Source organism: Mercenaria mercenaria, chromosome 19, assembly GCF_021730395.1.
Source record: "Mercenaria mercenaria strain notata chromosome 19, MADL_Memer_1, whole genome shotgun sequence".
In the NCBI taxonomy this organism is placed as follows: Eukaryota; Metazoa; Mollusca; class Bivalvia; order Venerida; family Veneridae; genus Mercenaria; species Mercenaria mercenaria.
In genome coordinates this window covers 19053766-19197944 of record NC_069379.1, presented here as the reverse complement: position 1 = coordinate 19197944, position 144179 = coordinate 19053766, and the positions used below count along the sequence as shown (strand labels likewise).

Here is a 144179-nt window from a genome sequence, read left to right as displayed (position 1 = left end):
CTAGGTACTACATGAAATTTGAACAAACGTTTGTTCAATCTAAGTACTACAATTTACAGACACAAGAGGTAATTCAGACGATGCAGAAATTCAGTAAAGTCTGACTACTAAAATGTTCAGGAATGTTCGCAGTTTTTCGACATTATCTCCTTACTCCTGCAAACTGGCCATCACAATATTTTTTAGGACGGAGTCACGTCAGATATATTGTTGCATCGATTCCTGCAGCTTTTTGCTCATTTGGACACGAAGTGCTCATTATGAGTTATTGTGATCACGCTATGTCCGTCGTGCGTGCAAGCGTTCGTTCGTCCGTATGTCGCCAACAATTTCTTTAAACAGTATCTTTTAAAAACCACAGATTGGATTTTGATAGAACTTTGCCTGTATTAGCTTTTGGTGGTCCCATACCAAAGTTGTTCAAACAGTTCTGCTTATATGTAAGTTGCGCATAGGGACTGGCTGAGCTAAAAATAGAAAATCTTCAAACGACATTTTCTCCTAAACCGCTGGTCTGATTTTGAAATAATTTCTAATAAATAGTTCTTATGTAACCTTCTGCAAAGTTTGTTCAAATTATTTCGGTTTGTCAAAATCCATAGCCGCCAATGGGCGTGGCCATTTTTCCCTATATGTACATAGTTGAATTTTTGAAACTCTTTTGTGAAACTGGTTCTTGTGTGACTGTCCAACCTGATTTTTCAAAACATTCCGATTCATTCAAAAACTTGGCCGCGAGAAGGAGTTGTCACTTTCCCTATATCTGATAGTGGACGCTTAAACATCTTCCTTGTGTTAAACTGTTGGCCCGACTCTAAAATATGATCTGACACAAATGGTCCTTGCGTGACCTTCTACCAGAATTGTTCGAATTATGTTGATTCATCTCAGAGAGCGCGGTCATCTTTCCAAATATCTATATAGTAGAAATTTTAAAAAAAATCACTTATGAAACTGCTGGCCCGATTTAAAAATAATTTCACACAAATTGACCTTGTTGGACCTTCTACAAAGATTGTTCAAATTATTTGTTGTCTATTTTCCCAATAAGTATATATTGGATACTTTAAAATGTTCTTGTCAGAAACAGCAGACACATTATTAATGCAATTTCAAACAAATTTTCCTTTGATATTTGGCGTTTGATATAAGGGATTTGGCTATCTACCGCTATTGTTCAAGTTATTGCCCATGTGTGTGACATGTATATAATAAAGGCTTATAAAAGAAACTTTGAATATCGTCTCTGAATCAATCATAGCCTTGGTATTTGTATAAACATAATATTGTACTTCATGACGTCATACAAATTCTCGTGAAGCCTTTAACACAGTTGAGTGCTTCAGGGTCAATGACCTTCTTGATTTTTACAATATTTTCTCAGATTCTTATTTTGCATTTTTTGCACCCTTGGTACAATTTTAAACTCTAAAACGTATTTGAACAAAACTGGGCAAAATTGAGAAAATAAACATTAGTAAATTCGATAGAACATGACTGCAGCCACACAACAACCTAGTCAAGTAAGACTGGTTATTTGTTTTGCGTATAGAATTGATAAAACTGAAAAATCATTCCATATGATACATTGTATATAGCAAATTTAAATGGTCACAATTATTTTTGTCAGACAAACTAAAAAAAAATTAAACTTAAAGGTAGAATACGCCACCACCAATTCTTCAAAAGACTTTATTTTTACTGGTGATAGGGGAAGCGCTACGTTGAATGGAGTGAAATCTAAAATGATGACCTCATTCTTTTTTGCAAGGAGTAAATAGTGACTGAAATTTTCACACCACCTTTCGGGAGAAACTGGACGTCAGTTTTATGCAGTTTGCTTTCGTATATCATTTGCCGCCGAAGTGACGTCAAAATAAACTTTAGAATAATATATATGATTTCAAGACAGGTTCGAAAATAAGTTTCCTTTTGTCATGTTTTTACTTCATGTAAAAACCTGCTTAAAACCCTGGTCAAGTACCAATAATCAGGTACCTTTCAGAATATGATTAAATGACAAATAACATTTAGATTATTTACTGCATATACATGTAAATGATTCAGAGTCGCCATTCTTGTACTTTTCTGTAATTTTCATTACTGGGAAGAGCTTAATTTAATGTTGATAGAATTTGTTACCCAATCCATTTGTTTTTGTATTTTTGTAATTTTATGTATCTACTTGCAAGTATAAGTAAGCATTAAAATAGGGTTGAATTAAAATAATTTACCTACATTTACCCAACTATGCAAGAGATAAACCTTATGCCAAAGGAAATATTGAGATGGCCGGTTCTATTTTCCACCACCTTGGACAAGCAAGCGTTGTCTATATATTATGTATGTATAATAAATTTTAACAACATTTTAACACACCTGGAAGAGGATAAAAAGTCACATACGGAAAAATACACTTTGCATAAGATAGGATGTTAACAGAATGAATATAGGAAATAATTAGCATATATATTGTAATGAACGTAGGATATGGACAGAGCATTTCACTAAACCTTGGTCATTCAAAAGCGGATTTATGCAAATAAATGAATCTTTTAAAAAGTACAGTACGTTCTTGTGGTCGAAAAATTAGGTAAAAGATAATTTTGATTCTTTGACTTTCAAAGCACATATCAGCACATTTTCAGATATACATATTGTTTATGACATAGAAATTTCAATAAATAATTTAATCATGATATATTTACAAAATATACATTGCGAACGAAGCATATAACAAACATATAAGTTAATGTTAATACATGACTGTAACTAACAAGAATAATAAAAAAAAATCTGTTTTTCGAGTGCATTTTAGTGTAAAAGATTTCATAAATAACTTCGATTCGATATAAATAAATTTGTCTGAGTGATAAATGTTATTTTATTTTTTTCAAAATAAAGTTTGAAAATGGAATAATAGAACGATGAAATAAAAAACAACATCATCTCTTCATATACAAATGAAAATTCGATGTGTTATTACTGACATGAATCAAAAATAAAAAAAAAATAAAAAATGTCTGCGCCGTCTACCTTTTTTAAGAACTTAATACAAAATGTGTATATGCAAAATAGCAAAATATATTTTTTTCCATAGGAACAACTGTTCAATAGGTATTAATTTCTTACCGGCCTAGTAAAAAGACACTGAAATGTCAGAAAACATGTGTTTGATATGCAGCAACTTAAACATAATAAGATAACAAGAAGACAAATGAAAAAACTGTAATGTACTGATACCATAGTACAAAAAGCTCCGATTTTTTGTCCCCACATTTTGACGTGACTGTGCTATTTTTAGATAGTAGACCTTGTCTGGGACTTCATATATCCTTATATACGAGAGAGTGGTATTGATTAAAATAATAGGCTAGTTTACTTTGTTCTTCAGTATATTATTTATTATTGCAGAGCATGTTCCTTTGTCTGTACTGAAACTGATGAACAATACAAAACAAACGGGCTTTCTAGTTTTCGATATTTTTGGAGTCATAAACCGCTTTTGTTTCCAGTGTGAAATGTCAGAAACACATTGTTTGATATTAAGAAACTTGAACGTTATAAGGAGTAAAATATAAAATTTGTGATTTACTGATACCATAGTACAAGAAAGATCCGATTGTTTGTCCACACATTTTGACGTATTTGTGCTATTTTTAAATTGTAGACGTCGTCGGTGACGTCATGTATCCTTACATACGGGAGAGCGATATTGATAAAAATAATAGGCTAGTTTACTTTGTTCTTCAATCTGTTATTTACTATTGTAGAGCACGTGTCTTTGTCTGTACTGAAACTGGTGAACAATACCAAAGAAAGTCTTCGATATTTTTGGAGTCATAAACCGTTTCTGATTTCAGTGTTTACCAGTTCGGACTGTAGCGAATCTGTTATCGGTGTATAGAGTTCCGCCTTGGATAAGCGTGGTGAATTACAAAGGCTACTAATAGATCTACATTTAATCGAGTTGGATTTTGCGGCGAATCAACACAAAAAAAGACATATATCACTGAAAGTCTGATTTGAAGTATTCTATATTGCTGTTTAGCTTTGTCGTTAAAGAGCAACTGCCTACTAGACAGGTTACGAAAATTCTCAGGTGTCACACTGTTATATTCTTGATATTTTAGGTGAGCAAATTAGTTTAGTATCACAATATACAAAACAATAGAATGATTTTAATTGTTTTAAATATCATTGCATTTGTTACTTGTATGATGGTACTTAGACCCAAACGCGCTTATTTTGAACTTTCATACTATAGTGTGAAACAATCATGACTTTTTGTTTACCATGAGATAAATGTACTAAAGGCGTTTAAATTTGTACCTTGGTGTCTGCATTGTTTCCTAAACAATAATTCTATCAAAACTACATTTTGGTATGTCGGCGTCAAGTTCATATTGTCAGTTGAGCGCTGTTATGTCACCATCATCTTATGTAAAGGCGTAACTTTATATTTTGTAGCCAAAACAGGACTACATTTCGGATATGTTGAGTTCAGATAACACAACTATGGAAAGTACCACTGACGCTGTAAGGCAACCTGGAAACGGATCTTTGGACGGCATCTCATCTATATTCGATTCTACAAACCAAAGTTTACCGCAAAACTACTTTTACTATGACTATGAGGCATTTCATGCACAATTTCGTTTTATGCTTTCATTGTTTCTATGGCAGAAATTAACTGCTTTTTTATCAGTCATATGCATTTTTGGCAATGTAGTCATTTTACTTGTTCTCTCACAGAAAAAATCTAGAAACGTGTCCACGTCAATTTTTATTATGTCTCTCGCTGTATCTGATATGCTTGCCTCATTGTTTCTCTTAGAAGGATTTTTGCTTTCAAACGGGTTCATAGTCGGCACATACAGCTGGATTGACTGTAAATTAAGGTTATTCCTGCCGAGGGTTGGATCATATTCGTCAACCATAATGCTTGCTATTATATCAATCGAACGAGCAGTGAGTGTTAAAATACCACACAAAGTCAAACTTATCTTCACCGTGAAAATCGCGCGTTTTCTCGTAGCAGCAGTCTGGTTAATCAGTTTTGCGAGCGCTTGTCTAGCGTCGTATGTGTACACCTATACAACTGGGGTAGGACGACAAGCCTTATGTTTAATCAAGGCACAGACTCCAGCGTACTGGACGCAATTTGCGGTTAGCCAAACTTTTAGTTTTGTGCCCTGGACCGTTAACGTCTTCTGCATGGTTTTCATAATAAACGCACTAGTGAGAAATGCCGTTGTAAATAATAAATCACATAAAAAGCAAGTTGAATCAGTAACTAAGACTCTTTTAATTGTCAACATCGTTTACTTTCTACTCGTCACCCCTACCGTATGTTTCGACACTTATGCTTTCGTGCTTGTAAATTTTGTAAAGCCCATTTGGAGTTATATGGAATATAGGAATTACTTCAATGTTCACAACATACTGACCATCTTTCTATATACCAATAATGTTTTGAACTTCTTTATTTATTTTTTGATCGGCTCAAGATTTCGAAAAGAAACCGAAAAGTTTTTTCTTTCATTCAAATGTTGCAAAGAATGTTGCAAGCAAACTGAAAATCGAGCCGAAGTGAAAAAGGTGGTGAATGAAGAGGATTCAGCAGGTTATCTATAGAATTATGTGATTTATTGTTAAATTACACGACATTACAAATACCACCAAGCGAAAACTGAAACTATGACAATTGATTTTCTGATTGCGCTATCGCTATCTATAATACCACAGTCACACATACGGCGCAAATAGCTACGTCTAGCTACGGATAGAAACGTAGTTAACCGTATCGATCCGTATCTGAGCCGTACGGATTGGTACGAATTGATACGGATTACTACGTTAAGGTACGTCTCAGGTACGTATCAATACGGATAGATACGAATCACTACGTTTTTATTCGTGGCTTAACGTAGCTTTCCGCGCCGTATGTGTGACTGGGGTATAAGAGTCGATCAGTCAATGCTAGACGATGTAAAAAAGTCCTTGCTTTTCGTTGTAGTTGTTTTTCAACTTTAATTTGTATAAGAATTGACTTCTTTACTGTAAGTTTTTTTACGGAAAGAGCGTATTGATTTTGTTGAAGTTTTTGTAAAGTTAACATAAAAAGAAAGCTTGTTTGATATATTTTGCAAATTAGAACGATACGTTTAAGATGTTATTCTAACGCTTTTCGGCACAATCACAAAAAAAGTGTGCACATATCCTAAAAAAATATATGCCATTTTATGAATGAGTTGGAAATGAAAATTATTTATAATCTTTATACTCTATAATGATTTATGCATCTGGGTACGTAGTTGTAATAGCACTAATCCACATAGTATTGAAATTTTGAAATGTTTTGAAACCTACTACCACAAGGGGCCGTGTCCTATACACGAGTGTCAATAAAAGGCACTGAAGTATTTTATTCGTTTATTTCATAGTAATTCATGGTAAAATTGATAATGAATTTTGTATATGCATAAATGAGATCAAATTAACACACGTATTTAACAAAAGGCGTGTTTAAATAAAAACTGAGCACATGTTATGTACGTGAACTAACGGACCTTACTAAAATAATCTTACAAAAAAGTAAACCGTTAAATATCATGTTCGAATGAAATATATATTAACAATTTGTTCATGTGTCCATTTATAACATGGTGCAAGTCCACGGATGCCTGTTTAAGTAATTTAAATATTTACCAGTTGCCATTCTGACTTCACACGTTGATTCGAACAACATTTCTGGAAGTAACAACCTAGCGATATGGTGTACAACTTATTTATAGCAGCAAATGACCTAACACAGTGAATCTTCCATGTACTAACAATTGTTTTAATGTTAAGATAATTTTTGTCAATGATTTTTTCTGGTCAATGAATATAAACTTTCTGCATGATAAGCTACTTTGTGTGCTTGATGTCTTCTGTGTAAAGTATGGCTGTGACTAAATACAGAGTTGGTGCGCCTGTGATATATTACAGACCCCGGTATATACCGGATAAACCAAATTTGAACAAAAATATCTTAAATGTATATATTTTGTAACCATAGTGACTCTAACCCTAACCTTTAGTCAGTATATTATGCATATTATACACTAAATGCGCGCGGACATGCAAAAAATGAGTATTTTTGCCGTGCGTTCCATTTGATAATAATTCCGCGCTTGCGCAGAACGGCTGCACCAACTCTGCAATGAGAAACATTCGTAAAGTATACACTTAATGTCGTCACAGAATTGTATACGGTCGTCTGCACATGTAATCATTGCCCTGCTACCCATGACAGTTTGGTAACAGGCACATTTCACAGTCGCCAAGTTCGTGACATATAAATTTACCATGGCTTATTTCATAAAAGTTTCTTTTGATTTAAAGAGGCATCATAAAATCTCATTTTTTTCCTTATATTGGCTAGCACAACCATCAGTGAACTCGCGAACATTATCTATGATATCTTTTACATTTTGTAAAATGTAGAAAATAACCTGTTTTTTTTTAATTCTTTTACCGCTGAAACATGTTTTTGGCTGTCATTTATAATTAATTACTGCAATTTATTGTGTATATTTCTTAGTAATATATGTATGATACTTTTGCTTTTATAATTACAGTTCTGTCTACAATATTAAATTTACAGTATTTTTAATAAAACAAATATATTTTTTGTTTTGTAATATTGATTAGGTAACATCCTTTAATGTTTATTTTATGCTACATGTTACCGAAATAAAATTTATGACATGTTAAGATGAAATGGCTATAACATATTGAAAAATCTAATTTTATGGGGCCGTGTCATACACTGGACCGTGTCCTACACATATTACTTTAAACCGCTTCATTGCAGCTATACAGAAACAGAAAGTTAGAAGTTATGTACCCTATACTTGTCATTCAAAGACATGTTTACACCGGTAAAATATAAATACTCAAACTTCACTGGAAGTAAAAAAAAACTTCACGGGGGCCATGTCCTACACCATTTTAGTGGGCAACCCAACTACTGGTTTTAACAGCAAATGCCTTAGTTATATGTGTATATAGACTCGTTAAACCATTTAATTTATTCAAGGTTGGTTTGTGTGCTACATTATCACACACTACAAATTTTCATAAAGATAGCATGTCAACCGATTGATACCACCACGTAAACGTCTTCGTTTAGAAAACGTTTAGTATACGCATCACACAATGTGCCTTAATCGCTGTATTTTTTTTTATTCTGTTACTTCTCCGGTTTTTCCATTTTCTACTATTCCCGTGACAGTAACTCAATATTAATCAAATGCCAAAGGTAGCGTTGCTTTGACCTAGATTTACAGTTTCGACGTCTTTATATATATTTCAAGCCTTTATAAAATGTCCCTGCATAACACAAAATTTTGGCAATGTTTAGAGGTATATGCCTGAATGTTGATCAATTCACTCCCCGTTTGTTGTGTTGGTTAACTGAAGGAATTGCAGAAAGTTGTAATAAATCACCATAAAAAAAACCTTACTTCATACCGTTCATCAGAAATAACATGTTCAGTCACCAATGTACGCTATTTATTGTGATATTGCCGTTTTAAGTTGAAAATAGGGGCACCGACTTGAAACTCATATGACTATAACGTCACAACGACACCTTATTTTTTTTTTTTTTTGTTGTTGTTGTTGTATTACATTTAATATTAAGAGACATCTCAGCACTTAGTAATTCCACGGGACGTGTAACTTTTAACACACACATACAATCGCGGCATCACTTTGACGTACTAGCAAACTTGGCACCAGACATGCGATATGAAATTATAGTGCGTCCGATAAAAATAGTGCGTCTATATTTCATCTGCTTGTTTACATATAAGACACATCAGAATAAAAAAATAATATCGCAAAACCATTCTTATTATATCATGACAATACGTACTACGTTTAGCGCGCAGTGAGTAAAGTTCATTCACGATACGCCCTCGTAAAATTATTCCGCAGGCGTTTCACCTTTTTGTACACTGTTTCCATATACTGAAATATCGTTCTGCTGTTTCTTTTATAATATCGCAATTGATTCATTAATCTGTTGTAATACTGGTGATAAGTTCCTTTAAATTTAGAGGGATTTTTGACAGTAGAGAATTAAAATTTTGAGCGAATTTGAGTATCTTCAAAAAGTTCGAAATTGGAATAAATTTGACAACAGGTAAGTCCTTTTAGAGATTTTAAGACTCTAAAACATTTCTTTACAGAGACCGAACTTGGAATAGACAAGTCCCTTCAGAAAGTTCAGAATTGAACATACTGCTATGATTTAAACAACGTTTGTGTTCCTGATTGCTTTTTTTAATTGATTAACATTTAATTCTATTTGTTATATATGAATTGTTATTTTTTTTGGGGGAGGGGGGGGGGGCGGGGGCGGGGGTGGTTGTTTGAATTGTTTCGTCGTATTTTAATAAAGGAGCGTGTTAAGACATCAAACGTATAAAAGAACATTTGTGATGTAAAATGCGTGGTCATGTGAGCATAACGACAAGGAAGATCACTGCGTAGGTGTCTGGATATAAAACATATTCAGTGTTCAGCTTTTCTGTAGTTGAACGCTACATATTGTCGGCTGACTCCATGATAAGACCTAAAAATATTGTTTATTTCCTGTACCCCGACCTACCCTAACAATTTGCCGCGACGCTAAATGTTTTTATGGCGTTGGAAAAAATCGACATTTTCGCTATAATATTTATTTATACTTTTCAAGGGAAGTTGCTCTTTCTTCATTGTAACAAACAAAAAATATTTCCTACCTACCTATTTCGTTGCTCATGCTATTGGAAACAAAACAATATGTTTAGGCCTAAGCAGTTAAATTTTCTGGCTTACTTTCTTACTTTTTCAGTACTTTTAAGATATCCAATGGCCATATTTCACTAAAATATTGTATCCTTAGATATTTACTTCAAATTTACAAAATCCTCATCAATTGTATTTTACTTCAAATTTACAATACAAAATCCTCATCAATTGTATTTTACTTCAAATTTACAAAATCCTCATCAATTGTATTTTACTTCAAATTTACAATACAAAATCCTCATCAATTGTATTTTACTTCAAATTTACAAAATCCTCATCAATTGTATTTTACTTCAAATTTACAAAATCCTCATCAATTGTATTTTACTTCAAATTTACAAAATCCTCATCAATTGTATTTTACTTCAAATTTACAATACAAAATCCTCATCAATTGTATTTTACTTCAAATTTACAAAATCCTCATCAATTGTATTTACTTCAAATTTACAATACAAAATCCTCATCAATTGTATTTTACTTCAAATTTACAAAATCCTCATCATTGTTTTTACTTCAAATTACAAAATCCTCATCATTTGTATTTTACTTCAAATTTTACAAATCCTCTCAATTGTATTTTTACTTCAAATTACAATACAAAATCCTCATCAAAATTGTATGTTAAGCTTCAATTTACAAAATCCTCATCAATTTCATTTACTTTCAAATTACAATACAAATCCTATCATTAGTATTGTTTATTTTCCAAACTTCTACAATCCTCATCAATTGTATTTTATGCTTCAAATTTCCAATACAAAATCCTTTTCAAGAATTGTTTTACTTCAATTTACAAAATTCCTATCAATTGTATTTTACTTCAAATTAACAAAATTCCTAACATAATTTTGGTATTTTAACTTCAAATTTACCAAAATCCTCACTAATTATTTACCTTAAATTTACAATACAAAATCCTCATCAATTGTATTTTACTTCAAATTTACAAAATCCTCATCAATTGTATTTTACTTCAAATTTACACAAAATCCTCATCAAATGTATTTTACTTCAAATTTACAAAATCCTCATCAATTGTATTTTACTTCAAATTTACAATACAAATCCTCATCAATTGTATTTTACTTCAAATTTACAAAATCCTCATCAATTGTATTTTACTTCAAATTTACAATACAAAATCCTCATCAATTGTATTTTACTTCAAATTTACAAAATCCTCATCAATTGTATTTTACTTCAAATTTACAAAATCCTCATCAATTGTATTTTACTTCAAATTTACAAAATCCTCATCAATTGTATTTTACTTCAAATTTACAATACAAAATCCTCATCAATTGTATTTTACTTCAAATTTACAAAATCCTCATCAATTGTATTTTACTTCAAATTTACAAAATCCTATCAATGTATTTTACTTCAAATTTACAAAATCCTCATCAATTGTATTTTACTTCAAATTTACAATACAAATCCTCTATCAATTGTATTTTACTTCAAATTTACAAAATCCTCATCAATTGTATTTTACTTCAAATTTACAAAATCCTCATCACTTTTACTTCTAATTTACAAAATCCTCATCAATTGTATTTTACTTCAAATTTACAAAATCCTCATCAAATGTATTTTACTTCAAATTTACAAAATCCTCATCAATTGTATTTTACTTCAAATGTACAAAATCCTCATCAATTGTATTTCATTTTACTAAGTATATGAATTTCGCATACAGAGATACATTCATAATTAAATGGTTCTTAAAATAGCAGCCAACTTTTAGTAGTAGTACACCTTTATACTGTGTTACTCTATACATGTATACAATGAACTATTTTGAACCTATTGCATTGGACAGTACTGTTTATTCACATAAACGTGTTAATTTTATGTGTACATAAACAATATGAAGTTATCGTTAAAGTCTTTAAATATGAAGTTTGGCTATAATATAATGTCTTTAATGGTATCTCTCTTCTTGCACTGACATCGGTTAAATGGTGTATTTATTTCTTTATTTATTTATTGCTTTGTTAAATCATGTTATTATAAAAATAAGTACTTGGATATGATATAATGTCTCTAATGGTTTCCCTCTTGTTGCACTGACATCGGGTAAATTATGTATTTCTTTATTTATTCATTATTTTGTTAAATTATTTTATTATAAAGTAAGTAAGTCCTTACAAGGATTGCTTTGGCAAACAAGTCTTGGATTTTTGTAACTTGTACGTGTCAATTAATTGTTTCCCTCAGTTCTATGGAACATGGTGACGAAAAGAAACAAAAAAAAAACCGGTGCGCGCATGCGTTCTTTAGTGTATGTCTGTTTTGTCTTTACATATTTGATATGTTCATAGTCTTAGTTACACTAAAGTAATTGTAGGTACTTTTTTCTTTAATAGAGCACCGCCATTAGAATGTGACTATTCCCAAGATGTTTAGATGTTCTTTTTTTTTATTAGATTGTAAATTTGTCTCTTTTTAAATGATTATAATTTCATATTTATTATATGTGTTGTTTATATATATTTAGGAAGTCAAATTAGTGTTTCTTTTCGATTTGATAATTTTGTCGAATTGTTGTAATTGTTGGTATGCAAACAAAGAAAATGTAATCGAAATCTGACATCATGAAACAACGACAGATGTAGATATTTTTCTGATATATAAATCATTGTCTCGAATAGCAAAAGTGAATATCTAAGACTTGAAATACTGGTCGTTTGAATTACATAGTGATCCATATTCCTTGTTTTACTTTTTGGAAAAAAGGCGTTGATATTTATGACTTTCATTAGCTGATTTTTGTCAATTTTAAGACAAAGAAATATACACAAATGATGTATTATAACATTCGCTCGATGCCATGAATTAAACTATACAAGCTATGTATTTACATCCTTTTCATAAAAAGAACTTATGTTTGGAGATTAAAAGTATCAAATTCAAACAGTATAGTCTATACGGATCATACATGTCTATCTGTAAGACAGGGTCTTCCAAACCCGGGGACATCAATGAATGTAGCTAGGTATTTTATCAACGTTGAGCATATAGTTGGGAAAACACATGTTTTACTCAGACAGTCACGTTAGATAGTTTTTCATGTCTACCAGTTTTTCATGTCTACCATTGATATTATGCCAACATGTTGTAAATAAGATTAGTAGATATTATAATTGCATAATATGACGTCAAATTATGACGTCCGTATGTACACGTGGAGGGAAAAGTTAAGACGATCTCCTACCCGGATAACCTTTTCCTGGCAGGTAAGAAATTGATGTAAAAACGTAAAAGGAAACATACTTATCATATTGTTTACAATAATTGGCATTCAAATTCTTGTTTTCAAGTAAGATAAATCCACACAACAGAACAGTGTAATTAGTCAAAAGGTTATATCAAGTAAAGCGATAGTGCATAGTAATCATATCACATGCCAGAAGATTACCATTATTCCAGGGATCTTCAGAATTTGAATGAAAGACAAATTGTCATTTCTAAGTGTCCCATGGAATAGCCTGTCACCTGGACGAATCAAATGGTATTAAAATATCAGCATGTTAAAATAATGGACAAAGATAAGTGTAAAGTTCATAATGGACAAAGATAACTATAAGTGTAAAGTTCATCTCTTGTATAATATGAGTAAGTCATTTTTTAATTCTAACAAGATAACATAGTGATAGTGTTTGCACCTATAGCAACATTTGTCTAGACTGATATGACAAGATATTTATTATATATTATGCTAGTATAAGTTAATATTTATGCTTTGTATTACATAGTTTTACATTGTCTCTGTAAGTTTTTTTAATTCTAATGTTTATATTTATTTTAGTTTTTTATTATTTTTTATGTTGTTGTCGCTGTATTTTTTCTTTCTTGTAAAATAAAAGCTCAAGTGTTATAATGCTTATTTCTGTTGTTTATCCGTCTTTCTGACTTAGGGATAAAAAATCAGAAAAGGTAAAAACACGCCATGTACCCGGATAATCCTAACTCTGTTCAGTGACCCTAACTCAGTGCCAACATGGCTGACAGAAAGACGATGTATGTGGTTAATTTCCTTGTCTTTTTTCGTGTTTTTATGTGAGTATGCAATGTTAGCGTAAAACTTTTGATAGTCATAATATCCTGTATTGATAACATGTTTTGTGTATTAAATATTTCAATCGAAATGTCACACTATGTGGCTGGAATTCATTAAAATGTACTCAAAAAAGTCTTCAAAATGAACATGTTTTATGTTTCTAACTGTTTTAAAGTACCAGAAATTGCAGTAAGACCTTACTTATTAAATGTATTAGTTCCATAAATATCTCTTTGACAATGTTTAACAGTATCAAAGTTTGAAATCGATTTTTATAGCTTAAAAATTGTATTGATTATGAGGTGGGTTTAAATTTGCGGATAATTCCTAACTGGTATAGGACACAGCGCTGGATAAATACGAACTTAGAATGGATAAACACCTAACCAAACGAAAACTGCTGTTCGTCTGTGCTTTTTTATGGACTGCTGATGCTCGAAGTTCTTTGATCTATCCACCCCTGCAGGGATGTGGGATTCCTATGTCCAACTTATCCGACTCGTGATTTTTTGCCGGCGGACAAGTGCATTTTTCATTCTGTGTGTCCGCGGACAAGCATACGTTTTCAGGTATAAAATGGGAAAACATAAAATATCATTTAGATTGTGTGTTGCTTCAAGTGTATGGAGGTGACAAAGATAATGGGTTTTTGGTTGCGGGTTTATCCCGCAAACAAAATTAAGTGTATTTCTGACAATTATGTAGCATCTTTATTTGATTCCAAATCACAACTAAAGGAATTTGTTCATGTGCTACACAAAGTAGTCCCATTCATGAACAATGCGGATGAATTAACAATGATCAAGCATTTCTTATTCATCCTCTATCCATTCACACTGGCCATTTAGATTATATAAGATTTGTCAATGATTAGGTATTCCAGCCCATGGTTACATCACTGACTTCCAGCTGTTCATGTAAGGTCAGGCAGAGTTTATCTTAGATCAAGGCTTATTAGTATTTGTTTCTTATACATGTATATTTATAGATTGGCATTTAAAATGAAAATAAACCTAGCAAAACCCGCAACCACCAGACATCTCAAGGCTTTGATTTGACTAGGTCTCGTGCACACTGTAACTCGGTGACTATGATAAAATATCAGAGAAGATTTAGATACAAGAACATTTATTTAACGTCGGAAAAGTATAAACATATAACGCTAGCTTAAAGCTATTTTTCGACAAACACATGTAAATAAGCTCAACATAAGTAAAACAGCTGTAAAAAAATGCAAATATGTTAAAGCACATTAAAGCAAATAAAGCATCTGGCTCCAAGTAGATAGAAACAAATCAAAAATTATCACATACATGTTACAGCGCATTAAAACAAAATAGCACATATGTACTAGCAAATAAAACGAAAAAGTAATTTACCACATACAGGTTTAGCATATTTAAAGCAACATAAAAAAATAGCTGACACTACACAAAAATAAGAAGAGTCACAATTTACAACATGCATTAAAAAAAAAACAGCATAAAAGAAGAAACCATATACATGCTAAAGGGAACATAAGAACTACTTAAAGTAGCTGAAGAAAAATATTTGCATCATCAGCATATAGCATTCTGTAACTAAAACTAAAAAAGGAAAACAAGGGTTACACACAGAGAACTAAAAGGACATTTAATGACATCAGAAACGTAAACAACTTAAAAAAAGTATTATGACAAGTTTGTAAGTAGAATTCCAACTGCTGAGACAATAAGTCACTGTCAAAGGAAATATTTGACCTAGTAGTCAGCCAAATTAAAATCAAAAGCACACAGAGATCGCAAGTATGACTAAAACAAGTCGGAACGTTTTAAGAGTCTTTCTCTGAATTCATCTGGCTTTGCACCATTGCGTGGCCAGTGTTTCGGGCATGACCTCAAAAGATCCCGAACACTGCTTACGCGATTTCAGACTTTTATAAACGTTAAAAGGCAAATATTTCAACAACTTATATTTTACCACAGTTACTGTGATATGCTTTTCTTTTCATTGTCCAAAATAAAGAACTCAAACTCCAGTCTATTTGCGCTTTCATGAAGGTTTAATATTACAAATGGGAGCAAGTGAAATTTGACTATGGACAAGTGGATTTTAAGTGTCCGTGGACAAGTGAAAAATGTAAGGATATCCACGACCCTGTCCCGTCAGTCCATGCATCACTCCCCCACTCCACCACACCACACACACTTTTATTCCCTATTTACCGTCTGAAAAATATCATATTTAATAATTAATCATAAATCTAATCCCATTTAAACAATATCAAAAATATTCCATTAGTACCTCTATAAAAATCTCTTACACTATACGATATACAAGATTTGAAACAAACACAATTCTTCTGAAACAGAGAGAGAGAGTGTGTGTGTGTGTATGTGTGTGTTTGTGTGTGTGTGTGTGTGTGTGTGTGTTTGAGAGAGAGAGAGCGGGAGATAGGGTTGGGAACTACAGAACTTCGAACATCGGTGGTATTAAATAATTTCTTATGTAAATATATTAATAATTTTGACTTTCATACTGAGTTACTTTTTAGGGTTTATCCAGGTTTTTCCAAACATTGCTATTTGCATAATATTAATATAATTAATTATATATTAATATAAAATTATGAAAAAATATTTGACTGTAGTGGGCATACATGTAACATCTTAAAATTAATGACAAAGTTTAAGACAATACCGCTTATAAAGTAATGTTTACAATAATCAGACCATATACATGTCAACTCATTCATTTCTATAGAATACTAGTCAGTTAGGTGTTTATCCGTCACACAATTTCGTGTAAGTTAGGTTTTTGTCCATTCTTCATGTAAACTGAGTTCGGTTTTTATCAAATCAAAGTTAGGTTTTTATCCCTTTTCTCGCTGTCAGTACATTTGAACATGTATTGTGTCAACATGTAGTGGGTTAACAACATAGTGTTAAGGGGCCTATAAAGCAGTATATCTTTGGTTTCAAACAACAAAAAAGTCGAGGCATCAAAAGCATAGAAGTATTTTTAAAGATTTTTTGTAAAAGTTTTCATTGAAAAAGTTGCCTTGTTCGTCGTTTTTCCACCTGAATACACAAAGGTTGATATATTTAACATGATACATTTTGAAATAAATATACACTTGATCAATGGAGTTAGATATAACAACAGAAACATTCCTTTATACATCGTAATTACACAGAAAACAAAGTTGTATCGGCTTTACATCCGCCATGTTGGCACTGAGTTAGGGTCGCCGAACAGAGTTAAGATTATCCGGGTACATGGCGTGAAAAATGGAATAAAGTTTCTCCTGTGTGTGCTATTATTGTAAATACACTTTGAACCTGAACAGTCAGTTTCCAACATAAAACATCCGTTATTTCAATGGGCAATATCCATGCGAAAACATATTAATTTATTAGCCTTAAAATTATGGCTTCTGATTCCAATCGAAGTGTTACGCGTCCACTGCTTTTAATGCACATTTTTCGTTGGTATAAAGTCAAGTCCTTTAAAGCCTAAGAGCTAGTGCACTTATTTTAAACGTAAATTCTATTTACCATCGCTTTGAGAAACAGTGAATTCAAGTTGCGAATCTATGTAAACAAATTGAATTATATCTTACTCCGAGCAATTTGCTGGTACCCATTTACACTTGTGTCGGCTGATGATATCGCAAGATCTTACTCCGAGCAATTTGCTGGTACCCATTTACACTTGTGTCGACTGATGATATCGCAAGATCTTACTCCGAGCAATTTGCTGGTACCCATTTACACTTGTGTCGACTGATGATATCGCAAGATCTTACTCCAAGCAATTTGCTGGTACCCATTTACACTTGTGTCGACTGATGATATCGCAAGAAACTGCCTCGCAAAACATGCCTTAGGACACACAGAAATGAGAGAAGCCAGGAATGGAACACGAGGGTGGGGATGGGGGTGTATGGAAGCTTCATCTCCGTAGAAAGCGTCTCTCTACAGCTGCGTTATTTAAATGAAAAGTCGTACGTTTAAATTTAGTAGGAGGCTTGAAATACTGACGGCTTTCGGATTTGACTTTACAACGTCTTCCAATATAATGCGCTTTATACTCCGTACCTCTAACAGAGACAAGAGAAATTCTGGAGTTTGAGCATCTACTGTATCTTGCTGTACCAAACAAACTTTAATTGACAATTATATAAACTTCGGTGGCCCCACTATAATTATTTTTATAACATTGTGATACAACGCATCTAAAGAGCTAGGTGGACGGATAGCTCAGTGGTTTGCACACTGGCCTTCCAATCCTGAGGTCGGGGTTCGATCCCTGGCAGCTACTCGGGAATTTTCAGAAACGCTTTTCAGTGTTTCCCACCCAACCAGAGGTGTACTGGTCGAAACCCAGGCAATCCTTGCGTGTATCAGTGCTATACACTGGGCACGTTAAAGAGCCAGGCTGTCTATTCGAAACGAGCTAGGCTAAGTTAGCCGGATAAGCCTGTATCTGATTTCTGATCTCTCTGTCGTGGGGGCTTTGTCTCACTCTGTCCTTCTGGTCAGATCGCTCTGTGTCTGTACTAGTAGAGGATGAATTATGCGCCCTATGTGGCTGCATTTGAACTAAGTAAAGCGCCTTGGGCGCTATATAAATCTGGTAAAATTTAATGTACAACGCCAGTGAATATACTATGTGTAAAATTAGGCGTTTAATCAAATAAAGCAGTTTCAGTTTCAGCTATCCATTTTCTCTACTGGGGTTTCACCGTAAAATTATTCGCTTTTTCATCAATAAAAGTTTAGGATGTAGGTAATGAACCTGAGAGTTTAAATGTACATTCTTGCATAAAAACATTTCTTTTTTACTGGATCCGCCCATGTACATATATTAACAGGAGAAAAATCATGTGCAAACAGGGCAATTCACGTGCTGTTAATACATTATTTTTCTTTTTGAAATGCTTTGTCAGGGATGTATATATGTATTTCTGCGCAGATAGACATCTGGTATCTGCGTATTGATTCTTCCATAATATTCTCTTCTTGTAGCATAAAAGATGCAATCTAATCCATAGTATGTTTTGCTGTATCAGTTACCAAAACCAAACGCACTACCCCTAAAAATGTACGTACTCGTTCCACCCCTTGTTTACACCCCTTTTAGAAGTCGGAGTCGATTCATTTTTGTTGATAACCGTGAATATATTAGAACTGCGTGTATCTTGCGCAATTATTTGTTTTTAGGAATCATTTTAATGATTTTTGTAAGTATCAGTCGGATTGTTTTTATCTAATTTCGCGAAGAATTCGGATAAAACCTTTGAAAGTTTGTCACTACAGGTCACAATTAGCTAAATACTTTCCCCTATATATTCTATATAAAACTGACCTTTTATAAAGAACTACCAAACATAGCTAGACCCATTTCAGAGATCAAATCCTTACCTCATTTTAAAGAGTTATGATAAAACTGATATAAAATGAAGAGATAAGTAGGGGTCATGTATCTTCTAAGAGAGATTTCTCTGGTCACATTTGCTTACTGTAAACTGACATCAAAATCACACTGCTGTGACCTGGAAGTACTACTCATATTAAAATTGAGCTTTACTTCACCAAATACAACCTGCTCTACCATTTTTCCTACCAAAATGTCAAAAATACATCCACAATGAAATTTAAACAGAAACTAGCTTCAATTTAGACCTCTGTTGCCATCCCAAGTGAAAAATTAGTGTTCAAATACCTGCCAGCCATTACGCGACTAGACCAGATGGCTCCTTACGCTGGTTCCTTTAGTTTAGTTAGGCCTACATGTACGTTCGTACTTATCCGTACTCTAAATGTGTTCGTACTCAAAATAATTCGAATGTAAAGTTATTATTCGTAAAATAATGTTACCGTTAATCAATTTTTTAAGTTATATGCAAAATTACGGGCAATGTAACGTTTGTAATAACTAGAAATAAAAATAAGATACCCCAAAACCTTAAAATCACACTTTTGATAGTGTTGTTGATATGTGTGCCCCGGTTATGGATATTCAAAACATGTTTACCGTTTCCAAGAACAACCGAATGGTAACTAAAAATGTACCGGAATCGTAAAGTCATCACATATGAAAACAATGCAATTAGTCGTTATTTAATGTTTTTATGCAAGAATAGCAACAATACACGTTTGTTTTGTGTATTAACGTCTGCATAAGCCCTTGGAATATGTTTGTGACCGAGACCGAACAATCCCGCGGGCTTCTGCAGATGTTAGTACACAAAAAAAACGTGTACAGTGAAACACCGCTCGCTCGAGCATCGATGACTCGAGCACCCGGGCTCGCTCGAGCAATTCATGTGGTCCCGGCCGTTTTCCTTCTATTTTCTATATGAAATTACTATGGCTGGGTCGGGCACCGATAACTCGATCGCTCGAGCATGACACCTGGTCCCTGTGTATTAATTTACTCTTTGTTGCTTATGGCTAACTCGAGCAGAGGTGTCAAAATTTTTCACACCTTCGGCGGTCAGAATGAATCGGTTAATTTAAAATTTTCTCACATCGTGAGAATTGCATGGTCTATTCCCCGACTACCTTAAATGTTTGTTTGTCGGTATATTTGATCTGATAATGAGATCAATTATTGATGAAAGGTGGAAGAAAAATTTTATTGATCAAAATTGTTATTAATTATCACTTTTTTTCTGCGGGATCGAGAAAATAATTATGAGATCTTAATGTTTTAATCAACAGTTGTTTGCATGCAAATAAAGGAAATAAGATAGCCTTTTCATAAAATTGAGACGATAATTATGAGATCTTAATTTGGGGAAGAAAATTGCGAATTCCATTACAGTATTTCAAATAATAAAAAAAAATGTCTTTTAGCTGTTTCTTCACATGTGCCATTTACGATCTATCATAAATAACGTTTGTAATACGTTTTTTGAAAATTTCACGAGTGTGTTATTATTACGCATCACCGTTTCCTCTGCAATGGTCTCGGTGACAATTGGTAAAACAAAATTCAATTTTCTTCGTACGTTGGTCAATGTTTGGGTCGCTCGAAACCATGGATAACTCGAGCATTTTGCTCATCCCCTTGCGACCTCGAGCGAGCGGTGTTTCACTGTATTATCCTTACATTATACCACTATCTACTTTGTGAAATGAAGATAAAAACATGTGTCTGTTTTGCTTAGACGAACCTCGAGTTGATAGCTCTGACATAGATCATGGAATACACGGACAGACATTATACTGGAAAGAATCTGACTGAAAATAACAGATGAAATTGTAAAAGTACATTAATAAATTGTCCGCATGTATTATCAGAATAATTCTGATACATTCAAATTCCGTACGCATAAAATCCTATCCACAGCTGCAATGAAACAGCTGTCCACATAGATAATAATTATGCATAATTACATACTTAGAGAACCGCTCCTATGCATACTACACCTGACCGTTTGCAGTTGGACGCGTAAAGGGAGCTAATCAAAAACAATTAATTCACTACAACTTTCTAATATGTTCGTCAATATTCAAATCTTGGAAAAATACTAGGGAAAATAATATATGATTCAACAAGAAATAAATTTATCTCATGTTAATAACTGAAATTGTGGCAGCCCCATTTTAAACAACAGCATTATACCTTCATGTAATTGCTTCTTTACACATACGGTACTGGCACTAATAGGAACAAAAACATATATTCGTATACTTTCAGGGGCTGATTAAGAAAAGAAGCTGCTTAATAAAGATGGTCGCAAAGGCTGGATCAAATATGAAATTTATGGTCCAATACTAAGGAAAGTGAACATTTTAATTTCTTTTAAAAAGCACAGAAACTATTTCATTTTATTGGAAAATGAACGTTGGTATGTAGAAATTTGAAATAAATCGCAGTATATGTACAATTATTTTTCTATGAAGTATGAAGAAAGTTAAAAAGACCGGGAGGGTCATTCTGTCGATTCATTGAAATTTCAACATAATACACATACATTTCTCTGAGTTCCAAAGACCTTCTGTAAATTTTGACCTGCTAATCTTCATTACATGTATTTAGTGTCTTGCAGAAGTCTATGCACTGGCTATGAAAAAAATTGCCAACTCACTTTCCCTTAGTAATGGACCTTTAAATTATCATATTTTCAATAAAGAATGACAGATAATATTTCGAAATTTATCACAGCAACCAAAATCAACATACCAGAGTACCCAAACGACAAGAAGGAGGTTGCGTAAGGCAAGTTCACGTCTAGATATTATCAAAATACATGTAGTCTTTCAGCCTACGATCTTTGAAAAACAATGTTCTTGTAAAAACCAGTTTCTTCATAGCAGTATCGAAACAAAAGGGCACACAAGAACGCTCTAATTTAAGTACAGTTTTATTTTGTGTTTTATAATTGTTACTTTTAGGTTTCTTTCATCAAAATGTTTGGGAAAATGAATTCTCTGCGATCGTATTGCGCAGTGGCTATCACTTTGAAATTTGTCTCTGTTTGAACTTGAGGAAATAGCATAAATTATACAATATTAAAAAAAACAAAAACGCTCAAACAACAAAACACACACACACACACACACACAAAAACGACACGAAAAAGTTGTTTAAAAGATGCAACACGTTGCAAAAACAATATTATATGTTAGACTGGGTGCCAGTCTAGTCTAGTCTGACAAAGCAATGCCAAAAAGTACAAGACAACATTCATCTGAAAAGAAAATCAGTAACTATCTTGAACAGATAATAAGAGAAATCGATCAAAATGACACTTTGGAAGCATAAAATGCAACAAGCAAAATAATGGCTGCCTCAGTTTGACTGAGTATGATGAAACGTTCAACACCACTAACGCCCCCTAGCACCGCTTAAGTGGAACTCTACAGTAGTTAAGATTAATTGAACTCCATTATCCCAAAGGTCCAGAAAATATAACAACACTAAATCCAAGTACTGGGGCGCTTTTTACAGCCGCCACACTGCATTTTAAGACTGCTCTTATGATAGTTAAGAAAAGCAATAAAAGATCCTTTGAAAGAAAAGAATGCAACCAAATAAAAAATTAACAGATCGAGTCTGTTCATAAGAGGTAAATCATTCACACCAGCTTAAACCAGCGTCCCTTGATTATACGCTAATGTCACAGCCTATTTAAAGACTCCCTTGTCACGAATACAAAAATCTTACCTTGTATGCTTGATAGTCCTGCTGCACAACGTGCTATCTATCAGTATCTTCCTCTCTTTCAGAATCGTAAGTCTCAACAACAATTAATAACAAATAACTAATAAATGAGCCGCGCCATAGGAAAACCACCATAGTGGGTTTGCGACCAGCATGGATCCATACTAGCCTGAGCATCTGCGCAGTCTGGTCAGGATCTATGCTTTTCGCTTTCAAAGTCTAACACAATTAGAGAAACCGTTAGCGAACAGCACGGATCCAAACCAGACGCGCGGATGCACAGGCTGGTCTGGATCCATGGTGGTTGCAAACCCACTATGTTGGTTTTCTCATGGTGCGACTCAGTTATTAACAAGTAAGTCATAATAAAATAGTAAAGTATTAACTCGAAATGAGACCGTAGGGCCTCCGTAGTCTTCCGGTACATAACTATAATAATGGAAAAACTTGGCACTAAATCCAAAATACTTTAAAAAAAAAAAAAACAACAACAAATAAGTTACAAAAAGGAGCTATATCAGAAGAAAGCTATATAGAGTGTGACAAACCATTCATCTCATCCTGAATTCGAAATACAATTTTCCCTTATTTAAACTAATCAGGTGATTTTAATGACAGAGTGGTTCCAGTACTTATGTTTTGGCATACAGACACTAAATGGGAAAATGGCGCGAAAAAAAATCGCATAATGGCGGATTCAAATAGTCCTGTTATTTTTCTCTGTTGAGCTATTTGCCTTATTTTCTTTGCATTTTTTTTCTGAAGTCACATCTATGCTTGACATCTAGCATTTTTATAATGAAATAATAATATTATGACAGATGTTGTCATGGAAACTTCATACATGTACACCACCATAACAATATGTGGTCTCATTTTTAGCTTTTTTAGTTTTTGCAGTTTGTGTGTTTGATTTCGATTTCTCAGGTTTTTTTACATCAATGATGATCCCCACTTTTTTATTTAGCACTGGCAATATTCGATATTCTTCAAGAAAATATAACTGACAGGCATTCAAAATGGGTCCTAATGTGTGCTGAGGCCATTAGAAATATGTCATTTTTATACTGAATAAGGAAGAACAACTAAATAGTGTGATGTAACCTTTTTCCATATTCCATAGGGAAACTTATTACGATCGACTATTTTAATTGTCATTTAGCAGTATCTATTGAACGAAGGAGCCGGGCTAATTTTTTTTCAGATGTGAGTTTGACACTAGCCTGTTATAAGACTTATGCTCTACAATCAGTCAGTCATGAAACGTGAAGAGTAAATACGGGTACCAGTCTAGTCTAGTCTGACCGTTTTTCAGAACGGAACTTTTTAAAACTGAAAATTCTCAGTCTTCTCTAGTTTGAACCGTTCAAGTTTTGACGACCTAAAAGATTCAAAGAGTGAAAAGTGAATCATTAAATGACCACTTTAATGACTTTATAGGGTAAACATTTACATACGTCTGTAGCATGTGAAAGATATTAATATTTTCCTGGACTACTTGTATAAGTCATATATAATTTATTGAAACTGTTGTTCACTTATTTGATTACGGGGCTAGTTTACATTATCATTGTTTGCGCGGTGTAAACAAATACATTGTAAATGAAATTTGCATTAGGTATATATACTTTAATAGCTGTTGTAATGAATAAGGAAAATTATTTAGCTAATTTTTACAAGTACAATGTATGTGCGTAGCCGACAAAGAGTCTTATATATTATAATTATAATTTGGAGTTCTCTTAAATCATGTGTAAATCTCTCAACATTTTAAAAATCAAAGAATAAATGTATATGTTTTAATCGACCTCAGAATAGGAAAAAAAGTATGGTAACAACTATGTGCAAAAATATAAAAACCTCATTGTAGGTTAATTATACATAAGAAATTGATCAAAAGTTTTTTACATGTATTATGGTATTTTTTTATGAAATCTTGCTGGAATACTTTTTGTTTCAAAGTAATCGTGCAACAATTTTAAGCACACGGCCGTATCTATGTTTGTATTGTCTCAATTAGGTCGTTTAAAAAAAACCTTTCAGCTACGCCAACGTCTGGTATTAACTATTGACACAGTTTCAGTTTTATTATATCGCTGGACCAGCACTAGTAAAATTTACAAGTAGCTAAACAAATGAAAGGTGGCTGACTATTATGTGCATGGATTCCGGAAAGATGCCTCGGAAGGACGGACAGAAAAATGAGACAATGTCAGGTAAGTGTATAACTAGTCGCACCATTATACTGTGTCAAATGAAACAACTAGAAATATTTGAATATGTTTTATCTTGAAGTTGTGTTCTTAAGTTTTAGAAAGTAAAAGGTATGTTGCAAAAATTTATCAGAGGGAAAGAAGAATATCTTGGATTTTCAACAAAAAAAAAAAGTTTAAATTCCGGCGTTATGGAAATGTCGCATTGGCTATTTTATCAGCCTTTGGGTCAGATTTTAATATTTGATTTAATCATGTTTTTTGCTTCTAATTTAGATAAAAATACACAAATCATACAATAAAAAAGACGTGTTTATTTTAACAAATTTATAACAGTATGATTAAAATTCAACTTACTTAAAAGCAAATGGGTTGGTCCACACGTTTTGCCAACATTAGAGCTTGGACCGTTCCATTTGACACATAAAATTTAACAAAATTAGCGTCACTTTCTTTGTATGTCATAGTAATATGAATGATTTAGAGAATTTAGATAAATAAAAAAGGTAAATTTAATACGGCATTTAAGTGTTCTAGTTTTGTAAATTTTATTGAGGTACTATATCAACAATTGCCATCACTCCTCCTTATAGAAAAGCAAACTCCTGCGCAGTGATCTCCCTTGCAGCTACGCTCTCAGCTACGTATCGGCAAGGAAGATCACTGCGTGGAAAGAGTAACGCTTGCTTTAGATAGACGATCATTGTTTATATCAGTTAAATTTTTTAAAAACGAAATTTTAATGAAATCAACGGACACATGTTTCACTCCGTGCATTGAAACTCGTCTCGCGTCACGAAAATGATTGAAAACAGTATACAGATAGTTCAGACAGGTATAAACATAACCCGTGCACAAAACGAACGGTAGTGGATCCGTACAAAGAATCGGCCATTTTCACGAAGAAGGTTATATTGCAGTAATTCGGTCAAAAATGTGCTTCCGTGGTGTAAAGAAGTTCCTAATAAATAGATCCTAATTTTTCCATTTATCGCGCATTTGCGCGTAAATCGGGGGCCAAATGGGCATTATTTCACTCGTGGAATGAATTTTATATTAAATAGGACACTTCATGCTAATATTCGCATGTTGTTTACTTGAAAACGAAAGTAAGGTGTTTATTCTGCGGACCACTTTCCGAAATGCGGCAATATGAGGGTACCTGGCTTCAGCTGACTTGCATTTCACTGCATATTATTCAACACCCCTTTATCTTTTCGTTTTCTTGAAGCAAATGTATGCATATCTTGTGGAAAATAGGTCTTCGACGGAGTGAAAATCTAGAAACTGTAACAAAATTGTTCTGAAGTAGCTGAATTTATATGAAACAAAGAACAATTTCTTTTATTGGTATATAGCCAGAATACAAAGAAAACGTAATCGCACGGAAATTGCCGAGTGTCATTACGGAAATTTCCGTACCCGTCGGAAAATACCGAATTCATGTTCGGGAAAATACGTAATCAATTGTCATTATTGATCCACCACATTAAAGCTGTCTTAAAACCGAATCTGCTACTATTTTGTGATGTTACATTTTTCCTCTTTGTTTTGGTTACATATATATCATTAAACGTTGTTTGAGTAGGGAATATGTCCCATTTATTAAGTTAACATACTTTATTTGCAATTCGTTTCAAAGACTTATCATTATTTCTTAAATAAACAGATAAAGAGCTAATATTTACCTAAATTATATAACTTCAGCATTATGAAGTAATCATAATTATAAGAAATCTAAAACGTTCTAAAAGTGAAGTTTAACTTAATATTCAAGTCGGTACGCACGCACTGAATGTACGTTATTAAACCTATGTTAAACCTAACCCTAACCTTTAGTCATTATAGTGTACACTCAATACGTGCGTACTATTTGGGTCGAAAGTTTCCAGGTACCACAGGTAGTAAAAAAATTATACCTGCAGGTATAAATTTATACCTGCGCGTATAAATTGGAAATGTACCCGCGGGTATAATTTTATACCCTCCGGGTACAATACCGCAGGTATAATTTTTATAACCGCGGGTATAATTTTTATACCTGCGAGTATAATTTTGTACCCACGGGTATAATTTTATACCCGTAGGTATAATTTTTATACCCGCGGGTTCACTTTTATACCCGCGGGTACACTTTTACACTTTTATACCCGAGGGTACACTTTTATACCCGCGGGTATAATTTTATACCTGCGGGTATAAAAGTGTATCCGCGGGTACAAAATTATACCCGCAGGTACAATTTTATACCCGCAGGCATAAAATTGTACCCGCGGGTACAATAATACAATTATAATTTTTATACCTGCGGGTATACTTTTGTACTCGCGGGTATAATTTTATACCCGTAGGTATAATTTTTATACCCGCGAGTACACCTGCGGGTATACTTTTGTACCCGCGGTTACAATTTTATATCTGCGGGTATAAAATTGTACCCGCAGGTATAAAAAGTAAACTCGCAGGTATAAAATTATATCTACGGGTATAAAATTATACCCGCAGGTACAATTTTTATACCCGTATGTATAATTTTAATACCCGCGGGTATAAAAGTATACCCGCGGGTATAAAAATTATACCTACGGGTATAAAAGTATACCCGCAGGTACAATTTTTATACCCGCGGGTATCATTTTGTACCTGCGGGTATAATTTTATACCTGCGGGTGTAAAATTATACCCGCGGATATAAAATTATACCCGTAGGTACAATTTTTATACCTGCGGGTATGAAATTATACCTGCAGGTATAAAATTGTACCCGCGGGTACATTTCCAATTTATACCCGCAGTTATAAATTTATACCTGCAGGTATAATTTTATTACTACCTGTGGTACCTGGAAACTTTCGACCCAAATGGTACGCCATATTATGACATCTTTTAAAAAACAATACAATTATCTCAATTAAATGCAGTGGACCCGTCATGGAAATCGGCAAAATACGAATTCTTCGTATTCTTTCGGCATTCTCCGGGATTTTCACGGAAAGTCATATACGCATTCTGTTTCATTTACGTCCGAAGAATGACAAATTGCATAACGAGCGTACGTTATCATATAGATAATTGCTGAGTGACATTATGTGCTTACAGATTTCAAATGTCTAAATCTACAGACCTTTCACAGTTAGGTCTAAAAATAATGCTTGTTTCCTGGTAACATGTAAAAAATAGGGTAGGTAGGTAGCATTTTTAAAACATCATTTTGTTACAATAAAAAAAGAGCAACTTTCCTTTAAAAGTGTAAAATTATCGAAAAAAAAAAAAAAAATAGTCCAACGCCGGTCGCGACGAATTTTTAGAGTATGTCGGGATACCGGAAACAAATAATTGTTTTTAGGCCTTATAGAAATGTGTCTCGTGTGTCCTTTGTAAACAAGCCGCTTTAAAAATGAATGATTATATGAAGGTACAGGTGTAACTAATGGGTACTGGATATCTTTTATATAACTTTTCTATCAAGTGTTATATTACGCCAAAAATTTAAACTCTGTTGACTCAACTTCTTTTAAAAGCAAGTTTTAAATGAAGTTTGAATAAAATTTCATCCTTTCATGAACTGCTTCGTTCTGATGTGTGATGCATCAGTGTAACAATGTAAAATAATGTAAAACATGTCGACGAAAGTCGGAACAGCATAGCATTCCTGCAGATTAGGTTTTTTTTTTTATTCCTTTTTTTTTTGTTTTTTTGTTGTTGTTTTTTTTTTGGAAGGAAGGGGTGGGGTGATTTCGGAAATCGTTTTATCCCTATGTAAAGCGTGTGTTTTTTTTTTTGTTTTTTTTTTTTTTTTTTTTTGTTTTTTTTTCTTTTTAGATTTTAACAGATCTACTCTTTATAACTTTTTCAAATTGAACCTGAGATAAAACGACGCGGTATTCCTCAAAATAACTTTCACAGCGATATTTTTTATTATTGAAGGACTTTGCTGACTATATAAGGATTTGATCTATTTGAGTACATCGTGAGGCTCCATAAAAACAGCAAAAAAAAAACTTTTATTAACAAAAACACAAACAACTTTTATTAGCAAAATCGGCAATAAAACAGACAGTAAAAATATAAGTAAACATGTTTTCTACAAAAAAAAAATGCATTGCAGTGATTAGGTACACTTGTATTCATGCGCGCCCACTGCAATTTCAGTACTGGATCCGGGATATCAAATTTAACAATGTGCGAATGCGGTTATATAATGTCAAACAAACAAAATGAATAAAAATGTTTTACCCTCTCTTTGATTTGCAACATCCGTGATCGAGTTTTAGAGGGGAAGAATTTCGTCTTTATTTTGCGAAACAAACAATCATAAAGATTAAATGTTTTCGTGGTCTCTACAACTGGCACAAGACCAGAAAGAAAAATCCACTGTAGATGCTATGCAACTATACTATAAGAATCATGGTCTTGATCGGGAAAATATACTCACACATTTCATTAGCGCACGTGCAGTTCGGTAAACGGGCTACTATGCATATTGAAGCCCACCCGCTTAGCTCAGTTAGTAAGAGCGTTGGTCTACGGATCGCGGGGTCGTGAGTTCGATCCTCGGGCGGGGCGTATGTTCTCCGTGACTATTTGATAAACGAACGACATTGTGTCTGAAATCATTAGTCCTCCACCTCTGATTGATATGAGAAAGTTGGCAGTTACTTGCGGAGAACAGGTTTGTACTAGTATAGAATCCAGGAACACTGGTTAGGTTAACTGCCCGCCGTTACATGACTGAAATACTGTTGAAAAATGGCGTTAAACCCAAAACAAACAAACAAAACTATTCATATTGAACAAGTTGTAGTGCACCAGTCACATTTCCTTAATATTTCTTACCACAGAGACACATTAGATATATTAGAATCGAAATTGCAAGTTTAAACATATCTCAATATTACGAATCAGTTATACGCCGCGTGCATAATTCACTCGAGCTACGTCCCCGTGAAACTATTCCGCATGCGAATAACTTTTTATTGTTTCGATATAAAAAAAAAACAACATGGTACTGCTTTATATTATTTCTTAAGTATAATCATCGGGGTTATATCCGGGTTAGTGTATACGTAGATATGTCATTTTATTACGCGCTTAACTTTTCATGATATGAGCTGCGCCATGTGAAAACCAACATAGTGCGTTTGCGACCAGCATGGATCAAGACCAGCCTGCGCATCCGTGCAGTCTGGTCAGGATCCATGTTGTTCGCTTTCAAAGCCTATTGCAATTAGAGAAACTGTTAGTGAACAGCATGGATCGTGATCAGACTGCGCGGATGCGCAGTCTCGTCTGGATGCATGCTTGTCGTAAACGAACTATGTTGGTTTTCTCATGGTGCGGCTCATATTAATATGATATTTCGTTTAACATTGTAGATATCAACGTAAGGTTCCCGGAATAAAACAAAAAACCAGAATGTGACATAAGTCAGATGCGTGTAATTATCTGGGAGGTAATTTTCCCTTATTTTCCTTTTATTGAAAAAAAAGCTAGCGGTCCGCACATAATGTTGCTTTTTAACCTTATTGAGACTCGATGTTTTAAACAGTGTCAGGATTCGAGATACATATTATAGATTATATAAACAAAAGCATAAAACTGCTATCGATTTTTTTTTTTACTTTCGTGTGTTAATAGAGAGATTCTCGAGTGCATGCCTTTTTTAACCACCTTTTTATATATATGCTCGTTTCGTGGCAAAACATTAACGTATTACGGCCCTATTATGGATAATAAAACATAAATGAAGTAAAACAACACTGACATTCCCGATCATTTTCTGAAAATAAAGTAACATTGGTGGATATATAGTACGCCTTATACGCCAGAATAGCGTTAACACATGCTTGTTTCTAGCTATGCAGAGTGATAGCCTGTTATGTTTTAATTCTATATAAACTTAACGGATTAAAATTATTAATACTGTAACAGTCAAACCTGTCTTAAAGACACCTCTGAACAGAGACCACATATTTTGTTTTCCATATTAACATTTACAGTGTATTTTAACCTGTCAATAAAGACTACATTTTGGCTCTCCCAAAGGTGGTCTTTATAGACAGGTTTGACTGTACCAAGTCGCAAAGGGATTGGTAAGGCCTAAAAAAATTATTTGTTTCCGGTATCCCGGCCTAACCTATAAAATTGCCTCGACACTAAAATGTTTTTATGGCGTTGGAAAAAAATTGATATTTTCGCTATTTATATATATATATATATATATATATATATATATATATATATATAATTTTTGCTTTGTGTTGCTCTTTCTTCATTGTAAAAATAATAATAAATCCTACCTACCTACAATCAAACAAGAAAAATGCAAGCTTTCACGTATTAACGATTTATTCATGTAGATACTTCACATTTATCACATACATTGAACCTGTAAAAGTGACCACTTGAATTTTTAAACTTAAGGTTTTTTTTTTACCTAACCAGTTTTCGGCTTCTGTAACAATGTATATACAGTGTTGAAGAAATTTTAACAAAATATTCGAACGTGTCTCTTTAATTGTAATAATTAGAAAAAGAAATTTCAGTCTCGCTACACGTGGTTGGGCTGCACAGTCAAAATAGATACCCGTATAACCGATACGGCACAATATAGTGAAAGATTTAATAGTTTTTATTTCAAAACTGACATTAATGTTTGAAATTTAAAGTTTTATGTAAAACTAGATAACGTCGTTTGTGCACGTATGAAGAAAAGATTTTTGAAAATTGACATAAAGTGTGCTTGTCCAAAAAATATTACCGCAAAATGCATTTAAATACCCTTAAGTGAACTTTAAATGACAACTATTTGGACAACTCGGAACAAACAATTATCACTGGTTTTTACTGGATAATTTACAACAAAATTCTTATTTGAAGGTGAGTCTTTAATTTTTTTAAACTATTTCTTATTTTCTTTCTCCTGTGAAAATGAAGAACAAATCGAAAATATTTGCCTTGTAGAGTTTTCAGGTAATTGCACGTATCTTAAACACCCAGATTATTGCATCGCAGACGCTCTTTAAAAATGTTGAAGCGTTTGTGTATGTTCCCGTCTTATATATATTCTTCGCGGCGGTGCATGCTTCTGTGTTTATGGTGATGTGTGCTTCTGAGAAATCTATCCGAACGTTTTATATTTTGGTATAAAATATGTTTAATATACATGCATTCTGCATATAAATAATTCTTTAACTGGGAGGGAGAAAGCATTGCTATGTTTTGTTCATCTGGTGATTTTAATTTGTGGTCATATCAGATCGGGAGGTTTTAATTACGCTCCTTCTAACTCAATTCACCGATTTATAAAAACAGTTAAAGATGGGAACGATTTTAGGGCCCCTAAAGGGTATGGGAGATAGAGGCAAATCGTATGTAGGCATCTCATTCCCACTCTTTACCCAGAGGAAATGTCAGGGCTATGGCACTTGGCATTTACAATATTGCTAGCAGCAACGTATCACAAACATTATTAGTTGTGTTAAGGTAATGGACCTTTCATGGAAATCGGCAATTTCCGTCCGTTTACGGATTTTCCGTATGACATTTCGGCACTCTACGGTGATTATAGAAAGCAACTATGGTTACAATAGCATAAATAATATTCCCTATATATTCTATATAAAACTGACATTTTTAATCAGCTACCAAACCTAGCTAGCCCCATTTTAGAGAACAAATCCTTACTTCATTTTAAAGAGTTATGATAAAAATGGCATAAAATGAAGAGAAAAGAAGGGGTCATGTTTCTTCTAAGAGAGATTTCTCTTGCCACATTTGATTATTATAAAATCACATCAAAATCACCCTGCTGTGACCTGAAAGTACTATTCATACTAAAATTGAGTTTCAGTTCACAAATGCAACCTCCTCTCCCAATTTTTCTACCAAAATGTCAAAAAATACACCCACAATGAAATTTAAACAGAAACCAGCTTCACTTTAGACTTCTCTGGCCATGCCAAGTGAAAAACAAAAGTTTTCAAATGCCTGGCAGCCATTACGCGACTAGACCAGATGGCTCCCTTGTTAGGCCTTATCTGTTTTTTACCGAAAGATGCCTAAACAGCTTTCGAAGAATACGTAACCAAACGGATATTGCCGAGTGGCATTCCGTCACATTCATGTTACAACCAACCTAGATCTTGATATGTATACATCCAGAGGCAACTAAAGTAAATAACAGAGTTCTGTGCTAAATTCTGTAAGCCGTTTTGATGATGAAATTGAGCAACAAAACTGGCTTGAATCACCTGTTATTACAAACAAGTTATTGTGTAACTTAAAGCTAAGAGAACTTTCTAAAGTAACGGAGACAAGAGCGAAATTTGTCCGTAAGGGACGTTAGCTGAAAAAAAAGTGCATTGTAACGCCGCATAACAGCATCGCCGCATAAACGTGCTTTTTTTTTTTTGTTTTTTTTTTTTTTTTTTTCGTTTATGCGGCGATTTTCAGTCTGAGATTTTTGCTATTTTATGACATTTTCAAGGGCAGATAACTCAAAATCAAGCCTACTGATACTTCATACAATTTCATATTTTTGTTTGTTATCTCAATTTCAGACATTCTGCAAAGTTTAAAATAATTCTTTCAAATAGAATTATTGCTATACTTCAATGAGTAAGCATATTGCTTTTTCCTTGAAAAAAGGGAGATAATTTGAAAAAAAAAATCTATTTGTTCGCGTAAGAGACTATTGAAAGATATCTATGAAAGTTCTGTAAAGTTGGTACAATGACACGGAATAAAGTAAGAACCATTTATTTCAAATGACAATTGGTATGACTAGACGCAAATTTAAGTTATCTGCCCTTGAAAATGACCTAAAATAGTAAAAATCTCTGATTCAAGGGCAGATAACTCAAAAAGTAGGCCGGTGACCCCCGATTTTTTTCATATAAATTTCTTCCTGAGGTAATTTTCTATAATCATGCCAAGTTTAAGAAAATTCTATGGAACAGTTTGTAATTTTCCTTCTTTGTCTATATAAAAAAAAAATGAAACTCCCGAAATCGTCTTTAAAACACATACTAGTACAATAGTGGTTGATAAAGTTTCATCAAGATCGGACTTCAGCTTCATACACCAATGAATAAATGTAAGTGACTCTGGAGACTCCCATGTCACAAGATTTCGGGACGGACGGACGGACGGACATCATCATCATCATCATCATCAACGTCATCACCATCGTTTTTGTTGAAATATTAGAACTGTTTTTTAGCTTTATAATAAATGGTTAAGTTAATCCTCTTTATGTGGCAAAAAGACAGTTGCAATTTCTGCTTTATGCGTTGAGCGTCGCCGCATAAACGTTTATGCGTTGAAAATCACCGCATAAACGAAAAAAAAAACACGTTTATGCGGCGATGCTGCTATGCGGCGTTACAGTGCATTTAGATCACGAAATCTTAATGTAAAATTATAAATTTTGGGAAATTTTTTATCAAGTTAATCAAGAAAACTCAGAGATAAAAGTATAGTTTTTGAAATTTGCTTACCAAACAGAAGGCAGGAATAGAATCTAGGTTAAAATATTTTAGTTCTTTAATATTTCCCTATCAATAAAATATTAAACATCTTTCAACCATGCATATTTTGACGAGCTTCTCCCTATAAAGAAATTAATTGATTCTGTTATTAAAATTATTAAGCGAAACACATTTCATGGCTACAGTTTTCTTTACAATAAATTAAACACACATTAGGATGACTTTTAACTAATCAAGCACTACATGTATTACGCTTTGCAGTATGATTGAGCTGCGCCATGAGAAAACCAACAAAGTGTGTTTGCGACCAGCATGGATTCAGATCAGCCTGCGCATCCGCGCAGTCTGGTCAGGATCCATGCTGTTCGCTAACGGTTTTTCTAATTGCAATAGGTTCTGAAAGCGAACAGCATGGGTTCTGACCAGTCTGCGCGGATCCATTCTGGTCGCAAACGAACTATGTTGGTTTTCTCTGGGCGCGACTCTTATATTAAGTGCATTGTAAGATATTATATTTTATATGATAAAATTTTATCCGGAAACACTTTCATCACACGAGCTATAAATCATTTTCATAGGAGAAATATTCGGCGTTCAGTCGGGACCACTGTGCTATCACTTTGTCAAACGACACTCGCGGTGACAGGACCGTATGATGGTGACAGAAGGATAGTTCGTAGCACGATGGACCTCAGAAAATTTCTTTCGAAACAGTCGATAGAAGTCACTGTTATCTGCAAGGGCACGCGCAATTAAAGTTTATTTGATGTAAATTATTATATTGTAACACATAAAGAGTATTTGGTGTGATGTGTGCGGTCAGATACGGCACAGAAGTTTTAACCGAGCAACTATGTGCTCACAAACGAAATATTGATTTTTCTGATCTTGAACACTGCTACAGAAATATAAAGCTTTTAATAAAATATATCGTTGCTGTTTTACTTAGAGGAAATATACACTTTGTTACTGGCGTCTACCTCATTCGCTCTTGCTTATGTCAAACAGAATTTTTAAAAGTGGCTGTGGCAAGATGGTGTTGGAGAAAACGCTGATTTGGATTGTCGTGTTGTCGTGGTATTGCTCCCAAACTATCGTGCCTTTGTTTGTCTTGTCTTCGCTCCGTTACCGCTGTACCATCGGTCAATCGTATTTTGAAGCCTAATACTATCACACCAGTGAGTACTTTGTGCTGGCAAACAAATGGCACGATGGCTCCAACAGGACATCGTAGTAGTAGTATCCTCAAATATCAACATCGTAACATCTGAATTTGAATAGCTGTAATATTTGTTTTTAGTAACATACACAAAAATTTGATTGTCCTCGTCGAAATATTTCCGTGTTTATGATGTTAGCAGGGAAACTGGCAATCCACATTCAGCTGACATTCGATTAGTTTGAATGTCAGGCGGCAGTAACGAGCCACGTGACTTCTCAACCCGAACTTTTAAGTTTTTTATACCATCTAGCTAACTGTCGACTTCCAACGTCCATTCTTACTTCACAGACTTATTTTTTTGTTGCTTTTTAATTTCCATTAAAGTTGAATTTAGTGATTGTGCCAACCTTTATTAAGAGTTACTTCAGAATAAACATAAATCTAATTTCTTGAAATGACACTAAAATAACAACGCTGCTTAGTGATAACGTTCCTTAGAGTGACGTCACAGTCATTCCGTCTGGTGAACAGAATGGCTGGGAGGCTTAGCTACAAAATGTATGCAATTTAATTATATAACATTGTTTACAAATGGAACGTAAATATTATGTAAATACTTTGGTAAAAGAAATGAATTAATTTTCAAAATGAAAGACAGGAAAGGATCGGCAAATCAATGAATGGGGCTAAATATTTTTTACTGACAGACCTATTTACTAGCATCATAAAATTATAGGTACAATAAAAAAAATCTCTATAAGGATATATTAAAATCTATACAAAATGAGGCTATGTTATTTAACCAGTGTAAACAGACGATCACATGGTGATAATATTATAAAACTGATTTTGGAGAGTGGTTATTTTTTGCATTTCAATGCGCAGTAAAGAAGTGATTTAAAAGTAGATTACAACTAAAAATCTTTAATTAAAATCATTCTGATTCAATTACGTTATAACATATTGATGTCTAAGCTATTTTTTGCGTTAACGATTGATCCTATCTTAAATTAAATTGCAAAGCAGCCTGTTACCATACTTCCTATATTGATTTTTTCAATCAACTCTTAATTCATAGTAATTTCTAATAGCTCTATACTGTGTGTAACACATTACGACTTTCCTCTAATTTTTCAATATGTTTTCGAGTAGCTTTTAACAGAAAGTGAAAAGATAACGAGCAAAGTTCCTCTTTCTAAAAAAAAATCACACAAACGTTTTATGTTAATTTAAATATAGCGTCATATTTTATGCAGCGTTTACCGTTGAATAATTTTTTAAAATTAAATTTATTTATTTATTTGGGTTTTACGGCGCACCAACACAGTATAGGTTATATGGAGCCAAACAGGACTACAAATTTTGGTTTCACATCTCATTTAAGGTTTGCGGTTTGCGGTTCATGTTTCAGTTTAACTGTAACAAACGCCTATGCAATTTGAGTAGAATTTGAGTAAACTTTGACTTGAGTTATATAGTATTGAAAATGTTTGCAGCGTTGATACAGCCTGATAGTATACAAATATGATCTGGACACGTAACTAGCTAAATATGTTAATACTTAAGCCTACAAGTAAAAAATTGCTGCAAGATGCAGCAAATAGATGGTCGCACGGCCCCCCAAAAAAACAAAGGGTTTGTAATAGTCTTCTTATCAGCGAAGGCATATTTCACCAAAGATGATAGTGAAAGTGGAATGATAGAGAATAAAACAGAACAAGCAGAAACTGCAGTTGCTACATCTGTAAATGTGGCACACTGCTACTCATCCCCGATTTAAAAACTTGTCACCTGAGAAAATTAAAAACAAGAGGGCCAAGATGGTCCTAGGTCGCTTACCTGAGAAACACACCATAACAGTGTAAACATGTTTGACCTAGTGATTTCATGGAAACAAATATTCTGGCCAATTTTGATTAATATTGGACCGAAAATGTGGTCTCTTGAGTTTAAACAAGTATTTTCTTAGATATGCGCTAGTGACCTAGTTTTTGTCCCAAGATGACCCATATTCAAACTTGACCTAGATTTTATCAAGGCAATTATTCTGACCAAATTTCATGAAGATCAATTGAAAAATACAGTCTCTATCGCATACACAAGGTTTTTCTTTGATTTGACCTATGACCCACTTTTTGACCCCAGATGACCCATTTTCGAACTTGGCCTAGATTTTATCAAGGTAATCATTCTGACAAAATTTCATGAAGATCAGTTGAAAAATACAGCCTCTATCGCATACACAAGCTAACTATTGACAGACAGACGCCGGACGTCGAGCGATCACAAGAGCTAAAAATCAAAGAGTACAAATATGCCCCCAAGAGTAAACAAAATAGTGTGGAATAAATTTATTTCAAGGTAAATACAGTATTACAGCAATATAAGTAAATAAAATGCATTTTCATATTTTATCTGTAGATCTTCTATAAAAACTTGAAAAAGTTAACTTCACAGCGCGACAGTTTGCACAGCCAGACCAGGATTCGAACCTGGAACCTCCCCAAAACACAAATTACCATAGTTTTTTACGTAATTTCCTCAATTTTGGGTTACTCTGCCAATTGAGCTATCTGGCCAGTGGAACTGCAATATCCTAGCAATATCTCTTAAGATAAATTTTCGATTTCTGGTTTTTAAAGCTGAAAGGGAGCACTAAAATGTGGAAAAAAATGGTATTAAATGGGGATTTTAGTAATCATCCAAGCTTTCTACCAAGTCAACTCTGTATATAAGCTGATTTACTACCTTTTGCTATTGAACCTGCTGAAATTCTCTCCAAAAAAATTAATTAAAATCCTCTTTTAATATTTAAAACAAGCACTGTCACATATAAATACAAATTAGGTTAGAAAAAAGGTTTGTTTCCAGTATCCCAACCTACCTTCTGGCCGGACCCTAATTCTTTTTCATTGCCTTTGGAGAAGGGTTTGTTCAAATGTTTTAACAAAAAGTTGAAAAACTGCACTTTTTATGTTTTAGACATGGTCAGTGATGTTAGAAATCAACTTACTCAGGGATAAATTAGCAGGGGCTAAGGGTGTAACAATATATCGAAATTCATTTTATCATGATACATTAGTTTGGCGATACGCATATCGTATCACAGGCCTGTTTCACAATACGTAAACGATAAGTGAAAACTAGAAATATTGAATGATATCTTTCATACAATCAGTGTTAAAGATAGTAACTAAAGAAACGTATCATTTATTACAGTTTCTTAAACTTTAAAGCAAAATTTCAAGTACTTGCCAAGAGTAGAGACATTGATTATTTTTCATTTTGTCACATGAATGTTTACTTACAGTACTCAATTCGTATCGCGATATGTACCGTATCGTTGCATCTGTATCACGATGCATATTGTATTGTGAGACTAGCGTATCTTTACACCTCTAGCAGGGGCCAAGTAGCCCTTGGTTCCTAGATTTTGGGCTAGGTCCCTAAATTGTTGGAGAACATGCCCTTATACCTAATGTTACAGTTATTTTTGACAGTCTGGGCCCCTAAATCAAAATAGCTAATTTATATCCCTGTTACTGATGCTCTAAAGGAATAACCCCCTTATTCATATTTTTTGTACACAAAAAATAGTTTCCGAAAGGTCCCACTTAATAATAAAATCAAAAAAAATATTACTGACCTACCTACCTATTTTTCTTGAGCATGTTACTGGAAACAAAATTTTTTAGGCCTTACAGTACATGTATACTAGCTAAATTGTAGTCATATAGGGTATCTTAAACAGGAAAGTGTGCAGATTGGAAATCATACACTGTTTTTCAAAGTGAAAGTATCATGTATTTGAATGGGACTAAAATTACATTTTCATTTTTTTATTGAATGGGTGTGTAATCTCTCTATAAATCTATATCTACGGAAATACTCCCAACAATCAATTTCTGATCATAACTGGGAGGTCGGGGCAGTTGTTAAAAACTACAGAAATCTTCAAATAAATAAATGTAGCACAAAATATGCAATTAGATGCGGTCTCTTTAGCAGAAAAACCTGAAAAATGTATTAATGTCATAATCCAGGACATTGACTTTAATACCCTATAAATCTTCATCATTTAAATTCTATGTCAAAAGCACAATTGATTTGTCATTCATACACATACAAGTGTCCAAAACACAATTTTCATCTTGTAATCAAAACTAGCAGAAAAGTAGTGGTTGTTATTTATCATCAGGAAGTATGTACCAGAAGACTGAGAGTCAAAATTTATCACGAGGTCTCAAATCGCCCATTATCTGGACTATCATTGGACTTTATAATAAGATGAAATGCCCCCTTGTGCAGGACATTGGAATATGTTTAAAAATAGCTGGCTTTAATAATAAATTGGAAAAACCTTAAACAGCGCCACCTGCCGAGTGTAACATATGTACATGTGTAGTAAATTCGTGCCATAAGTCACATAGTCTATTGTTTACACTTTTCCGTCTTCAAAAAACTTCAAATTTATACTCATAAAAATTAAAAAACTTACATCAAAATGCTACTCTGACTGCAACTCACCTCTATAAACCTATGCAAAATCCATGTTATTTATTTAATATTAAAGTTTATTTAAACTAGGTCATCACTTTGGGTGACTTGCTAGGACTTTGGTTTATTCTACAATTTAGTTCCACACATGAATATTCAACTGGCACTAAAAATGCACTAAAAACTTAAAACCTGTATGTATTGTCATTGGACTAACCTTAAGTTACTTCTTTGGCTTTATATACCGGAATGACTTGTTTTATGAAATAAAAAATCACAGGTTAAAACGGATATCTTCCAGTTATAACATGCATAGATAAAACAAATAGGAAAATCACTAATTTTTTCATATTTTCCGAAAATTCTGAGTGATCCATATTGGCAGAATGTCTGCGAAACAGGTCTAGGTTTTAAAATATATACAGTACATATATGGACAATCCATGAATTCAAAGATTTTTCAGTCTATAATTTTACAGAACATATGAAATCCTAGACCTGTTAATTTATCTATCTCTTTAGACAAGCTTACTGTCGCTGAGTGGCTGCTTTTTTAATTTCTGATATTTGGCTTTGCAGCCTCAGTTTGACCGTCACAATTATATAAAACAAACTATCGATGTACGTCGGATCAGTTCGACTATCTATCTCTTTAAAGTACTGCCTCGCGCCTCTTATTACTAGGAGTATCACTGTATGTACAAATTCTCTCTGACACAGAGGCGGTCTCAAATTAATAAATTAAAATGCCTAATGTTTCAGTAACTGCAGGACATTCGGATATATTTATAAATAGCTTCGTTTAATAATTGGAAAAACCTTACACAGCGCCACCTGCCAAAAGTAGCATATGTACATGTATGTGTAGTAAATTCGCGCCAAACGTCACGTGGTCTATTGATGTTTACACTATTCCGTCTTCAAAAACTTCACATTTATACGCATTAAAAATGTTACTTTGACTGCAACTCACCTCTATTAACCTATTAAAATGCGTAACTAAGCAAAAGTCTTCTAAAGCATGCTATTCATTTATGTTTCCTATTGATAGTGTAAGTAGGTCATCACTTGGGGTGACTCGCTAGGAGTTTGGTTTATTCTACAATTTAGATCAACGCATGTGAATTGGCACTCAAAATGCAATGTTGCCAAAAACAAAATTGTTGGTAACTTACCTTGTTCTTGACAAAATCCACTTCAAAATATTTTAATAAAAATAGACGTCACACTGACATGTACACAAGAATGACATAGTTTTCACTGCGCATGCGCGAATAGCTGTGTGCGCGTATAACTTGAAAGGCTGAAAATGATCAAATCCGATTCAATATAATGCAAATTCTACAAATATTGCAAAATATTAACCTGAAGGAACAGTATCAAATAATATCAATTCCATTATTGTTGCGATTACACGTTAGAATATTCACTTTCCGAGTGCCAAACGAAATTTTAACAGAAAATATGACTCGAAGGGAAAAAATTGTCAAAACCGAACCCATGGCACATTCTTAAACCACCTCTATATGCCCGGCCCTGATGGGCCGTGCAATGACAAACCTTGAATTTCGTTTCGGTAAGGTTTGTCATATGTGGGAGTTTATTTTACGTGTCTCCATGTTGATGGTCGGTAGTAATTCTTGCTCTTTCATTTCGGTAAGAATTACTCAAGCCTCTCATTACTGAAATTATGATTACAGTTATTATTTAACTGCATTAAGTCATTTATAATTGCATTTCAACTCTGGTAAGGCGAATATGAAAAATGAAATCAGAGCAACCAACATATTGTCCATATATAAAATAAATATGAAATCAAAAAGAGAACAACGCACCATCTTGTCGATTTTTGCGTCCTTTCAGCGCTTAAGTATGCATTTATTGTTTAACCTAGTAATGTATGGGCAGGTTACTTTCAACTTGTGCACTTGACCCCGTTGACCTGTGTTATACGGACCGTCCTATTTTGATAAAAGGGAATTTTTGATATGTTGAACATTTTCAAACTATGATTACAGTTATTTTGAAAAGACGCGTTGATCAAAATTTCTTCATACTTAACGTATTAAAGTATAATTATGCTGAAAATCTCATATTTTATGCTGCTTAATTTCAGGAAAAGCACGTGCATTAAAATTACCGTTAAAAAATTACCTATCGATAGGTCTGAACTAATCAAATGAAAATTCAGGGTCAAGGGGGTGAGCAAGTTGAAAGATATCGACCTATAATAATGTATTATGGAAAATTTCATTGCTGATATGTGTTATGCACCGGTGATTGCTTGACAAAGATAAAATAAAATTGAAGTCACTATGTATGACTAATCTCATCATATAGGATTTAAGAATGATTTTTCACCTCTCATGTTTTTATTAACAGATCCTATTATATGTTGAGTTAAATTATAAGTAATTTTTTAAGAATGAACTGTTACACGAAATTATACAAAAACCATCTTAATTAATAGAATTAATTAACAAAATATCAGTAAATGAATAAATTACATAAAACATATTAGTATTCAGATTTATTGTATGTGTATATTTGTGTTCATATTATTTCCATAAAATATATATTTTAACCTTCCGCTATAATCATGCATGTTTGTAATGTATATATATGACGATGAACGTTTAATGTTCAAGTCTTTCTGTAAATAAACTTCTGTTCTGTTCTGTTCTGTTCTGTTGATATGATGTACTCTCCATTATTGGGGGAATAAAAAATATCTAAAGGAATTACGGGCAGTTTATCCGGGTACAATCTTATTAAATGTACCTTGTTCATTGAGAAAGTAGCATTAACCACTAACTTCTATATCCATTTACCCTAAAAATGTCATCGTTATAGCGGTATTTGTAAACTAGCTCATTCATTATGTAAAATATTTTTTCTAATATTTCATTTCTAGTGAATGGGGCCAATAAAATATTATACCCTGTTTTGAATACAATAGCAATTTTCAAATAGTGTCTTAAAAGCTCTCCAGAACGGCTAACATTTAACTATAATGAAATAATATGAGCCGCGCCATGAGAAAACCAACATAATGGCTTTGTGATCAGCATGGATCCAGACCAGCCTGCGCATCCGCGCAGTCTGGCCAGGATCCATGCTGTTCGCTAACGGTTTCTCTAAATACAATAAGCTTTAAAAGCGAACAGCATGAATCCTGACCAGACTGCGCGGCTGCGCAGGCTGGTCTGGATCCATTCTGGTCGCAAAGCCACTATGTTGGTTTTCTCATGGCGCGGCTCAATTCTTTTTTTCCGGAAGTTTTTTATTATCAGTCTAGTGGCTAGTCTACATTTTATGTTACGTTTGTTTTAGGCTCTTTTATAACATTATGCGTGGGCACCATATTGAAATAAGTGACGCAAAGTGTGGGATTGAATATTAAGTTGCAATTTAGCAAAAAACAAAACAAATAAAAGTAAACAGATAAAAGATAATAACAGATCCGGTTTTAAATTGTGACGGCATTGTGTGCTGTGCAGTTCGCCTTTGTATAAATTGCCAGGGATCATCCGGGATTACTGCAACTTGATATAAAATTACGAAATACTATTAAAGCTATTCATATATATAATAATAATATTTTTTTTTTTTTTTTTTTTTTAGATATCTTGAAATAAATGCTATATTTTTAAGAAGGCTTTAAAACTTAATTACTGACAAACTTTATGTTGCGGAAACACATGAGAATTTTCTGTTTTTACTACATTGTGACGATGAAAATCGATAAAGCGTTCGTCACGCATTTACTCCAGGTAAACTGTCTCGATTATAAATATCTATATTTTAAAGTTTTTATTCACTACTTCAGATATAGCGCTATTGGTTACGACGACGGGAAAATGTCTATTGCCGCGGCGGTCCGGGGTTCGATTCCCGACGCGGTCATCTTTTTTTCTTGATTTGGAATTTTTAAAATAGTTTAGAAACAAAAATTCATATTCTAATGTTCATAATATGACCAAAACTTCAATTTGAAAGAAAGATTATTTTTAGCCAAATCTGGAGGCATGCTGCTTTAAAGCGCTTAATTACATTTAAATCACTAGAAAATATTGAATACAGCTGCATATGGTTACGTGCATCATGGTAATAGCCAAATGCTTTACGTAATACTAAACACTATTTATAAAAAATAATTCTTATTACCAAAATTCATTAGTTAAGAATATATTTTTCTTCAGCTAAATAAAATAACTTTTAATTGTTTGTAACGGAATACATATAATGCTATTTCGAAGCAATAATATGCTCTTGATCGGTCATGCAATCACTGGGCTGAAACTTTAACTCTAAAATGTTAAGGATATTTTTTGGTTGAGAAAGAGATTCTATAAAGGATACATCCATCCATCAATAAAATTATTCATTAGCGCTGTGCTCAAAATTTCCCGATTTGCGATTCGCAATACCATTTGATGATTAAGATTTTTACATCTGGCGATTGGCATGGCGTACCGCCCTTCCGTAGGTATGCTATATTATCCGCAACCTCATCCACTATAGTCTTGCGCGTGAAATAACAAGGTTTTCTTTTTTTAATATATCGTCTGTATCCATTCTGTCCTTTCCATTCGTGAATTTAAATTGAAGTTATTTAAAACTGAATGAAATATGTCGTGTCAAAATGTGTGTCTAGACATTCTTTGGTGAAAATTATGTCAAATGTAGTATATTTTATTTGTGTACAAAGGGTGACACAATTGGAATGTCTGAATGCAATCGGTTGAAGGATCATCACAACTACATTAAACAGGTATCATCTTCTAAAAATCATAAGAAATCAGATACCACCTTTATCAAAGCTGAAAACGTATCATTATGATTAATATGTAAAATACAGCCTTCTATCTTATATACAAGTGGTACCGAGTGAATTACGCAGTACTTAGATTGTATACATACGCATTGCAATGAAAGCTTTTTGAATGAAATTACTTCTTCGGAGATCATAGGTGGGCTGAAGGTCTAGTGGTAACACGCTTGACTGTCAATCCAGAGGTCCGGGGTTCGAATCCCGGTCCAGGCACTGGAAATTTCTGAGATGCTGTCGAGGGTCTCCCACCTCTAACTAAGAGGCCTGTACTGGTTCTTCCCAGGAAAGACGGCTTTGTGTGTACCGGTGCTATACACGGGCACGTTAAAGAACAAGACTGACAATTTGCAAAGAGCTAGGCTAAGTTAGCCGGACAGGTCTGTATCTAAAAAGGATTTCTATCTATCTGTTATGGGGGCTGTCTCACTCTGTGCCTCTGGTCAGATCGTTCTGTGCAGAGGATGAATTTCGCGCCCTGTGTGGCTGCGTTTGCTCTATGTAAAGCGGCTTTGAACGTGCTTGTCATGAAAAGGGCGCTATATATATAAATCTTGTATAATATATTCATGCAAAATGAACGATATGTTATGATTTGGCAAATGAATTGCGTTGCGAGTGTCAGTCCTATTCCGTCGTTCATTGAAAAGAATTATTTCATTCCTTCTTTAATTATATTTCCTTTCCATTTGTTAACAAGGTATTTTTATAAATTGCACATATTTTGTTGTATCTAATATTAGAATCTGCTTTCCGGTCGTTCTGTTGACCAGACAGAAAAACTGTGACGTCATCTAAGGAACGTTCTCCATGACTACACGTGGGTGTCCTCAAAACAGTGGCACATTATCACTAAGCGGCCTTATCCTAAATTTCTTTTGCGGTTCATACAAAATGAACGTCATATTATTCAGTGGAACAAACACAGAGAATGTATTAATAAATATTGCCTATAATGCACTGAGAAATTTCAAATTGGATAACATCACGGACAACTGCAACGCTTTCATTATTATCAGCGCCTATTGACACACGTTGCGTTTATATGAATAGGACAAAACAAAAATGAAATAATATTGTTTTCCGTCGATTAAAATACTCAAACTTATGTGAAATTAAGCGTCTGTAAATTCGTGATATGTAATTATACGGGATATGTATTCGGAAGTTAGTTGTTCCATTTATTATGTAATAAGGATACAACATAGTAAATAGCTGTTCTTCTTTCTTCTATATAAAACTGACATACTCCCAAATGGCCGCAGCACATATCAGGGCCCATTTTAAATGTCTGTAACTTACATTTTCTTGAAGAATATTGTCAGTGCCGAATAAAAATCAAAAGAAAAGTGGGGGTCGTGTTTAATACAAGAAAAATATTTTCAGTCAAACACACGAATTGCAAAATCAGCTAAGAAATGGGACCCCAAATTGTAGTGGTTGTGTATGATCCAAGTTTCCACGCAAAATTCTGTCGTATTATTATTTCATTATGAAACTGCTACCTACATGTCTAGATAGATCTGTCTTGCGATTTCAGCAATAAAATTGCAAAGAAATTAAGGAAAATAGCTCTACAGAGCAAAACAAACAGAGGACTATTTGAATACGCCATTATTTTTGTTTGTGCCCTTTTCCTATATAGTGGACGCAACTTGACCCCGATGGTTGACCTTTGTATTATAATACATAATGAGGCCAAATCTATTATTAAAAAGGAGTGTTGAAAAAACAGGAGCTGCACGAGAAAATGGAAATATCAATTTGTGTAAATATAAATTAGTGTATTGAAAAGTTCTAACTGATCAAATTTAAGTATACATACTTTGACACTGCACTGTATACAAATTAATTCCATATAAATATACACGGCTACCCTAAGCACCCTTTATTTCTACAATGAAATAATCTATATGAATAATCAGCCTAAGGTCAACCACCGGGGTCATGTTGCGTCCACTATATGCCTATAATATAATTAGAAAAAAATACTAAAACTGATTTCAAATAAGCTGAGCACACCAAACCCGTTCAACTGCCAAGGAATATTCATAAATCGAAGTGGATATATGTGCGGACAATAAAACATTTAATACTGATGTTTATGGTTTGAAATCAAAACTTATCTTTTCTGTCCTTTTATCTATTTTACGTGTTTGAAATATGTTTCATTTTATCATAATACTTTTACTTTCTAAACTACAACAAAACTGACGATTTCAAAAACCCGCCTAGTGTATCGAGGCAAGATCGTCGGTTCTGGAGTCCCGACACTCAGTCCATTGTAATCGAGGGGTTTTGCTATGCTGACGACAATGAAATTCTACCCAGTCTTTCTGTGTCTATATTATCGGCTTTTTTGCTTACTGATAGCATTTTATTACATATGAAATAACAAATGTAAACAATGACAAGCAGAAATTTGACTTTATTGCGTGTCTTTTGAACCATAAATCGATACTTTGCTTCATATGTCAATGGGTTGATACAAAATGCAATTTATCAAAACAAAAAAAAAAAAAAAAAAAAAAACGCGTGCATTGAATGGTTGTAATGCAAGCATAGAGAGGTTTGAGTTTCAACCTGTGGAATATAATAGTGCTATATACAAGACGGATACATCTGATCAGTTTCACAATGTTGTTTGATAAACATATAGGCTTAATGTACCTTATTTTACCGTTAACTGAAGTAAAACGTATATTATAACTGAAGTAAAATACGTTTTACTTCCATATTTCGTGCTTGCCTACATCAATTAACTATCTAATTACCTTTTCCCTGTTGAATATTCATCCTTGCTTTTTTCCACTTTCTCCAACATCCCAACACTCTAACCGACCCCTTACCAATTTTGTATTTTGCATAATGAATATGTACGTGTTACTGGATTTTTAAGCTATATTAACCCATTAGAGTTAATCTTTGTTGCGGGCCTACTTTGCGATCCATGACTCTACTGGGGGTGCTCTGTGCTTCCTTGAAATCTGCCCTTGCATTCCATATTCTAAAGAGACAGCAATATTCGAATACAAAGTGCACATACTGGAAAGAGCTTTTAGTACAAACCTGCTGCTTATTCGTCTATCCTGAGACATAAGCCCTTATCATGCTGAACAAGTGCGACCAGAGAAGATCATGATCATCCTGCAAATCCGTGCAGTCAGATCATGATCTGCACTGTTCGCCATTCAGTTAGTACATGTTAGGTACGCACCCCTTTTAACAGTTAATAGTACGGTGGACAAGTTCATTATAGAAATTTAGCAGGATATGGGGTAGTTTATGTCTGTTCATACATGAAAATGTATATTTGAAAATAGATCTATAAACTTTATACCAATATGAATTGTTTTAATAAGAATAAAAATGAACATTGTTGTTTATGCTGAAATAAATTAAATGAGCGTTTATAGTTTATATCTTCTTTGCATGGAATGTCAAGGATGTGGCTATGGCGAAGATTGAATCGTTCATATGCGTATTATTATATCACCCGGGCTGCACCCTCGTGATATAATTACTTTGCATCTGAACTCCAAACAAAGATTTATTCACTAAATGAGATATATTATTTCGATTATAACACGTTACCAAGGACTTTAAAGTACATCCTTGACGACATTTGTTAAATATTCGCCCGTTTTCAATTAGTTTCTTTTCTAGCGCGCCGCTATGCCGTTTGACGCTATGACGTAATAATTTTGACGTCAGAAAGGTGAATTTCACTGTTTTCAGCCTTCTTTGTTTAGGCTGTGACTAAATACAGAGTTGGTGCGCCCGTGATATATTACAGACTCCGGTATATACCGGATTAACTAAATTAGAACAAAAATACCTTAAATGTATATATTTTGTAACCATGGTGATTCTAACCCTAACCTTTAGTCAGTATATTATGCACATTATACACTAAAAGCGTGCGGACATGCAAAAAATGAGTATTTTTGCCGTGCGTTCCATTTGATAATAATTCCGCGCATGCGCAAAACGGCTGCACCAACTCTGCAATGAGAAACATTCCTGTGTTTAATAGGAAAATGAATCGGATCGTGTTAGAATTAATGGTGAAAATTAAAATAGTTATAATAAAATGATGATGATGATGTTGATGATGGTGGTGATGACGACGACGACGAAGACGATGATGATAATGAGTGGGGATAGTATTGACATGATTCTGTTCTTGGAGACGATGCTTTTGTTATTATTTTCACTATTTTCACTATTATTGTTATTATTATCATGAATATCACTACTATCATCATCATTATAATTATTATTGTTATTATTTTTATTATCATCATCATCATCATCATGAAAGTAGATCTAATTTAAGCTGCATGACCCAAAAATATGAATGTATCTATGTAAATTATATAGGCCTATGGGGTTCACAGTTAAATATCTATTACATACTTTATCAAATGAATCCAATCAGTAGTTAATAAATGAAAACTGTTTGATGTTTCGGTATATTGCATTTGCTGTTTTTGTAATCATTAAGCGGGTTTAACGACACTATCAATGGTATGCTGTGGATGACGTACAATCAATTTCAAGGTCAATAATAAATACAATCTTGTTTTAAATCTTTCAAATTTATTTTAGTTTCATTTCATCCTCTGAAAAAAAATCCAGTTTTCAGTATGCTTTTATAAATCTTTTTCTAAATATGAATGTGCCAAAAATGAAGATATTTGTTGTAAAAGAAGCAGTTTCTCCTTTGAGCTTTCTTGTAATTGAGTTGAGAGGGCGAGCGCTCCTGTCTTTTCTTCTGTTCGTTAACTTCAAAATTCCTTATTCCTGACTTTCCAGTTTTATTAATTCTAACTTCTAATTTCCAACTTCATTATAATTACTTCTAATTCCCAGTTTCATTACTTTAACCTTCTAATTTCATTATTTCTAACTTCTAATTTCATTACTTCTAACTTCTTACTGCCAACTTCATTACTTCATAACTTCTTACTTCTAACTGCCAGTTTCATTGACTCTAACTTATAACTTCATTACTTCTAACTGCCATCCAGGGTTTCAATAGTTTCTGCCTCAAACCAATTAATACGTCGTTCAATTTATGCTAAAAATATTAGAATTCATACATGCGCTGATAATAACATATGAAATATATCATCGTCGAAATATTTATCAAATAATTTGTTTTCAAATAAATCATGCACGTCGGTATGTTAGAAGAATGCACACTGTTTTGCATATCATAATATTATTCATTCATGCATCTGTATGCTCTTTAGCAAAGCAAATGTTATCAAACTCGTAAAATACTATAATATAATAAATAAATAAATAAATAAATAATATCTAAAAACGCAGTTATGAATAAATAATTACGCGTGCAAGATGTGTGGTACGGATCATATTTTATTACCAAAGTAGATATTATAAATGCATTTTATCGGAATGCAATTCTAGCTCAGATATCTCCTGCCTTTTCAGATTCCTCTGCTATTAACATATAAAAATATCAATATTGTTCTAAACTGAAAGTAAAAAGAAATCTGTATATGGTGCAAATATTCTTAATCAATTAAATTCGTCAAATTGACTTGTAAATAGCACTAGCAACAACAAAACAACAAATAGCATGGTTCCTAGTTGCTGTTATGATGAGTTCTTAACCGCATTGGTTCCCAGTTCGACATTTTTGAAGGAACTGGGGAACAAGATTTGATCAGGTGTAATAGTTGATGAATAAATTATAATGACTTGATGATACGTTTTAATGTAATTTGGTAGAGTACTCCGAATAGTGGTGCCGGAATTGACATAATTCTTTGTTAAGTTTCGGAGGGTAAAGGTGTAAATTTGAAGATGATCTCAAATTTCTGCCTTGAATGTCTGAACTAACAGTTGTTGTTTTTTTCTCTGAGGTAAATTGGAGCTACGTCATTAAGACTTTTTGTTTTATTAAAACAGCTTGTTGAAAAATAACCTTTTCCCGAAAGGGCATCCAGTTTAATTCATAGAATAATTCAACTGAAGGAGTATCAAATCCTTTATTAAGAATCAACCTTACAGCCCTTGAAATTTTACAATTCTGTCTTCTAATGACCCCATATAGTAAGACAATAGCCAAAGTGTGGTTAAATATAAGAATTGTTAAGCAATTGAAAGAAATAATATAATGTGAGATAAGAGGTCATAAATTGCATTTTTAATACATTATCAACATGTGTGTTCCAGACAAGATATCGCCTATAGTAACTCCAGGCAGTTTTTCCTCTGTGCTACAAGCAAGTGCTTCATTTCTAAATTGAATGACAGGGGGAAGGGTGGGGAGGAAGAATGTCAATCTATATCTGCTCAACTTTGTGTTTTTCATGCTATTCGTGTAAGAAATGTATAAAATGAAAGTCTGGGGAACGTTCCCCGAAGTCTACTTAATGATAAAAGGTTAGAATTTAAGGAATGAGGTGTTTCACAAACATTATTAATTTTTAAGTAGATTCAGATTTACTTTTCGAGTATTCTTTAAATCTCAGTCGAATAAAAATAAGGTAGATCTGTTACAACATTTAATTAATGACAACTTTTTTTTAAAACGATACAAGTTGTTACCTATTAAATATATTTGTTTTAAAATACCATACTTAGAAGAGAACTTAGGATTAACATATGATTCGTTTTGTGAAACAGGCTCCATGTACGTTTTTACTGTGTTTTTTTTTTATTCATACATTTTTTTATATTAAAAAAATTTATAATTGAGCCGCACCATGAGAAAACCAACGTAGTGCATTTGAGACTAGTATGGATCCGCGCAGTCTGGTCAGGATCCATGCTGTTCGCTTTCAAAGTCTATTGCAATTATAGAATCCGTTAGCGAACAGCATGGAGGATCCTGATCAGACTGCGCGTATGCGCAGGCTGGCCTGGATTCATGCAGGGCGCAAGTGCACTACGTTGGTTTTCTCATGGTGCGGCTCATATGGTGTAATGTTTCAAGTATGGTAAATATTAAAAAGAAAATGACAGCTGAGTTGATACGCCTATGTGATGTATATAATGTATAACCATGTGATGTTATCTCATACTCGGCTGATGTGAATAGCATTGGGTTATATGAAACTATGTTTTAATATTTTAAGATTTATTTGATTTTTAGGTATTTTATCTACAAGTTTTCTCTCTTTTTTCATTTCATTTTTTTGGGGGAAATAAAAAATTCATAAAACTTTTGCATTAATTTTAAAGTGGGTTTCTTTGCATATTTAATTAGTTCGTTTGTGAAATTGCGAATTAAAATGTGAATATCTTTACCCGTTATTTTAAAGTTTAATTTTGACGAGAAGTTCACTATTAGGAAAATAATATAATAATGAAATTTTCAAGTTAGGAAAATATCTTTATCATGTAAATTTGAAACAACATAACTTAACAGAAAACATAGATTATGTCTGACTGTAATGACCAGATGTTTTGCGAAAAGTCCAATCTACATTAATGTTTATGATAATGACTCCCATTTAATAATTTCATATCATTTTATATAAATTAATATGGTCCGTCCAGTGGTTTGTCGCCCGGTATATTACGGTTCAGAGTAAGGATGCACAAGAATTGAGTGGATAGATGTCTAAGCATCTCAAGAATGAATCGTTGTAAATTAGACGATAAACCACAAGAAGGTTTTGATTGTTTTCATTCTTATATATGCTCATTGAAATATCTTGATAAAATAATGACGGACTACATATATCAGTGCAGTGATGAACCTGACGTCACGCGTCAATTTGACATCATAATTGACGTCATGATTCTCTTTCACCGGGCCGCGCGTCGACCATTGTTTATCGCAGAATATATAATAGCTTGGTCTTCTTTCTTATTAAACTGGCAAAACAATCTAGTTTTTTAAGAATTTGTAATTTTGTGACTTTTAACAGTAGTTTGAGGATTTTAAATGAATAAAATATTCGACTTTACTGACATTATGTTGTCGCTTATGTTATTAGCTATACACTGTGCTTTAACATGTTTAAGTAGATCTAGGTCTATGCGAAATTTTAAAGCTCATCGTCGTTGATTTTTAAGACTTCGCAAAATAATTTGAAAATTTGTTATGTGTATACTTTTAGGCTATTACCTATTCATAGACGATATTATCATTGAAAAGATGGAACGCTAATGTGTTCCTATAAACAACTTAAATGTTACGCAAATTAAAACAGGGGTTCGTGTAGAGTAGGGTAGCGGATCGAGTTATTAACCGTATGTGCCAAGATGATTTGTTGCGATAAATTATTCACTTTTAATTTTAAAGTTTAATTTATATGAATACAAAACACCGCTTAAAATTAATTGAGGATGTTTTCAAATGCGATAAAGGCGGGCAGGATTATTTTTATATTCAAGCAAATATTGGGTAAACTAAAATTTAAGCAAATGTTTAATATGCATTAAACACACATTCTTTTCTAACATATAAATATTTTGAATAACACAGAACAATATGAAAATACCTTAAATAATTGCAAAAGCAGTTGAATCATCCTGTTCTGCAGATACTAAACAAATATCAAGAAAAAACCAACATAGTGCGTTTGCAAACAGCATCCGCGCAGTCTGGTCAGGATCCATGCTGTTCGCTAATAGTTTCTCTAATTCCAGTAGGCTTTGAAAGCGACCAGCATGGATCCGCGCAGTCTGCTCTGGATCCATGCTGGTCGCAAAGCCACTATTTTGGTTTTCTCATGGCGCGGCTCAAATACATATCTGTATAAATATGGTAACAAAGTTAAATTTTGTGAAATTAAAGTTTAGTTTAAAATCCACTAAATACACATCTGTCTTTTATATAGTTCAAGGGGGGTGGGGGGGGGGGGGGGGTTGAGATCGAAATAAGAGGGGAAAAGGGGAGTATAGTTAGGTGGAATGTGATAAAAAGTTGGTAGTCAGTATCTCAAGTAAAGGGGTCGTACAAATGTATTTCGAATGCAATGTATAACTTGCAGGAGTTGTATTTTTTATGGAAATTATGACTGGGAGTTTTCGGTCGGGCTTGCTATTTTTCGGTGTAGATATCAGGTCCTCAGTAATCATTTGGTACTCCACACGTGTACGAATGAGAAACTTTAAGACAGATTTTAAATCGTTTATCATTGATTTTATGTATTTCTAACACCTCTGAAATTTTTATTTATGACAATTCAATAGAAATGAATCCCGGATGTATCTCGCTCCTTCAGGCTTATCCTTGAATCTTGAATTAATACGTTTTGCATCCGGGTGTGTAGGTAGATAATTTTAATGAAATTTGATACTAACAAGAAACACTATTATATCTAAATATGATATTTATCAAAATATTTTCCTTACAATAGATATAATCAGTTTAAATCTATGATGTAAAGCATGAAATGTGACACTTGAGGTTATGTCTTTGCTTTTTCGGTTTCAAATGCACCTAACTGCTAGATATATCGGCGGTAGCTGAATAAAGATGGATTAAAATGGTTATTTTTTATTTCATCGGAGGTACAATATCAAGATATCACACATGAAGGATAGAGAGTAAATAGTTTTGACTATTGACCGGCACATTATTCAATGCATATTTTGTTATATGACATCACAGTGAATTTTCAAATTTTGTTCTTCTATTCTTGACTTTCCCCCAACAAAATTAAGCGTTGAACTATAGACCGACCAATAGAACAAACTATTACCCGGCGATTTATTTAAGGAGTCGTATAACAGTATATGTTTCAGACATCTAAATATTTTTATTTAATAACTCACTGTCAAAGTGACTGGATCGCAAAACAAATAAACAAATTTTGAAACGTACAAATTACTACCACAGAGCAAAGCATTCTCAGAACCCCGTTCATTGGAATAAATTCAAAACAATCCGTAATGAAATAGTATCACTTATTCGCACTGCTATATAATCAATTATTTTCATCTCTCAAGACGTTGAAGATGCTTTGAAGTCCCTAAATATCAACAAATCTGCCGGACCTGATGAAAAATAAGCAACCGTATATTGCGCGAAACTGCCTCTGTGCTTAAATTTTCTCTTTGATCCCTGTTAAATTGTACTCTACAAGGCAGTAAGGTACTTCAACCTGAAAAGATGCTAACGGTTGTGCTATATTTAAAAAAGGCGACCCATCCTTAACCAACAACTACCGACCGAAATCGTTGCTTTGTTGCATGGAAAATGTTTTTGAACGCATTACATTTATGTATCTTTTCAACTTTCTTCGTGATAATAACTTTTTTTGTCTTTACAGTCTGGGTTCAAACCAGGAGATTCAACAGTAAATCAGCTCACATACCGGTATTTGTACAATACCTTCTGTAAGGCTGCTTGAGACTACTTTCATCTATTGCACCCTAACACTTTACACCTTACTGAATGGAGACCGGAATCTCAGCGATGATATTAACATCCAAATATTCAGTCAAGCAGTTCAAAACATAATCATGGAAAGTAGAAAATAAAATCTGTAAAAAGATCCTTTGGAAGCAAAGAATGCAACCAAGAAGAATAATAGCAGACTCGGTTTGACTGAGTCTCTTCATGAGAGGTAATAAGATGTGCAACACCGCTCACGCCCCCTAGCACCGGCTTAAGCGGAACTCTATTACACGTATGTTGAATGAACTCCATGATCCCAAAGGATCAGAAAATATAACAACACTGAACCCAAGTACGGGAAGACTTTTTACAGCCGCCACACGGCAGTTAAAAATTGCTGTTGTGATAGTTAATACAATCTGTAAAAAGATCCTTTGGAAGCAAAGAATGCATCCAAGAATAATAATAGCTGACTGTTCATGAGAGGTAATGAAATGTGAAGATTTCATGAGCACTTGGTTACATAATATAACATGCTTGCTGCCATCATTTTACAATACGAATGAATCTCAATCCATTCTCTTTCTTTCTCTGCTTATCTGACTTTCAACTTACACACTCATACTCATTAGCTACATGTGTGCTTGTTTAACTTTAGTATCCCTTATTTGACAATGTTCTAATTTATAGTTCTTTGATCAAGCGTTAAATTTGATTATATTTCTCAAAGATAATATTAAAGACCTTACGAGTAAATCCATTCTATCAAAGTGGTCAGGGGTGCGCAAAACCGCTGTTAATCAACATTAATAACTTTTATGTTTTCTATTTTTGAATGAACAAAAAAAAACAGGTGCCGATTTTATCTACTCTCGAGATGCAAACAGACTTTTAGCCGCCCAACGTCTTCGTGGACCTCTTACTTTATTATGTCATTTTTTTCTAAATGTGACACTTTAGGAGCGACGAGATTTATAAGGATTGCCAAACTTACATTCCGCTTATGACGTCTAATGATTTATTGTCTGATAAAATAAGAACTAGAGTGCTAATATTTGAATATTTCACCACTTGTGCTAACAGTTTTATGTTAATTGAAATTTCCTGCGAATCTGAATTTAAAACCGTGGTATATCAGAGATAAACCACATTAAGCCTTAAAGGCTCTGACAATACGCATTATAGTATCATATTATATTATAAAATGATCATAACATTCAAGGACCTGACGTAATGTGACAACATTTGACGTCAAAATGGCCTCCTAACGGACCGCGCATCAAGCCCATTATTACCATGCAGGATACTAGTAAACAACGATTTATTTTCTTTTTTTTCAGTGACAAACGAACCAAGTCGTGTTAAAATGTAAGAAATTAGATTGCTACAACTGTAACCAATCTGATTTTTTTTTTTTTTGCAGGAACCGAATTATCTTCAGAGGTCAGTCGCCGATATACCGGGCCGTTCCTTGTGAACATAAGTATTGATGGCAAAGAACCAATAATTTCAGGATCTGTGAGCAGTTTCTATACTCCTACAACCATCTTTCATGACGTCACACAATTTGGCACAAATAATTGGCTGAACGGTTACGCTGACGGCGCATGCTCCCAACACATTGGAACGCGTAAAAAGAATGGTTTCCATGTGAGAAGATTCTTGCCACGTGCAAGTGAGCCAAATTTAGCGAACGCTTATCATTTAGAGAAACGGCTTTTAAAAGCTTCTTCTTTTGACCAATTTGTTTATGATTTGGAGCTCAAAGAAAGGTATTACATTTTAGCAATAATTTAGTAACAGCATACACAGAAAGCTAAGCCAATTTGCTGGCTCTTTGGCGAAATTTTCTCCCTTTAAAAACAACTTCTCGAGTGCAGTAAGTCGGATTAGCGTGTTTATATTTTCGCGCTAGGACTTAGTTTGACATATCCACGGATCAGCTTAAAAACTTATAACGATTTCTAAAATATAACCACAAGCAGATATCGCTTACATAAACACGTTTGTCGTTTAATTGCCAGTGAAAAGTTTTATCCATTCGTAAGTGAAGTCCAAACAAGGTTACGTTTTTTCTAATAATATCGTATATCAATGTAAAAACTTCGATGTATGTTTTGCGTGAATTCGTATTTCATTTTCGCAATTTCTTTAAAGAAATATTTAAACATATATAAACCTACGTAATCAAATACAGCCACCAAAGAAAAACAAACTTAAGCAAAAGAGGTTAAAAGAGGCACTTCACAACTTGAAATCTAATTGAGTGTTTACAATAAACTTGAGAAGTCATGATCAGATCATTCAGACTACGATATTTTCATGACTTTTTGTTCTGTTCTATGTTGTCTTATTGCTAAATTCCGTTTTCAGATTAATCCCAGTGCACGAGTATCACTAAGATACTTTGAGCCGCGCCATAAGAAAAACAACATAGTGGCTTTGCGACCAGCATAGATCCAGACCAGCCTGCGCATCCGCGTTGTCTGGTCAGGATCCATGCTGTTCGCATACGGTTTCTCTAATTACAATATGCTTTGAAAGCGAAAAGCATGGATCCTGCGCGGATGCGCAGGCTGGTCTGGATCTATGCTGGTCGCAGAGCCATTATGTTGGTTTTCTCATGGTATGGCTCATTTTCTGTTTTTATACCCTGAAATCCCGAAAATAAGCCGGTTTTGAAAATAAGCCGTTCTCGAAAATAAGCCACCATTTCCTAACGGTTTCTTTAATTACAATAGGCTTTGAAAGCGAGCAGCATGGATCCTGAGCAGACTGCGCGGATGCGCAGGCTTGTCTGGATGTATGCTGGTCGCAAAGCCATAATGTTGGTTTTCTCATGGTGTGGCTCATTTTTTGTTTTCATACCCTGAAATCTATGGATCTATGCTGGTCGCAAAGCCATTGTGTTGGTTTTCTTATGGTGTGGCTATATTTCTGTGTTGTTTTTTTTCTGAAATCCCGAAAATAGGCCGGTTTTAAAATAAACCGTTCTCGAAAATAAGCCACCATTTCCTAACGGTTTCTCTAATTACAATAGGCTTTGAAACCGAACAGCATGGATCCTGAGCAAACGGCGCGGAGGTTCTGACGTAATTCGTAGTATTAAATATTTGTATACACGTCATTGGATGTATACGATATATTAAACTTAAAATAATTTCGACACGATAGTTTTAAATTTTGATCAGTAGCTAAATATTTGCACGGGATCATATTACACTTAAAATACAACGCCAAGTGCAACGATCTTTTATGTCATTCCTGACGGTTGTAACAGTCAAAATGCAACACGGAAAAACATATTAGAAACATTTTGTAAAAAACTGAATTTTCAATACGAAAAATTGGAAATTGTATCACTGGAATATTATTATTATACATAAGTATATGTTTAACTTTTTACTGTCGAACATATAATGATTTTGTGCCTGTGAACGTTTACCATTGTGGCGTGGAATATCGATGGCAGTGTATTACGTATATCTCTAAGTTTTATTCACCGATAAATGAATTACAATAATTTTCGGAAATGATTACATAATTTTGCAGTTTTATAGAATTATGTAAATTATATATCATTCTATAAGGTTATAGAGGCGAAGTTTCATTTGGAAGATCGTCTTCGCTAGTTGAGCCGTGCCATGAGAATACCAACATAATGGCTTTGCGACCAGCATGGATCTAGACCAGGCTGCGCATCCGCGCAGTCTGGTTAGAATCCATGCTGTTCGCTTTCAAAGCCTATTGCAGTTAGAGAAACCGTTAGCGAACAGCATGGATCCTGAGCAGACTGCGCGGATGCGCAGGCTGGTCTAGATCCATGCTGGTCGCAAAGCCACTATGTTGGTTTTCTCATGGCGCGGCTCAGTTTAGTTTTACGACCAAAAATGTATATTTGTGGGAACATCTCTGCATTTGTAACGAAAAAAATATTTTGATACAAATGTGCATGTGTAATAAAACATTAAGCTATAAACACTTTGACGAAGAATTCTTACATACGCTAAGATAACCTGGACTTTTTGCTAGGTACTAAATTGTTTGGCAGGACCTCTCGAGTAAATGTTTTTATTGTTTTATCACCAAAACCGGCCGAGATGTAATGGTCGTATCGTCTGTATGATTGTCATTTCCTAAAATAAACGGTTGCCATGTGAAAAGTGATATCATATAAAGTTAAAAAAAAAAACACTTTCTTTGAGAACATTTTTCTTTTCACTACAGAGGTCGTACCAAACCAGTTTGTATCTAAAAAGAATTCTTCTAAGGTTGTGGGGTGCACGGAAGCCGCTTCTGGCACCAGAAGTTTTTTGAAGTTTGTTGGTTCAAATTAAAACTAAAAAGAACACCTCAAAATTGAACAATTGGAATAACAAATAAATACAATCTTTACAATATTATAGCTTTGTTGTTACTGGAAACAAACGATAATTTTAAAAGAACGTTACATCCGCTATCAAGCTTTAATTATGAATTGTCTCGTGCATGAAAATAAAACTCCTCAAAGTTTATATATGGAATATATAAATTTACCTTTAATCAACTAATCCTGCTATAAATGATAAATCGGTACCTTTGTCTTTTGTTTCAGACAAGTACAGCAACAGTCACGTGATGTGAATTACAACCAACTGAAACCGTTCTTACATACCCCAGAATCTCGCGAATCCGCAGCTAAAACTTACTCTTTGTTGTATAAAACAGGAACTGAGAGAATGTCAGAGGGGCAAACGAACCCGGCTTTTAATTTTGATGTTGATGGCATTGAGGATACAAAACAGGATAAAGGAGAACCAGAATTTCAGATCACAAGATTTGGCGGGAGTGTGTCTAACGGAGAAGGCAATTCAGACGATATTCACACGTATACTGTATCAAATGATGATGAAAATGAAGTTGTTCAAGTAACAAGATTTGGCGGGAAAGAGAATGACAGAGAACAGAGTATAAAGAATAGAAATACATATACCGTATCCAACGAAACTGAAGTAAAAGAAACAGTTCTTGACATACTACATAAAAGTCAAAAGAAAGATAAAGTAGACGATAGTCATAATAACAACGAAGTACGAAAAGATGATGTTCGAATAACAATATCTGAACATGACGATTTCAAGGATGAGAAGGTACGTATCATTTCAATTTATTTCTTTTATCAAATTTAAGGTAGTTCTTTTTTTCAACTTTTTTTCCTAAATATCTCAATAAATACAAATAAAAGGTTGCCATTTATTAGTGATGAGAATCGGACAGCTGAAGCAGAATCGATTAATCGGTCCGATTCTGATCTCTCTCCGATTCGATTAATCGAAAGAATCGGAACCGAAAGATCAATACAGACTGTTGTAACGTGGCAATATTGTAGTAACAGCAAACCTTTCTCAAGACTTTCAGATTATTGTATGACTCATTTTATTACTTTTTATGAAGAATTCTATGACACAGCTGCTGTACTGCACAGCCTTTAGCAACTGTTGGGCAGTTATGGCCTAGTTGTTCGAACCTTTATCCGGCTGTTAACCTATCTGCTGGTTAGATCTTGATTCAATATATTTGTCTTGATGGGATTTTTTTATTTCACTATAAAGGCAGTCCTTAACTCAAAGATTTGTTTTTCAAATTCTTCTAAAATGTCGACATATAGCCTTAAAAGTTAACCAACCGATAGCTTAAGTTTGAACAAGTAAGTCCAAACTGCGATCTGGGAGGAACTATTGGACCAAATGCAAAAGTAACTAGTATTCATCTTTTGTCTATGAGTAAAGGACTGGGATTCAAGTCATGCTAGATGCCCTGCCAGATTTGACATGGAATATATGCTGGGGACATTGCTGGCAGGTCTGGAATTAGTTTTTTTTTTTAAAGTAAATGCACTATTTTATATTGAAGGAATAATAAAAGCTTGTCAAATAAAATCTGAAAATTGTTTCCAATTAGAAAAAAAGTGGGTGGGGTACCTTCGTTAATGTACGCTTTAAAGCATATTTTGCAAACAGCTCTAGTAGTATCAAGGTTTTCCTTAAAAGGAGCCAACCCCCGGTATTCAGGCTTCATGCAGAACCCAAAATATTTCAAGGCGTCTGATTTTTTACTGCCAGGGCAACAATTTTTTTATTATTGTTACGATCATGACAGCTGGCCTGACAGCGTTCTCCATTAAAGAGCAGATATTTTGTAATACTAACCCAAAGATTATAAAAGAGCAAAAGTATTTAAGCTAAACAGCGAGAAGTATCTGAAAAAGTCCTGAAAGCGGGATTTTAATTTTTTAACAAAATCAGCGACTAGAATCGATTCTTTTTGGTCAGAATCGATGTCGGCGACTTTGAAACATTGGCGATGATTAATCGAACATCGGCGACAATCGGAACATCACTACCATTTATCCATGGGATAGCTTGCGTTTCTTATGCTTTATTCTTTCTTTAAGGATAACTCGAGTTACGCAAACACGATTGGTTTTCAAACGTGCAGAACAGCTTTAATACTCGTAATTTTAGGGAATGAATTAGAATGGTTGCAATGGTTGTTAGGGGTGATCCCTTGCAACCAACAGTCTTACTGATTTTATATGTATAAACTGTTTGGGGGCACCATGTCACAAAAATTTGATGCGGTCTTCAAACTTTGGATTAATTAAATGCCCTAATCTTATGTGTCTTAATTAATTTTATGCTCTAATTTTATACGTTTTCAAAATGTAAATTAATTTTATGCCCTAATTTCGTATCTCTTCAAAATGTAAATTAAATACGTTTTCAAAATGTAAAAAAGATATGCCCAAATTTCGTATGTCTTCAAATGTTTAGTGAATTTTCTTTCCAAATTTTTGCAGTGACAGGAGGTTAAACGTCCTTAGCGATACAAAAATTTACTTGAAAAGAATCTCCATAAATCTTAAGCAGAGGGTAAACAATTTAACTTAAGGCATTTTCCGAAAGAAAAAAAAAGATTGGTCAGAAGCTACAATTCCCTTAAGTGTTGTTATATTTTATGGTCATTTTTGATAATAAGAAATGAACTTGGGTGGCAAAACTTAAAAGATGAACTGAGACAAGACTAAAATTGTTATCCATTTAGTTGAAGTCCTCCTGCCGTCAAACCTTGAGCGCCCTATGAGACTAACTCGCCATATAGATTTAAGAGAAAAAGGTAATCGAAAATAGATAGATAGATTCTTTATTACCTCCACAGATAGGAGAGCATCTGGTCACAAAGGATAGGATTTAAGGGCATAATAATAGGATTTAAGGGCATAATAATAGGATTTAAGAACATAATAATAGGATTTAAGAACATAATAATAGGATTTAAGAACATGATAATAGGATTTAAGAACATAATAATAGGATTTAAGAACATGATAATAGGATTCAATAACATGATAATAGAACATGATAATAGGATTTAAGAACATAATAATAGGATTTAAGAACATGATAATAAGATTTAAGAACATGATAATAGGATTTAAGAACATAATAATAGGATTTAAGGGCATAATAATAGGATTTAAGAAAATAATAATAGGATTTTTAAGGGCATAATAATAGGATTTAAGGGCACAATAATAGGGTTTAAGAACATGATAATAGGATTTAAGAACATAATAATCGGATTTAAGGGCATAATAATAGGATTTAAGGGCACAATAATATGATTTAAGAAAAAAAATAATAGGATTTAAGAACATAATAATAGGATTTAAGAACATGATAATAGAACATGATAATAGGATTTAAGAACATGATAATAGAACATTATAATAGGATTTAAGAACATAATAATAGGATTTAAGAACATGATAATAGAACATGATAATAGGATTTAAGAACATGATAATAGGATTTAAGAACATAATAATAGGATTTAAGAACACGATAACAACATTTAAGAACATAATAGTAGAACATGATAATAGGATTTAAGAACATAATAATAACATTTAAGAACATGATAATAGGATTTAAGAACATGTTTATAGGATTTAAGAACATAATAATAGAACATGATAATAGGATTTAAGAACATAATAATAGAACATGATAGTAGGATTTAAGAACATAATAATAGGAATTAAGAACATGATAATACGATTTAAGAACATGTTTATAGGATTTAAGGGCATAATAATAGGATTTAAGGGCATAATAATAGGATTTAAGAACATAATAATGTGATTTAAGAACATAATAATAGGATTTAAGAACATGATAATAGGATTTAAGAGCATAATAATAGGATTTAAGAACATAATAATAGGATTTAAGAACATGATAATAGGATTTAAGGGCATAATAATAGGATTTAAGGGCATAATAATAGGATATAGAAAATAATAATAGGATTTAAGAACATAATAATATGATTTAAGGGCATAATAATAGGATATAGAAAATAATAATAGGATTTAAGAACATGATAATATGATTTAAGAACATAATAATAGGATTTAAGGGCATAATAATAGGATTTAAGAACATAATAATAGGATTTAAGGGCATAATAATAGGATATAGAAAATAATAATAAGATTTAAGAACATAATAATATGATTTAAGAACATAATAATAGGATTTAAGGGCATAATAATAGGATTTAAGAACATAATAATAGGATTTAAGAACATGATAATAGGATTTAAGAACATAATAATAGGATTTAAGAGCGTATTAATAGTTTTAGTATTTATGGCGGAAAAAGTGACAGCCGCATTGAAATAAAAAAGTCACTATGAGCTTTTAAATCTGGTCGCTAACTCAAAACTAATTTCACATTTTTATAACAGGGACTGAATGTGACACCAAAACAGACATTTAAGCAGCCAGGCCCTTCGAATGGCTTCCCAACCAAGGATAGCTCACAGACGCACAAAGGCAAAGATGAAAAAGCAGTACGTCAGTCACTCACGGTAGAGACCGCTCCACCCTTGGACGCAAAGTAAGCCCCTCTTTTTCCCTTTACTTATTTCCGTTTTTAATGTTCCCGCATTAATTTGGTGGACATTTAGCGTTACTTATGTCCGTATTTCCGTCAATATGTCTGGCCCGAAATTATCTTTTTCGTTCAACTCCTCCCATACTTTTAACCTGATTTTTTTAAAACTTTCAACGACGAACAAGTTTGATGTGCAGATGTCCATAAAGGAAGGAACTTTTACTTTAGTCCTTTGATAATTTACTATTTGAAAATAGATCAAAATCGCGTGTCTTCAACTCCTCAAGCACTTTTGAAAGGACCTGCCTAAAAGTTTCACAGATGAAGAACCTTGATGTGAATACTGAACTTGTTCTCTGTGGCTATATTTTCTAGAATCATGGCGGTTTCTTAATTCTACAAAAATATGCCATAGTGCAAAAATTTGGTGGGTTCAACTAGTCAGTCATGTACTTTTTGAAGGAATACATTTAAAGTTGCTCAGATGCACAACCTTATCTTTGAAAGACAACTTTGAAGATAGCTTTATCTAGATACGTCGAGCATTATGTTGCCTGACATAGTAGGTATGTTTTATGGACAAAGCTAAAATTATCAACGATTTCCCAAGTTACAAAAGAGGTTGATATCTTCATTTCTACGGGGTAAGAAGTCTGTGTTTAATGCACGTGAATGCCCACGGTTTTATATTTGTACAACGTTTTATATTGTAACATCATTATTTATTTCACAGCTTTCTAAGGGGTTCTTTGAACCAAACAGAGGACGAATGGAGTGGGGAGAAATCTTTTATATAATGAAAATGGGTAACACGATGCAGCTGTCTTTTCGACGCAAATTTCTGACACACAATGAATGCATTCTTTAGTCAATTAAGCTACAATCTCGTTTCCAACCTGACCAAACGTCTGTCATTCACGTTTCATACAGCAACATCAAACTTAATTAGAGCACCTTGAGTCTTTTCAAGTTTGAATATACATGATGTACTTATTTTTACAACAAAAAAGTGTGTCTTCCTATTGTATGCGAATTGATGAAAGAGAGTTATGTAGCATAAATAGATTAGATGATACCACAGAATCGGCTGTATCTCTGCCCATGAGGATATTACATATATATCAATTGTATAGGATGGCAATAGCTTCATTGGTGTAATTATGGTATAGCTGAAGTAATTATAAACGACGTCGTATTTCTGCCAGCAGATACATTTAAGACATAGTGTTAGGAATGCCCTTTGACATGTAACTTGCGAAAACAGTAGAAAGAGTCAGCGGGAATCATTGTCCGAAACGATCCAGGAGCAATGTTGCTATTGGTACACAAACAACTTATCCATAAGCTTGTCATTGTGTTTCCAGTATAATTGAAAATAGACAATTGTCTTGTTTACGTTACTCAACATTTAATGTAATTTTAAAACATGAATTAATTTGTTTATATTGGATTGGACTCCTAACGGCAATCCATAATTTTTTGTGTAATTTCGTATTCTCGTCCATTTTTTCGGTATTTTTCGGCCTTAAATGTTGCTCATACGTGCAATTGTTTCGCCGGAAAATGCCGAAAAGGGACGGAATTTACCGATTCTTACGATAGGTCTATTATCCTCTCTAACATAGGTTGTGTTTTAGCATCTGGATGGGAACTTTGCCACAGCAATTTTGACAAGACCCTTGAACATATGAATGATAAGAAATGACATTTTAGAATATTTATGGATATGTTTTTGTAGTTTGCGTGTAGAAAGACCACAATTTACTCCAAGATCACCAGGTTTTGGGCGTAAATACCGCAACCTGCCAAAATGGACGTAGGTTTTGTCTAAAAACATCTACTTTATTTAAAATCCTTCGCTTTACCGTTTATAGCTGAAATTTATAGCGTTTGATGAATGAATGTATTCTTTATTTCTTTTGCCCGCACAACGCATAGAAACATATTGTTAGATACTGCTTCTTTTTTTTCCCGAGAAAACCATGCATAATCACCACCAAAACACACTTAACATCCTTCTGCACAGGTAAAACACAATCGAATACACAAACACGATTTATTATGATATTTCCTCAATACACATGCCTTGCAACCCTATTTTTGCTTAAGTTTTTAATTATTTTTATGCTAGGTTAGAAATATGTAACTGGAGTAGTTTTAATTACTACATACGCATTTATAGCCTCCGCCAGTTTCAGACGGACGATAAATGTTTATATATGTAGATAATTAGCTCACATGTCACAAAGTGACAGGGTGAGCTTTTGTGATCGCGCAGCGTCCGTCGTCCGTCTTCCGTGCGTGCGTGCGTCCGTGCGTGCGTAAACTTTTGCTTGTGACCACTCTAGAGGTCACATTTTTCATGGGATCTTTATGAAAGTTAGTCAGAATGTTCATCCTGATGATATCTAGGTCAAGTTCGAAACCGGGTCATGTGCCTTCAAAAACTAGGTCAGTAGGTCAAATGATAAAAAAAACCTTGCGGCCTCTCTAGAGGCCATACTTTTGAATGGATCTTCATGAAAATTGGTCAGAATGTTCACCTTGATGATATCAAGGTCAAGTTCGGAACTGGGTCAAATGCCATCAATAACTAGGTTAGTAGGTCAAATAACAGAAAAAACCTTGTGACCTCTCTAGAGGCCAAACTTTTCAATGGATCTTCATAAAAGTAAGTCAGAATATTCAACATTTTTCACGGGATCTGTATGAAAGATGGTCTGAATGTTCACCTTGATGATATCTAGTTCAAGTTCGAAACTGGGTCAACTGCGGTCAAAAACTAGGTCAGTAGGTCTAAAAATAGAAAAACCTTGTGATCTCTCTAGAGGCCAAACTTTTCAATGGATCTTCATAATATCAAATTTAATATTAAGTATTCAATATTAAAGTCAAAATATTCAACTTGATGAAATCTAGGTCAAGTTTGAAACTTGGTCACGTGTTATCAATAACTAGGTCAGTAGGTCAAATAATATAAAAACATTGTGACCTCTCTAGAGGCCATATTTTTCATTGGATCTATATGAAAATTGGTTTGAATGTTTATCTTGATAATATCTAGGTCAAGTCCGAAATTAGGTCAACTGCGGACAAAAACTAGGTCAGTAGGTCTAAAAATAGAAAAACCTTGTGACCTCTCTAAGGGCCATGGATCTTCATGAAAATTGGTCGGAATGTTTAACTTGATGATATCTAGGTCAAGTTCGAAACTGGGTCACATGCCATCAATAACTAGGTCAGTAGGTCCAATAACCGAAAAACATTGTGACCTCTCTAGAGGCCATATTTTAAATGGGATCTGTATGAAAGTTGGTCTGAATGTTTATCTTGATGATATCTAGGTCAAGTTCGAAACTGGGTCAACTGCGGTCAAAAACTAGGTCAGTAGGTCTAAAAATACAAAAACATTGTGACCTCTCTAGAGGCCATACTTATGAAACTGGATTACGTGCCTTCAATAAATAGGTCAGTAGGTCAAATAATATAAAACTTTGTGACCTCTCTAGAGGCCATATTTTTCAATGGATCTTCATGAAAATTGGTTAGAATCTTTATCTTGATGATATCTAGGTCAGGTTCAACACTGGGTCACATGAGCTCAAAAACTAGGTCACAGTGTCAAATAATAGAAAAAACGACGTCATACTCGGTTTAAAACTGGGACATGTGGGGACAGATGAGCGATTCAGGACCATCATGGTCCTCTTGTTAGATTAATACTAAAAGCAGTAAATTAAATGAAAAACTAATAATATACAATAAGTTATACTGATTAAATGACGTCAAGCACATGTAGTGTTGCTGCCTCCATTTATACTGTAATTTAACGGAGAAAGACAATTTGTATGTCTTAGTTTTTCGTATTGATGTGTTCGGTTGAACATGGTTTCAAATAGTAATAATCATCATTCATGATAATTAGTATGTTGTATTAACTTTACCTTACATTCACTTTATAAATACTCTTGAATGCGCATAATGCTACCGCAACAGAAATCGTGCGCATGTCAAAATGCATTATAACACACCTTTGTACACTTTTTAATGGCGGCTTGCCACAAAAGTTAATTAATATATGTTTGATTTCAGATTAAATTCACTTAACGCACATGTAGTAGAATACTCATAGGCAAGTTTGATATACTGTAGAGTTATAGAACTGTATTCCCAATTCTTGAAGTAATGGACCCTAACTAACAGTCGATAATCTCCGTGCGATTATGTATTTTCCGTCATATGCGACTTCGGCATTCTTCGGCTATTAAAGTAATTTTCAGTTATGATCGAAGGATTTCGAAATTGCATACGTGGAATACGTAAAAGCCCGGAAATCGCTGATTGACATTACGGATCTATTAGCTTAAGACCATCATATATTAATCTTTGTTATAGTGTGTTGTGATTTAGAGAAAGTATCATGCATGTTAACAAGTTATTGGTAGTTGTACATATATATGTGATGTACTAGTTAAAGAAGATCAGATTTTTTCAGTAACAGGAATTCAACACCACAGCGTAGGTCGTTTTTCGGTGCATACGGGTGGACGTAGGTTTTTATTTTATATACGTGTGATATTGGTCATATCTTATAATCATATATTTTGGAAAATAGATTTATGTTTTGCGTGATTTGCTGGCAAATGAAGCACGTTTTGAGTTCAGATGGTAGTTCTCTAATAACGAAGGCTTGTTCGCGGATATCACAAGTTTATCAGTTTTATCGATTGCTACTAAATCATGATGTATCTTATATAGCATACACAGACGTGCTTCTCGTCGACGGGTTTCAAGGGATTTCCACTGAAGATGTGTTAACATATCTGTAACACTAGACCTGTTTCCGTGCCGATGTAAAACGTATCTCGCGGCCCGGCGTTGAACCATTTCAAGCCTTTGAATGATTATAATGTTGGTGATATGGGTCCCACACAGAACTGGCGTACTCTACTGTAGGTCGAACTAGTGCCTTGTACGCATTCTCTTTCACTTTGGTTGCACCGATGTTCAAGTTCCTTTTTTAAAAAATCGAGTGTTCCATTTGCTTTATTACAAATTTTACTTATATGTTCATTCCACCGAAGATCTGATGTAATATTACAGCCTAGATATTTAACTGACGATACTGATACCAGAGTATACCCATGCAAAATATACTGATGTTTAATAGGTGAACGTTTGCGAGAAATGGTAATTACATTACACTTTTCCGGGTGGAAAACCATTTTCCATTTTTGTTCCCAAGACGCTAGTTTATCCAAATTAGACTGTAGTGTTTCCGCATCCGACATAGATGTTACTGTCATATATGCAATGGTGTCATCTTCAAAAAGTCTAAGTCCGGATGTTAAGCTTTCGGGCATGTCATTTATATAAAATAGAAATAAACTCGGCCCGAGAACACTTCCTTGAGGCACACCGGATTCGACATTTACTGGTTCAGTGGAGACTCCTTCGACGATAACCGACTGTGACCGATGTTCCTTTTGCCATATATGTTTATTTTACCTCGAATTCCATAATGATAAAGTTTATTTACTAGTAGGGAATGGCTCACTTTATCAAACGCCTTACTGAAATCCATTACTAAAACGTCAGTTTGTTTCCCACTTTCCATGTTTCTAGTAATATCATATACAAATTCCATACTCAATACGGCCTGCGGCGTTCTTGATTATATTACTTAGCATCTGATCTCAAAACCGTGTTTCATTTGCCAGCAAATCACACATAACTGATATCTATTTCCCAGATATAAGATAATATGATACGATATATTAATACGCTAAAATATATAAACGGAATATGTTCGTATTCGAAGAATTGTGCAGCTCTGTTATTTGTACGCTTAAAATTTACGCTTAGCCTTGAACTTTGGAAGCTTGTTTTTTGTTTGTTTGTTTTTTAGTGTCATTATCAGTTTGAAATAAAAATCTACTGGGTAGCAACTTGATAAAGCTTGTTTTGATGTGGTCGACTTAAAAATTGATTAACAAAGCTTTAGTTTTGGGAATCTTTTATACTAGTATTTGTTATCATTTTAGAAGTGTAAGTAGGCGAAAAACTTATTTCGATCCTATTTGTGGGAATAAAAAGTTTTCTTGGCTTAAATATTTTGTGAGGTCCGTAAATTTTGAAAACTATGCTATCAAAATTTTCTACACTTGTTTGTTATCAGTAGAGGAGTGATTAGGAGCAGAAAGACATGTCCGACACTTGTCTGACGAGCGTTGGCACCTGATGTGCTTGACGAATTGTACTGTAATAAGATTTCGCGACATCTTTCATTCCGCTCGCCAAAATCATGCAGTATAAAATCTTCCTATAAGGTAGCTGATTTTCGTCGTTGCTTTCTAATATGTTGGTGCATTTGAAGTGCGCAAATGCGCCAGAATGCCAAATCGACAAATACGGCTTTTGTCGTACTTGGGCGCTACTTTGCCATTTTGGAGTATTTCAAACGCGAGGGCACAAAATGGCAAAACCAACTACCAGACTAAACAGAGTTATGGCAACTTGAATGTAAATGACAATCATAAAATGGAAAAATGGAATCTCCTTAAGGTGCTTTACAAAACAAAATGAAAATGTTACAGGTTTTGTTCAGAATGTTCACAATGTTTTGGAAAAGTTTTAATCAGGCCCTCTGGCTCCACGTTGAGCAGAACTCAACAACTGTATGGTTAACACGGACCCAGGACGGAAGACGACACAGATCATGAAAACAAAACTATAAATAATCTGGAACGAGTCTTTTGGTGCTAAGGGGCGTGAGAAATGTTGCATATTTCATTGCATTTCATAAACAGATTCCGTCAAGTCGAGTCAGCTACTTTGTTGTTTGGTTGCATTCTATGCTTCCAGTGGAACTTCTGATATTGATTAATGCCAATCAGTAATAAGAGCTTCAAAACTTAGTAATAAACCATATGTTAAATATGTGACTTACAAAAAATATACACATATCCATAATATACACAATCGGTGCATTATATATTTTATTTATTGTAAAAACCTCTCGACCTATATTAATTTATAGACTGATGTGCAATCTTGAGCAGATACAAACTTGTAAATAACATCATTTAAATTCCATGCGATATATCGCTGTGAAATCATTAATATTCGTGGGGGACTAGTTTTCGTGGATTTCGTGATTGAGTTAACCAACGAAATTTAATCCCAACGAACAAGTACAATTCCCATTCATTTTATGTTCAAAAGTTGAAATCCACGAATTCATATTCCCACGACATTACCGTTTTGACCAAAACCACGAAAATTCATGCCGCGACATTAAATGATTTTACATTATTGCTACATAACTTTTATACTAAGCGACATATCAGACCTAAATAACTTAAAGAATTAGAAAAATAATACGGCATAAACTATTTCATTATCGTTTCTGTCTTACCAATTTTATAGTAATGCGGATTAGGGGAGATATAAGAGGCTCAGTGTTAATGATAGGAACCCCAATTACGTGGTCGTTGAAAAATAATATATCTTTAATTTTCGTCTATTGACTGCGGATCTAAATGATTTAATCTTCACTAACAATGCCTGTTTTGCAATTTTCAAAAGTGTTTGCATGCTTACAAAATACAGCTTCATCTCGGTAACTTATCACGCCAAGGCGGAACGTCTAAGAACTAAAAGTTTACATCTGCTTACTTGGTTTTTAATAAAGGCTACCTCACCGTTCGAGTTTGATTTAAAGGTACTGTTTGTACGAGTAAATGACTTACAATGATGGGACTGAATTCAGTTTATCAAATATCTTTATGACATTGTGTAACTCTTGTTTTTTGTTATCCTGTTTTCTATTTTGCATTCCATATTTGAACCTGTTTATTGGCCTCTAAATGTTTGTAGCATGGTTCAGCATTGTCTATCTTTGCTTGAACTCTCCTGTTTGATTTTTTTGCACTTGATGTTGTCTATCTTGCTTTTGTTGGGACTTCTTGCTTTTCGTATATTAACCTGTTTTGCCTAACTGTTTTGCATGGTTCAGCATCGTCTATTCTTAAACTACTTTATGACATTGTGTTACTTCTTTTGTTGCCTGCTTTCGTATATTAACCTGTTTTGCCTAACTGTTTTGCATGGTTCAGCATCGTCTATTCTTGAACTATCTTTATGACATTGTGTAACTTGTTTTGTTGCCTGCTTTCGTATATTAACCTGTTTTGCCTAACTGTTTTGCATGGTTCAGCATCGTCTGTTCTTGAACTATCTTTATGACATTGTGTAACTTCTTTTGTTGCCTGCTTTCGTATATTAACCTGTTTTGCCTAACTGTTTTGCATGGTTCAGAATTGTTTTTCTTAAACTATCTTTATGGCATTGTGTAACTCGCTTTGTTGACTGCTTTCGTATATTAACCTGTTTTGCCAACAACTGCTTTGCATGTACGTTCATATTGTTTCCTTATTTTGACAAATTTTATGACATTGCTATAACCATATGGTTTTATATATTAAACCTGTTTATGCTAACTGTTTATGGTTCAGCATTGTCTATTCTTGAACTACCTTTATGACATTGTGTAACTTGCTTTCATATATTAACCTGTTTTGCCTAACTGTTTTGCATGGTTCAGCATCGTCTATTCTTGAACTATCTTTATGACATTGTGTAACTCGCTTGGTTGCCTGCTTTCATATATTAACCTGTTCTGCCTAACTGTTTTGCATGGTTCAGCATTGTCTATTCTTGAACTACCTTTATGACATTGTGTTACTTGCTTTGTTGACTGCTTTCGTATATTAACCTGTTTTGCCTAACTGTTTTGCATGGTTCAGCATCGTCTATTCTTGAACTATCTTTATGACATTGTGTAACTTGTTTTGTTGCCTGCTTTCATATATTAACCTGTTTTGCCTAACTGTTGTGCATGGTTCAGCATTGTCTATTCTTGAACTACCTTTATGACATTGTGTAACTTGTTTTGTTGCCTGCTTTCATATATTAACCTGTTTTGCCTAACTGCTGTGCATGGTTCAGCATTGTCTATTCTTGAACTACCTTTATGACATTGTGTAACTTGCTTTGTTGACTGCTTTCGTATATTAACCTGTTTTGCCTAACTGTTGTGCATGGTTCAGCATCGTCTATTCTTGAACTACCTTTATGACATTGTGTAACTTGCTTTGTTGACTGCTTTCGTATATTAACCTGTTTTGCCTAACTATACTGCATGCTGCCGTATTAACTTTTCTTCAATTGCTTCCCTTAGTTGTTGTTACCGAATGTATTAATATCATTGCAAAAATAACCAAAAACAATGAATTTTATTATTTGAAAACTTTTGTATGTAAGTCCTGCATATGTTATGTATAAAATATTTTTCAAGTAACGAGTAATGATATAAAATTCTATTTGTAGGTCTGATTTCTCTTCAATGTACATTTAATAAAGTTCAAATTAATTCGAACATTTTTTATTTTACACTAATTTTGGTAGAATTTAAACGACTTTTTCGCCACTTAGAATTAAAGCTACATATAAGTTCTCGTACACAATTCTTATATATGTATAATATAATATAAAAAACAAAATTGACTTAACGATAAGGTTATTTGCGATAGCATGCAGCATAGACTGATGTTAGTTGAAATAAACTATGTGCATAATTACACAGTGACGAAGACACAAAATGGCTTTCGTGGATAGAGGTCAAATTTAAGGATATTGCTGGTGCAGATGGCGAAATCGATTTGGAAGAGTTTAAAAAAGCTCTTGGTGTGAAAAAGGTAAGGGCGCTTGCTTCTTAAGAAAACTAGTTATTGATGAAACAAGTAAATTACACGTATGAACAGATATAAAAAAATGAACCACTTAATCATTCCGAGTCTTAAAGAGTATCTGACTATCAAATGATTAGATGTAATCATGATAAATTCTCTTCCCGGAAAACTTTATAGTTATAGTAAATAATATTGTTAGGGCATCCCTGACAGAGTGGCTAAGGTCATTGACTTCGAATCACTTTCCTATCATCGCAATGGGTTCGAAGCCTTTTTTGCGGTGCAGGACGTCCGTGTGAGCTAGGCGTATAAATTTGTAGGCTAGGCGTGTGTTTTACCCGGTAAACGCGTAAAAATACACGGTGAGCGTGTATTTTTATAGATCTACCGTTTGAAAATACTCGGTAACCGTGTAAATTTACACGCTAACCGTGTAAATTTACACGCTGACCGTGTATTATGGTATCGCTCGAGCGATTTCAGACTTTTGACCCAAACGGTACGTCACAGAAACTTTAGCAATGTATGAAACTACTGGCCCGATTTTAAAATAATTTCACACAAATGGTCCTTGTGTGACGCTCTCCCTAGAATGTTCAAAATATTTAGATTCGTCAAAAACATGGCCGCGAGGAGGTGTGATCACATTTCCTTATATGTATAAAGGGTAACTCAGGTCGAAGGTCATTACGGTCGTCTTGTTCTAAAATATAGGATTTATTTATTTATTTATTTATTTATTTATATTTTAACGATTTCTTTTTCATTTCTAGTCATTCTTTGCGGAACGATTTTTCGAGCTGTTTGATCAAGACGGCAGTGGGGCCATCGAACTTGGCGAACTGATGGATGGTTTGCGCATGCTCACTAAAGGAACTCCAGTTCAAAAATTACAATTTCTCTTTGATGTATATGATGCTGATGGTAAAGTACTTTTGATCAGTAACTTTAAAGCAAAATTCTTGAGTCTATAATTCTCTTGGTTTAACAGTGCAAACAATCCAGTAGTACTTAATGTCACATAAGGCTTTCAACTCTTTATGCGTAAACGCATTCAGGAGCTGGTCCAAACTAAGAAAGGCGCTTCTTTCAATATTACACGTAAACCTATCATCACGTGATGACGTAGTAATCCAAACAACGAATTCAACAACACTTCCTACTAACTGAACCAAAATATTCAAACCTTTGACAAATTGATATCTATATGAGAAAATACTTATTGAAGGTACAGTTTAACAAAACAATGATACATTTTATATCTATAAAAAATGTAGCAGCAACATTATAAAGGCGCAATAAGCCTTTGATTACTACTAGGAATAAGGTAAAGGCTACTAGCAGAATTGAAAACATAAAAGAACATTCGAATGACATTATGTAGGAGCACTATAAGACACATGCAAAAACTATTTTTTATTATTACTTTTTTTTTGGATAACTTACACAGACCCATTGATCTTACGTCAGTTGCATAAATTCTGAATAATTTATGCATAATCATGTTAATTAAGAGACCGGTATTTGTATATCTGCATATAAATGCAGCAAGTGGCACCATCGATAGAGACGAGCTTATGGCAGTTCTTAGAGCCTGTATGGAAGAAAGCTCACTGTCGCTGACAGAAGAAAACTTACAGGAGCTTACAGACGTGTTATTCGACGATGCTGATGAGGACGAATCAGGAACGATAACTTTTGAAGAACTGAAGACAGAGTTAGAGAAACATCCGGGTGTAATAGAGAATCTCACTATAAGGTATACAGCAGTTTTGTTTGTTGTTTTATTTGGTTTAGCGCCGCAGCAATAGATTGATTTCTGTAGTTGATACTACCATTACCCTGCTAAATTTTCATAATGAACTTGTTCATCTTTCAATTTGGACTGTATCATTAACTGTTAAATTGGTGCTTACCAAAAAGATACTGACTGAATGACGAACAGTGCAGACTATGATGTGCAGGCTGATCTTGGTCTGCACTGGTCGTATAGGTAGAATCACTTGCCGCCAGCTGGATAAGGATTAATATACCCCAGTAATATGTCGAAATAAATCGCACAACAAGACCTTTTTCTAAGAACGCTAACACCACAACGAGACAAAATAAACGATTTAAACGAACTATATAGGCTGTCTTTTTAACTATTGTATCCCACACATTTAATGTCTGTTTTCTTGAGATGAAAGTATTCATAGAATTTTGTTTCTTTCTTATTCTCCACTCCATCTTAACCTTCAACGAGTAGCATTAAGACACATGGTCAATGGAATATTAACGGAAAAGTATCTGCCAAACCTTCGCTTACAGGGGGCCTTAGGGGTGTTGAAGATTTTATGACCTCTCATGAATAGTCAGTCAAACTGGTTCAGCTCTTTGTTTTGCTTGGTTGCGTTCTTTGCTTCCATATGATTGTTTACAGGTCTTAAGTTTATTAAATAGATTTTATCTATATTGTCGTTTCTTCGACCTTTCCTTATGTTGATTATTATCCTGGCTGTGTATCTATAGCAACCGTAATGTCTCGATAGCCTAGTGGTAGAGCGTCCGCTTCGAGTGCGGGAGGTCGTAGTTTCGATCCCCGGCCGCGTCATACCAAAGACGTGAAAAATGGTACCAGTAGCTCCCTTGCTTGGCGCTCAGCATTAAAAGGGAAACTGGCCTCTTCTCTCATACCCTCGTGGCGATGGATACCATCAGGAATGAGGTGTCGAGAGTGATTAATATAAGTTGTAGAACTACCTTCACAATCGACCTAAAATAAATTATGTATAAACTAACCGTAATGTCGTTTTATGCACAATTGAATGTGCATCTACTTTAATGTCCACTAATCAAACATAAGTGTTATATTCACTAACCTAGTCAATATACATAGTAAGATTCTTAAAGTAAGTGTTAAAACATTTACTTTCATGTGGAAAAATTGTAGTCAGTGGAAACTATACAATTCTTTTTGATAACATAATGACAAAAAAACATAAATGTCTCGTACGATTAAAAATGCATCTCTAATATTCAATATGACTTAATTTAAGGGGAGTGTGGTTTAGTGGTTAAGTTGCCGGTCGTTCAATCCGGTGGCCAAGCTATTGTCACGACCATGCCTTCTAATATGACGTAAGTACTGGACTTTTCCTGGCAAAGGACTGTAGAGTGGTTAAAATAAGCGTCAGTCTTTCATCACAATCGACCTAAGATAAATCATATTGTTAAGACATGAACTGTTTTTCAGTGCCGCTCAGTGGCTTAAAACCCCGGATAGTTCTAAGGGAAAGAAAAGCAGCTTCCGATATTTTACAGCGGACTACTGGAAAAACAATTATCGAAAAATTGGATATTTCCTCATTTACTGGGCTCTAAACATTGTCCTGTACGCAGTGGCAATGTGGCAGTATAGAGACTCAAACACGTGGGTTATGGTAGGTATATCATTACCTAAGGTAGTTGACTCGTACATTTGTAATGATAATCGGCAAATTACGTACACTCCATCGGCGATTTCGACATTTTCCGGGTTTTTCCGGAACAATATCTGCACGCTGAGCAAATTTACGTCCGATGAATACCGAATTGCCAATCGAGAATTACGTAATCACACGGATATTGCCGTGATTCACTTCGATTCCTTTACTTAAAAAAAACTGAGGTCCATATAATGGTTCAATTTCTTTTACCAATTTAACACTTTATAATTATTTTGTACTTGTTGAAAAATGCTTAAACATACGAGAAACGCTGAGTAGATGTACATTTTTATTATTCGACTATTTTCCATTGTATAAGGTTTTCGTAAGGAATTTGATAAAATTAGCACGAAATAAAATTACAGAAGAGCAAAAATACAGGAATATTTTCATATTATGGAAGTTCTAAAAGTAAAATACAGTCAATCCTGTCAAGGGAGCAACACAGTCTGGCTGCTTAATTCGCTTACCCTACTTAATTTCTATAATGAACTTTTCCATCTTTCAATTTAACTGTTAAAAGGGGTGCTTATCAAAAGATACTGACTGAAAGGCGAACAGGACTAATCATGATCTACACTTTTCTGCTTAAGGCAAGTAGCTGCTTAATACAGGTGACCGCTGAAGCCAGATGCAACTGTAATTCTTCCTTCTGATTTATTTCTACTTCTTTACCATGAAGCATTCATCTAAACATCTTATTTAATATTTCATCTAGCTTAGAGCCGATAATAGTGTCCTTTTCAAGGTCTCAGATGATAAAAAATGAGCTTACATATGATTTTCAGTTCGCACGAGGCGGTGGACTATGTTTGAACTTCAACTGTATGTGGGTTCTAGTGCTGATGCTGCGGAAAAGTTTAACGTTCCTCCGAATGACGAAATTGGTTTATATTCTTCCTCTAGATCAGGCCATCCAATTCCATAAGATGACAGCTTGGGCCATTGTAGGATTCGCAATCATTCATACATTGGCACATATCGGGAATGCAGGTACGACTTTCAAAATTATATACAGTGCAACCTCTGTAGAGCAGCATCCTTTGGGAGATACAAATATTGACTGTTATGTAGAGATAGTTGTTCCGGAGAGGTAAATTTGATAGTATATTTCTACTTAGGGAAATTTTGATGATATTGTTATGGAGAGGTGTTTGCTTAAGAGAGGGCCGATCTTGAGAAACTGTACTGTACAGGTGAAACTCGATATATCAAACTCGCCTATCTCAAAATCCCGCCTATCTCGAAGACATTTTCAAGTCCCTTCCCAAAAACAAATTGCCAAAGATTTCATTTTAAGTCGAATTTCGGTTACCTCAAAGTAAAACTCGCTCTCGATCCTTTGCAATTCAAGATTAAAAGATTCAGTTGTATATTAAACGTATTTAAAACGGTTGTGTTAATTACTAACACTGATACCGGTATACTTAAGAAATAATATATCGCAAAAAAAAACAACAACAATTATTTTGTCGTGAAATACAGCAATTGTTCAAAATTCAGACACAAAAGAATCATACCAGGAGTGCACAGCCCGAATGATGTATTGGAGCGACAATGATTTTATTCTAGAAATATTCACTGTTTGAGATATATCATTTCAAATCAAATACGATATCAAAGCTTATCGCATAGTGCGGCAATTTTCCTTTGATCTTTGCAGCATGTTATACATAGTAACACACATTATTACTACAAAACTGTGCTGATATCTAACAAAACTGTTGCGATATATATCAACACGGAAATCTCTATGGAGTCTCATAAGAAAAAAAGTGTTCCGATATATATCAGCACAGTAAAACTGTTCTGATATATATCGGAACACTTTTTCTCTATTGAGGTCCTATCAAGGGAGTATAATTTTTTCCTTTCAAAGAAAAGATGATTTTAGCTCCAATTTACAGTTCACAGAGAAAGAATTGTCACAAACACCTACATTTATAAAGTAAAAGAATAAATAAACTAGAATATTTCAAAAACTTGATAGTTATTGCCAAATTCAGAAATACATGAAATATATGAAATTCTGAGATTTCTCAAATGTTTCTTTTTCTTTGATTTTTTTACAAACAAAACAACAAGTTTTACAATATGTCTGGCCAATGAAATGCAAAGATTTAAAACCAATGCAGAAATTTGTTGGGTACTTTTATCGGGGGAACACATTTTCTAAAACAGAAGTTTTAGTGTTTCAGTCAGCGAGGCGCAGAAAGGGAATCAAAATAGTAAAAATAATAATAAACAAATCTAAATAAAAATAATATATAAATTTTAATGATAAACTATGCGATAAAACAGTTATAATATGTAATGCTCGTGTGTTACCAGGATATATCAGAGCTAGGGGTACATCTCGTTATTTTTCTCTTCACATATCTGTCTCGGCCTACCGGCCTCGACGATATGTGCAGAGAAAAATACCCTCGATGTACCCCTAGCTCTGATATATCCTGGTAACACACTCTCACACATACTATAACTATTACTTATTATGCACACCCTTGACGGCATCCACCAAATATTTGCCTGTTTTGAATGGGTTGACGCTATGACACAATAATCGTTACGTTGTCGCGTAATTTCACACATTTTCAGTCTTCTTTGTTTATTGGGAAAATAAATATGTCAATGCTAGAATGAAAATTAAATTTGTCATGAATAATCTTAGAACAATATAAACACCAAGAAACGTAAGAGTCATGTATCTTCTTTGCGTGACTGTTTTGTCTGAACGTGAACATGATCGTAAAATTGCGTACTTATTGGTATGGTCTTCATTAATTTTTGTATAACCGTCTGTAAGCGGTCCACATTATATCAACAATTGCCACTCAGCCAAAGCCGTTACAGTCTTGACTATAACAGAGATCGTATATAGATAGCTACGTTGTAGTTTTCAGTCAAGGGTCTTATTATACCCCTCCCTAGGAATAAAACATTCTACGAGTTTAGGCGAAAGACTCTAGAGTAAGGTGGTTTTCACGCTAATATAAATAAGCTTTACCTATAAAGTAACCGACCAGTCACAGTCTTAGACCGGGCAATATAGAATAACTGCTTTTTTCCCGCTTATTCTTTTGTCCTCAGCCGGGAACTGGTCAACCCTCCTCAGAGAAGAGTATGTGGAATTCCACTCTTCTATCAGGAAGGTAAGATTAGTAGTAACAAGAGTTCTCTTCATGCTCATTGTTTTGTCACTCTGATAGATGGCGTTGGTTACAAATGAATTAGCACAGACTACGTGATTGATTCATTTCATTTTCAGCACACGCAAATGCTTATGACAAAGGAATGTGGGAAGTCTTCTTTACAGCTAAAGCCGTTCTTGTTTCTGTTTTTGTTTTAGAGGCAAAAGTATTTGAAGCTGATGCTATAGAAGAAAGGCAATCTAACTAATAAAAATAGTTCTTTTCTTCAATCTTCTAAGCATTGATCTCCCTTTCCTATAGGTAGTGATCTCTGAAGTTGAAGGGAAGCAACTCCTGCGCACAATTTGACTTTGAGTCAAAATAAGAGAAGTCATATTAGGAAATTTATAATGTCGTACTAGTAACAGGAGTAGTTTGGTATTTTGGGTTAAAAGCTATATTATAATTACTTCCACCCGTTTTACACACACACATCTTTGTCAACTGGATTTTGACTTGAAAAATGCGCATATTTCCACTTTAACAGTTCTCACGACCCCAAACTAAGTGAGGATATATTCGTATATTTCAGCACACGCAGCAAATGCTAGTGCCCTGGAGATGTGGGAAGTCTTGTTTACAGTGAAAGCCGGTGTTGGATATGTTGGCGGCAGCGCATTTATAACCGGCTGGTTATTAGATATTATTCTTATAGTGATGGTCATCTGTTCAATGCCATTTATCAGGAGGGGTGGCCATTTTCAGGTGATTTTATTTTCAATAACATTTTCCATGCCTGCCCAATCTGACTAAAGTGCTTGATCTTCTAAACGAAGATCTGAGAACGACCCATTCACATTCGTCTTCTGTATATTTTGGATTTCCATTATTGCTATTTTTATGTTACCCAATCAGACGACTTGTTCGATTGTCAAAGAGTAAGAAAAATATGCAGTTATTCCAGGACTCGAACCCGGGACCCCTCACTTACAAAGCAAGTGGCCTACCGACTGAGCTAACCGGCTATTTGATACATTACGACATAAGAATTGTAAATATCAAAAGTCAATGCTACAGGTAGATTTGCAAGATGTTGTAAGCTAGGCTCTGATTGGCTAGTGAAAGGGCCGTCAGAACGAGGCAATGAATAGGTCGTTTTCAGATCCTATGCGTAGCGTAATAGGAGATGTACTTTAGTCAGATTGCATGCCTGCCCTTATTTACATGTCCATCAGATGTCTGTATAAAATATATTAGGTCATGTTCCTTCGACTGTCAGGAGCAGAGTTTCTAAAATTTCTAGAGTAGCCGTCTATAGTTGTCAAAGGAATATAATATTACACTGTACCGCTCTGGTACCCAGCATTATAGAGATTATTCCTAGTATGTACGAACGTAAACCTGCTTTCCATTGTCGTAAATGTTTATCCCGCGACTGTTTTTTTCAGCATCAAATTGTATTTAGGACAGTCCTAACATGTTCCATTCAAAATATTCCAGAACACTTCTCTTTTGTCAATCAAGTGACTTAGCGTGTCTTAGAATATATGCATAATCCTCTATGTAGATAGAGGGATATGGCCTTGGTCTACCGCTTTATACAACGAGTTACCTTTAAAGTATTACTCATTTATCCATGAGAAGTTAATATTCAAGTAGAAAAAAATAACAGTACTGACTGGGAACCAGTAACCGGACAAATTTTCATATTTCGGCTCCATTATTTCCTAAAAGAAAGACATAAATGAAAAACAAAGACATATATCAAACAGGGAATGCCACCTACCAAAAACGTAGCCTCCACAAAAACGAAGCCCACAGCACGCAGACGCGCACATCACTCACAAAAACACACACACACACTCGCACACAAAACAAAACGAACAAACAAAGTAGGGCACCGCCTTGGAACGGTCAGTGGCAAAAACACCACTGGGGAGCTTAGACCGGTTTATGGTGCCCACCCAACCTCACTCTTACCCCCCCCCCCCCACCCCCACCATGTTCCAAAGATACGGGACAGTGTAAATAAAAAGCCAACAATTGACTAACTTCAGCCCCATCTCTATCTGATATTGTCATCACATATTGATACGAAATATTGGTGCAATGGGACCTCAAATGGGGTCACAAAACGAAGTTGTTTTGTAAACACAGGTGGGGTATTATCATAAAACCTAACATACAGCCTTGTGAAATAGTGGAATTTTTGACATGAAGAACAAACATCCAAATAAAACGACAGCGCGAATAACGCCAAAATAAAGCGGTAATTAAATGTGTCTGGAAACTGTTCGTGCCCGGATATAGGTTACCAACCAGTATTGTTTTTAACTAAATTCTGCCATAAGTGAGTTTTGTATCTGTTTGGAGATGAACAGTGACAAATATTATAATTTATGTAGTTTTTACTTAAGACTTTATTTCATATTTAGTTATTCAGGTATAATATACATATTTTTTCCGTTTAAGGTGTTTTACTGGACTCACATACTCTATGTACCATTCTGGATCTTGGTCATTCTTCACGGACCACACTTTTGGAAGTGGTTCATAGTTCCAGGAGTAATCTTCATTCTGGAGAAGATATGTAGGTCAAAGTTCATTAAGATGGCTAGATTTGGGGACACTTATATTGAGGAGGTCAATCTTCTTCCTTCGGGTGTAAGTTTTTCCTATTTGAACAATTGACCTTTCCTGGTATGACTTATTATAGTGTACGTTTTAGCTCACCTGTCACACAGTGACAAGGTGAGCTTTTGTGCTTGTCCGTCGTCTATCGTCAGTCTGAGCCCAAATTTGCATACTGCATACTTCCGTACGTGCGTCCGTGCGTCAACAATTTCTTGTCTGCACGATAGTGGTTTCATTTATGATTTTATTTTAACCAAACTTGCACACAACTTGTATCACCATAAGATCTTGGTTCCTTTCTTGAAATGGCCAGATCCCATTATGGGTTCCAGAGTCACGGCCCCTGAAAGGACCAAAATTAGCTATTTTGACCTTGTCTGCACAATAGCAGCTTTTCTTATGATTTGAGTTTTACCAAACTTGCACACAACTTGTATCACCAGAAGATCTTGGTTCCTTTCTTGATCTGGCCAGATAACATTATGGGTTCCAGAGTTATGGCCCATGAAAGGGCCAGAATTAGCTATTTTGACTTGTCTGCACAATAGCAGCTTCATTTATGATTTGATTTTAACTAAACTTGCACACAACTTGTATCACAACAAGATCTTGGTTCATTTCTTGAACCGGCCAGATCCCATAATGGGTTCCAGAGTTATGGCTCCTGAAAGACCAAAATCAGCTGTTTTGACCTTAAGCACAAAAACAGCTTCATTTATGATTTGATTTTAACCAAATTTGGACACAACTTGTGTCACCATAAGGTCTCGATTCCTTTTTATACGCCCGAAGGGACGTATCATATTATCGCCTCGGTGTCCGTCTGTCTTTCTGTTGGTTAGCAATTTCCCTTCCGCTCTGTGACTCTTGAACCTCTTGAAGGATTTCAAAGAAACCTGACACAAATGTTCACCGCATTGAAACGACGTGCAGAGCCTACGGCTGAGTCGGATGGCTCACTTCATGGTGAACACTTATGGGTCAAAGGTCATATGACTTTTGTTTTATGTGTATATTGCTCTGCATTTGCTTTTCATTGCAGTCTTGTTTTTATTTAGCAGATCCTTCTTTTGTTCACTTACAATTTTTTTTTAATTACTTCCCTTTTATGTTACTGTAAATAGCTTATTTAGTAACTTTTTTATTTTTGGCCGTAGGGAAAAACCGAGAACACTTTTCTGTGGTACAACATGGATGGTACCTCCGATTTTTAGGTGTATTTTGACATATCTGTACCGTGTAAGAATTTTTTTTCATTTTGGTTAAATTTCTTCTCTTTGTTGTTCCTGTCCTTTGGACTTAGATATTTTTTCTGAGGACTTAGATTTATTTTTCATTTCTCTTGATTGATCTTGATTATGATTTTTTGACCATCTTGTCTTTAAGTGCAACGATAATAGGTGAGCGATATAGGGCCATTATGGCCATCTTGTATTCTTTACAATAGCCTTTATGTCAGTTTTCTTATACTGGCTTTTTGTCAGTTTCTTTACAACGGCTTTTTGTCAGTTGTTCAATATTAGCCATGAATTTGAATCATATCATTTCATTTAAACACATGCTTTACTGAAAAATGACTGATCTAAAATAAAGGATTTTTAAAATACTCTACTTTTATTTCTTATGTTTAAGTCAGTCAGTTAGTTATTTATATCACCAGTCTCTATTGCAGGTTACCCATTTGGTTATCACTCGTCCATCGAACTTCCGGTACAAGCCTGGTGATTATATTTTCATTCAAATACCGGAAATAGCAACACACGAATGGCATCCATTTACAATCAGCTCGGCACCGGAAATGGAAGGTCCAGTATAATTTAACTTCCGGTAGAGCTTTTCATTTAAACTTGATTAAAACGATTTTAGACGTCAATTATACCGCAGTCTTCGTCAAAAGAATGCATCATATAAAATATAATAACAGGAATTTACATTTGTGTACATGAATGACAAGGCTATGACTAAAAACAGACCTGGTGCGCCTGTGATACATACTCCGGAATGCCGATCGGCATACGGAGAATGCCGATATTGCATACGGAGGATACGTAATCAAACGGAAACAAACGATTGACCTCACGGGTCCTCTATTTATAATTGCAGGTTACATCTGGTTACATGTTCGGTCTGCCGGTCACTGGACAAATAAACTCTATGAACACTTTGACAACTTGGAGGCACCGGAAAATATTGAAGAGGCTGAAGACCTGGAGGCAAGTTATAGTAAGTGGAAATTGCTCACTTTTGTTTTGCTTTCAAATCTCTGTTTGTTTTAGAACTCAGTTTTTAAAACTTGAACAGTTTGTTTTGAATTAAAATTGCAAAAACCCTTTTTTGTAAGAATTGCCTGGATGAACATAACCGTTAGTTAACAGATCTGATAGAAACATTGCTTATAACGAATGTATAATTATAAAGTTGGCATTGCATAATTGCATAGAATAAGGAATTGTGTAAAAAGGGTATCAAGTGATCTTGAAAAGAAACCGCTGTACTGAATGCAATGTTTCTTTCTTATAAGCTGTCCATATTTCTGTATTTCTTATTTAGGAAGAAGAGCTAGCAGAAAATTTGAAAACTTTGAAAAGGTAGGTAATAAAAACATCTTCTGCCATTTTAACTCCAGTTAAAGTAAATGATTTGTAGAAAACATTATACTGAATTTTTGGCATCCTGTTTATACATAATCTTGTGTTTACGTTGACACTTCTTTATTTGCTTGAATGTGAAGAAAATGTTGTTAAATTATAAATATCTCATCTTTTTTATAGACGATGTGTTCACTTAAGCATATTGTTTGGTATTTCCTTCGAAGGTAGTGGACCGGGAATGACACTCGGCAGTTTTCGTGTGATTACGTATACTCCTTTAGAAATTCGGCATTCTTCGGACTTGAATGTAGCGAAACGCGCACGTGGCTCTCCGATAAAACCGAAGAATGCCGAAATCGCATAATGGAGTATACGTACTTTTTCAATTGTCAATACGTGTCCACTTCCTTAAGGAAATCACCATTGGTAACCTTGATTTTAATTGTTATTCAGCGAGGTCAAATATACCATAGCAGCACAACATGCTTAAGTGTTTAGATGATGTCACTTTAACGTTTTTGCAAAGCCACTTGTATTATCATATAATTTGATTTTACTCAATTCTCTGCCTCATATCTTTAGCCAGCTGGACAGGACCTTCTGGATGTTGAAGAGGTTACGTTTTGAAGTCAATAAATTAGACATATGCTTTCATCCTTTGTTTTTTTTTTTTTGTTTTTTTTTTTGTCAAATAGATTACTAGAATATTTCATGTTCTTGATTTGCGTTAAATATTGTGTTTTGTTTAGATCCACGCAGACAAACTTATATTAATTTATTCCTCTGCACCGCTTTTTCTTGCTTCATTCCAAGAATGTTGCAACGTGTTTGAAACATGGCTTTAACAGACAATTTTCCGTCTTTTTTTTTTAATTCACCTCCAGCTGTCAGTTTCAAAATACTTCCTTTTTTATCTGTCAATTTTGATTTAGTTCCACGTGTAGGTTTCGTCAAACGTTTAACAGTTCTGATTCAAGAAATTTCGTTTTGCTTATTGCAGGATTTTATGTAGAAAATCTAAGGTAAAAAAAGAAGCAGGCGGGTATTGAAAGATAATCTGTTCAATATTTTTTATTCATAATGATAATTAATGTGTGGAACGTTAGCAATGCTAATTGCAAAAATAAAACTAAAATGCTAAATCCATAGGACAGTTACCGCTTGACAGTCAGTACCATAAAGCGTTTGGCAAATAGCATTTTGCATTAGGCCTAAAACATTCTTTGTTTCCGGTAACCTGCTCAAAAAAAATAGGGTAGGTTTGTCGGATTTTTTTGGAATATTTTTTTAAGTAAGACGTTTCGGAAATTATTTTTGTGTCAAAAAAATAAATACAAATAAGGGGGTTATGCATTAGAGCATCAGTAAGTTAATTTCTAACATCACTGACCATACAAAGTGTAGTTCTGCAACTTTTTGTCACAAAGTTGAAACAAATATTCTGTAAGGCTATGAAAACATTTAGGGTCGGGCAAAAATTTAGGAATGGTCGGGATACCGGAAACAAACATTTTTTACGAGTTCGTCCTTTGGCAATTAGCTTAGCGCACTGGTCTTCCAATATCAGTGATATCAAAGAACACGCCTTTAATTCCTACAATGATCTGTCAGTTAATTAAAATTTAACATTTTCTTGATAAATGACTTATTTGCTCTCTCATTAAACATAAAAATAATAAATGAATAAACAAAATTTAATAATAATTAAATAAATCACGAAAATGTGTTTTGTATATATCTGCTGAGTTGCCAGAATTTGCTAGATGAGAGGTACTTAGGTAAGTTTGTTTTGAATACTAATGCTCTTATTATAGGCATGAGATGAAATAAAGTTTATGTTATGGTATGTTAATTTTCTATGGACAGGCATATTCCAGCCGTACAACAGTACTTTCTAAATCATCAAGGGGTGCGTCAAGGCGCTATTATAGGTAGTAGCTGAAATACAGTATAAATATACATGGTATGTTAATATTAAATTTACTACCGAACAGGCATATTCAAGACGTCCCACAGTGCTTTCTAAATCATCAAGACGTGCATCAGGGCGTGGACAAAAGCCAAAACAAAAACATAAAATTGTGAAAGTGAAGGTAACCTCTTTGTATTATATACGTGGTACTATCTTCTATATATGTTGTGTACAATGGGTTTGGTACAAACATGTTAATCTAGTTTCTTTATGTTTGAACAACATAAAGTTCCATTTTGTAAAATAATAAAAATAATAGAGAGCCATTTCATAAAGATTACTTTATTAAGGTCGGATCAGACAATTCTAAAATTCCGATTTCCGCATATTCATTTTTTTTTATATGTCCGTGACATTATAGCACCTTTGCCGAGCCAAATGCTACTTATATTGTAGACAATATATATAAACCATTTTAAACAGAGAAAACGAACTGAAATCCCGCCCATGGAGCTTCTAATGATAGTAAATCTCTTCCGCCGAGTGTTTTTAATTGAAAAGGACATACGTCGAAATGAACATCAACATTTTTATTAAAAACTAAACAGACAGATAGCGCATGACATGAAAATATCGAAAATGATAAACCACTATACTTTGCGCTATTATAGGTAGTAGCTGAAATATGGTATATATATATGGTATGTTAATATTAAATTTACTGCCGAACAGGCTTATTCAAGACATCCCACGGTATTTCAAAGGACGTATGTCTTTTCATATTATGACACTGTTTATGAAATAAAGTAATGCTGAATTCCGTCTATTCTTATACCAAATTTCTAAAGCGTAAGTAACGCTTTGGGAGTAGTCTGTATATTGTTTTTATTTAAAAAAAAAGAGTATTTTGCAATGAAAAAAAAATAAGAAAAAAAATGCACACACATACAAAAGATACAGAATATAAATACATGTATCTACCTACGGCAATTCCTAACCAGCTTATATGTATTCTAAACTGTAATATTTAAATAGATCTGAAGGCATAAAGCTTTATTTACGTTACGAAAGGTATCATTCCCACTATATTTATATGAGCCGCGCCATGAAAAAACCAACATAGTGGGTTTGCGACCAGCATGGATCCAGACCAGCCTGCGCATCCGCGCAGTCTGGTCAGGCTCCATGCTGTTCGCTTTTAAAGCCTATTGGAATTGGAGAAACTGTTAGCGAACAGCATGGATCCTGACCAGACTGCGCGGATGCGCAGGCTGGTCTGGATCCATGCTGGTCGCAAACCCACTATGTTGGTTTTCCCATGGCACGGCTCATATGTTTTTGATTATTTGCATATTTTCAGTGTTACATTGACGGCCCGTATGGGACAGGAACCCGAGAGGTCTTTGACACTGATCATGCGGTACTTGTTGGGGCGGGTATTGGCGTGACTCCAATGGCCTCAATTTTACAAAGTGTATGGTACAGATTTAATGCTGTTCGACAAAAATGTCCAAATTGCGAACACGTGTGGTATCCGGAAGAAGAAACGTTTGACATGAAATTAAGAAAGGTGTGTAATTCGTTTTGATTTTATGATGGTTGTGCGTGTTTCGATAAACATGTTTACGGTAAAGAATTTGATTAAACCCGCTTTAGTTCGTTTATACTAATTTATCTTAGGTCGATTGTGAAACAAGTTCTACAACTTATATTAATCATTCTCGACACCTCATTCCTGATGGAATCCATCGCAATGAGGGTATGAGTGAAGAGACCAATTTCCCCTTTCATGGTGAGCGCTATGCATGCAAGGGAGCTACTGGTACCATTTTTCACGTCTTTGGTATGACGCGGTTTGGGATTGAAACTACGATCTCACGCACTCAAAGCGGACGCTCTACAACTAGGCTGTTGAAGCGGTCTTGTTGTTTACCCTTAGTATATAAAAACATTCTGCAAATTAAAAAAGTGCCATGTGGTTCAGTTTTTGTTAGTCTGATTTGGAAAAAATTGATCTCGAGCGTATTTTCATACTGGGAGTTTGTAGAGAAACTACAATTTTAGCCGCATTTTCATGAAAGGGACATTTTCTAAAATGTAGAGTTTAGTAAATAATCTCATAGTCGCTAATAAAAATGATCATTTTTATAAAGTCGAATAATAATACACAAGTTTGTGTGTATGACTTTGATATATTTGTTTTTAATCAGAGATCCACAAATACCATGCTGATTTTTAGACAATTAGGATTTTTTCTTGATCATAATTATACTAGAATGTCAACTATTTTTATTATTATAATCTATCTTTAGAAAGTTAGTAAAGTTACCGTTTTCATCAAGTAACGCACCATTTGTCGTCAGTAAAGGATGAGTTTTTACAGCTGAACAGAGACTGTGTTCACTGTTTATTTTATACACATAAACAGAGACTATATTCACTGTTTTAGGTTGATTTTATACGGAAAGTAAAGAAACCCTGTTATTTTTTTCAGGTGGATTTTATGTGGATAAACAAAAACCTGAGTTTTGTGATCACTCGATGTCCGGCGTCTATCGTCTGTCTGTCAACATCTAGCTTGTGTATGCGATAGAGGCTGTATTTTTCAACTGATCTTTGAAATTTGGTCAGAATGATAACCTTGATAAAATCTAGGCCGAGTTCGAAAATGGGTCATCTGGGGTCGAAAACAAGGTCACTGGCTCAAATCAAAGAAAAATACTTGTTTATACTTAAGTTTTTTGCTCCAATTTTAATGATAATTGATCAGAATATTTTTTCTATGAAATCACTAGGTCAAACATGTTTACACTGTTATGGTGTGTTTCTCAGGTGAGCGACCTAGGGCCATCTTGGCCTTCTTGTTTTCATGTGGATTTTATGTACTAGATAAACAAAGACCATGTTCAGTGGTTTTCAGGTGGATTACATATGGATAAACAGAGACCGTGTTCACTGTTTTTCAGGTGGATTTTATATGGATAAACAGAGACCAGAAAAGTTTTGAATGGTTCTTGACGTTACTCAATCAGATCGAGGTTGAACAGAGCAGCCATCATGGGATTCTCGAGAACTGTATACAAATGCATATGTACATGACCGCTGCTCAGAAGAAGACAGACATGAAAGGAATAGGACTTCAAGTATGTAGCTTACATTGTAAAAGGTAGTGGACCCGTCGAGACACTCGGCAAATTCCGTTTAATTACGTAATTTGTTTAAATTATTCGGCATTCTTCGGACTTAAATTTAGCTCAAAGCGCATGTGACTTTCGTAAAAAGACCGGAGAATGTCAAACACACATATGAACCGCACAATGAAGAAACCAATGTAGTGCGTTTGCGACAAGTATCGGTCCAGACCAGCCTGCGCATCAGCGCAGTCTGTTCAGGATCTATGCTGGTCGCTAACGGTTTCTCTCGCAGGCTGATCAGGATCCATGCTGTTCGCTAACGGTTTCTCTCGCAGGCTGATCAGGATCCATGCTGTTCGCTAACGGTTTCTCTCGCAGGCTGATCAGGATCCATGCTGTTCGCTAACGGTTTCTCTCGCAGGCTGATCAGGATCCATGCTGGTTGCAAATGCACTATGTTGGTTTTCTCATGGTGCGGCTCATAGGGATAACAGTAAGGTCATGATGTCATTATGTTCAGCCCATTACTTTAAGTCATTTAATATGTACGTTTTTAATTTGACTGTGTATATTTTATTTAGCTTCCTACGACTCGATTAATAAGGCGAATCTGTCAAATCATAAAGTAATAAGTTACATTGAAAAATATGAATAATAAAATCTGTAAAAAGATCCTTTGGAGGGAAAGAATGCAACCAAGAAGAATAATAACAGACTCTGTTTGATTGAGTCTGTTTATGAGAGGTAATGAAATGTGCAACACTTCTCACGCCCCCTAGCACCGGCTTAAGCGGAACTCTGCTACAAATATGTTGAATGGACTCCATGATCCCAAAGGCCCAGAAAATATAACAACACTTAAGTCATATGAAGCCATGTTATAACAATGTAGGTAGGAAATTAAACACTAGAAAGACAAATTTCTTAAGCACGGCCATCAAATCTGGATTTACTCGTTTTTAAAATGCTAAGCACAAGCAAACAACAAAAACGTACTTGACAGTTACGGAACTTGTCAGCTGGCTAAATGTTCGAAAAATTAAAGTGAAGTTAAATGTCAAAAGTGAGGCACTGAACTTTTTCAAATAGACACAGACTTTACGTTAATGAATACTCCTAATTGCGACGACTTTGACAAATTGAACAAAAACCAAGGGTTATCAAATAACCGGATGTTGATTTTGATGGTATTGGGAATCATATTTTAAAAAATCTACATCAGCACTAAGTAGAAAGAGGTTTTGACAGGGAAACATTGGCCTCTTTATTTAGGTGTTATGTACTTACAACAAAATAGATATAATCATTATCATATTTATAAATACTAAGTGTACTTAATTGTTTAGCTAAAATGTCCAGCATTTGAAGTGAGAAGAAAAAACATGTGCCACGAATCATTTCAGCCATTGGTTTTAAATAGCAGTAGAAATATTTTGATGCACAATATGATTTTAATACGAGTGTTTGTTACAAAGTGCAACTGAGCCAATCAATTATCATATAATTAATGCGTAAATGGTGATGGCATAAAAGTTGCTTATCTGTATATCAATTCTGTTTGTACATATCGAGGGCTTAGAGCAAAACTGGTCTATCTGGTTCTATTTCTATATTCTAGGGATGGGAACGAATATTCGAATATTCGAAAATCGGTCGAATATTCGAATATGAAAATCAAATTCGAATATTCGTAAAAAAATTTCAAAATAAGTATCATTGGTTTTGGGCAATATGAGCATGCTAATTCTACAGAATAAAACCATTTCATGTTGGTTTATCGTGTATCAAAAGATGTCCAATTAACAAGAAAATAGCAATGCATATTTGGCAGGGGCCATCGTTAAGGTTTAACAGTTTGCAACAGGCGTCAATGTGTCAGATGCATGTCAAAAGATGTCCAATTAACAAGAAAATTGCAATGCATAATTACCTGGGGTCATCGCTACGGATTAACAGTTTGTATCAGGCGTAAATGTGATATCTTTTTATCTTTTGTTCATTTTTATTGGCGCCTGTTTTATGCAACAAGTTGTAGATTTTTTTTTCGAAAACAATATACCAAACTTGTAGACATTGTCGATCTTTTCACAATATTTTGTACGACGTTTCAGACCATCCACAGAATCGGTTTTCATCGGCAATCGGTCGTATTCGAATTAAATTCGAAGTACTTTATAATAAAAATCAAGAAATAACATATGATTGATGTATAAGTTCATGTTGAAGGAGGTTTACTTGCTTTTTACACGACGATTTTTACACGCCGATTGAAAATTTTCAAAATGGCGGCGGTAATACAACAGCGCGTCACGTGTTTGAATTGGACGACCTAGATAAAATTGCGACGGTCTAAATTATAATCGTTTTGAGTTTTTATATCATTTTGAAGCTAAAACACTGAACTAGTTAAATATGTTCATGATTATACTGACAGAATCGTGAAATAAAACGCTAGGATCGGCAGGTTTTGCTAGTTAGGATCAGGTTACCCGAAACAAACAGTTTTTGACATTGTTACGTACGATGATCCACGCTTAAAACAAATGAATACATTGTGTATATACCAATCACTTAATAAGAATTTAAAGCTTCCATTAAAACAAACCGAATATTCGAATATATTCGAATATGGCAAACCGAATATTCGAATACTGATTTCAGTATTCGTTCCCATCCCTACTATATTCACATAGACCAGTTTAGCTCTACGCCCTCGATATGTGATTCTTTTCAATTCTAAATGAATTGTATATTAATGGATCGCAATAATTTTATTCTAACGGTACTTGGTAAAATCCAAAAACAGTAAAAGCAGTTGTTTTATCCGATAAGTGGTGTTTATTTGTATATTGTATATTCTCAACTCTAAATACGATGCGTTATTCCATAACAGACTTGTAGTCTTGCGGATAATGTGTCGGACCTCTACTCTTTTAAAGTTTGTAAGGTGCAGGTTCGAGCTCCTCTTTTTAAAATTGTATTTTTGCAGGTCCTTTATATATCTTCTTTAGAATTTGTGATTTTTTTTCTCATATTTTATATTTTCCTTGCAAGAGTTTTTGTATTCATTTTGCAATGTTTATAGATTCAATATCTATTCTATTATGAGATCCTCTGAAAAAAATGCCAGTAAGTTCCCAGGATAAGCGCACGATAAAATCATGATACAGATAGTTTTACATGTATCCCATATCCAGGTAAAAACATACTGGAAAAATAAAAAAGGTAGCTTGTCCTGTATTTGAACCAGCACCTAAGTTTAAAAATCGTACGTGTTAATTACTAGACCACGCCGCTACTTATATCGGTCTTGCGATATTAGACATTTGTCATATAATGTGTTTCATTGTTATAGTTGACGCAACTTGACCCCGATGGTTGACCTTTGTATTATAATACATAATGAGGCACAACCTATTATTGAAAAGGAGTCTACGTAAAACACGAGCTGCATGAGATAATGGAAATATAAATTTGTGTAATTATAAATTAGTGTATTGGAAAGTTTTAACTGATCAAATGTAAGTATACATACTTTGATACTGCACTGTATACAAACTTATTCCATATAAATATATATATATATATGCCCTCATCACCCTTTATTTCTACAATGAAATAATCGATATGAATAATCAGCTGAAGGTCAACCATCGCGGTCAAGTTGCGACTACTTTTTTATATGGGTTGATCCGGTATTAGTAAATAAAGGCCACAGTTATCGCGTTTTGTTAATACATTTGTTTGTATAATTCTCAATCTGTTACCTTCTTTCAGATGAATCATTTATATGAAAAAAAAAGCCGATTCGTTTTCAGTGTAAAAATAGAAGGTCAAGCATGATTTTTATTTTATAGATTGCACTGGATCTGATGTATGACAAGAGCCGACGAGATCTAATCACAGGTTTAAGAACAAAGACAGAACCTGGAAGGCCAGACTGGAACAAGGTAATATCATTGTGCCATTTCGGTTAAATGGTGTTCTGTTTTCTGAAAGTATCTGACAGCATCTCCCATTTTCTCCAAAATAACGATACAGTAACGTTGCCAATGCAAAGGACCAACTGACTCTTTACTAGCATTTTGTGCAGACACTTCTGTCAGACACTTTAAGATACGTCCTGGAATTTAACACTACCGTTAGACATTTTCAAATATACATAAAGCTGCAAAAGACTTGAGACTATTATGGACACCAACGTCTTTAAAACCTAATCCAATGGTCGTGAATACATTTATGTTTCCTGCTGTGACTTGATGAGACATCTTTCAAAATCAGAGTTTATAGGATCACCGCTACCTTAGTCCTTGCAAGCTTGATGAAAGGTCTTATTTTTGTACTCGCAAGCATTTGATTGAAATGTCCTTATTTTGTACATCGCCAAGCATTTGATTGAAAGCCTTATTCCTGTATCCCAGCATCTGATTGAAAGTCTTATTCTGTACTCGAGCTTGATTGAAGGTCCTATTCCTGTACTCCCAAGCATCTGATTGAAAAGGTCCTTATTCCTTGTACTCGCCAAGCATCTGATTAAAAGATCCCTTATTTCTAGTACTCGCCGAGCTTTTCATTGAAAATTCCTCACTTCCAGTTCTCCTCAAGGATTTAATTGAAAAGTCCCTAACTTCTAGTAGTCGCTCAGCATTTGATTGAAAAATACCCGGTACTTGATTAAAAACCCTTTACTTCTAGAACTCGCCAATCATTCATTGAAAAATCCCTTACTTCTAGTAGTCAAGCATTTGTTTGAAACGTTCCTTATTTCTAGTACTCGCAAGCATTTGAAAAATCCCTTACTTTTAGTACTCGCCAAGCATTTCATTGAAAAATCATTTACTTCTAGTACTCGCGAAGAATTTGATTGAAAAATTCTTTACTACTAGTAGTCTGGAATCATTTGATTGCATTTCCTTACTTCTAGTACTCGCCAAGCATTTTAGTGTCAAATCCCTTACTTCTATATATAGTAGCCGCCAAGCGTTTGATTGAAAAATTCCTTACTACTCTCCAAACATTTGATTGAAAAATCTGTTACTTCTAGTAGTCGCCAAGCATTTGATTGAAACATCCGTTACTTCTAGTAGTCACAAAGCATTTGTTTGAACTCCTCTTTACTTCTAGTAGTCGCAAAGCTTTTGATTGAGAAATTCCTTACTTGAAGTAGTCTCGAAGCACTTGATTGTAATCCCTTACTTCTAGTACTCGCCAAGCATTTAATTCAAAAGTCCCATTACTTCTTGTAGTCGCCAAGCATTTGATTGAAAAATCCCTTACTTTTAACACTCGCCAAACAGTCGATGGAAAAATCCCTACTTCTAGTAGTCTCCAAGGACATGATTGAAAAATCTCTTCCTTCTAGTACTTGCCAAACGTTTGATTGAAAAATCCCTTTCTTTTAGTACTTTGCAAGCATTACGTTGAAGAAAACATTTTACTTCTAGTACTCTCAAGTATTTCATTGAAAAGTCCGTTACTTCTAGATCTACTCAAACATTTGATGGGAAAATCCCTCTCTTTTAGTACTCGCCAAGCATTACGCTGAAGAAAACCTTTTACTTCTAGTACTCTAAAGTATTTCATAAAAAAGTCCGTTACTTCTAGTTCTACCCAAGCATTTTATTGAAAAATTCCTTATCTCCGGTACTCGCCAATCATATCATTGAAAATCCCTTACTTACAGTAATCCCCAAGCATTTGATTGAATATCCGTTACTTCTAATATTCCCAAAGCATTTGATTGAAAAAATCCCTTTTATTTCCTAGTAGTACTCAGCCAGCATTGTATTGAACAATTCCTTACTTCTAGTACGTCAAAGCACCGGAAGCTTTCATTGAGAAATTCCTTAGAAGTAGTCTGAAGCATTGATTAAAAATCACTTACTTCTATATCGCCAAGCATTTCATTCAAAAATCCCATTACTTCTTGTAGTCGCCAAGCATTTGATTGAAAAATCCCTTACTTTTAACACTCGCCAAACAGTTGATGGAAAAATCCCTACTTCTAGTAGTCTCGAAGGACATGATTGAAATCTCTTCCTTCTAGTACTTGCCAAACGTTTGACTGAAAATCCCTTTCTTTTAGTACTTTGCAAGCATTACGTTGAAGAAAACATTTTACTTCTAGTACTCTCAAGTATTTCATTGAAAAGTCCGTTACATCTAGATCTACCCAAACATTTGATGGAAAAATCCCTCTCTTCTAGTACTCGCCAAGCATTACGCTGAAGAAAACCTTTTACTTCTAGTACTCTAAAGTATTTCATAAAAAAGTCCGTTACTTCTAGTTCTACCAAGCATTTATTGAAAAATCCTTTCTAGTACTCGCCAACATTCTGAAAAATCCTTTTACTTCTAGTACTCCAAGATTTCATTGAAAATCCTTACTTCTAGTATTCCCAAGCATTTGATTGAAAAAATCCCTATCTACTTCTAGTACTCGCCAAGCATTGCTTTGAAAAATCCTTTACTTCTATACTTTAAGTATTCATAAAAGTCTTACTTCTAGTTCTACCCAAGCATTTGATTGAACAAATTCCTTAGTAATCGTAAGCATTATGATAAAAACTACTCATCCTTATTCAAAAGTCGCCCTACCAAGCATTTCATTGAAAAATCCCTCTACTTCTATATCGCCAAGCATTCTGATTGTTACAAGTACCTAATTTTAAATCCACTCGCACCAACATTCGATGGAAAAATCCCTACTTCTAGTATCTCGAAGGACATGCTGAAATCTTTCTCTTATCTATGTACTTGCCCAAACGATTTGATGAAAAATCCCTTCTTTTAGTACTTTGCAAGCATTACGTTGAAGAAAACATTTTACTTCTAGTACTCTCAAGTATTTCATAAAAAAGTCCGTTACTTCTAGTTCTACCCAAACATTTGATGGAAAAATCCCTCTCTTCTAGTACTCGCCAAGCATTACGCTGAAGAAAACCTTTTACTTCTAGTACTCTAAAGTATTTCATAGAAAAGTCCGTTACTTCTAGTTCTACCCAAGCATTTGATTGAAAAATTCCTTATCTCCGGTACTCGCCAATCATATCATTGAAAATCCCTTACTTACAGTACTCCCCAAGCATTTGATTGAAATATCCCTTACTTCTAATATTCCCAAAGCATTTGATTGAAAAAATCCCTTTTATTTATCCCCTACTTTTAGTACTCGCCAGCATTGCATTGAAAATTCCTTACTTCTAGTACGTGCCAAGCACTTCACTGGAAAATCCCTTCCTTCTAGATACTCGCCAAGCATCAGATAGGAAAAGTTGACGAATCATAATAACAAAGTTCCAGTGCAATTGTTTAGCAACATCAATAAAATATATTTTTAAGAGTAAGCTGAGATAAAACGTTGTATTAATTCTTAATACAATATGTTTTGATATTCTTGTAGATTGTGCTAGATGTAGTATTGGATGCGAAATCATGTACTAGCCACCGATTTAAGGACGAAAACTGAACCTACATATTTCATGTTTTGCTGATCTGTATGAAGTCAGCTTTTTGTAATGATTTCGGATATTTTTTTTCTGTTTCAGATTTTCAATGCAATAAAAGCCGAAAATAAGGGGAAAGTGAAAGTATTCTTCTGTGGACCACCAGCTTTGGGAAAAACTGTCAAGGCAATGTCCGAAAAATTTAACTTTGCATTTTCAAAGGAAATCTTTTAGTAGAGACATCAATATTTTCTTTTTAATAAAATGTGATTCTGTAGAAACTTGGTGAAACCAGTTCTAGCACACTGGACAATTTGTCGGTACAATTTCAGCTACTGTATAGCAATATAGTCAAAGTTTCAACAAGTTGTCCATACAATTTAGTCAAAATTTTCCTTTCAAATTAATTTGCAAAGAATATTCGTCCATCGTCAATCAGTAGTGACGTGAATGCTGATAAAAGCGTTTAATGTTACATATATGTTTGTTTTGAAAGCAACAGTTTTAGGTAATTTTGACATAATCTGTTTGAACTTCTAATACAATGAGTATTTTGGAAATGAGCGTCGTAAGCCGTGTCCGGTGGTATATTTTATTTGCGAGTATGCCAACCACATATAACTGTTTTTAAGAAGTTCGACAGGAGAAAATCTCGCTTATCTTAAATAATGATTATTACTGCAACTTCTAATCTAGGAAAGCATGAGAACAGAATTATGCACATATGAGAGCAACAAAACATCAAAGGGAGAACATGTCAAACGCATTTTACAATTTACTTTGAAAGCATTTAATTTCGTTGATGCAGTAGATTTTGTGGTTTGTACAAAACAGCCATTTTGTGGAGATATGAATGCATTAATTTCAAAATTCAAACATAGAGCTGAAATGAATGGGCAATTGACATGAAAGTTGAAATCCATGAAATTCAATCTCCGCGATAGTTAATGATTTTACAGTAAACCTATTCAGTGTATATCGTATAACCTTTAGCATGCTAAATTGTCGTCTTCTGGAAATGTCGTCTGCTAAAATTGTAAAGTTCATTCAATTTGCTCCAAAATTGGAAGAAATATTGTCAGAGTAGCAAACAGCTTGGAACCTGATCAGACGCCGATTTAATCGGCGTCTGATCTGGTTCCAAGCTGTTTGCAAAGGCTGTTAAATTCGCCTGCAGCAGGCTAAGGGTTAATGTAACAAAAGTGTAACCAGAAGGATTTTTGTTCATGCTATAAATAGCTTTCCTAAGGAAAGAGTTGCTTTAATTTTTAGCCAAAGTTTAATAAACAGAGTGTTGCAACTGTATCTGCATAAAAGTAAAGATATTTCAAAAGATATTATTGTCAGTGTGGTTTCTGTAAGGCTTTATGATCTGACGGTAATTACTTCAGGTGATATAGTAATTACTTCCGGTGATATAATTACTTCCGGTGATATAGTAATTACTTCCGGTGATATAGTAATTATTTCCGGTGATATAAATGAATGGCTTAATACAAGAATTGCGGTGGGATAAGGCAACTGTCCCGTAATCGGGAGGTCGAAAGTTCGAGCCTTGTCAGAGGCGAGTCTTGTTACTGAATAGACGCCGGTTGGTACCCCGCCGGATAGTTAAATAATGGTTACCAATTGCCTGCCTACCTGGTGCATAGCATTAAAAAATAGGAATTGGGAAGTAATGCTGTTCAATGTATGTAGGTGTCTATTATGCCAGATTGGCCGGTCCCTTCAGTAGGGGGGACACTATAATAAACACTTTACTTTACAAGAAGTAGGGAGAAGGAAATATGCACATTGGACTTGACCCCCTTCTGGTACAAGCTTAACTGGAATAATTCCTATATTGTACTCAAAAGTTACTAAAATTTACACTATTCTTCATATAAAATCAACATGTTACTCTTTAATTTCTCAATGCAATTAATATTCAAAAAATAATAATATATACACTGTTTTAAGTAAATTTTTTACAATTTCAAATATAATCACTATAACAAACGTACCACATTTATACCGCATTATAATCTGGAGATACTCATTCAACGGTACTCTTAGTATTATATCACTATCTGACGTAACTTTTTTAATGACTGTATCCATCAAATAGAAAAAAATGAATATTTGAATATGTCTATAGTATGCGACTTCATATTATTATACCCCACAAAACGAAGTTTGGGGTGGGGGTGGGGGTGGTATATAGGAGTGAGCTTGCCGGTCGGTCGGCCGGTCTGTCGGTCCGTTGGTTTTCATGGTTTCCGGATAATAACTCATGAAAGGCTTGACCGATTTAAATAATTTTTGGTACACAGGTGTAGCATCAGAAAATACAGGTCAAATTCGACGTTGGGGTCAGTAGGTCAAAGGTCAGGGTCACAGTGACTCGAAACAGTTAAACGATTTCTGGATGATAACTTGAGAAGCTTGGGTCTAAGATCATAATTTTTTGTTCACAGGTGTAACATGATAAAATACAGGTCAAGTTCGACTTTGGGATCAGTCGGTCAAAGGTCAAGGTCACAGTTACCCTGAACAGTAAAATGGTTTCCGGATGAAAACTTGAGAACGCTTGGGCCTAGGATCATAAATTTTGGTACACAGGTGTAACATCATAAAATACAAGTTAAGTTCGACTTTGAGGTCAGTAGGTCAAAGGTCAAGGTAACAGTGACCCTGAACAGTTAAATGGTTTCTGGATGGTAACTTGAGAACGCTTGGGTCTAGGATCATATTTTTTTGTACACAGGTGTAACATGATAAAATACAGGTCATTTTTTACTTTGAAGTTAGTAGGTCAAAGGTCAAGGTCACAATGACACGAAACAGTTAAACAGTTTCCGGATGATAACTTGAGAACGCTTGGGCCTAGGATCATTAAAATCGATAGGGAGGTTGGTTATGACCAGCAGATGACCCCTTATAATTTTAAGTCAGTAGGTCACAGGTCAAGGTCACAGTGACCTGGAACATTTTAAACGGTTTTCAGACAATAACTTCAGAACACTTTGGACTAGGATCACGAAACTTAATAGGGAGGTTGGTCATGACCAGCAGATGACCCCTTTTTATTTTCAGTTCCAAAGGTCAAAGGTCAGAGTGACCCGGAACATTTAAACCTTTTCCGGATAATAACTTGAGAACGCTTGGACCGAGGATTATGAAACTTAACAGGACGGTTGATCATGACCAGCAGATGACCTGTATTGATTTTGAGGTCAGTAGGTCAAAGGTCAAGCAAGTTCAGCTTTGACATTGGCTTTGGTCTGTGACAAGGCCATATTGTGGGGGGTATAATTCGTCACTCCTGTGACAACTATAGTTTCAGTTGTTTAAAATACTTAACGTACTTAACTTAAAAGACTACTAGTTTTTCATTTATGTAATGACAGACAACTGGCATATCGTCTCTTAAGGGTAAATGCCACAGTTGCTTAAATGTATGTACAAATGTAGGTGAAATGTTTCTTACGGACAGAATTTCTTTAAACTTTGTGTACTGAGAATCAAGTTTAATACGGAAAAATGTATAACATTTCATAGGTTTCCAGTCTTGATATTGAATTATCCGCCCTTGAAAATAGATTTTTCAGTATTTTCCGACTTTCAATGGCAGATAATTTGTGACCAAGCCTGGGTACGTACGATTTGTTTTATGTCATATATCTTTTTTTATTATTATTATTTGATTCTCTGTCAGTAAACACAGTTTAGAGAAGAAATCTGTCCGTAAGAAAATTTTGCCCCATGACAAGATATGTGACTTATTTATCTATGAACAAGACAAAATAATACTGCAAAGTCCTGGTCTTTTCCATGGGCCGAATTTCTTTAAACTTTGTATCATATCAGTCAGTACAAAACGTTTAAAGAAATTTTGTCCGTATGAAAATGTTTGCCTATATACATAATTATAAGCAACTATGGCATTTATCTTTAGTAGATTTAGTTAAATACTTTATGGTTACTTATTCTTTTTCCAAGTGTTATCTAGAGTCTGCCTACTAGACAGTCGAGTAACTGGTTAAGATGCTGAACAATAAACCATACGAGTAAACGGTACAGCAACTACGAAGGCTTTGTATCATCTAAAATGACAGTACCTTTCCGTTGAAAATACTATGATGATAATGCCGGTTTAGCAAATAGATACTTTAGTTGTAAGGAAGTCACAGTGCTGTATTAAGAGAAAATGCCAATTAGTTTCAAAATCAATTATCTAGGAGCCTCCGAGGCCGAATGGTTAAGGTCCTTGATTTAAATTCTCTTGCCCCTCACCGATGTGGGTTTGAACGTCACTCAGGGCGTTGAATTTTTCACGTGAGAAAGCCATCCATATGGCTAACAGAAGGTCAATGGTTCTACGCAGGTGCCCGTCCCTAATGAAAATCAAGGATAAGTATCAAATTCAAAAGGAAAAGCCAGGATCCAAAATCGTAGCCTCCCCAAACCACAAAACACCGCGCGTGGACGTACACTAGACTATCACACACGCACGCACACACATATATGCGCGTACTCAAACAGTAAACACACGAAGATAAGATGAACAAATAATGGTATCATTGGGGCACCGCCTTAAACGGTCAGTGGCAAAGCACAAGTAAGCTTAAACTGGTTTATGTTTCACAAAACAAACGAGGCTCACTCTTTACCCCTACCACCTTCAAAAGTCACAATTAGTGTGAATGAAATTTATAACTGCCAGATATCTCCCTAACAGTTCAAAGTATATCCTAGACAATTTCCTAAAATATATACATATGTATAATTGATTTTCGTTCAACATTTATTTAACAGAACTCAGCTTAAGCCGGTGATATATATAGGGGACTTGAGGGGTGTTGGTTACATTACCTTTCATGAACAATTTAAATCAAACAGAGACTGCTATCATTTTGCTTGGTTGCATTCTTATCTTTCTAAAGATATAGATTTTATTATTTTCTTATCTGTATATGTATGTAATTAACTTTATTTTTTGTTGCCTTGAATTATAAAATACACGTACACGTACACAGTGTATGTTTCTAGTAAAATATCAGGTATGTTTATCTCAGAATGATTGAAAAATAAACAGTGGAAACTCCACAGGCCGCCCAACACAACCTGTTTGCGGAAATATAAGATAGTGATTCAAACCATTAAGCCTCTTCAGATATGTTTCTTTATGTCTAATTATACCGTGTATGCTACATCAATTTACTAGCACGTAGCTCAAACATTTAGTGTTTTGCCATAAACTTTATTTAAAAATAGTCAATTTCATGGCTTGCATGTCTTTCTTGCATAAATGCAACACAACACTCAGATGACATCTTATTATGTATAAATTGGTTAATTTTATAATTATTGATTCTCAAGTGATGAGTGTTTTCCGAAAGAAAGAGACATCATCTTAAGAAGAGATGACAATATTTGTTGACAAATTCTTTTTTTAAATGCTAGGAATAGTATATTGTATTGATAGTTTTGTTTTGGTCTTGTTCACTGTCATCTTGTTACGGAACAAGTGTCTGAATGCCTGACTTTTCAATGAAATTATCTGACAAATGTTTCTTTGCAGATTATACTGCTTTTATTTCAGTGTCATTCTCTTAAACATCCGTCTTGATTATGTAATTTGGAAGATGCTTATATGGTCAATTTCCAACTGTTGAAACTCTGCGAAGGAAATAAATATAGAGGATATTTGTTTGTTTTGAGTGAATGTGGAATACATCTCTCTGAGAAGTGAGAAAATTTCAAATATTTTCACGAGCGCGTAGCGTAGCATTTTCTCACTCCAATTTTTAATCTCAGCGCGGGAAACAGACGCGCGTAAACAGACATGATGTCAGACGTGTTGTGACGTTAGAAAGACGCACAAAACATAAAGTTCCATTTTATTTTATTTTTTTTGCTGCAAAACGTTATGAAATTCTCATTAAGTCAACTTTATGATAATTTGAATCGGGAAATATACTATAAAGAACAAAGTTTTTTCATCCTGTTTAAAGCAAATGATTTAAAATTCATACACAATATTAGAGGGAGCGGAGCTATATCTCTCACAGTGCGAAAATATAGATTTCATATTTTCACAGTGTGAGTGATGAGATATAAAAATATTTAACTGATAGAATACAGTATTTCATTAGTTAGCATAAAAGAAAAACGAATTATGTTATACAAAATCAATAATGATATTGTGGCTTGTGTCCCGAGGGAATGGTTCGAATGGGCCATTTAATCAAACGTTTGAAATATTCAGTATATATATTTATTAATGTTTTACACCCCGCTTATTACGAAATGAACTGAAACCGAGTCGTCAAAATAAGACATTAATACTAGAATAAATAAACTTGGTACTGAATATCTTGGATGTATGGTTCAAAACAAATTAATATAACTATAATAAAAAAAATGTAAACTTAAGAAAGATATACTCTACAATATAATTTCACTTAAAGCTGTCTTGCCATAGACCTTTCTAACTACATACCGTTATATTCCCTCGAGTTTGCTTTGTCTAGATTCGTGTGTATGTAAGTGTATTCGGTTACACGTCCGCTTAGTCTGGAATGCGGTTTTGGGAAGCTGCGTTTAAGTGGCGTTTTAGGTTTATATTATTTTTTATGCCTTTGATTAGGTACCAGTGTAATCATATTAAATAAGTGCTTTAGCTTACCGTTTGCATACTGAATCTTTTGACAAAAAAATCTTGGTTGTTCCTGTTCACTTCTGTTCTTGATTTTTTTATATTTAACCTAATAATTGTTCTTTTAAATTTGACCTTTGTTTGTTTTTGTTTGGGGTTTAACGCCATTTTTCAACAGTATATCAGTCAAGTAACAGCGGGCAGTTAATCTAACCAGTGTTCCTGGATTCTAAACCAGTACAAACCTGTTCTCCGCAAGTAACTGCCAACTTCCCCACATGAATCAGAGGTGGAGGACTAATGATTTTAGACATAAATATGACATAGTACATTTACTAAATAATATGTAATCAGTTAGTCATAATTTCAATATGTCAATAAAATCAAAACTGCATCTATTCATTAAATTAAAAAAGGACAAAAGTCCAACAGGAAATGCCACATTCAATGAATGCACCCGATCATATAGCACTCCAAACATGGAATATATACATGCTTATCTGTATACATGTATTCGTTCACACTGGTCAGCGCAAGCGAAGGAATAGTAATATTGCATTCACAAACAGGCGCAAACATATAAGAAGGGGAACAAAAAAAGAAGGAATATGAATTTAGAATAGAAAACTGGAAACTCCAAAGTTAGATATGAAAAACAAGTTTCCAGTTTTCTGTGCTATTAAGCCCCAGGTTGATCACAACTCAACAGGTTGATCATAACTCAACATTGACACATGTTACAAGTACTACAAAATTTAGAGACATTCGCAGATTTGTTCATACGACGGTGCACATGGAACTTTCAGTAATACAAAACCAAGTTCAAAAGCGCAATTCACCGCCGCACGTGGCCATGCATACGGCTAACATGCCGACACACAAAAACGGCAAACATATAAAGGCAAAACGTCACCCTTATACCTACAATATTCCAAATAGGAAAAAAACAAGAACATTATAAAAAAAGGATAAATACATACTAAGCAGGGAATGCCACGACCCTAAAACCAAGCCTCTCCGAAACCAAGCACAACACGAAGATGTGCACGCTACTAACACAAACACACTCATACAAAGGAAAGCGAACAAATAAAGGAGCACAGTAGGCAACGCCTTGGAACGGTAAGTGTCAAAAACATTTAAACCAGTTTATGGTGAGCACCCAACCTCTCTGTTACCTCCACCATGCTCCAAAATGTCACGGACAATGTAAATAAAAGTAATACCTACTAGGTAAATTTCCTAATACACGCAGTGTAAACAAAAGGCGTGACATGTAAACACTAGATGCCCAAGGGCAAAATGTCGAGCCCACCAGCTGTCAAAAAGTCTGGGAGTTGCACACAAAACTCTGTCTAACTGAGACAAACATTTGTTCCAAATAAAACAATTGTGCCAGGTTATTTTATAATCCCACATTCAATGACGAAGTTATTGTTCGGACAAGGTCAATTATAGCCCTATTTGACCTTTAAACTCCAAGTGTCTACTTCACAAAAAGACTGGTGGAAGCTAATCAAACAGTTTTTATCCACTAATGATAAACAAACAATACCTGCACTAAAACAACCTAACACCCAAGAACTGGTTTTTGTTAAGAAAATAAAATCTGCACTCTTAAACGATTTTTTTAGTAGTCAGTCGTCACTTAACAACTCTAATAAAGATTTACCAAATAACTTCTACCAGGAACCCTTAAATAAGCTTCTATCTATTTCCATCACACCCCAAGACGTTGAGGACGCTCCAAATCTTTAAAATATAATAAAGCCTCAGGGCCTGATGAAATAAGCAACCGTATCCTGCGAGAAACAGCTTCAGAAATAAAATTTCCACTCTGTTCTTTGTTCAACTATTCCTTGCAATATGCTAAGGTGCCTCAGATCTGGAAAGATGCTCATGTCTGTGCCATCTTCAAAAAAGGCGATCCATCTCTGCCTAATAATTACAGACCGATTTCTCTTCTTTGCTGTATTGGAAAGGTTTTTGAGCGTATCATATTCAAATATCTTTTTAACTTTCTTCATGAAAATAATTTAATCTCTTCTGTCCAGTCCGGATTCAAACCTGGAGATTCAACAGTTAACCAACTCACATATTTGTATAATAGCTTTTGTAAGGCATTAGATGATGGTCTTGAAGTTCGCACAGTCTTTTTTGATATAAGCAAAACTTTCGATAAAGTTTGGCACCAAGGCTTAATTCTCAAGCTCCAAAAAGCTGGTGTGCAGGGATCCCTTCTAAACTGGTTTTATGATTACCTTTCTGATAGACGGCAGGCTGTTGTTCTACCAGGTACCATGTCTGGTTGGTCTACAATAAAGGCAGGAGTTCCCCAAGGCTCTATCCTTGGTTCTCTTCTGTTTTTAGTGTATATCAACGACATAGTGGAAGACATGGATTCTCATATTCACCTTTTTGCCAATGACACTATTCTTCACATAATTGTTGATCATCCGGTATCTGCTGCAGGTATTCTTCAGTCCGATATCAACAAAATCTCAGATTGGGCTGACAGAATGCAATGAATTTCAAGCAAACATCAAAACCTTTCACCACCTCTTCTATGCACAACAACAATAGCCTCTGTTCTTCCCATAACTCCTTGGCGTTCACTTATCAGAAGATGGTCTCTGTCACGATTCACCATATACAGAAAAGGCATGGAAACGCATCCATATTATGCGCAAATTAAAATTTCAACTTGATAGGAAGTCTTTGGAAATAATATATCTTTCTTTTATAAGACCACTTCTTGAATACGCTGATGTTATCTTTTCAAACTGCACTCAGTATGAGAAACAATAACTCGACAAAATACAGAATGAAGCATCCCGAATTGTATCTGGAACTACTCAGCTAGTATCTTTTCGTGAACTTCACAAAGAAGTTCCTTGGGAATCTCTTGAAACCCGGAGACGAAACCATAAACTCATATTATTGTACAAAATGAACAATGGCCGTTCTCCTGGCTACCTTTCAGCTTTTGTTACTCCATCTGTTCGTGAAGTAACTCGATACAATCTACGCAATGTTGATGGTATACAAGGTATACGCACTCGAACTTCTCTTTACTACAACTCCTTTTTTACCATCTGCTCTAAGAGAATGGAATAGTTTACCGTCAGAAATACAGAATTCACCAACCTTGTCTTCCTTTAAATCACAGCTAACACGAAACACCTATACATGTCCAAAACACTTCTACATTGGTGCACGGAAATGGCAAATTTATCATGCCCGGCTGCGTACTGAGTGTAGCTCTCTGAACCAACATCTCTACAAGAAAAACATCTATCCTTCACCCCTTTGTCAGTGCGGAAGCATTGAGAGCAATCATCATTTCTTCTTCGAATGTCCAGATTACAACGATATCCGTAGAAGACTCCTTCAAACAACATCCAGCTTCTGCACTGTCACTCTGCACACTCTTCTGTATGGTGACCAGAATCTTAGCGATGACATCAATAACAGTATATTCCTAGCAGTACAAAACTACATCAGGGAAAGTAAACGTTTTCCATGAGCTTAACTACATTAAGAAACATTCCATTTTGCTCCAAACCTTCATCAATCCAAACCAAACCTCATACATTTATTTCTGTTTTCTCTCATTTCTATTGGACGCCTTTTACTTCACTATTTATATTATTATTTGTCTATGCAGATCTTATTAGCGGAAGGAATCTTCTTAATATGCATAAAATTTCTTTCATTTTTTAATGTTATAATTACTAATTACAATAAACTTCTATTTTCTAATCTCGATTCTTTTCAAAACTGTGTGCTAACTTGATATTAATGCTTCATGTCAATTTTTCGATTCAATGCATATCAAATAATTTTTAGTTCGATAACACATTTCAAACAAATTATGTAATACTGCCAAATTTACAGTAAGTTATCCCATATAGGAGAAGACCTTTATAAGCTTAGCTTTCGGATCTAATCCTTTTTCAGCATGTATGATAACAATATTGTAAATTGTAAATTGTAGTATGCACATATGTTTGAAATAAAATATGTTTAAACTAAAAAAAAACTCCAAGTGTGACCTTAACCTTTAAGATATTGACTAGGATGTTGCGTGCGACACGCTGTCTCATGGTGGTGAACAATTGTGCCAAGTTATTTTAAAATCCCACAATCAATGACAAAGTTATTACCCGGACAGGGTCAATTATAGCCATATTAGACCTTTAAACTCCAAGTGTGACATTGACCTTAAAGATATTGACACGGGTGTTGCGCGCGACACGCCGTCCAATGGTGGTGAACAATTGTGCCAAGTTATTTTATAATCCCACATTCAATGACAAAGTTATTGCCCGGACAAGGTCAATTATAGCCATATTTGACCTTTCAACTCCAAGTGTGACCTCGACTTTTAAGATATTGACGCCGGTGTTGTACGCGACACACCATCTCATGGTGGTAAACAATTGTGCCAGGTTATTTTATAATCCCACATTCAATGACAGATTTATTGCCCGGACAAGGTCAATTATAGCCATATTTGATCTTTAAACTCCAAGTATGACATTGACCTTGAAGATATTGACAGGGGCTTGCGCGCAACACACCGTCTCATGGTGGTGAACAATTGTGCCAAGTTATTTTAAAATCCCACACTCAATGACAAACTTATGGTTCGTACAAAGAAATCCGGACGGACGCACTGACGCAAGCACATTCACCGAGCAGCCATTTGGACAACTATGTCTTTACTCCCTTACGGGCTCGACAACAAAAAATGTTCCTGTACAGTTATATAAACAGCAGTCCTTATTGATTCAAATACGTATGTACTCAGTTCCTTTGCCGGAGACGAGCATCAAAAGAAACACCCTTAAGGGCACAACAAAACAGGCCAGATGACAGACATTAAACAGTTTAGTCCTGGTGGGATTTAAAAACTGCTTATCACAGTCCCCTCTTCCGTCTGACACAATCATATAGAGATTCCGAAGCATAATGTCCAACTGTTAACGGGTTGAACACTGAACATGCGGTGTGTCTGAAAACAGATGGGTCACAACCTCTTTTAATAAAATGTTCTATACTTTTACCAAATACAGTTGGAAAATTATCATGATCCAAAAAAGTTTGTAAACCATATCTCCATAAAATACCTTCACACAGAAGTATCTTTAATTTATTACTGAATTTCAAAAAACAAAATTTACGATAGCAAAATTTAGCAAAGTATAAACTAATGTAATTTGTAATAACGGTGCTATTGCCGGAGACGCTAATTTGTAATAGATTTTTATATCGATTATGTTCATTGAAATCCTTAGCATGACTACACGCTCTACAAGCTCTGGCTAACCGATTGAGAAATTTATACGCCATAAGATGCAGTCTCCAAATGTGGAAAAATTACAATAATTTCATTAACATTATCCCTCTTGTCATAAATTTTGTTATGTTGAATATTGGCATAAAACGAGAGAGATGAAAATCTAAAAATAAAGCAGCAGTATCCCAATCGTTAGTTTTATTCAACTGGAGCTCCAGCTGACAAAAAAACAACAACAAAAAACAACGTATTATTCATATAAAGAATATGATTCAGATAGCGTGATGTATTATTAAATGTATTTATAATGTCTGCCAGCCTATCTAGAGAAAAACTCAACATTTTTTTCTTTTTCATAACAATATAAAAACATATATGCGACAAAACATTAACCAGGTACAATATCTGTGAAAACTATAGTATACTATCAAAATTACTTTAAAATATTTCTCTAATATTGAAACATAACAATAAAGTTGAATGAATAAGATCCTGCAATACTTGTAAATGTTATTTTATTTCATCTTTCCTAACATTTCAAGGGATATGATTTAACTTTCGCATTATTTTGACCAGTTCAGAAAAGTCACCACAAATATCTTTTTTGAAAACGCAAATTTCAACAAATGCCTTAGATAACCTACTTTAACGGTAAAACTTCGAGCGTGTTACTTAAATAATTAATGTCAGATCATAAATATTCATTTTACGAACGAGACATTAGAACACATCAACTCGCCGTTTAAAAAAAAAGATCATCAGTACGCATTAGCGCATCGAATGACAACAATTCAAAGTCGATTCATGCATTATATCAATCTTCTAATAACCATTTATCTTTTAATGAATCAATAGATATGCATGTCTGAGTTCGTTCTGCCTGCTTTTTAATGGTTAATAAAGTCTTGTAAAATACTCTGCAAACAGTGTTAAAAAATATTTGGCTGTCGGATCATCATGAGGTATTTAATTCAACTTAGGTTTACGTTGATTTTACAAACGGTCACAGCATTCATATTTAGAAGCAAAAATGGAGTTTTGATTGAATACAATATAGATTTAAAACAAAAGTGTCAAGCCGTGGATCAACGGTTTGACTTCATATACGGATTATCAATAGCTCAATGTGTAGAAGAATGTGGTTTAAGAACACATTGTGCGTCGCTAAATTTTTGGAGACGTGCCGGCGCTTGTGAGCTGTTTTCCTCGGCAGTCGAGGGCACAGTAGAAAACGGAAATTGCGTACACGTACTTGCAAAGGATATAGATGTCAAGAAGGTATGCTCATCACAATTATTAACATATGACACAGTTGTTTTAATTACCTCACCTGCCTTTAGATCTAGTGGCTAAACTATTATCCATGGGACTTCCGTTTTCCTTTCAAATAGGTTGGATCTCGATATCTCGAATAAAATTATCTCGAAATTCCGGCTATCTCGAAGACACGTCCCTAAAACACGGGCACAAACTTTCATTGCGCAGATCTACAGATCTCGGGGTTGCATGTTTGAGCCATAAGCGAGGCGTATATTCTCTGTCACGAATTGATAAAAGACATTGTGTCTGAAATCATTCGTCCTCCACCTCTGATTCATTTGGGGAAGTTTGCAGTTACTTGCGGAGAACAGTTTTGTACTGGTAAAGAATCCAGGAACACTGGTTACTAATAGATCAAATGCGCGCCGTTACATATCTGAAATACACTGTTGAAAAACGGCGTTAAACTAAAAACAAACAAATCAAAATATAAAAGCCAACGTACACACTTATCGGAAAAGGCGTGCTCTATAAACGCCAGTTTGTTTCATTGTATTTATACGCCTTAGCAAATTATTACTACATTTACAATTTTTCTGTTTCAGAAACCATGTTCCGAATGTATAAATGGTGAAGTCTGTGACACGAAAAGCAGAGCCTGCCGTTTGAAAGGTAACTTATAATACTGCTTTGTAATTTAAAGTCCATGTCTGAGGGAGTCCCTCGCACGTCATCAAATTTTCAACACAGTGGGAATAAAATAAAACTCCATGCCACATTGGTGAAAAAATGCCATATTGTATTACTTAAGACTCGGTTCAAGATATAAAACAAACTAAAATTCTTCTGGGAACATCACTAATTCTAGTTGTTCTTTTTTAATGCCTTTGGCGATTAATCAGACTTACTAATTAAACTTAAATGCCTTCGCATCTATAACTGTTTCACGCACCAATGTCATTAATATAATCGCTTTGTTTTGTAAAATATTATACAAATTATTGACTCTTGAACTATTGGATATGATGTGATATCCAAGGAAAGAGGGCAATATTGACCGAGGCGATAGAAAGCCATGTTTATTGAGGACAACCCACTGACCATTAAACATGAAATGTGTTTTGTTACCTTTCACTGGCCGTTCCAAGGCGGTGCCCCACTGTGTTCCTTTGTTTGTTCGTTTTGTCCTTGTGTGTTGACTTTGTGTGCGCGCGTGTGTGTATGCTTATTGTTCGTCTTGTCCTTATGTGTTGGCTTTGAGTGTGTGTGTGTGTGTGTGTTCGTTTTGTCCTGATGTGTAAGCTTTGAGTGTGTGTGTGGTGCACTCGTTTGCGTGCTGGGGGGTTCGTTTTGAGGAGGCTGCGCTTTTGGTGCGTGGCACTCCCTGTTTGATATTTTTCTTTTTTTTTTTTTACATGCCATGCCTTTTTGTTTCCATTACGTGTGCTAGAGATTCACCTGGAGGGGATTACTTTTATTTACACTGTCCCATGTCTTTGGAACATGGTGGGGGTAAGAGTGAGGTTGGGTGCGCACCATAAACCGGTTTAAGCTCCCCAGTGGTGTTTTTGCCACTGACCGTTCCAAGGCGGTGCCCCACTGTGTTCCTTTGTTTGTTCGTTTTGTCCTTGTGTGTTGACTTTGTGTGCGCGCGTGTGTGTATGCTTATTGTTCGTCTTGTCCTTATGTGTTGGCTTTGAGTGTGTGTGTGTGTGTGTGTTTGTTCGTTTTGTCCTGATGTGTAAGCTTTGAGTGTGTGTGTGTGTGGTGCACGCGTTTGCGTGCTGGGGGGTTCGTTTTGAGAAGGCTGCGCTTTTGGTGCGTGGCATTCCCTGTTTAATATTTTTCTTTGTTTTTTTTTTTGAAAGATGATTAGCGGTTTCAGCAAATGAAATTTAGGCTATTTTAAGACTATATGATACTGAATCGTTAAAAATTCAATGAGTACCTCAGCGTGGCCAACCAACGTGACATTTCGGCATCGTACAAAAGGAGAAATCGCTCGATTCAAGTAACATTTTTACTTATAATTTCCAATTTTGACTGATTTTGATGATATAAAAGGTCTTGGATGCAGGATAACGAGTGATTTCTTCGAAACCAAAGTCTGCCAGGCAGTCAATACTTTCTCAAACTCTGCGCCTAAATGCTTTTTTTTTCATGGACGAAATGTGCAGGTAACGTGCACACTTGGATTTTGGCGAAGTGTTCGAAGAAACTATTAAATGCGTGGCAAACACTCGTTTTCCTGCCTTTCACGCTCTTTTCTTACAAAAATTAATTGCTAAAAAGACATAAGCAAAAATTTTACCTAAATCGAGTTATTTTTTTTCGCGCGTATTATACAGAAGAGTCACGTGGTTTGGTAACCCTGATTTTAGAAATGTAATGTGTTGTAGGCACGAGCTACGATAATAAATCGACACAAAAGAACTATAAAATTATGTTGTTTTCAAAGTCATCACGTTTTCATATGTTACTGAAATTAAATGAAATGGAGTATTTGCAACAATTTTTGTGATTTTGTTAATATGTAAGTTTCTGTGTTGTAGACTGTTCGCAGGCAACTGTTCCGGACAACGGCAAGGTATTGGGTAATGTAAACAAGATAGGTAGTTGGATACAATACAAATGCAATGCCGGATACATCACACAGAATGGAAATCAAAGAGCTGTATGCAATGCAGATGGTCGATGGAATGTAACAAATTGCGTTCAATGTAAATACATTTGTTGACAAGATATTTTAATACACTTGCATTTCCATGTTGTGTCAATGGTCTTCCTACACCATTAAAGCTGGAAAGTCGCCATATGACCTATCATGTGTCGGTGCGACGTTAAATCAAAAAACAAATCCGTGTGATTATGCATTCGTCTAACGCTATTCGGCATTTGGACGTTCTGTACCACAACACGCATGTAACAACCGGAGAATGTCGACATCGTATACGCTGAATACGTAGTTCACCGTGTGTAGTTTCGCATCTAATACCTTACAGTGTAGCATGTGTTACATTTCTTTCATTTTAATCAATTATCCGCTCCTGTGTGAATAGTGTGGAAGTTAATTAAGAAATAATAAATTCCCAAACGTAGTTTATCGTAGAATAACCAGAGTTTTGAGTTCTTGTGCGTCAGAATATATCACGAAGGCCGTAGGCCTGTGTGATATATCGTTACGCATAAGAACGTAAAACTCGAGTTATTCTACGATAAATCACACTTGGGAACTTATTATTTCGATTCTAACACGACATACTAGTATCAACAGTGATAGAAAAAATGATAGCTACTTTTTAAGACCGTGCTACGCACCTGGATTGGATGACGTCATTGCATGCGAGTGGTTTATTGCAGAATAACCAGAGATAGATTTTGCTCTACATGTATGTAGGTTACTTGCTGGTCGTGTTAGAATATAGACTGTACTACAGCTCAGTAGGGAGATTGAAGATATGGGGTTCAATATTCAAGAAGTTGCGCGTTCTGTCTCCCAGCGAGGCATATGTTAGCTTTAGCAATTTGATAGAAGATATTGTTTCTGAAATCATTCCTCTACCATCAATTGCGTAAAAGAACTTAAGAATTAGGCTGCGTGCATCTGCTTAGAATTTATTTTTTTTAAATATAAAGTCTGCATGCAATAATATGCATATATTTCCCAAAATGTGCTTGAGAAATATTCATATCAAGCAATAAACAGAATTATGTCCCTTTTGGTCGAAATTCTCCGCTGAAATCCCTACAATATTGTTTTGCAGATAGATCTGTGTCTTTGTTTCTCAACAATTTCACCTTCCTATTTTTTACCAATAATTTGAAATTTTACAACAGATAAAGATCTGAATTTTTAATAAGCCATCCCAGTTTTGTTGTTGAATTGTCTTGGGTTTACCACGCGTAATTATTTATCTTAAAAAGGGAATCTCCCGCTTCAGAAATACAAGTATGTATTGAATATGAATGAATATCTGCGTATAACAATTATAACACGGATCCAGCCTTTGGTCCATGTCTTAATATGGAATAAATGAGGCATCTCTCCGGTATAAATGTCAAAGTTTAATTATGCGCCAAAATGATATTTCTTGTACACCGGACTGAGAATTCCATGACTTCACGGGTGCTAGAAACCTTCATGCCGACAAAACACATCTCACATCCCGCATGCCAGTTGACTCTCGTGCTCTTAATAACAACTAACGATTCGTGCAATGATTATGTAAATTTTGTTGATAAATTATTTTAAGTTTGATATCAGTTGAAATGTATTGTATTCTGATTTTTTGTCATTTTAGTCGAAGTGACTACAGCTTATGGATGTGTAACAAAAGAGAATTACATAGGCACACTGTCTACGACTAGAAACGGGACAATATGTCAGAGGTGGGATACTCAATGGCCACATTCACACAATTACGACACACCGGATTTATTTCCTGATACTTCACCCAGTGCTGCTGCCAATTACTGCAGGGCTCTTGGCTTTCATGGACTGTGGTGTTATACAATAGACCCCGATACTAGATGGGATTTCTGCGACAACCCTGCTGAAATCTGCGAAGACCCATAACTGACTGATAAATGTTTAAGGTAGCGGACCCGTAATGACAATCGACACGTGCAATTTCGTATCCTCCGTATGCTATTACAGAAAATTATTTTTCAACAGGAGAAAGCATAAATATCACACGGTGAATACGGAGACGAACGGAAATTGCCGATTGTCAGTATTGGTCCACTACCTTAAATCGTATTGTTCATCATTTTATTTATAATTGGTATTTTTTGTAATGTTTGATTTTGTTTTTTTTTCTGTTCACTCCTTTTTTTACTGTTTTTAGCTCACCTGAGCTAAAGGCTCATGGTGAGTTTTTGTGACCGCTCAATATCCGTCGTTCGTCGTCATTCGTGCGTCGTCCGTTCGTTAACATTTTCTAAAAAAAAAATCTTCTTGAAAACCACTGGGCAGAATTACACCAAACTTCACAGAGATGATCCTTGGATGGTCCCCTTTCAAAATTATTCAAAGAATTTAATTCCATGCAGAACTCTGGTTGCCATGGCAACCGAAAGGAAAAACTTTAAAAAATCTTCTTGGCCGAAACCGTAAGGCGTGAGCCTTGATATTTAGCATGTGACATCATCTTATGGTCCTCTATCAAGATTGTTCAAATTGTGTCCCTGGGGTTAAAAGAGGCCCCGCCCAGGGGGTCACAAGTTTTACATAGACTTATATAGTAAAAAAACTTTAAAAATCTTTTTGTCTAAAACCACTTGACCTAGGCCTTTGATATTTTGTATGTAGCATTGCCTTGTGGTCCTCTACCAAACTGTTTAAATTATAACCCTGGGGTGAAAAGAGCCCCGCCCCGGGGGCCACAAGTTTTACATAGACATATAGTAAAAAATTTTAAAAACCTTCTTGTCTAAAACCACATGACTTAGGCCTTTGATATTTTGTATGTAACATTGCCTTGTGGTCCTCTACCAAAATTGTTCAAATTATGCCCCTGGGGTAAAAAGAGGCCCTGTCCCGGGGGTATCATGTTTTACATAGACTTATATAGGGAAAAAATACTTTAAAAATCTTCTTGCCTGAAACTGCAAGGCATATGCTTTTGATACTAAGTATGTTGCCTTTCCTAGTGTTTCTCTACCAAAATTCTTCAAATTATGTCCCTAGGATGAAAAAAGGCCCTGCCTTGTGCGTACCATGTTTAACATAGACTCATATAGGAAAAAAATTAAAGTTCTTCTTGTCTGAAAGTTCAAGGCCTAGGCATTTGATATTTGGTGTGTAACATTGTCTGGTGGATCTCTAACAAGTTTTTTTCAAATTATGCACCTGGGGTGAAAAGAGGCCCCGCTCCGGGGGTCACTTGTTAAAATTATGAGTTACATAACAAAACATACTTCAAAATTATCAGGTCATATTTCCTAGACTGTTTAATTATAATTACCTGATGACCCCAGCGATTAGGGATCACTTGACTGTGACCTTGACCTACTTTCTTGTTTTTTTTTAAGATACAGCCTTGAAATTTGGATGACATGTACAGTTTTGCACACCAATCTTAAAACTGTCTTTCAGTGACCATGAATGTGTTCTACTTTCTAATATTTCAGCATCAGTTTGTCATTTGAAACATGTGGCTAATATTACTCAGGTGAGCGATTCAGGGTCATCACGACTCTCTTGTTGTTGTTTTTTTTGTTTATTTTTTTTTAACAATTTGCATTATTTGTATTATGCATTGTACGCTATTAAAAATATAAAAATAATTCTTGTGTGGACATTCTGATAGATTAGAGACCGTCCTTGAGTATTATCATTTGAGACTTAGAGGGCTTTTCAATAATTGTTAATGAGCCGTGCCATGAGAAACCCAACATAGTGGCTTTGCGACCAGCATAGATCCAGACCAGCCTGCGCATCCGCGCAGTCTGGTCAGGATCCATGCTGTTCGCTTTTAAAGCCTACTGCAATTAGAGAAACCGTTAGCGAACAGCATGGATCTTGACCAGACTGCGCAGATGCGCAGGCTGGTATGGATCCATGCTAGTCGCAAACCCACTATGTTGGTTTTCCAATGGCACGGCTCTAATGTTTTACGTCCAGTGTTAGTACATACTTTACTGCGAACATTTCTGTATTAAAATCTTTATAATGTTATGTCATAATGATCTCGCTTTGTCATTATGTTACATAACAAGTGTCTGAATGCCTGAATATTCAATGAAGTTATCTGACAAATGTGTCATTCCTTTTTATGCTGTATTTATTTCAATGTCATTCTTTTAAATATCCGACAGAAATCATATGCTGGGTAAGTTATTTGGAAGATGTTTATATGCTTAAAAGTCTGGAAGGAATTTTAAATTTTGTTGTGTGTCTCGTGAAGCCTGGCGTTTTGTATAAGCAAAAAGCAGGAATATATTTCAATTCAATTTATGATTCACATTTATTTTTGCCCTTAAAAGATTTAATCCAAAGGTTAAATACATATTTAAAAGTTAGGCTGAGTAGTGAGAATAGCATGCTTCCCGACTAAAGTTTGAAACAAAAACTCGATTATCATTTAAAATCACAAATTTGGAGAAAATACAATGCAATGTATATTGCAAATTGCCTCGGGCAAGGTATAATTCCGCTTGTGTAAAAACGTTTTATTTCAGGTTGTAACAGTACCCCTAATTAACAAAAGCAGTGTAAAATCACCACGATTATCAAGATTCCATAAGAGAGATTAACAAAAATCGATATCAGCGTTAAGATGGTATCAAGGGAAACAACCAAATTTTATCCATTTGGCTTTATAATCAAGGGGCAATACTCTTCTAAACACGGTCTCGTTTCTGGACTAGGTTAATTTTCAGCTGTTGAAACGCAGCGAAGGAAATATATAACTAATTATTTTTTATTACAAAATCAATGATGATTATACAGTGGCATGTCCCCCGCGGGATTGGATTCGAATGAGCGGTTGAATTAAACGTGTAGGATTATTCCCAGCTTATAACGAAAAGAACTAAAACCGTGTCGTCCGCAAAACAGAACATTCAATGAATTAAATAAACTTGCCATTGAATATCTTAGATGTATGTTCTACAACAATGTAACTATGATAAAAGAATTAAAATTTAGGAAGATAAATTCTACAATGCTGTGCCCCACTTAGTTCCTTTATATCATTACATTTCTTTGTCTCTGCTTTGTCTATGTCAGTAGAGTACACATCCGCTTACTCTCGATTGTAGGTTTTGGAGGCTGCGTTGTTTGAAGTGGCATTTCAGGTTTGATATTCATGCTTGTTTTTATTCCTTTAATTAGGTACCAATGTTATCATAAATAACCTATTTAGCTTACCTTAACGTAGCACTTACTCGAATTAAATCTTTCTATCCCACTTTCTCATGAACGTAAAATAGAAGACCTTTGACTGACATTATGTTATGTTGATCATCGTAGATCAAAGCGTTTACATACTAAATATTTTAACAAAGAACTTGTTTCTTTTTTCCTTATGAATTTTATAATTGAAACTACAAGAATAAATGTTGTTTTAAATATGACCTATGTTTATTAAAATATGTAATCAGTTATATTTCAGTATTTCGTTAAAATTAAAACTGCATCATTAGATAAAAAAGGACAAAAGCATCATTCAATGAATGCAGCCACCCATACAGCACTCCAAACATGGAAACATGATTCTGTTTACACGTATTCGATCAAGCACATGCACACATCAACACAAACGAAGTATTAATAACACAGAATTAACAAACATATAATTATGAACCATGAACAAAAAAGAACAACAATGAATATCCAACAGGTAAAACAGAAAATTGAAAACTCCAAACTTCACTAAACACGTCAAATATCAAATTGTTGCAAGTTCGGTTTGATTGAGCACGTTCATGGACGGTAGTTGAAATGCATTCAACCGTCCATGCTCTCTAGCCCTGAGCTGAGCAGAACTCAATATTTGTAAACACGTTACAAGTACCACAAGTACACAAACAATTTAGACTTACCCGCCCGCTTAGCTCAGTAGGTAGAGCGTCGGTCTACGGATTGCGGGGTCGCGCGTTCGATCCTCGGGCGGGCGTATGTTCTCCGTGACTTTTTGATAAACGACATTGTGTCTGAAATCATTAGTCCTCCACCTCTGATAATTCATGTGGGGAAGTTGGCAGTTACTTGCGGAGAACAGGTTTGTACCGGTACAAAATCCAGGAACACTGGTTAGGTTACCTGCCCGACGCTACATGACTGAAATACTATTGAAAAACGGCGTTTAACCCAAAACAAACAAAATAAAAACAATTTAGACTTCCGCATATTTGTTTATATGACGGTGCACATGGAACCCTTCAGTGTTTATTTGTTTGCTTTGGGTTTAACGCCGTTTTCCAGCAGTATTCCAGTTATGTAACTGCGGGCAGTTAACCTAACTAGTGTTCCTGGATTCTGTATCAATACAAACCTGTTCTCCGCAAGTAATTGCCAACTTTCTCACATGAATCAAAGGTGTAGTACGAATGATTTCAGACACAATGTGTTTTATCAAATCGTCACGGAGAACATCCGCCCCGCCCGGGGATCGAACTCCTAATCCCGCGATCCGTAGTTCAGTGCTCATCTTATTGGGCTAAGCTAAGCTAAGCGGGCGGGCTGGGACCTTCAATGATAGAGATTTTCTTGTTCAATGATACAAAGCCATGTTCAAAAGTATAGCTTTCAAAAAACGCAATTCACAGCGCGGACGTGCATACGACCACTATTCACACACAAACCCACGCCCATACAGACAGAAACGTCAAACATATTGGGCCAAAATTGAACAGATGGACACAGTGGACACCATCTTGGAACAACCACTGACAAAAATCCCCACTGGGGAGTTTAAAGTGGTTTATGATGCTTATCCAACCTCAGTCTTACCCCTACCATGTTCTAAAAAGAAAACAAAAACAACACATTTTAAAGAAAGCAAGGATAAATACCAAACAGGGAATGCCACGTTCCAAAAACACAGCCTCCCCAAAACAAAACTCATAGCTCGCAATTGTGCACACTACCAACACACACACACATGCACGCGCGCACGCAAACACACACGCACATGCGCACAAAGCAAACACGAGGACAAAACAAACAAAGGAACACAGTGGGCACCGCCTTGGAACGGTCAGTTCTGGGGAGCTTTTCACTTTATGGTGCGCACCAAACCTCACTCTCATCCTTACCATGTTCCAAAGTAACGGGACAATGTAAATAAAAGTAATCCCCAGAAGAACCTCTTATACACGCAATGGAAACAAAAGGCATCGTTTTTAAAAAAATGCTCCTGTATAATTACATATAAAGCTAACCTTAAGAAGCAAAATCGTATGTACTCAGTGCCTAATTCAGAAAAGATACAACAATATCATATTTCAACAAATGTCTTAAGATACCCTACTTCAACGGTAAAATTTCGAGCGCGTGATGATACATTAATTTTTTCAGATCATAAAGTTAATTTTCATTTTTTCGTAATCTGGTGTTGTAAATGTTATATTTTAGCAACCAACACGCCGTTTCAAAAAGTCATAACATCATCAGTATGTATTACCGCATCGGATGTTGATTCATGCATGTATATATCAATCTTCTAATACCCATACATTTTTTAATGAATCAATATATATGCATGTTTGATTTCGTTCTGCCTGCTTTTAATGGTTAACAGGCGAGGTTAATAAAACTCTTGTAAAATACTCTTCAGGCAGTGTTAAAAAAAGTTTAACTGTCGAGCCATCATGAGGTATTTAATTCAAATTAGGTTTACTTTGATTTTACAAACCGTCACAGCATTCGTATTTACAAACAAAAATGGAGTTTTAATTGAATACAGTATTGATTTAAAACAAAAGTGTCAAGCCGTGGATCAACAGTTCGCCTTCATATACGGATTATCAATAGCTCAATGCGTAGAAGAATGTGGTTTAAGACCCCATTGTGCGTCGCTAAATTTTTGGAGACGTGCCGACGCTTGTGAGCTGTTTTCCTCGGCAGTCGATGGCACAGTAGAAAACGGAAATTGTGTTCACGTACTTGCAGAGGATATAGATGTCAAGGAGGTATGCCCATGACAATTATCAAAATATGACACATTTTTTTTAAATTACTCACCTGCTTAATATCAATAAAATTTTCGCTTTCCATTTAGAACTCGGTATCTCGAACTAGATTATCTCAAAATTCCAAAGACATTTTCAAGTCCCGTTCCTAAAACACGGGCACAAACTTTCATTATAAGCCGAATTTCTTCGTACATTGAATTTTGGTTATCTCGAAAGAAAAGCGCTTGGTCCCTTGGAGTTCGAAATATCAAGTTTCAACTGTAAATAAAAATAATTTATTCAGAATATCAAAACCAACATACCACCTTACCGTAAAAGGCGTGCTCTGTAAAGTTTAACGCCATTTTTACCATTGTTTTTATACGCCTTGGCCATTCATTACTATACAGATTTTAAACATTTACTACTTTTTCTGTTTCAGAAACCATGTTCCGAGTGTGTAAATGGTGAAGTTTGTGACACCAAAAGCAGAGTCTGTCGTTTGAAAGGTAACTTGTAAAACTGTTTTGTAATTTTGAAGTCCGTGTCTAAGGGTGTCCCTCGCACATCATCCTATTTTCAACACATTAGACAAGACAATGTGAATAAAATAACTTCACGCTGAGAAAGGCTGTAACATACGTGAAAAAAAGCCATATTGTATTTACTTAAGACACGGTTTAAGATATAAACGAAACTAAAGATCTGGCAACATCACTAATTCTAATTGTTCTTCTTTAATGCCTTTGAATCCGACTTAACCCGCCCGCTTGGCTCAGTAGGTAGAGCGTCGGTCTACGGATCACGGGGTCGTGAGTTCGATCCTCGGGCTGGGCGTATGTTCTCCATGACTATTTGATAAACGACATTATGTCTGAAATCATTAGTCCTCCACCTCTGATTCATGTGGGTAAGTTGGCAGTTACTTGCGGCGAATAGGTTTGTACTGGTACAGAATCCAGGAACACTGGTTAGGTTACCTGTCCGCCGTTACATGGCTCAAATACTGTTGAAAAACGCCGTTAAACCCAAAACAAACAAACAAACAAATACTAATTAAACTTAAATGCCTTCGTATCTATAAATGTTTCACACATCAATGTCATTAACCCTCTAGAGCCTAACCCCTGTTAACATTCAAAGAAAATGCTGATAATTTGTTTATGAGGAGACACTTGGTAGACATACTCAATACTGGAAGAAATTTATTTCTCCAGCTGTAGATAAAAAAATTTTTTGTTGTTGCACTGATGCAACGTTGGGCTTTTGCTGAATCGTTGCATCAGTGCAACGTTTTCATAAAACTGGTTTTAAAGAAAATAATAAATAGCTAAAATACTTTTAACAGGTGTAACATATTTAATGATAAACAATAAAATAATAAATAGATATAATTCCAATTAAAATACAATGGCAGTCAGTTTTGACATATTTATGATGCCTTTTCAAAATCTACGCGTATTTTATTTCAGAACTTGATATTTTCAACTGAATTGACAGTATTTTGTTTCATGTACATGCACACAGTTTTGGTACATGATAGTTTAAATTCTACAACAGTAACACTTTACAGTAAGTTCTCTTTTAGTGTAAATTGATCATTCACTGTCCCTTTTGTCCATATGTGTCTATGTGTGATAGTCCCGGAAGCAGTTTTTCTGACGCACAAAGCATAAATTTACGTCACATTTGGGACACTTAACATACATAATCCCAACACACCCTGAAAATCTGCATCGTTTGCGCTTTTCTCCAAACTCTGGCAAATGATCAATACCATCATGGCAAACATCAACAGACACTCACCTCCATTTGCTGTTTGTAACAGGTGTAACTGCGTGTAACTCTTTAAAATCGGCATGTAGTGATTACAGATGTAACACTTTGCTTTTGGCATGTATCCGGTAACAGGTGTAACTGCGTGTAACACTAGCAATCGGCATGTATCCAGTAACAGGTGTAACTGCGTGTAACACTTTGCAATTAGCATGGTACCGGTAAATGTAACACTTTGCAACTGGCATGTATTGGTTACAGGTGTAAGACTTGGCAATCAGTATGTATCGGTTACAGGTGTAACTGCGTGTAACACTTTGCAATCAGCATGTATCGGTAACAGATCACTGGTTTAACTGCATGTAACACTTTTCAATCAGCATGGTACCGGTAACAGGTGTAACTGCGTGTATAACTTTGAAGAACTCCGAAAAGTCACGCACAGTTTTGCTATGTTTAGGCCTAGCAGTTTCTTCCATTAGTTCCATCGCACAGACTGAAAATAAAAAAGAGTTATTAAGTCTTAGACAAAACAAATAGCTTAGTTAAAATGACAAGTCAACTATTTCCAAAAAAGATCAGTAAAGACTAAGTAAGCTGCCAAGTAAGTAGGTAAACGTCACTCGAGTTAAGTGTTCGGCCGTCGCCCAGGAGATCAGGGTCCAAATCCCTGCCAGACCTAGTTCTATAAATAAGCTTTTACATGCACCATTCTCCATTCGACAGTCTTGACATTTTACGTTTTAATTTTTCATTGCATCTTAAGTCTAATATAAAGGCTTATTTATAGAAATCGGCCAGACCCGAAGGATTTTCCTCATAGAATTACTCATGTCACAAGCATTTTTCAGTGTTTTTTGCTGACTAAGTCGTAAAAAATAGCCAGGCAATTAAAATATAAAACTGAATTGAAAGTTTCAGTGACATTTAGCTATAAATTATTTATTTGAAGTAAAATTGTTTGCACTGGTATGATGCATGCCTGAAATGTCATTTTCCACAAAAGCCCAACGTTGCATTTGTGCAACAGTCCATTTGTGTTTTTTTTTCCTATAACAAACATGCAAGATACAAGGCCATCAATGAGGCAAAATGATATATCCATTTTTACTTGAATGATTAAACACAAAAAAACTATTTACTTACCATTTATTTTGAAATATAGGCGTTGAAAGTAATATCCTTTTCGGTCCGACTTTACATTGGACAAATGGCGTATTTGCATCGAAGGGACGCAACTCATGAAAACATAGCCATTAGCTGCGGCTAAATCCCGTTACTCGTTAGGGTCAGCCACCACTAAAAAGAGGGTGTACACATGAAATTGGCAATATCTGTTCTGTGGATACGCTTCTAAACGGTTATGTTGCACCAGTGCAACATTGGGCTCTAGAGGGTTAATATAAACGCTTGTTTTGTAAACTATTATACAATTATTGACTCTTGAGCCATTGGATATGATGTGATATCAAAGGGAAGAGGGCAATTTTGACCGAGGCGATAGAAAGATTAATGTTTAATGAGGAAAACCCACTAACCATTAAACATGAAATATGTTTTGAAAGCTGATGAACGGTTTCAGCCAATGAAAATTGAGAAATCGCTCGATTCAAGTAACATTTTTACTTATAATTTCCTATTTTGACTGATTTTGATGATATAAAATGTCTCGAAGGCAGGATAACGAAACAAAAGTCTGCCAGGCAGTCAAAACTTTCTCAAACTCTGCGCCTAAATGCTTTTTTTTCATGGACCAAATGTGCAAGTAACGTGCACACTTGGATTTCGGCGAAGTGTTCGAAGAAACTATTGAATGCATGGAAAATACTTTCGTTTTCCTGCCTTTCACGCTCTTTTCTTAGAAAAATTAAGTGCTAAAAAGACATTTATAAGCAAAACATTTACCTAAATCGAGTTATTTTTCTCGTGCGTATTATACAGAAGAGTTACGTGGTTTGGTAACCCTGATTTTAGAAATGTAATGCGTTGTAGGCACCAGCTACGATAATAAATCAATACAAAAGAACTATAAAATTATATTGTTTTCAAAGCCATCACGTTGTCATATGTTACTGAAATTAAATGAAATGGAGTATTTGCAGTGACTTTTGTGATTTTGTTAATATACGTTTCTGTATTGTAGACTGTTCGCAGGCAACTGTTCCGGAAAACGGAAAGATATTGGGTAATGTAAACAAGATAGGTAGTTGGATACAATACAAATGCAATACCGGTTACATCACACAGAATGGAAAACAAAGAGCTATGTGCTAGTGATGAAACGATGATCGAGTTAAATCGAATAATCGTCGCCGGCAGCCGCAGGTCGCCGACTATCGATGTTGGAGTTCTGAAATCGATGTCGCTAGCGCTTTTCGCGCAATTGATCCCTTTCCGTTCATTCCATATATCCGTAATTTTCATACATTTCGTTAATTAAACCGCAAGGGACGTCACTCTCACACGTAAAATGGCAGAAAAAAGTGTCCATGAAAAGTTCGGTCGACTGTGTGGGCTTATTTTGGCTTCGAAAAAACAAAACAAGGACCACCTATTAAAGAAAACCTCAACATGCAATCTGTTATTTGCAAACTCTGCCGAAAATCATATGTGAACAAAGGTATGATTTCGTACCCAAACTATTCGAACTCTTCGTAATTCGTATGGACTTGTGAATTATTTAACAATGATCCCGATGTACCTCTCTGTGTCTGTCAATTTGTCAACCTTATTTTGAAATAGTCTTGAACTGTCTTGTTTTATATTTATCTTATCAAGCCAACGAGATTGAGATTAAATTAATCAATTTTATACTTATAGAAATTTATAGTTAAAAGTAAAAATGCATTCCCTAAATACATTAAATGTATTCACCATGATCACTTGACACTTGTTATTGGTTTAATTTACTTATCAAGAAAAGTATTTACGAGTTCAATTTTAATAAACATCCCTAGTCCCAAGTAATGATAAAAGCATAGTATATTTTTGTTTTATGAAATTATCTGAAATGTATTGCCTAAGTGGAATCTATAATAAGAGTATAATTATAGGTAAGTCTGAATGCTTTTACTTTCGATTATATAATCGATTGTGAATCGAATTAGCTGTTCAGATTCGATTCGATTATCGATTTTGTTTTGAAACCGATTTTACAACACTACTATGTGCAATACAGATGGTCGGTGGAATGTAACAAGTTGCGTTCAAGGTAAATACATTTGTGGTGATGATATTTTTATACACTTGCATATCCATGTTGTGCCAATACACTTGCATATCCATGTTGTGCCAATGGCGTCAGTCAATTATATTATGTCAGTAGCCCCGTTAGTACATTCGGCATTTTCCGTGTGTTAACGCGGCATTCTTGTTACGCTGTTCGGCATTCTTCGGACGTTCTGCACCATTACCCGCATGTAAAAACCGGATAATGCCGGAGAATACCGGAGAATGCCGACATCGCATGTACGCTGAATACGTAGTTCACCGTTAGTAGTTTCGGATCATCTACCTTTCAGTGTCGCTTGTTGGTCTTTTTTCAGTCATTTTAATCAATATCCGCGCCTGTATGAATAATACATGTGGAAGAAAATATAAACTGCACTGCAGCTCAACAGGGCAAATGAAGATATGGGGATCAAGATTCGCGCGTTCTGTCTCTCGAAGAGGCATATGTTAGCTTTGACAACTTGAGATTGTTTCTGAAATCATTCCTCGTCCACCTATATGTACAATGATTGCGTAAAAGAATTTAAGACTTAAGCTACATAGCATTGCGAATACAAAAGTGACAGTTTTAAAACAGACAGTATTACCAAAGTTTGTAACATGTCACTCTGTGTCATAGTGCTATACACATTACTTGAACCCATTCAACATATGTGTAATAGAATTCCACTTAAGCCGGTGCTAGGGGGAGTGGGGGTGGGGGGGGGGGGGGGCGTGAGAAGTGTTGCACATTTCAGTACCTCTCATGAACAGACTCAATCAAACCGAGTCTGCTGTAATTCTTGGTTGCATTCTTTGCTTCCAAAGGATCATTTTACAGATTTTATTGTATGTGTATTGATGACATTGTTATATGACGTCATATAACTGGATCCATGCTAAAATCGAAGCAATGGATTTCAATCACTTTCTGTTGCCTGCCCAGGAATTAAGACAAATTTATAAAAGTCACTAATGATTGATTACCCGGTGCGATTACAGGTAATTCGCCCTCAAGGTGGATTATGTCCCTTTGGGCCAAAAGTCTCTGTTGAAATCCCTCCAATATTATTTTGCAGATTGCTCTATAGTTTTGTTTCTACAATTTCACCTTCCTGTCATCTCTAAATTATTTGAAATTTAACAACAGATACAGATCTGATTTTTTTATAAGCCGCCCCAGTCCTTGCTTTGTTGTTGAATTATCGTGGGATTTGCCACGCCTCATTATTCTTCTTAAACAGACACTCTTCCGCATATGTATTAAATATGAACAAATATCGATATTAAAACACGGATGCAGCCTTTGGTCCATATCTTAATACGGAAATATGCAACATTTAAAATGTGGAATAAATGAGGCATCTCTCCGGTATAAATGTCAAAGTTATTTATGCGCCAAAATGATATTTCTTGTACACCGGACTGAGCATTCTAGTGATTTCACGGGTGCTGGAAATCCGTCTTTTTTACACGAAGGACTGGCGTTTCCGGTGATTTTATCCATACCGGCAAACCCATCTTGCAACGCGCATGCCATTTGACTCTCGTGCTTTTAATGATAATTAACGATCCGCGCATTGATTATATACTGTTTTCTTAAAATTCGACGAAAATCAAATACCTCGGTGTTTGCTCCTATTTCCTTCAGTCAGTCATTATACCGCGATGAAGTCATTTCCGTTTACGGACGTGACTTAAAATACGCTGCTGTAAGAAAGAGTGCTATAAAGAGAGTAATTTATTTTGTTTTATTTATAATATAATTTGTAAAAATGATTGTATGCAAGAAAAATAATCTAGCACTAGTTATAGGTGAATTATCCGACGTGAGAGTAAAGGTTTTGGCGATAAAGAGACTGTCCGTATTGCCATATATGCAATATATATAAGTTTCATGAAAATTATTTTGTACATTTTAAGATATTGCAGGATCCCGCTATATTCCATTGAAACCACACGTTTTGCCTTCTTAACAATTTAAAAACATGCGCTTTTCTTCGTTTTAACATTTATCCCTGAACCAGGTTTCAACAAATGATATGTCGCACTTTATAATTGATTGCAGTAGTCCACTATGTGCAGCTGACGCACTGACGAACTGACATAAGTGGGTAAGAGGGGAGGGCAAACCATTCTCTGTAGGAGACTATGCTCTCGTTACCAGTGGCATACTGGTATCATTGTGGGATATTCAAAAAAGACTCGATTTGTTTTCTGTATTAAACAATGAGGACTGCAATTGTGAGTTATTATGCAAGAATTCACTGTATGTACATCCCAACGATTTCGTCATAGCATCAAACGTCAAAGCGGCGTGCTGGAAAAAACACACAAAACCGGCAAAATATTTGGTTGATTTCATAAGGATGTTTAACGTGTTAGTATCGAAATAATATACCACACTCAGTGTTGAATCATTGTCTGTTGTTAAGATGCGTATCTTAAATTATATCACTTTGGAAGCGTCCTCATGATATAATTCCTTCGCATCTGAACATCAAACACTGATTTTATTTAAGAAATAATATATCTCATCCAGTGATTTGTCGTTGAATAAATCATTATTTGGAGTTCAGATGCGAAGGGATTATATCACGAGGGCGCAAGAGCAATTCACTAAATGAGATACATTATTTCGATTTTTAAGTACATCCTTGACGACATTCATTAAATATTTGCCCGTTTTCAATCGGTTTCTTTTCCAGCGCGCCGCTATGCCGTTTGACGCCATGACGTAATAATTGTGACGTCAGAACAGTGATTTGTTGTATAATAATACACTGTTGTCTGCCTTCTTTGTTTAATAGGAAAATGAATCGGATCGTGTTAGAATTAAAAACAAACCACTTTCGTGGATAAATTATTTTTTAGTTTGATATCAGTGTATTGTATTCTGACTTGTTTGTCATTTTAGTCGAAGTGACCACAGGCGTTGGTTGTGTAACAATATATAATTACACAGGCACACTGTCCATGACAAGAAACGGGACAATATGCCAGAGATGGGATACTCAATGGCCACATTCACACAAATACCAATCACCGGCTCATTACCCCGATACTTCACCCAGTGCTGCTGCAAATTACTGCAGGGCTGTTGATTATGATAAACTCTGGTGTTATACAACAGACCCCGATACTAGATGGGATATCTGCGACAACCCTGCTGAAATATGCGAGGACCCACAAGGCTAATAGATCTTTAAGGTAGTGGACCTGTAATTACAATCGGCACGTGCGATAACGTATCGTTGGTTCTTTAGGCCATAACTTTTCAACCGGAGAAAGCCAAAATATCATTACGGAGAATACGAAGACGAACGGAAACTGGCGAAATATCATACACGTAGACGAACGAAAACTGGCGAAATATCATACACGTAGACGAACGAAAACTGGCGAAATATCATACACGTAGACGAACGAAAACTGGCGAAATATCATACACGTAGACGAACGAAAACTGGCGAAATATCATTACGGAGAATACGTAGACGAACGGAAACTGGCGAAATATCATACACGTAGACGAACGAAAACTGGCGAACTATCATACGGAGAACACGTAGACGAACGGAAATGGCCGATTCTCAATATTGATCCACTACCCTAATTGAAATAATGGAGTGTTCAACATTTTAATTGGTTTTGTAATAGAAAGAGCATTGAAACTCGAGGGTAAACGATTTGTACGAGGGGGCGTAGCCCCCGAATATAAATCGTTTACCCGAGAGTTTTAAAGTTCTTTCTGTTTTGTATCATAGTCATCCATATATGGTAGTTCAGTAGGCGTTCCATACTGCCATATACAGCAGTTCAATGAGTACTTAAAATCCTTGCTTTACAAATGAGTAAAGCTCAGGTAAAATAAACCAATGCGAGCGCAGAAAATCAATAAAATGCACGTCGCTGTCTGTTGTTAGAGACACGCCCATACACGCTGGCATACTTTCCTATCCAACAGTGCGGTAACTAGCGTGCGGGTATTTAATACCTGCACACTTTTAGTTACCGCACCCTACACTCAATGTATACGATTTATCTGCACCAGATTTGTTAAGAAAAATTACCGAGCTATGATACAAATTTTATTATGTTCTTTTTTTAGAATTAAATCTGTTCAAGACTTTCTTATTGCTTTTACATTATGTGTATTGTGCATTATAGGCCATTATAGATATAAAAATAATTCTTCTGCAGAAATTCTGACAGTATTGGAGGGCGATCCTAAAGACTATCATTGGACAATATTATTTGAAAAAAGAGGCCTTTTCAATGACTTTTAGTGTTTTACACCAAATGTTGGTAAATCAAATAAAGCATACTTTACTGCGAATATTTCTGTACTAAAATCTTATAATGTTTTGTCATAATAAGAGTATAAGGTGCACACGAATATAATAATAAACGCAATGTAAAATAAATATGCCCCTATTTTTGTTTCGATTCATCATCTAGTACCTGTAGAAATTATGAAACAATGTAATGTACCTGTCCAATTATATTTATCAAAGGAGGAACTACAGGCTAAACAACCAACAGTTGACATTTGATCTTCTTCTCTACAAAAACCATCTATGAAGCAATATCCATTCTGAAACTGAAAAATATATTGTCTATTTGTACTAAATTTTGACATAAAAATCATCTTGCCCGTAAGTAGGACGTAAAAATTGAATTGTACTCTGAAATTCTGTGTACAACTGCTGAAAATTTCTATAATCCCACTTTGGCATCTTCCGTTTTTATTAAAAGCAAGGAAGTCGCCATATGACATTAAGTTGACACACCTAAGCATGTGATTTATGCCGTTTTCTCCTGAGGGCAAAGATGATAAGAAATCATTTTCAGAACTTTGTTTCATAATGTACTTTTTTACAGTTTGGACGTGCGCATGTCCAACCGGAAGCGAATTTTCGGCAACATTTACGACAAATGTTAATATTCATCTGAAACAATTTCTTTTACAAGTTTATGATTCGATTCTAAATGATTTAATAATGCTTTGATAAAAAAAAAAATAGTAAAAGAGGAGCCATATTAGTGCTGGTGCAAATTTGAAAACCTTTCTCTTTAAACATGTTAAAGTAGGTGATTTTGAGAAATATTACTATTCGAGCTATCATGGTACTTCAACATTAATCAGCAATAGTTTGACGAACGTCTTATTGAACCATATTATATCTCATGCGGAATGAAAGACAATTTCAAGCTATCAGCTGAAACATGAAATTGCAGGAAGTTCAATTAATTGTCACGGTTATTACCCTGGCGACAAGGTATACAGCATCCTTAATTCGTATGTGTTTTCGTAATGCTCACTCGCTCTAATGGATCGGAATGGCTGAATCTTGAATTTTAAGCACGACTTGTCTAATTAATTCCTCAGAAAGCTTTACGTGTATTGATTCTCATTAATAATTAATTTCTAAGAATCTCACTTCGATGCTGCTCTTGATAAGCATTGTGACTTAAGTCAATGTAGCCGTAATGACATTCGGTAACTTTCGTGCAATTTCGGCATTTTCCGACTGGTTGTATGTATGAACATTTAAGGCAGCCGGAGAATACCGGAAATTGCCAGACGTACTTACTGCTTGCTCCACCTTTTCCGTAACAAGGATTTTCCTTGTATTGCCAATTCCATTAATTTTATCCATTAGTATTGTAAGGCATGATGCCTCACGTCCTCGTTTCATACCATTGTCTTGTACTGCTTTTTATCGGCCTCTCAGTAGTTTTTCATTTTGGTTTCAAAATTGTTATGCTATCTATCAGCTACTTTTAAATCCAGGTTCATCGTTCATTCCTAGGCATTCACATATAACCAGTCACATTATTAACTTGCTGTTTATTAAATCATACATCCCAAAATATTAGGTCACGTGGTTGTTTCAGTTAGCGAAATTTAAAATGTAGCTTTCGCAAGGAATCTTTGTATAAGCACGCAATGTCAGCCTGAATTATTCAACAGTTCAATCAACAATTACCTGCTTTCACTACTGGATGCACATGCCATTAAAAGGGTCATGAAATTGGCCTTAATTTTTTCAAACGTTTCTAACAGAGTTTTAACAGGTCACCATTAAAATTCACCCATCACTTCTTACTATTTAATGGGATTTATATGACCATAGTTTTAATGCCATACATTAAAAATGACTTTGATGGCCATGAAAAGCTGCTTAAAATAAACCATTTAAATAAGTTAACAGGCTCCTTAAAACTCCATAAAATTTTTTAATTGGCATGAAATTAATGTGCCATTAAAAAGTACCCCTTAATTCCACATTAATTAGTAAGAACTAAAAGGGCCATTAATTTTTAAAACTCTGTTAATGGCCGTTAATTATTAAAAAGTTGATTAATGGTCTCATTAAATATGTCAGATTCAATTTTAATGGGTTCACAATATTTTAATTGTATGTCAAATTAGAGCCATGAAAATTTGCCATCAGAATTAGACATCTTAAAATAATCAACTTTATATTGATATTTGCCGTATTGATTTAAACTACATATTACTACATATGTAATCTTATCTATACATATGTACTGTTTTGTAAAATGCTAGAAGAATATTTGTTTCTTCTTTTTTCTCTTATTATTTTGTAATGTAAACACATGTAACAACCTCGTACAAACATTTGTTATATTGTATCCTTATTCTGTCATATGTTCATATGAAATGAGAAAATAAATGGATATTGTATTGTATTGAGTTGTACTGAGAAGGGTTTACAGGTACCGGTTTAATAGATCAAGTGACCATGTGGAGGGTTTTAACTATTCAACATTATAATATTGACAAACATTTTGACCAAGTTTTTATTGGTACAGACATTAGGCATCAGGTGTATTCAAAAAGCAACTGTTGATGACAATGGGCAATCACAATTTAGCTCTACTTCAGTACTTTGTGCTCACGTGCATGACTTAAACAGCTAAGAGCAAATGTTTGAGGGATTGCATCACAAGTAGCTTCTCCCATCTCTAATCAAGCGTACTACACTCTTTGATTCATTGAAACGAAGAAGCGATTGATCTGCCCATGCCCCAAATAAATTTAAATCAGATTGTAAATCTTCACAATATCTGTACTGTTCACATCTCTATAAACCTTAGTTTCTAGTAAAGGACTGGAAAATTTGAAAATCTAAACTAGTCTGAACACATTTTATAATGAAAATTCCATACCCCACCCATTTTCTTATACAAATGTTGACTATTTGAACAAGAAAAATAAAGAACAGAAAAAGTGGCATGCATCAATACGTATTTACCCTTACCAAAATATTGTAGATTGTTTAATCAAATAAATTAATACGTTTTCATACGACTTTCATTGAAATAAATCCGATTTTTTGTAGGAACACAATTTGGCAAACATTTGAAAAAAAATGGCGTAACTGCATCAAGGGGAAATAACTTTAATGCAACTAAATATAACATCATGATAAATTATAGAAGATGTGTATGTAGTATGTATTTATTGTGATTAAAGTCCATTTTAGAACAATATGAGACTGGAATTATAAGCATTCAATAGGAGAGCAAGCAAAAAACCAAAAAGAGAATATTATACGAATCATATTTTACAGAATGTAGGATTTAACGGGCATTACATTGCTGTTAAGTGCCATTAAGTTTACTCTAAAATGAAATCGTACACAACCTGAACATTTAATGGGCATTAAATCAAATTTAAGGGCCATGAATAATCCTGTTAAATTCAAAATATACAGAATTTCATTACTTTTTCAAAGCCATTAACTATTTTAGCGGCCAAACTAAATTTTTAATGTCATGATCTATGGTCAAAATGGGTGTTTTAATGGTATTTTAACATGTAACCTATTAAGGAGGTCGGTTACCTTGTTACAAGGGTAAATTCAGATTAGTTGAACCGCAGCACAATTTTGTATTTCGTGTAATATGAAGTTTTAACTGCTAAAATCTCAGTTTTGTTTGTCTCTGTCCCTTAAAGTTCATTTTTTATCCAGGTTTAAAGAACATGACACTCCAAAGGTATTTCATATTGAAAGAAGAAGGAAAATACGGGTATTTAACACTTTTCAGTGTATTTTAGTTTCACTGATATCCGTAGAAGTCAACATAATCTATAATTTTACTAGTATGCACGTTAGCTTTCTAATATAAGCTTAAATTGTATAGGTCGCGGGGCTCGTGTTTCCATGGTAACGCATTTCTCTCATTTTTAAACAACTATGTATAAAAATAGGGGTTTTCGACGGCTTCAGTGCCATTCTGTTAATGACCAACATGAAATATTTGGGTAATATTATAAGCAAAATACCAAGCACTATACATGGTACCCTATTTTCCTTAAAGTTTAAAGTAACCATGGCAACAGAGATGTTTATATCTTGCTTTTTGTCGTAATTTCTTATAAAATAATATTGTATAAGATTATCTTTCTAGCTGATGTAGCTTTAAAACATATTATTTATAACGTAAGTTATATTTTCATATTATCTGCATTTATTCAAACAAATTTCTAAGTTTAGAATACTTACAGCAGTACCCCTCGTCTGGCATTTTTCATGGAAAAATCGTTCGGCATGATGCATTCATTCTCATGGATATTGTTGAAATGAAAATAAAAAGCCGAGGCTGTGTTTCTTAAATAGACTAGTGTCAACGCTTTTAATTTTACATTTAGATACATAGGTCACGGGCTTCGTTTCCATGGTAACATCAATTCAATTCAAGAAACCACAATTTTCTACTGAAATCTGAACAATTTTAGATCTTAGTTTTAGTATATAAGTAATAAATTATCAACGGAACCTGTAAAATAGGTATTACAAATCAAACCGCTAGATTTTCTATTTGAAAATGGCCGTAACAAGTAACCTCTCACCCAACTATATTCCAAATAACATTGGTTACCACCATCCATTTTCTTACATTCCGCATAACATTTCAATATAACTACATAAAAGAAGCAAAATATTGATTATTATTCAGAGCAAAAGACTCATAAAAAATATTTCAGCAAATTATGGTTATTTGAAAATAGTTTGAATAAAGAAAATGCACAGAATTGCCTTCTTTCAAGATAAAAGCTATTAGTTTTGCGCGGTAACTGACACGTAACGTCATGACGTCAATGACGTCATTTTAAGGCAACATTGTTTTGAAGCGTTTCTGCGGCAATTTATTCATTATTTCTGCATTATTAAACCATAAAGCGTCAGATCGAAGACAGGTCTATGATTTGTTTTCAGAAGAATGAATATACAAACACTTTTAGTTTGTCGTAAACGTCGTCGTAAATCGTCACGTTAGCTTTTTGTTGGACATGCGCACATACAAATATAAAGGTAACCTACCTCCTTAATATTGTGAAACCTGTTAAATAAAGTGATGCAAGAATTAATGGGGTTAATTAACGGTTTTTCCTATTTAATGGATATTTTACAGGGTTTTAAACCATGTTTTATGGTATGTGCATCCAGTAGTGTTTATTAAATTAAATCGATGTTTTCATGTAATGTTCATTGTTGACTGTGTAAAAATTGATAAAAGTTTATATCAGTTGAAAGATTGACAGTTGTCAACCATCTTAGACATTTTTGTACTTATGCACCGGGTGACTAATCTTTTTGTACGCCGGACAAAAATCGCTTCGTACTCTGTAGAAATAGTTAGCTCTTTATTGTCAAGTATTTGATATTTATTACTTGGCATGTAGTGATGATTTTCAGCGTTCTATATCATTTTATCTTACATTTTGTCCGACTAAGGCTGTTTTCACTTGTTTAGAGGTTAAGCCACGCCTTATTAACATAATATTATAAGGAAATGTTCGGGTTCCGAATGACGTCATAGTCGGCCGGAGTAAGTCGGACATACCAGGACAGGTCCGTAACCGATTTAGATTTAGATTTGGTATTGCATCCTTATTTGCATCCCGTATATTAATTATTAGAACGCAAAATTCATCACTTTGTCTTCGTCTCTGATTATCAGTTTTCTCATAAACGTGTATAACTATTCATATTTTGAAACTTCAAGGTACTTATTATCATTCTATAATAAAGTTTTTATGTCTCCCACCACACAGTGGTATAGGAGACTCTCTCACTCTCTCTCTCTCTCTCTCTCTCTCTCTCTCTCTCTCTCTCTCTGTGTGTGTGTGTGTGTGTGTGTGTGTGCGTGCGTGCGTGCGTGTCTGTCTGTCACAAATCTTATCCGCACTCTAAGTCAAACATTTCACATCCGATCTTTACCAAACTTGACCAAAATGTGATTGCCAAAGAAGTCCTCAGCTAAGCCAGATCGGCCCAGGCCCTTCGGAATTATGGCCCTTGAAACTTGTTTTTGATAATCAAAGCACTGAAAGTCTGATAAGGCAGTTGATGTTTTGGTGCATGGCTGACTTATATATATACTACTTTTCAGATGATTAGGCAGTTGTGGGAGACATGCGTTTTTCTCAAAATTAGCTCTACTATTTGTTAGCTGTATTTGGCTGATTTGTCAAATTTTATAATAGACTTATTTTATTCAGTCTTTAATTGATATTTATTGTTAACGCTTCCCTTAAATAAAAGTTATTTGTCGCCGAAAGGAAGGTTGGCTGTAGTTTATTTAACTTAGGAATATTTTAACTGGCCGGTACAAGCCTTTTATAGGGCGCTACCAGCCTTGTCTTAATAGAGTAGCGTCCAGACCCTAGTTGTGTCAACATATTATAACTCAAATAAAAATAAACACTTTAGTAATGTATTTCGAGGACTTGGTCTCCTGACTGTAGGCCGTTGCCTTAGGTCTGCCTATTTGCCAGTTACCCCACACATGTAAAGAACCACGGGTGCACTACAGTATTAAATACACTCCGAATGAACTACAAAAAATTTTTCAAAATATATCATGAATACTTTTAAATTTCATGACAAAAAGTTGATGTTGATGTAGGTATTTTTCATGATAGTTTTTAGTAGATTTAATTATTGACAACAATTCTCAAAAAATCAATATTTGACTTTATCTTATGGACAGATTATTATTCAGAATATCACAAAAGCAACATTGACATGTAAACTTCCGGTAACGTTGAAACAAAACATTAATAGCTTGTGAATGCTCGGGAAAACTACATATTTTCAATATCAAATACAGTTGAAGAAAACACAAAGAAATTTATGTACATATATGGCGTACTGGAAATCTAATAAATATCTTTCTACGGATGCCATCATAAAAATCATGAAGTCGCAAGTGTACAAATAATTCTGTTTCAAAAGTACTTGTTTGCTTTGCTTTGTCAAACGAATCAGTAACTTCAGTATATGTTTACTAACTTCAGACTTCAAAACTATAAATAATAAATTAGAAATGCTACATAGACCGCTTAAGTAGGTATGGATTTTTCTATAGGCTTATTTTGATTCTTGTCCGCCTTAGTGCACAAGTATTGGCGTTAAGAGAATAACTAATGCATTTGGAATCATGGTAAAGATAAGAATTTGTTGAAATATTATATATTTTATTAAGTCTAGATACCCTGCAAGACAATATTTGGACATTTTAATTTATCAACTTTATAAAAATAATTATTGGTTCGATTCCATGCGCTAAAATTTAGTATTTAGTAATTTATTACTCTGAAATTTCAAATCATTGCATGGCGCTAACTTTACGTTAACTCATATATTAAATTACATGTTAAAATACCTATTACATTACAACTTTCCATTATTTTGCAATTCTTACATGATAATAATACTTTCCTAAGTAAGCATACATTGGATTTGAAGAGTAAATCTCTTTATTTTACATGCCTTGCCAACAGATATGTCATACTGACGGACAATATGTGAAAATCAATTCATCATGAGATATTTCATTTATATTTCGTTTCTTACATTCACAAAAACTGTACTTGCACTATTTTTCACGAGTAAGAATGGAGTGACAATAGAATACAATATTAACTTTAACAGTAAATGTCAATCCGCTAGGGAACGGATTGTTTTCTTACACGGAATCACAATTGCTCAGTGCGTAGAGGAATGTGCATTGAGAAATCATTGCGCGGCGCTTAATTTCTGGAGCCGTGCAAGCGTTGGTGAACTGTTTCATTCGGCGGAAGAAGGCACCATCAACGATGGTAGTTGCAGCAATATACTTGCCGTGGATATCAACATGAAAGAGGTAAAAGTACTTTAATCAATTTCAAATAATATTATACCATACCCTTAAGGTAGGGTAGTGGAAACATAATAAAATTCAGCATTTTCCGTTCGATTACATATTCCCGGTATGCGATTTTGGCATTCTCGGGCAGTTTTTTTTTTGTTGGATTTAACGTCGCACCGACACATGATAGGTCATATGGCGACTTTCCAACTTTAATGGTGGAGGAAGACCCCAGGTGCCCCTCCGTGAATTATTTCATCACGAGCGGGCACTCGGGTAGAACCACCGACCTTCCGTAAGCCAGCTGGATGGCTTCCTCACATGAAGAATTCAACGCCCCGAGTGAGGCTCGAACCCACATCGATGAGGGGCAAGTGATTTGAAGTCAGCGACCTTAACCACCCGGCCACGGAGGCACCCCCCCCCCCCCCCCCCCGCAGTCTGTTATGTAAATCTTTCCTAAGTTGCCATAGGAAAATGGCCACATAAGTTTTCTCCGTGTAATATTTCACAGCCGTTATTCCTAAAGGGGAAATTTAGGAACTTTCGAGAGTAGAGCACGCTAAAACTGGTAAATTTAAATTTGAGCAAATGAAAAATGGTAAATGTAACTGCACGTTGTAAATTTGAGACTATTCTTCTAAAATATAGCATGCATTTTAAAGTGTTAAATTTAGATTTAATTACGTGTCTGGTGGTAGATTTAAGAATTTAATACAAAAAATTAGCAAACGTAAAGTGGTAAGTTTCAGAACTGAATTAAATATTGTAGCATGTGTAAAGTGCTTCTTGCATATATATGTAGATCTAGATTAAACAGCCACATTTTGAATCATGTATCAAACTAAAATTATCAGAAATGGAATCGATTCTATAAAGACATTGTAGTGTAAGCTTTATATGCGCTTGTATTATGTTAAGCAATTCTGAAAATTGGCCTAATTGCATTCATATTTGAACACCCCTCGTAAACTGGACTGGTCTATCATTCAAATATAGTTCATTCCAAAAGCCGGTCGGAGAGTGCCGAAATCGCATAGCGAACTACTAAACAGTACCGAAAATGATAATAACAAAGCAAAAAATGGCTCTGATTATCTTAAATATCATTGAATTACATGTTCGGGAAGATTTATATGCAAAAATGTAAAAACAAATGTAAATAATATTGAGCTAGTAGTACGTAATATTATGCACTTTAGTTAATAATATGCTAATAGTGCTGTTATTTCACTTTAAAAGAATATATAATTAATAAACAATATATATATTATTTTTGTTTAAATTAAAAAGATGAATTAATTTATTACAAGAAAAATAAAAGGGTTTGGGTAGATAACAGAGCATCTCAAACAAAGCAAGAGAGCCATGCATCGCAAAGTAGTCCCGCAATGAAAAGAAACGGTGTATACCACATTTTGGCGAAATATGAAAGAAATGGTGTGCATGTTGAAGTTATTTAAAATCATTCTTTTTCGTTTATTTTACCTTCAGTAACCATGTGGCGAGTGTACTGAATGGGAAATTTGTGACACAAGTAGCAGAACTTGCAAGTATAAAGGTATCAGAACAACTTAGAGCTTTACTAGTTTGCAACAAATGAACCGCACCATAAAGAACCAATTGAGTGCGTTTGCGACCAGCATGGATCCTGACCAGACTGCACGGATGCGCAGGCTGCTCTGGATCCATGCTGGTCGTAAAGGCATTATGTTGGTTTTCTCATGTTGCGGCTCAATTATGAACAATCAATTCAGAATGTCTGAGTAAAACACAATTGTGCCATATCAGCAAAAATGATTTGAAAATATTAACCTTATCCTTATATAGTACTTAGGAAATTCAATTTGTAAAGAAATGACGTATAAGAGAAGAATAAATCAGGATTTTATTTTTGATCCCGACATTTTTAGTGGACCAATGTTTTAAAGGAATTTAATTAAACATTTTATCCGAACATTTTTTTTTCTCAAAACTCCATAAAAAGTGAGTACTCTGAAAGTGGCTTGTGGTAAACACTTATTTACAGAAGGTAGTAAACAGTTGCAACAAGTACTTTTGAAATAATGCAGAAAACTTTTCTTACATTTTATCAATATTTGAGCCGTGCCATGGGAAAACCATCATAGTGGGTGTGCGCAGTCTGGTCAGGATCCATGCTGTTCGCTAACAGTTTCTGCAATTCCAATAGGCTTTAAAAGCGTATATTTACCATATAACGGGTATTTTTTAACTGCTGCTAATTTTTACGAATAAATCAGATTCTTAAATATTGGCCTCGTATAAATTTGCCGCATAAAGTCAAGTAAACTGGTACACCTTGTGATTTCGTAAATTTTAAAATCGTACTATAAAATAAAATCGTGTGTTGTTACCAGGCTTGGGGTAATCGAATACAGTAATTGTAATCAACTGTAATTGATTACTCAAATACAAGTACTCAAATGTATTTGTTTGCTCTTCTCAATCTGATTGCTATGTAATGTCATTTGATCAATTACAGTGAATTTTCTGCCTGTAACTATAATTACTTTTGATTACTCTCTGTTTACTGGAGGAAAAATATAAGCCCGCCCGCTTAGCTCAGTAGGTAAGAGCGTTGGTCTACGGATCGCGGGGTCGCGAGTTCGATCCTCGGGAGGGGCATATGTTCTCCGTGACTATTTGATAAACGACATTGTGTCTGAAATCATTAGTCCTCCGCCTCTGATTCGTGTGGGGAAGTTGGCAGTTACTTGCGGAGAACAGGTTTGTACTGGTACAGAACCCAGGAACACCGGTTAGGTTAACTGTACGCCGTTACATGACTGAAATACTGTTGAAAAACGGCGTTAAACCCAAAACAAAGAAAGAAAGAAATGAGGAAAAGTATACCACCAGGGTACAGATATATAAATTTACAATGTAAGTTATTATCTAATATGCTTGCTTCACTTCATCTGGAGTATATTCCTAATAAACTGTATTCAAATGTATTCAAAAACATTTCAATTCATTATTATCCGTAAACAACTAAGAGGTATGATAAATGCAGTTTGCCATCTTATTATAGTCTATAAATTGTTATACCAACAATTTACACAATGCAAACATGACATGCCTGAATTAACAATCAAAATGTAATTATTAGATTAAATCAAAATGTAATTATTAGATTAAATCAAAATGTAATTATTAGATTAAGGTTAATTTATACTTCAAAATGCTCTGTCAGAGATTTTTGTGAGCAGTCCCTTCTCTGCAACCAACCATTCCTTTCACACTTTGCTGAAATATGTCATAGTGGGTGCTGATTTTTTCTGTTCTGGGTCCGTAAAAGCCAAAATGTAAAATGTGCCCATCCATAATTTCTGTGAGTGCATTGTTGATATCTAACTTTTCAACCCATTTGAAGATAAGTTTTACACAGCTTTTACTAATGGTAAGCATAAATACCGAATACTAGAAAACGGAAATTAAGTTTTTAGTTTGTTTGCCACAGCTTTCAATAAAGGTTAAATAAATGCAATAAATTTCACAAGTTAATGATGATTATTGCAATGATAACCTTCATTGAGAGACAATGCCAAAAATGAAGTTTCTCAATTTCCAGATTAATGAATCCTCCATTGCATCTTCAAATCTGTTGAATCATTAATTGCATTATCAAATCTGTAAAAGTTAAAAACCATATATTCAGTTATATATGCCTATACTTCTGTCGTCCAAACAAATGGTTATATTGAAAGTAATCAAATGTAATCATGATTACTAGAGTGCAATAATGTAATGTAATCAATTACTGATGCAAAATTACAGTTATCAAGTGTAATTGTAATTAGAAAATATTAAAGTAATTGTAATGTAATCAATTACTGACACATGTAGTCAACCCCAAGTCTGGTTTTATACCCCAAATCCGTGAACTTTTACAGCAGTAAAAATAACATGTTATACGGTAAGTGATTTGAAGATGATGAGAAATAATAATTGTTTCTCATAATGTACCTTTATGCAATGTCTTAGTAGAAAAACAACAATAGTTGTAGGTAGGTGGTTTGCATGTAATCAGAAGAAAATATACAAAAGATAAGACCGAATTTTGTTGAACTTTATCTAAACATGGTGGGACCTGCGTCGTCGAATGGATAAGGTTATTGGTTACAGTAACTGTGGGTGTCATAGCGGGTTCAAAACCTTGCTTGGTGTGTAAAATTCTTTAAACATCTGGTTCTGGTTCATGGATGGTTGATGGTTCTATCAGGTGTCCGCGCGTGCCTAAATAAATGCTCATAGGGGCACTTTTGGGCATTCTTTATTAGTAAAGAGCTGGTGACAAATGACATTCATTTGTGTTGTTTTGACAAAACCCTTGAAAAATATGAATAATTCAATATACATATTTGGATTTCAAGAACGCCCGAAACTCGCACTTCCTGCACATAGTGAGCTTATAGGAAATGTTTATGCGGTTGAGGGAACGTAAGGTTCAGATGCCATGAAGGTTACACAGTTGGAGGAAGACAAGAAACAGCTAAATGCCTTGACAACGGACAATGGAATGTGCCAGATTGTGTTAGAGGTAGGTGCATTTATGTGATATTGAACATAAAGTACATGTAT

At 34.7% G+C, this 144179-nt stretch overlaps 2 protein-coding genes across 8 annotated transcripts; both read left to right on the top strand.

The window, feature by feature from the left end:
• The first annotated feature begins 31828 nt into the window (after positions 1-31828).
• LOC123541688 (NADPH oxidase 5-like) lies at positions 31829-99935 on the top strand. Of its 7 annotated transcripts, none has more exons than XM_053531065.1 (20): positions 31829-32160; positions 57016-57110; positions 60187-60721; positions 64384-64535; positions 66271-66348; positions 74179-74290; positions 75058-75208; positions 75833-76043; positions 77520-77706; positions 78540-78744; positions 81475-81647; positions 83355-83546; positions 85189-85321; positions 85620-85739; positions 86067-86104; positions 88102-88200; positions 89380-89589; positions 90986-91162; positions 95011-95103; positions 98701-99935. In XM_053531065.1, the coding sequence occupies exons 3-20, from the start codon at positions 60311-60313 to the stop codon at positions 98830-98832; spliced, it is 2874 nt and encodes a 957-aa protein (XP_053387040.1). In that variant the 5' UTR covers positions 31829-32160; positions 57016-57110; positions 60187-60310; the 3' UTR covers positions 98833-99935. The 7 variants fall into 7 exon arrangements, with proteins under 7 accessions (XP_053387040.1, XP_053387039.1, XP_053387036.1 ...); XM_053531064.1 differs by having other exon boundaries at positions 57016-57267; XM_053531061.1 differs by lacking the exon at positions 31829-32160 and adding an exon at positions 55800-55821 and having other exon boundaries at positions 57016-57364.
• Positions 99936-121521: 21586 nt separating this feature from the next.
• LOC123542842 (uncharacterized) lies at positions 121522-126470 on the top strand. Its single transcript, XM_053531207.1, has 3 exons — positions 121522-122438; positions 122863-122929; positions 126340-126470. Exons 1-3 carry the CDS (start codon positions 122118-122120, stop codon positions 126468-126470), a joined length of 519 nt encoding a protein of 172 aa, XP_053387182.1. The 5' UTR covers positions 121522-122117.
• The last annotated feature ends 17709 nt before the right edge of the window (positions 126471-144179 follow it).

Bases quoted from the DNA above. Each gene is read 5' to 3' on its own strand.
- LOC123541688 (XM_053531061.1), top strand. The intron at 66,349-74,178 runs GTAGGTTTTGTC...ATAATTACACAG, and splicing joins CGCAACCTGCCAAAATGGAC to TGACGAAGACACAAAATGGC. The intron at 88,201-89,379 runs GTAACCTCTTTG...GCATATTTTCAG, and splicing joins ATAAAATTGTGAAAGTGAAG to TGTTACATTGACGGCCCGTA.
- LOC123542842 (XM_053531207.1), top strand. From the start codon at position 122,118: ATGAGGTATTTAATTCAAATTAGGTTTACTTTGATTTTACAAACCGTC. The intron at 122,439-122,862 runs GTATGCCCATGA...TTTCTGTTTCAG, and splicing joins AGGATATAGATGTCAAGGAG to AAACCATGTTCCGAGTGTGT. The intron at 122,930-126,339 runs GTAACTTGTAAA...TCTGTATTGTAG, and splicing joins CAGAGTCTGTCGTTTGAAAG to ACTGTTCGCAGGCAACTGTT.